The following is a 110,332-nucleotide window of genomic DNA, read 5'->3' as shown; positions in this document are numbered from 1 at the left end:
GCAATGTAGCGATCCAGGACTAAGCTGCACAAGTTCATCACGGACGCAAACGCGAAAAAGTTTCTCACTATGTACATGATGTTATCCTCTGAGTTGCAACCTCAGTGCCACCCTGTTGCAGATGAACACGGTGGGAACCACTGTAATCCCAACGCAGAGGTCTGCCAGAGCGAGTGAAACCACAAACGCGTTGGTCTTGCTTCGAAGATTTCGTTTGCTGGTAAAAAGGAAGATTATAAATCCATTGCCAGCTATCGCCAGAATGGAAAAAAACCAACCAACAATCCAAAACCAGGTTTCCATTTCTTCGTCATCCCTTGATGGTTCACCTGTTTATAATTCAGGAGGTTAAGAAAATTATTATTCAGTAATTATCTTAGGTTGCTAGGTTAATGGACGGGAAGTTACAAAATAAAAACACCTGGTCATCTTTCGCTTCTTCTTACCGACGCGTTTAAATAAGGATGGATGAAATGTCATTTCGTGTCACCGGAAACAAACACAAAATAACTAGCGTAATGACGGTGTATTTCAGTTTCGTGATGCTGAATGCAAGTTCTGAATTTGAGATACATTCCTTTTTATACAATACTTGTAGGCATTTGCAAAAGCTAAGTCCCTCAAGATAGCGATAATTCGCCGATTAAATTTGCGGGTATTGCAAAATTGTTCAGCCAACCAGTGAGAGTGTTCTGACAGCTTGTTTTAGCTGATATGGTAACTTGGCACTTCAGTAAGATCACAAAAAAAAAAAAAAAAAAAACTTGTAATACTTTCATCTGCTTTGTAAGTAGACACTTTTTGATGTTATATTGAGATAAGCCAGTAAAGTTGGCTAAGTGTTTTAACCCGCTCTATGTTGAACACAAGATGAATGGCCTTGTCTTTGAGTTATTTGTTTTTACGTGAGCTGAGCTATTGCTGATTAATTATTTTTGGCTCCGCTCTGGGGAAAGAAATTTAATCGGATAATCGATTAGCCATCAGCGCTGCTGCTCCTTGCCATAGTTGGCATACGGCCGGTGAAAGAGCATCAGTTGTTAACTTTTAAAACGTTGAACAATGATAAAAAAAAAAGGCGGGTGGACAGGCTCCTGCCAGAATAGAACTTTACGTTGAATCAATCTATTTTAATTTCGTTTTTAGTTTGAAGTCTTCAGCTAAAGAATGCCTACAAAATACAAAATTATCATTGTTAACAGACTATTGTTAGTTGTAATACTGATATTACCCTTGCTACGAGCTTGATTCACATAATTTACTTACATTATTTGTTATTCCGATTATTTCCCTTTCCTTAATAACAATGGCAATTCTAATTACGACAGAATATATGTTTTTCACGCTTTTGAAAAATACCACATCTGCATCAACACCCACTGACTCAGTTTCACTTTGACGTCGGCTAACAACAATCAAATACTAAAGGAACAAAAAAAAATCATTTTCACGGTACAAACTTGCCGCATGCGATTGTCGCAAACGTCTCATGAAATGTTGTAGGATTTGAAAACATGTTTTAAGACAATGGTAGCGGAAATCGATAAAAAAAACCTATCATAGAGATAGATGTCCATCGAGTAGGGGGAGGAAAGTAAATTTTTCTTGCGTCAAAATGGCGGACGAAGTTGCCGTTAATGGCAAATCATCGAATAAAAAAAGCGAAGGTAACTCTTTCAAAAGATGAGACAAAGACCTTAACTTCTCTGTGGAGTGAAAAACGAATTCCATGCCAGTTCTATAGCCCGCAAAAGGAACATTCTAAGAGGGAGTGAAGTGTAAGGGATTTTGCGCGTGTAAATAGTTGCAAAACATGTCGTAGGCCGATCGCATGCAACAAACGGTTGTACAGTATAAATTGGCCCTCAGTGCAACAATAATGGCTGCCAGAATTGTACTTGATATGCTTAAACATTTCGCATTTGCTGCCGAGGAGATAAGTATCGTTCTTCACGTCTTTAAAGGTTGTTTTGAGTCTCGGATTTCAATTTACATAATTTTGAACACATTCTTAATAATAACACTGGAAATGGAAAAAACATCTGTGGGCGCCCGTCATGCACGTCGTTCAGTTGCTGGGGCCAAAACCGCTCTTGTTTCCAGCCGCTAATTATTTAAACATACTAACTGATGAAGTTGAAAGTATTTCTGATAATTTGAGTTTTAAGTTTCATTAGAAATATTGAACTTAATGCCTCCTTATTTCCTAAAACTAAATGTATTCTACCTTTTAATTCTTAGTTTTCACTGTTTAAGCATTAATTTTTTATATTGCTATCATCTAGTTCAATTAGGGCTCCCACTGAAAATCCATCTTGTTGAAAAATATCTACAACTTATCTAAAATGGACTTTGTTGAGAGTCATGATAGACCACTTAAACCACTGACAGTTCGTCCCTAGAAAGCCTCTAGCTGGAATTAACTTTCCCGAAATCAAAAGGATTCTTATGGGAACTTGCTATCACCCTCCTGAGTACTCACAATTTTTGGACACATCTAAATTGGTTTTGGAAAGAGTCTAAGGAGAGGATAAAAACTAAACATTGCTGACTGGTGATCTCAGTTAGGACTTAAAAACGCCGGTGGAAGCATAGTTAGTATAGAGGGACTCTACTAACTACGGTGGAAGGAAAACATTTAAAGGCTGTGAAGAGAATTTTTCACCTGCATAACATCTCGCAACTGATCCAGTGCCCACCGAGGGTAACCAAACTCACCGTTACACTTATCGATCTGATGATAATAGACAGTCTGGGGAACACTGAGCCTTGTCAGTCATAGTTATCATGACCTTGTCCTGTATCTGCACTTTGAAAAATTCACGGCGAAGAAAATTGAATGCATAGACTTTAGAAATTACTCGCCGCAAGAATTCTATTCTAATCAAATGAATTGAGAGCCAATCACAAATGATGCAAACAATGACTCGCGCCTATTTTATGTCACTTTTGATCCAAAATAATTGAATGCATAGACTACAGAAATTACTCGCCGCAAGAATTCTTTTCAAATCAAATCAATTGAAAGCCAATCACAAGCGATGCGAACAATGCCTCGCGCCTATTTTATGTCACCTTTGATCCAAAAGAATTAGGGTTCGAGATGTAAATTATCCATGGTCAACGCTGTGAAATTACGCAAAAAAAGAGACGGCTTCTTATAGCAGGTGAGACGGTCAAATGAAGAAATGGATTGGAGCGCTTATAGTAAACTACGAAATGAAGTCAACAACAAGGTACGCTCCACTAAAGCCAATTACAAACGGAACCTTATCCAAGAAAATATTGATGACTCAAAGTCATTTTGGCGAGCATGAATAAGGTGCTTCCTCACTACAAAAAAGTAAAAACAATCAGAAGTAGTTGGTCATCGGAGATATTGGGCCTTAAAATACCCTTATTTTTTGACTTTGTTAAAACCAGAAAAAGTCGTCTTTACTTAAGGGAGAGGTAAGGAAAGAAATGAAATGAAAAAGTTAAAACAGTGCAATTTTCTTGAGGTTTGATGAATATAGAACACAACCTAGTTGGTTGAATTTGCAGATGGCCCTCGGTTTGTCATAGCAGCAATGCAAAATCAGTTAAATAATTAAGCAAAAAAATGCCGGAAATGGCGGTTTTCCCAGGGAGACCCTATATTCCCCAAGGAATTAAATATTTTGAGCTATTATTTTCTCACATTTTATAACTTGTGTTATTTAGCATTTGTACCGAGTTTGGATCAAATCGGTGATTTCAGCTGTATCGCCCTCGGCCCGGTTTTCTCGTGGACACGCTCTCAAGAATAAATGAGATCGATTTGAGGCTAAAACGTACTTATTTTAGCGACCATGGAGTAACCATAGGGAATCGTAAAAAATATAAAGGAAAACGAATGTAACCCGTAAAAAATATCATATTTTATAACAGCACTACATTATGTCCTTTTTCTAGAGCGGGTAGAAGGAAGAAAGCCACAGCTCCACACTGATATATCCCAACCGATCGACGTCACATCTTCAGCATCCAGAGGGAACCTGATTCGAGATTTCGGGAGAAGTGAGCCAAGTCCAAATAATCTCTAAGTTCACGACGTGGACGAATGTTTATTTATTCAGAGCTATTATTATTTTTAACGTTTGCCAAATGTAGGTTTTTGCAACTAAAAGCACAGTCATACTCATCCAAATGATGCCGGAGGAAAAACGAGACATAGACATCTAGACAGTCCAATTTTTGTTATTTGCAGTTTGTAGTCATGATAACGTCGAATGACCAAAGGCAAGAAAGTTCCCTTCCTGGCTCCACAGTTTACTAATTGCAATGTGTACATAATATTGTAACTCTACCAACAGAACTTGACTCTTTTCTGTTTTACGTTTTTATGTAATTTCGCCAGTTATTAAATTATTTTGTATCATGCCCACTCTGCATTGAAAATACAGGGGAGTGGTGAAAAAAAAGAAGTCGTTTAGCATACAAGCTGTTAAGTTTACAACTTCGCAATACATGTTTTTGTCGTTGGTACTTTGTAACTCTAGAAATAGAAATTGAATTTTGTTTGCCCCATTAACGGCTTTCACGTGAGAAATTAGCACTGTCTGTACGTTTGTCATATATAATGCTGATGCTGCGAGTCAAAGCAAGAAAAAATGCTTCATCTCTTCAATTTTTAGTTTTGCTGCGTAAGCATGAAAAATGAATGAAAAATAAGCATGCAATAGTTACTCAATATTGTTTTCTGTTTTTGAATGCTAATAAGGTAGATCCAGCGTTCTCTACGAGCGTGCTGGATCAAAATTTTGTTTGAATATTCTGTCCTCAATTTTTGATGACTTCAATGATTATGTGTAACTTTACCCTCCTAAGGGGTGCTAAAGTAAAGCTATCCAGATTAATTATATTATTCTTCTCATCAAACATTCATTACTTGTTTAAGGGTCGAAGTATCATCAAATGATGTTTAATTGGTTATTACCGAACCAACAAAGGTGATATCATTTTCAATATAACTAGATTGTTACTAGTTTTGTTGAACAACCCCCAAGGGTTTGTTGAACATACCTAGTGACAGTCTAATTGAAAATGATGAGAACGAAAATGAAAATGATTGAAAATGAAAATGAAAATGCGTGTTTTGTGTAGGTGTTTAACTTTAATGAAAATGAAAAGAAGTCAGATAAGTCAGCCTTCTTTTCGTTATCATTTGTTACTTTTTGTCAAAACGTAGAGAAACGTCGGGGAACATTGTCACCTTTTCAGTTCGGCAGCCAGCGTTTCGAGTTCATTAAACGCAAGGGAGCATAAGCTAGATGAGGCGAGGAGACCCGGATGACACCAACCGGAGTAGGGGCGGAACCTGAATACACATTACTGACAACCATTCCACGGGACCATTTTGCAATAATTTCAGCTCTTCTTCACCGGCCACCTGAGCTGTGAAAAGTGTGCAGAACTACTCCAAATAGGTGATAAAAGATCGTCACTTCTCCGGTCAGAATTGATTTTGATTCAATTTTATCTATATTATTTGATGATTCACTTTATGACATTTCGTAGGCGTTATTCCAAAGTATGGGTACATATAAATGGTGTGCCGCGTAGCACTAAGAACACAAATGATGGAACAGAGAATTAACTTTAAAGCGTAAGTTAAAGTGCTAAGTGCCTTAATTTACGCTTTAGGGTTAATTTTCTGTTCCATCATTGTTATTCCGAAGGAAACACCCACGGCGAAAGGTTTCGAATGATCCATTTTTTTTTTAACATGTAGCTGTTTTGAAACATCTCTCCCTGAAGAAATACGAGGCGCGATTTATACTCCGATTCACCGAAAATTTGATTGGAACGAATTTCATCCCCACAATTCCTTTCCTCTCCAGTGGTGTGCTCCACATTTATAAAAATTGGGTCAATTTTTTTTATATTTTGTCCCAGACGCAGCGAACTAAATACATAAGTTGTACAATTGATGCATAAGAGATCAAAAGAGAATGAGATTAAACATCTCTCGCTCAAAGTCCAATTAGAGACTCAGTAAATAAGTCTACAGACATGGGCCCAGTTGTTCAAAGGCCGATTAGCACTAACCCAAGGTTAAATTCTAATCAGGGTTTCTTTAATCCTTTGTTCAAAAGTCTTTTTTTGGATAATATTCCTTACACTTTGTAGAGCATCCAATCACCAAGTTGTAGACAAAAAGAATTCCACTGAATTTCCTTTAAAGCTTTCAGATCTGAAATCAGATTTTACAGTAACCCTGGGTTATCTTAACACAGCTTTGAACAACCCGGCCATGGACAAAAACTATTTACAAATTTCTTGAGACAAACACTAATTTATCTTTTTAAAATGCCTATTCTAAGAACCATTACATAATCAAGTACATTACACTGCCATGATTACATAATCTGTTTCAAGGTGATCACTTAGAAAGGAGAATGAATTTCCAGAGACAAATATGACTTAAGCCTGTGAGCTTCTCAAACAGTTTATGGCAGAATGTATTTTTTTAATAATCATCTTGCCTTGCAGTAAAATAAATGTCAGCGCTGTGTTTTGCCTGGAATGCCTGCTTAATGAGGGATTTGGTAAATAAAGGCATCGTAAAGGACAACCTGAACGCACGCTTTCTTGTAGCAGCTTTGTTACTTTAGAAACGCAAAATTGAATCGTTTTTTAGACTATTTTAACAGCTTAGATATGAGAAATTCTCTCAAGGTCGTGCAAGGTGGAGCCGTATAAAGATAACTGTCCTTCTTCCCTTGGTTTTGTTGTTGAATGATTGAAATAAACGCAAAAGAAGTGAATTATGCAATAGATATATAACTTTCATATATGAAAGCCGACTGAGACAGAACTTTGTTTGCATCTTTTTTTTATAAATAAATTTTTGATGGCCATGTGTAGCTTTACACTCCTAAACGAGGAAAAGGAAAATAAAACAATCGAGATAAGATCTCCTTATCTTTCAGCTTTAATTTCTTGTTCAAAGCAAAAAGCATTATTATATGATGTTAAAAACTTTGTTTTCAAGCAAATAGTCAGTGGGTCTCAATGGGGTTAACCGTTAGCCGTAGGGCGTTAACCGTTACCCGTTAGGGCGTTAACCGTTACCCGTTAGGCGTAAAAATGAAAAAATTTTAACTGTTAGCAGTAAAAAATTGTTAACCGTAAAAAAATGTAACCAGATAATAAGGTCTCGAGATCTTTTCTTGAGTTTGATGTGTTATGCGTTTATGTGTTCTGGCATATGGTTCTGGTAGCGAGAATTAGAGTCGAAACCGGAAGTGTCGAAAGTGTCTGCATAGTTTGTCGCATGGATGTCGTTGCGCGAGTTGACAGACGTTTGTGCAGCTCTACTAAAATCTAGAAAAATCTGATTCTTCAGTTGTTTATTTCGCTGCGGCAAAAAGTCCCCATTGTAACGGTGGCCTGTACTGTTTTTGACATGGAATCCAGTGAGGTAACAAGTGTGCTGAAAATATGACTGACAACTGCAGAGAGATCAAGAAAGTAGCAAGATTCAGGGGCACACTAGTTTCCACAGATGTTGGGGGTCGTCAAGTAAAGTGATACAATCCATCGACCAAGAAAGTCGAAACTCTTGCCAGAGATGGAAGCGAAGGAGCGCAAGATGGAACTGGAAAAAGCTGCAGCTTCTTTCAAGTGGACGGCATTTGCAGTGTTTCAGCTACACTTTTCACAACGGATGCTGCTGCAGGGAGAATCAAGCTTATGACGGGTTTTTCAGGAACAACAGACTTTTTAGAACACCTTGCCATTCTTTAATATACCTTTGCTATTACTTGCAAAGCCTCTACCTCTGAACCAATTACGCCAGAGCAGGTCGTTCAGAATCTGAACACCGTAGATGGGTACAGCAAAGCTACGGTGATGAATGTCAAAGAAACAAGCAACCTCAAGGAGGACTCAACAAGGAATGGTTCTCAAGGAACAGTGTCCGAGAAGACACAAGCCTCTATCGAGCTTCTGCTGAATGATGTGAAGAGCCTTATGAGCAACGTCACAAATGTTAATCCAAACTACAAAGATACTATTGAGTGGAAAACATTACTAACCACAATATAGCAGAGATTTTACACGCGGTTTCGTATTTCAATAAACACGAGACATTTGATGCCCTTCAATGTGCCACAGACTTCGGCACTATATCGAAGGAATCGTTGAAGCGAGTAACGAAGTGGGGGGCGAAATACTTTACACATCCATCTTCTTACTATCCAGTGCCACAGACTGGAATGTCGTTCAAGGATGTAAGGTTTATGACTCCACTTCCTCCTGATGAGCTTTCTAAAGGGGAGGAACAGACTATGAAAGATTGGCTGGAGAACTACCGTCCTGTGCGTCAGAGAACCATGAGGAGTTAGACTACTAAAGATAAGGCAGGAACTCTTAATCCTAATGCCACTGCAAGGGTCTTCTTTCCAGCTGACCAAGTTGAACAAACGCCCACTGCCTCCTCTGAGATGTGCTCTGTTGTTTCCGATGTGTCCGTGTTGAGTTTCGTAAGCGATGCCACAGTTCCACAGCTAATCCTCGCGTCAATTGCAACTGCAGATTTCAACCAAGTGGAGGAGTACGAGAGCAATTCGGATGACAGTGACGATGATGTCGATATTGAGTCAGAAGAACTGGTTTTTGGTAAGCCAGTAATGACAAGGTCTGGACAAGGTTTGATGTTTAAATGTGCGCAAAATGGTAAGCCAGGCCATACAAACCTGTTAATTAAAGCCTTATGATTCGTATAGAATTGTTGCCATTTACAAACAAACAAACACGTACAATTGAATATACTTGTGACACAGGTTACATGTACATGGATCTGTCGTTTCTAGTTTATTTTCCTTTAAGTAGTTTAAAACTCTGTCTTATTCTGGTATTCGTTATGTTTTTCTACTGCACTAATAGCATTAAAGTTATGGTTCACTGAGAATGTACACCCAAAAAAATACTTTTTCATCTCAAATTTGCCTAAAGACTTTCAGTATGTCTTATAACAATGGAATTTAATATTTAAGTTCTTAGAACAATAGCTTATAGTTTTTAACAACTCCTGTTAACTGTTATAAAAAAAAATAACCGTCAGCCGTAAAAAAAGCCAAAATATTAACCGTTAACCTTAAAAGCCACCACTCCATTGATACCCATCCTATGAGGATGCCTCAGATCGGAGAGTTTCTCTAAAATATTAAGCGATAAGATTCAAAGCAATCATCCTCCACAAAACTCGACATGGACATTCAAACTCTCCTGGTTTGGGAAATTTTGCTCAGAGTGAGTGAGTTTTATCCCCAATCTCGCTGTGGTAAAGTATCCGAAGTACGGAATTGAATGGTACATGGTTCAACTCTGGCTTTAAAGAATGCGAGACAAAGTTGAAAAAATAAGCACACAAGGAAAGAAAAAGAGTTATCTATGTAGCGTTCTTTCGCTTGATATTGAATGTAATTCAGTCTCTCCTGATGTTAATAAAGGCTGATAGTTTCGAAAGAAACTGTTTGGGGCTGCGTCGGTGGGGGTAACGAAATAATTTGGATATATCAACAAAGTTGAAATGGTAAATTGGCCACCGTAACGATTACAAAAGCTGACGTTTCGAGCGTTAGCCCTTCGTCGGAGCATATAGAGGAATTGTGGGTTGTGCGTGCTTTTAAAGACAGAAAATGGAGCTACGTTATTGGTGGGAACATGGCAACGAGAAAAACAAGAATAAATTAGTGGAATGAAAAGCGTTCGTTGATCCCTGTGGGATTTAGACTGCCGGTTTGAAAGATGAACTTTTGTTCAAGATTTTTACGGCTTTCCGTGCTACCTAAGTGTAAGGAGAGACCGCAGATTGCCATATGTTGCTTAGAATGATTAGGTAAATTAAAATGCCTGGCAACTGGTTTCGATGTGTCCTTGTCATCCCTTTCCACGTCTCGAAGGTGTTCTCGGAATCGGTCACCTAGTCTTCTGCCTGTTTCGCCGATGTATATCTTTTTGCAATAAGTGCAAGTTATGCAATAGATTACATTGGCGGAGGTGCACGTGAAGTGATCGGTGATCTTAATGGATCGTTTAGGTCCCGATATTTTATCAGTGTTGTGAATGAAAGGACACGTTTTGCATCGTGCACGAGCACATTTAAAAGTGCCTGGTTGGTCATTAGTCTGAAAAGAACTTCTGACCAAAAAATTGCCTACGTTTTTGAGCGTTTGAATGAAAGTAGAGAGCGCTATTTATGCAATAGCGAAGATCAGACCTGATAAAAATCAGGCCTGTCTCTACTGCGAGGATCGTGCATCACATGTATCTAATACCGCAGTTCAAAATATATGAACTTCATATATACATTTTATCTTATTTATCATCACGGGTTTATTACGAATCAACTTAACGGCCTGCTCCCAGTTGGCTTGTTAGCTCAATTGGTGGAGCGCTGCACTAGTATCGCAGAGGTCAGTGGTTCGAATCCCGTACAGGCCTGATTTTTCTCAGGTCTGATTTTCGCTATTGCATAAATAGCGCTCTCTACTGCGAGGATCGTGCATCATACGTATCTAATGCCGCAGTTCGAAATATATGAACTTCATATATACATTGTATAGTTTTCTATTTGTTATTATTCGAAATCAATAGTAACGAGAAAAACAGGCAGTTTCATACTTTTAATTTGTTTCATACATACTGAGATTTGCTAATGAAAAAAGCCTGCGTTAAATTAAAGCAAAATACACAACCAACCAATCAGAAGAGCGAACGACTGTGAAATTACATCGTTCGTCCAATCAGAGACACGAACGATGGTACCTCACAGTGGAGTGAAGTACTTGATGCATCGCAACCCGTGAATAAAAATCATTCGTGTGCTTTTTCCATGGGATAATCTCCATGTAATACATTATTTCAACGACAGTACGTACAGAGTCCAAACTAGATCTACTAGATCTTTTCTTCAAGATATTTCACTCTTCCATTTCAACAGCTCCTCCGTGCAGCTGGACTGGACATTACAATCGTTCTCGACAAATCTAAGAGTGTGGGAATAGGCAATCTCAATGAGGCTATCATCTTCATAGGAATAAAGGCTGATAGTTTCTAAAGAAACTGTTTGGAGCTGCGTCGGTGAGAGTAACGAAATAATTTGAATATATAAACAAAGTTGAAATGGTAAATTGGCCACTGTTGCGATTATAAAAGCTGACGTTTCGAGCGTTAGCCCTTCGTCGGAGATTATAGAGGAATTGTGGGTTGTGTATGCTTTTAAAGGCAGAAAAAGGAGCTACGTGATTGATGGGAACATAGCATTCGTGTTTTTCTGGTTGCCATGTTCCCACCAATCACGTAGCTCCTTTTTCTGCCTTTAAAAGCACACACAACCCACAATTCCTCTATCATCTTCATAGGTGACCTGGTTAAAAAATTCCACCCTGCGTCAGATGGGGACCACTTCAGCTTTATCACGTTTCATCAGAAGGCGCGAATGGTGTTTAAATTTGCAGACTCACAATATCACGACAAGAACGAACTATTGGAGAGAATAGTCGAAGAACCACATAAGCTGGAACTACAAACCCGCACTGATCTAGCTTTGAAGATGGCACGGGATCAACTGTTTACTGAGGAAGGAGGAATAGACCAGACAAACCAAATGTCATGATTGTACTCACAGATGGAAAATCAACGAAACCTAAAGACAACAGAAAATTTAACTTCAAGACATTTTCCGATGTAATAGCGAAAGATTTCAAAATGAGTTTATTGTAGTAGTTATTTTGTATTTTTTTTCCTCACAGAATGTTTAAGCAGTAGTAATGAAACAGATGTAAGGAAATTATTTCCCCAATGCCAGGGTAAAATTGGATTCGAGTGATAACTTTTATCGCTGTTGCGGTCGCTGGGTTTCCATGGATCCCATATGGTCGCGAAAAAGTACGGGGTCGAACACGAGGTCGAATAATAAAGTGTCATTGTTTTCGAAAGCAAGATTATTTTTATTGGACCTACCAGTCACATTCAACGCAAAGATACCCTGCTAGGTATGTAAAAATGTTACACAGTCATGTTGAGTGTATCTACAAGTGTATATGCACGTGTGTGTGTGTTCGCTTTTGTGTGTGTGTGTGTGTGTGTGTGTGTGCACGCGGAGTGTGGTGTGTGTTCGCGTAGTGTGTGGTGTGTGGTGTGTGTGTGTGTGTGCGTGTGTGTGTGTGTGTGTGTGTGTGTGTGTGTCTGTGTGTATCTGTGTGTGTGCGGGAGGTGTATGGTGTGTGTTAAGACAAAGGATGTTCGAGAAATTGCTATGGGGATTGGTCCTGCTATAGATCGGAGTGCCCTTCTCTCAATTGCCGTTTACTTCAGCCTCGCCTTTCTTTTAACTTATACGTCTAAGTACAATTACTGATGCCGTTTGACTTCACGTAAATGATCATGGCCAATGATTTTGTGGCGATGCACATTTTGAATAGTTGTAATTACTTTTGGCTAAGGCACAAGTAGCAATTCTCGCTAAAATTTAACCGCGCTTGTTCACTGACAATCAAAACAAGTCGTACCCCAGAGGTAATCTATTTTGGAATAGCAGTAAGCTTCAGTTTAATTATGAATTTTTATGTTTTTATATTTATCAACGACTATATTACACTTAAAACGAGGAAAGTCGTGAAAATAATGACAGGAAATAAAAAGAACCATGATTTGTTACAAACAGGCTTTTTTAAATCGATTGAGGATTGTGCTTCCCCTTAAATGTTTTCCAATCATCTCTATTTTTATAAGTTTTAGCGTCATAAAGCAAAGATATAAATTTAGCTCTAGAAAACATGAGCTCATGTTCCAAAGATGAAAGGCATTTTGTAGCATTAAAGTGGTTATGACACTACTCTTTTTTTTTTTGCGTTTTGTGATTGATAGCTGTATCTAAAATTTGAAATAATCGACCCTAGCCCCTAGCGATTTCTCCTCGGCTATTTTTTTGCGCATTGAAAGAACGATTTGGCGGCCAAAAAGTGTCCTTATTTGGCGGGCGGCCAAAGCGATCATGTTGCATAACTGTGACGTAGAAAACTGCGAAGACACGTCAGCAGCTATGGTGGAGAAAGTGGAAATAAAGGAGAGGGGTTGAACGCATTGGGTGGCCGGAGCGGCAAATGGTGCTAGGTGCAAGAATAGTGGCCAGAATGAAAACATTTCGATCGTCGACACATGGGAGATTTTACACTTCAAAGTCGTTGGCCTTAAGCTCCGCCCTGGCTTCGAAAATGTCTGTTATGAACTCATGCTACTGATCAAATCAGAGGAAGTTAGCCAATGAATTCAGCTACGATAAAGAGAATGCTGATTAATGAACCTGTTCCCACACCAGACACGACTGTTCCACATTTTTTTCGGCTGAAATTTGGCAAGCGAAGAATGGTGAGCTTCTTTTTGTTGTTTATTTCACGCCCTTGAGTTGTACTCACACTCCTTGTCTTTCCTCATTACAACATTTATTGTATGAAAATCCCACGAATTGTAGTTTCCAAATTGTTTTAATGACAGATGCACAATTTGGAATTAAGGTTAACCCTTTCTGAGCTTACTGATATCTTATCGCCTGAACAACTTAGGTTTCCGAAAATCCATCTCATGAGCCATCAATTTCAATTCCAACAAAAGCACTGCAACGAGATAAAATGTGAAACGCAAATAGCAATGAATTAGATGGTAGCCGGAATTCAAGTGCCGTGTGCAAGTCGATGCGTATGCAATTTTCATTTACAACGCGGACATCAGCGAAATGGGTCGTGTGGCAATGCTGTACTGAGACTAAAGAAGTTTTCCTTTATTAATATCCCTATTTGAGATAAAATTGAATCAGACGACTATAAACTCATTCGTTTTCCGTGTGACCAGTTCGACGACCACGATACCCTCTGTATTTGCAATCTCGGACGAAAGGAGCAACTTGCAGTAAAACTGCCAAATGACTTCTCGGAGAAAAATCATCGTGCCCCGTGATACAATATACAACATTCTTCTGATCAATCTCTCTGGCTGAACTGAGGTTCTTGTGGGTACACATCGGCGGCTAAAGCCTTTATTTTCTCGCTCTACAACGTGCATGGTTATAAACCTGTTAAGCTGGCTCAATAACGATATATCAAGGATATGCAATCTACCGCTGTAGTAGTTTTGGACCAACGTTTGGGGGTTATCGAGGACAACATGACATCTACCCACGAAATAACGCTGGAAATATCTAAAATTCATTCACCACATGTGGGTCTACTTACACTGTCCTTACTGGTTACACGGCGTTCGCCAAGTGCGTATTATTTTTAGGGAGTTAATTATTTACCCCAACCGATCTGGAGGTATTCTATGAGACAACATTTTAGTTGCAAGATTATTTAGAAGATGCGATTAAGAAAAAGAGAATTCTCGGACAAAAAGAAGATGTTGTGATGAACCTTCGTAAAGACCTTATGTAAATGGAACAGTTGTTACAACGATTTTCGTGCTAAGCTTTAAAGACCTATTTCGCCACTATTTTTCGTGCATATCAACGAGAGATGTGTTGGTACCCACATTGTCTTTGATTCACACGTCTTATTAGTGAAATTACTGAGCCCGAACTGAATGGCAGAAGTAGCGGCGCGTACACACTGTAGCAGCTTAAAACAAATTGATTTTTTTTATGAGTATTTTATGTCAGATGTGAGAAAGCACCCAAGTTTTAACAACTCACTGATGAAATGTGCAAAATGGAACAAATGTATTCTATAACTCATAGACACAATTATTTTTTGCAGAAAAAGTCACTCTTGATGATTCCGCATTCACTGCGCAAACACTTCAACCCTCATACAAGGGAATGTCGAGAAGGTGACAGGATAAAATCGAATGTATCTTGCTTGGACTGGGCTATTCAGAGTGTGCTGTACAATGCTATTCAAGTCTGAGTTCCCTTGGAAGATCTGCAAATTCAAAATAAAATCCAGACATTATAATTTATGTCACATTATAATAGTTTACACAAAATTTTCCAGGAGTTTTCTTCCTACCATTTTTGGGCTTGGTAGATTTTCTGTATCATCCTGACTGTGTATCATTTCTTATCTTGAAGAGAGTCAGTCATACACCGCCCGAATCACCCTCCCCTCCCTCTCTACAACGAATCTCTTAAACTGTGCCTAATGGTGCCACGAACAGAGTTCGTGAACAGAGAACAGAGTTATATCAATAATGTCATTTCTTTATTCGTTCATAGGATAAAAATACATTTCCTACGTTACAAGTTAAAATCTATAGCGCACAAAGTATAAAAGATCCAGAAACCCCACCCCCCTCCACTCTAATGCTAAATTATATTTAAAGACTATTTACATAAGTACTTATAGAGCGGCAGTATTGTTCTTGGGCAGTTACAGATGACTTCCTTTTGGAGTTATAATGGGTACATTCGATTCTTGGTAGATGATTGCGGAGATTTGATTGTAGATAGGTAATTGCGGATTCAGTCTGTCTTCGGTAACGAACATTTTAATATATCGAGTTGTTTTAACAATACTTAAAACAATAATACTTGAAACAATATTTAAAAGTATTGTTTACAATTTGAGATATTAAAAAAATTGCGTCTCTTTGGTAAAAAGGGTGATCACTTTTGATAAATCTAACCTCACATTCTTTCAGACTGTATGTAAATGTAAAACCTATTATCATATCAGTCAGTTGGTACTTGCGCCATGACTTGTCAATTTAGCGGACCTAGGATCCGTTTCTCGAAAAGTTACGGTAACTTAACGAGCCCGTGAAGCTGTTCTATTTTAATTCAAGATGGAGATTTCAAAAGTTTTGAAAATAATACAATAAAATTATCAGCTAAAGAAACAAAATGGACTGATCTGGATGCCAGAACCTGCTTTTCTATTCATTATATTTTGATTTTAAAACATGGCTTCGAGCCCGTTTAGTTACCGGGACTTTCAAAAAACAGAGCCCGGATTTCCCTGTACTACCCACTAAATTAAATAGTTTATTTGAATTTATATCCTCCCGCTCTATCTGAACCCAGGCATGAAATAAACATCTTACTAACCTCGTTTTATCGGTCTGTTTTGTAAATTACGAAACCTCGTGTTTTCCAGACGGATTTATGGCCCAAGCGTGAAGGATTGTTGCGATATTTTTGACATCTCTGGGTTCGAATTAAGGGGTAAGATTTAAATTCAAACAAACTTTTAAATGAAGCGGGTGGTACAATGAAATACGACCCGCTAAACTTACTAATCATGGTGCACCTAATAACTAAGATATATGGCATTGAGTATCATTGGCATGAATTGACTGGTACATTTTTCGTCCGAAATTAAGATAGAATTATCAAGTATTTTTTAATAATCTTAAATAATATCAGCGAACTTTTTTCGCGCAATTTTTAAGCCAAAAACTGTCAAGTGACTCTCACAGATTAATATTTTAAGGATGATCAGCACACCTATTCATGAACATAAATAAGTAAGAGGACATTATGTTATAATTATTTCAAACCTTGTCGATGTTTTTTTCCTGATATACACTCCAACTGCTCCCATTAGTAGAGAAGGAAAGCCTGTAGCTTTTGACGAATGACCCATTTTTCTTCCCTTGTGTTGCGACTGCGCAGACAATGCGCAGTGCTCCCATATCAACTTGCATGTAGTCATCGGTGATTGTGTTAGTTTTCTGACACCAACCTTTCACTCCATTTAGCCGTCCCATGTGCGGATAATAACTTAAATAATAGGAACTTGCGGTGATTTGGGCGTCAGGTATTATGTGCAGATCTTCTACTCCTACAGCGGTACAAACAGCTAAATGATAATAAAAATACGAAGTACTGACGCATCAAAATTTCAGATAGAAACGTAACTAAGGCCTATAGATCTGGGCTGTAAAAGCTTACGACTTTCTCTCCCAGAAGTCATAACAAATGGATTTATCCCCACGATATTAGCAAATTTTCAAGTTACGGCCACAAGAAGATAGAAAATGATGTCAATTACGGAATATAACTTCAAAGTTTTGATGATACAAGACTACTGAGTATCACCAACAACATATTTAAAAAGAGAAATTGATAGCTCTTTCGTGACAAACCGCTTTCAGCTTTATAGATCTACTGCTATTGTGTGACGTATCCCTTTCTGCAATTTAGACTTACACCCATTGTGCGACCCAACCCGTAGATATTTGGGATCCAAACTCTTGCACATCGATCCCCCTCAACGTTTAGGACCTACAGCTATTCCGTGACGTATCACCTTAAACATACTGCATAACACTCAAAGTCAATTACATGGCCCTTTGCGTGACGTTATGGTACCTTCTAACGTAAAGTGAATTGGTTTAAGTACTTGACACAGTATGTACCTACCTCTGTTTTTCCACTTTCTCGTGTAAAATCTGGTTTCATCTTGGACAAAATCCTCCGGTTTCTCTTCCTCGGTTATGTAATTCATTTCACATATTTTACCAGTCTTGACGTAATTGTAGCTCTTGCATGTGACTTCACTGTCGCAAAATACCCAACATTCGTAAGGATTTTGCACCCTTTTTGATTTATAGGTGTGACCCTTAAGAGCTTTTCCACTCACTGATTGCTCGGCCAGGTTACACAGGGGGCCAGTAGCCATGACCAGAGGGATCAAGGATTTAAAGTAAAAGAAATACAGTGCTGGGAACATCTGCCTTGAATTTAGCACTACTGCAATGGTTAAGAAAATCAGTTACAGGGATTGAAAGGGGCTAGACAAGTATTTATAACATAAGCAAAGTAAAGCGCGTGCTCTAATTGGTCAATTTAATATCCACCATTTGTCGAAAAATTATCCATCGCTAGTCTGCAGTGAAATATTGCGTAACTAAGATAAAAATATCGCTGAGCTGCCGTGATATATTTTCCCAATGGAGATAATGAGGAAATGTCGACGATAACTTGCAAGTTTTGCGATAATCGTCGATTATTAATAATGCAAAATACCGCAGCTACAGTCGTTTTGATAACTCTAGCGATTATTGATTAGAAGTCTTTGCTATGAGAGGATTTATTAATAAGAACATTGAAGAAATTCTCAGTAAATTGTGGTGCTGGTATCATAACTGACCGCCACTCATCCATAAAACCTTTGCCCGAGGGAAACCGAATATTTCTGAACTTTCTAGAACATAGCGGAAGCTTTCTAAACGCTCTTCAAACAAGGACTTATCAAACCGTGCCGACGGACCCGATCCACGCTGAATTATTTGTACATATCGTAATTTTTCTTTGGAAAAACGAAATTGCTTTTGGCTTTTGGAATAAACTTTCATGCGAAGGCTTAAGCCTCCTTGGAAACAACCCAAGAACCGCGCAACTTCGCTGTTTTCTGAATCCTTCTCAGTCTAACTGGGACATCGTTCTCAGATTGTTAGATGCCTTCATTATGCAAAACAACAAATATGCTTCTGCATTTTTCCACAATGTACTTGTTTGTCCGAATTCAAAATTTTTCTCATAATACGTTAATTAATTCGAATGTCATTGCATTACAATTGAAGTTAAAACACTACTTGCATCTATGAAATTGTTTTGCAGCAGGGTTGTTGGCTCCATGCACAAACATATTATAATGCTTCGACAATTACAAGTTATCAAATGGCTTTTTACCATTTTCTCTTGAATATTAGAACCCTAATCCATAATCCAGCGATCTAACTTGAGCTGAGATCTTTTTACCAATGATCGCTTGGAGCGATGCGAATATTAATGCATCTCAGCCCCATTTTTCTTCAATTTCTTTAAATTTTAATTAACACCAATGCATTGAGAATAACTCCAACATTTGTTATCATTTAGAATTCTAAATATGAATGAGTAATTTATTTCTAAGCTTAAGATTGTTCGCCTCTCGGAAGAGATTTGAGTTTGACAAAAATACAAGCATATTCCTGTTTTATGTCCAGAATCCAACATTAACTTTCCCCTTAACATTTCTGAAACATAACCAGCAGATATGGGAAAGTTTGTACTTACTCAGCATCTAACGAATGAAAAGGAGTTGTAAATATTTTACCGGACTATATTCCTTTCCATAAGTGTCCGTTAGCAGATGTAGGTACTCTTGTACTTAGCCGACATCCAACGAATAAAAAGGGCTGTAAATATTTTACCGGATTGTATTCCTTTTAACAAGTTTCCGTTAGCTGATGTCTGTGCACTTATAGTGCCTGGTGACTTAATTTGTTTATAATGAAACCTGTACATGTTTAATAAAATGAAAAAAACCTTGGAAACCGCTCCTGAGGTTTAAAATCTTCCCGTCGCTTCATCGATTTCGACTAAATTATGAAAATGCACCAATAAAGAGTTGTTAAATATAATCGACTTTAATATGTTTATGGTTAGACAGCCATGTCGTCTATCTCTTAGCCACCTGTCAAGTGAAAAGTTTGGATGTTGCCGCTCATTCGCAGCCAGTATTCCTTTTGCATTATAGGAAAGATAATTGCTCTTCCTGCATTTCAACAATTTTCTCTATGATTTTATTAGCTTTGAAAAAACTTACTCATTAGGCTTCCAAAAATTGCGTAATACATAAATACAGAAAGGGTGTTATGACGAAAGCAATATGCCTCGAATGCAGAGTTCCAAAAATTACAAGACAAGCGTTTTTACTACTCAAGTTTTCTTCAATTAAAAACAATTGTCAACTAAATATGAAACCAGTGAATAATTATTTACCCAAAGAGAGGTTCTTATTTCACAGGAGAATGTAAGAAAATGGGGGGCAATTTTTCAAATTCAAACAGTTCCGTTAACTTTCCACCTAATTAATCAAGTTTTATTTCCCTGAGCGTGAGGCTAACCAGAGGCTGTTCCTTGAGTTCGTGCAAGCACTAGACACGTATACGGAGTTTGCGAAAATATGTTCATTAATTTTGGATGATCTTCATGAAACTAGTGGATCTTTATATTAGTGTCTCAAAAGAATTCGAGGCTACAAGCTTTAAAAAAGATAACCAATTAAGTAACTGCGGATTTTGTTCGGTCATAACTAAAAACTTTGCATACGCACGTTCGCATATTGTGAAATATAATCTAGAAAAACTTTGAATGAACAAAAGATAACAGCGCATTTTTAAAAATTGGACGATGAGTTTCAGTAGCCAATTCGTTAGTTAGGCCTCTATATACGAGAATTTCAGTCCTGGAAAATGTGCGTTTCCTTTTGTTTTTGACATATTGCTTGGCTGAGAAATTAAGAGCAGAAAAATAAAGGTTTCTTATCAAAAGATGCAAGCTTTAAAACATACCATCTGGGCAGTACTGAAATTGTCCGAGGGGAAGAACTACAGAGATAAGGAACAAGTGGAGAAAAACTCGCATGTCCGCACGAAGCCAGCTGAAAAGGAATCTTTTCGATGTTTTGGCACTGTCAAGCAAACTGAGCAGCTTAAGAGCAGTTTGTTGACTATATGCCACCAGTTTAAGACCACACTTCCAAGAAACGTGTCATCCAATCAAACTTGGATATTTGAAAGATGTTTTCCCGCACGTCACAGAGACGCTGTGAGATTAATTGACACGTACTGAAGGAGTTTATTTAGTTAGTTTTCTCCTCAGACGGTTAATCTATCTTTCACTCGCTTTCCCTTACAACTCTTTTTGTACTTTTTTCGGTAGTTATATGCAGCATCAAATGACAAAAGAGATTATCAGTTAAACTCTGCGAAAATGCAAGCGAATAAAATAGCCTTAAAATTTTTTTTTTTTAAGATGCAAATTGACATCTCTGTGGTTTTCAGATCAAATTTTCTAAAAAATTTTAGAACACAATTTTAGGAAACAAGGCTTCACCGAAAAAAGCATATTAGTGGAAAGTGTATACAGCAATAATGTTACTGATTGCCCCAAGTGTGCGGGTATCTATATATTTTTCATACACCATCATCTTGAAAACAACAAAAATTAATGAAAATTCTGTCTTTTAAAATTCATTCTTATTTCATGAAAAGCAAAGATTGGAGTAGCTGCTATCTCTTTATTTTTTTTCCCTTTCGAAGCCAAAATTAACTCGCTGGAAAAAAATTAATTCGCACCCGAGGAAATTCGCTGGATAGCTGGTAGCACTTCAAATTCTTGATATAGCGAAATCTTTCGCAATGAAATAAATCCTTTATTAACCAAGCTTGTTCGGTCAAGATGGCTGGATATAAGCCTCCCTCTTTGCAAAAAAGAACCCGTCCAATATCCAGCAATCTTTACCTCACGCTTGGTTAATAACGCATATAACTTGATACGTCGTCATGGCATTCTAGGAAAGAAATCAGGGCTGAAACTCCGTTGAAATGCTCGCGGCTACTACAATCTTTCCTTTCCATGAAAAAGTAATTTTTTATTCTAATTTATTGCGTTGACTAGTTGTTGCTTTCACGACCTCTTTCACTTTTATGTACCCGCGAAAAGAGTCATAGAACAAGGGAACAAATAGGCATAATCACGTCACGCAATACATCAGGCCAGATTTGTCTAGATTTGTCTAGCTGGATTTCTTGGTTACAAGGAATTGCTAAGTTTGTTTCTCAAGAAAGTTACGGTCAGATAAAGCATAAAATCATAAATGACAGGAAATTATTTGCAGGAGGAGGGCATTTTCTATTTCTATCAGACCAAACTAAACCGTTTCTGAAGTCACCATAGCGAGTGATTTTGGAGCGGAATGTCTGCCCGCTCAGGCAGTTCCTTCTCAATTGCCACAAAGGAGTGTGTCCAAAGTCATTACTGCGCGTGATCTTAAGCTCACTGCCACTGACCAGTTAGAACCCTGGGATGATTATGTCCACGATGTATGACGAGTCAGCGGTTTCTCCTACGGCTTCAGCACTGTCATACGACCAGTATCCTGAGTCATTCATCAGCTTTTGTTTTCACTGTTTGAAAACCGACCGAGAAGAGTCCAGGCCTGATCCAATGATATTATGTCGCAATAAACCTGGAGAGAAAGTATGAATCCCATATAAACTTGCATTCTTTGATCCAATTCTATTTTTTCGTGTATTTTCTGAAAGTTAAGATACCGGTTATAATAATTCAGGTACTAGAAGTTTGTTGGATTTCATTTTTGTTTCCTGAGGCTCCAGCCAATATCTACCGCTGACTGCTATCCCTTGTTCGCTGGCTTTGATCTCTCCACACGACTCCACAGGAATCTCGGGTATGGAGCCTAAAGAAACTTGGCAAAAGGAGCAATAAAATGGTTATCGTTCGATAACAATTACTTTCTGGATCCTCTTAAATTTTATTAACCAAGCAAGGATCATTAATTTCAACAAGGTATATTCCATATCAAATCGCATAATATAGTTACATTTTTTTCGTTTTTATACTAGTCTTTAATACAAAAATACTGATAAAGACTATGTTTTTTGCATCCACACCTCTGTTTTTCCACCGTGGCATGTAAAATCTAGTTTCATCTTCAACAAACTTATCAGGTGTTGCTTCCTTGGTTCCCTTATTCAACTCACTAATTTTACCAGTTTTGAAGTAACTGTAGCTTTGACAAGTGAGCTCGCTCTAGCAAAACACCAGACATTCGCACGGATCTTTTCACCGATTTGTGTTATAGACGTGACCTTTGAGAGCCTTTCCACTCTCTGACTGCTCAACGGGCTGCACACCCCGGACTAGCGGCTATGCGCACAGGGAGCACAGGTAAAAATTAGGGTGGATACAGTACTGATAACATCTGGCTTGGATCGAGTGATGCTGCAAAGAAAAAAAAAATCAGTTTAAGTGGTTGTGAATGACTACCGAGTAGACCTCCATTATAAGCAGTGTAAGACCCGCGTGTTCTCCTCTCCCAGGAAGATTTGTAACGAATCGGAGAGTGGTTTGCCGTCGCTGACTGGTATTGCTCAAGGCCTCATACGAAACACTCATGCCGAAGTACTAATAACTAGACGCATATTTGTGTTCATTCTCCTATTCTTTTGGCAATCAACTTTGTTTTTTGTGTCTACATTTGCCTAAGTTTTTTGAGCAATTATTGGTATATCCCTTAACTGTTTTATGTCTGGGTATGCCAGAGATGCAGTTTACTCGCATATGTATACAAGGAACTGAAAACGGTATCCGTTACGTAGTGTGCAGCCTTTTTCTGAGGTGGGGGAGGTAGTGCCATATATTATTGGATATTGTTTCAATAGTTATTGCTAGACACCATTTTTTTTTCGAGTTCTGACTGAATAAAATTGTTTTTCAGGTCGAGAGGTTGTAGTGGAGTGACGGGGTGAGTCATTTGCCAAATAGGCTGTCTTCTCATGTTTTCTCTTTTTTGGTTAACAAAAGATTCTAGGTTGAGATAGCTTTTTCAGTTATAAACAGCCCCTAATGCTTATTTTTCTTATCACCAAAAGAAAACAAAAAGTCACTACCAAAGCTTGTTAACAGATGATAGCTGGTTGTGTTTTAAACTTTGTTTACGGTTGGCAGTTGATTATTGATCTCACTTACTTTCTAAGGGACACCTAAAACAAATAGCTTCACATTTGTTAAACATGATACCGACAAAGTGTAACTTTGACAAGACCGAACTCCGATGAAAATTCGTACCCAAAAAACTTAATAGCTTCCATTGTGTACATTATTTCAAATCCCAATTTCCTCACCTATCGTAAGAGTTATTATGATAGAGCGCGCACGCAAGTCCTAATGAGCCACCGGGGTGTATATTTCTTCAAAGAATGACTTCGACTATTTGGATATATCAACAAAGTTCAAATGGTAAATTGGCCACCGTAACGATTACAAAAGCTGACGTTTCGAACGTTAGCCATTCGTCGGAGCGAAGGGCTACCGCTCGAACGCTGACGCGGCTCCGACGAAGGGCTAACGCTCGGAACGTCAGCTTTTGTAATCGTTATGGTGGCCAATTTACCATTTCAACTTTGTTGATATATCCAAATTATTTCGTTGCCCCCACCGACGCAGCTCCAAACAGTTTCTTTAGAAATTATCAGCCTTTAATAACTTCGACTGCCGAGTTATAAAAGTTACAAGACAAGCGTTTTTTTATATGCTTAACAGCTGTCGGGAATATCTTTTTGCGGTGCTAGAATTTTCCCACAAGAGTTTTCTTCAATCAAAACAAATAATTTCAACTAAACATGACACCGGCGAATAATGATGTACCCAGAGAGAGATTTTTATTCCATAGGAGAATATAAAGAGAAGGGACGCAGTTACTCGAATTCAAATAATTTTCTTTCCAAATAATTACTACATCAATTTTTACTTCCCCGAGCGCGAGGCTTTTCATCAACATAGACTCTTTCTTGAGTGCGTGCGAGCACCAAACATATCAACAGATTTGCGAAAATATTTTCATTCATTCTGGATAACCTTGATAAAAGTTTAGTGGATCTTTATATCAGTGGTCGTAAATTCTTTGAGAAAACTTTAGTCTTGAAATATCTCTTGGCCCCACCAGCAACTATTTTACTACTCTCGTGCTCTGCAAACTTCCTGCGCGCGTCTATTTCACGATACGCATGCACCAAGCGCGACCAAATTTTTAACTTTCCGTTGTTAGTTGGTTTTGTTCTGGTTTGTTTTTCTCATATTCCATAACAATTTAATTTGGCTTAGATAAAACGAGTACATATTGAAGAAAATAAAATAAACCCTCGGAAACCGTTATTGATGTGTAAAACCTTCCTTCGCTTCATTGTGCATCGGTTTTTCTGTGAGTTAAGAAAATGTTCCAAATAAAGATTTGTTAAATATAACTAATTTTAATACGTTCACAGTTAGATATTTATTCACAGTCAGCATTCCTTTCGCTTCAATAACAAGTGAAATAATTTCTCGTCTGCATTTCAACAATTCTCATGACAGGACGGAAAACGCGTGCACTGTATGTACCTCCCGTTGTCCCATACAAAGCCTTAGAAAAGTTTTCTAAGGCTTTGTATGAGAAAACGGGAGGTACTTACAATGCACGCATTTTCCGTCCTGTCATGTGTTTATTTGTATTAGCTAGGAAAAACTTCCTCATTAAACTTCCAAAAATTGCGTAATATATAACACAGGAAGGGTGCCATGACGGAAATAGTATGCCTCGAATGCCGAGTTCTAAATGTTACAGGACAACCGTTTTGGTATATTTAACACCTGTCTGCAGACTAGGTTTACACTAGAAGAAATTGTTCCGTGTTCGTGATGAATCCGAAACGTTTTGGTACCGGACTGATTTTGCCGTTTACACGAAAGTGGACGAATCCGAAATAAAAACTTCCCGGTTTGGTCGTGTCTCCGGAGATTTTGAATCCGGAATTTAAAGTGGGAACTTTGAATCCGATAACTTTTGAATCCGGAAAGTTTTGTCGTGTAACCGCTTTTTTTCTCGAATCCGGATATCATTTCCGCCTGCAATCGATCTTTTGAGTTTGCGGTGAAACCAAAAGGGAGGATCCGGTGCTAACATTGCTGGCGGTCTCCGGTTGCGTAATCTTGTTGCAGGTTCAGGCGATAAATTTTATCACGTGTACCGCAGTATTTCTGAGGAAATGCAAGTTATTATTGCAAGGAAGTTTAACGTCAGCCACACGTACTTAATCGCCGACGACGTAGATGGCTTGGCATCTGTCCAACTCAAATTTGCCTCAGTGGCATACGGTTCTACTCTAGCCTTTTTTGGGGGAGGCATTTTCACTTTGTCGATCGAACGACGAAACAACACTCGGCTTGGTAACCATTCCATTTCGAATGTTCCCGGAGTTGTCACTGTGTGTAAACGGTCAGGAATCCGAATATCATTTCAGTGTAAACGCCTACGAATCCGAATAATCCAAAATTGATGAATCCGGAAACATTTACGAATCCGAAAAAGCGGATTGGCGGTAAACGCTATTTTGGAAAACACAAAATAGTTTGGAAAGCGTTGTATGTATTCATACTATTCTAAAATTACACAGGGCGCCTTATAGTACTAACTACAAGCTGGAAACTCTTTACGGAAGTCAATTTACAATGACAATTAAGCTGATGAACCAAATTATGTTTTATCGGTAAAATACTCTCTCTTCAAAGAAAAAAAATATTCTTTGAGGTTTCAAGATGCGCCTGTCAAACCCACTAAGATGTTTCTGCAAGAAAAACTTGTTTCAAAAAAATCGCGCGCAATCCTGAAATGATTGAGATGCTTATCGTCTAGTGCTGTCTTCCGTATTGTTATGGCAAGAACTGAAAACATGTGTTAGTGGCCATAAGCCAGAAATCACAAAAGGAGAGAACTCAACTGTGCATTGAGTGCGAATGTCGAAATACTAAAATAATCCAAAAAAAAAAAATAAATAAGTAGCAACGGGAAACGTCGGGTCAAAATTGAAATTCTACTGTTACACTCGCTCACTCACTTACTCACTCACTGGCTAACTCACTCATCTCGACAACATATCTGGCTTCGTCCCCCTCTCCCCCCCTCATAGGAGGCTGAAGCCTCAAAAATCGCGATTTGTTTTAACTTTGCGTTTTCCAACATAGTTTATTCACTTCTTTCTTGGGGATCGAGAGTGTGTAAAATTTTTAATTCAATGGCAATTACGTCGAAGATGATTGTAAGGATGCCATTACACGCCAAATTAGACTCGTGAACTTGCATTTTTTTTTCCCCGGGATGAAATTCTATCCAGACCTATTCTTCATATTATCATGACAGCTAAATGGTTAAATAAACATAAAATTAGGAAGCCTCCAAGGCAGGTCATCTGAATTCTGGGAAAGAGCGTCATTTAGCTGGACGACCAACGAGTTGTTCTGATGTTATGAAGTAGGTTGTTGTTCATCGTGGTAGCTGGATGATAATATAAATTTGTTCTGTTGTCTCACGACAAAGTCACTAGATGTAGAACGCAACGTTTCGACTGCTAACTGCAGGTCTTCTTGAGGCGATGGGGTCGACTGGTTGCGGCACAGCATTATGTATCGTGGTTGGTCTGTTGTGATTGGTGCATTTCGATCGAGCTATTATTTCCATGTACCATGGTTTCCGTAGTCGACTCCATCGCCTGAAGAAGACTTGTAGTAAGCAGTCGAAACGTTGCGTTCTATATCCAGTGACTTTGTCGTAAGACAACAGAACAGATTTATATTATCAGTTGTTCTGATGTTTCAAAAATTCATTTGAGCCTCTCAGTCTCCTGATTTCGGCTTAGTACCCCTCAATAAGTGGTAAGTGCGTTGTGAAAACTGTCAAAACTGAATTCTAGAAGTGTTTTTAGAATGAAATACTGCTAAAAGCAAGTTTTTCGAGGTTTTCGGAAAGCGCTTTTGTTATCACTTTTCAGTTGTTCCTTTTGTCTTTTACCTCGCCGGCGTGACATCTAACGAAGGTGTGATTTTTTTTTTCATCGCTTTAAGAAAATGTGAACAGAGTTATGAACCGAATATTACTGATCGGTGCTCAAAACGTGCTGTTATAAATTTTGTCTAGTTTTTTCAAAGCGCCTCAACATTACATTGTCACGATAGGATTTCAGTTGGGTTGTCTGTTAGGAGGCGATTTATAGCGCGAAAGCAAATTATGGGAGGCGACTGCGCAGCGTTTTATGCGCAGTAAAAAAATAAGACAATTTTCGTGGCACGAAGTTTGATTGCCCTAAAGTGATCCTGGATTCCATTGAGTTTTGGTTTGCTTCGCTCTTTGATTGGTTTTTAAAAAACATGCGACACCCTCTCAACCAATGCAATCCAGTGGAAAACTGAAACCAATCCCAACGCGGTCACTCGCGTTTTCCCGCGCATCAAGAAGGTTGCCTGTTTTTACTTTGAAATATCATTGGTTGATGACAATGATAACCTTGGTCTTGATTGGCAGCTGTGATTACTTTTTGAGTACAATTGAAAACTGCTCTATCACCTGTAAGCTGCACAATTAATTATAGGAAGTGGCCTGTGAATCTCTTATGAGAGTGGCAGAGGAAAAGAACGAGGAGCGTGTATCGAGTCACACAGACAAAATTAAATTGATAATTTTTTTAAATTTTTAGTGTAAAAAAGCTTCCTGAAATTCACCAAGTGGAGTCATAGTCTAAATAAGGCTCACCATCATGGGGTACTTGCGACTAGCAGACTCTGGACATATTGTACTTGCAAACTATAGTCAGTCACAAAAAATATATAGAAAAGCAATGCTCGTGAATACATTTGTGTTTGTTATTGATGATTAATGTATTATGATTCTTGCACTTTCGGTTGTGGTTATGAGACCACACCAGTGTTGACCTGTATCATTTGAAATCTCAATACAACCTTGGCAAACAGGAATTTTGTTGTTCAAGGCTAAGGGCCTGAAAAATCACATCGTTCCAAATACTTTTTCAGAAGAAAAGTCCCATGATTTAAGCAGGCGACCCCCATACACATACAGTACAAGAAAAAAAAAGATCTTCCAGTCGAATCATGGTAAACGAAATAAATAAATAAATACAAAAAGGGAAGAAAACAATAACAATTGATATATTTTCTTAAACTGCTTATCATCGTAGAATGTAAACGTCCCCTCAGCACTTCAACGTAGTAGCAACATTTTCATATTCGTCAGTATTTTCCGTATTTCCCATTATATCAAACTACATTGCATATATCGCTTTTTCTAAATTTTTTGAAGCCAAGAATTGTCACTTATTTCCCGTAACAGAAAACTTACTGGTCATTCCTTACGCTCTCGCATTTACCAAACTTACAGACCATTCATTTGCTTTCATATTTTCGCAACCCTACACCATATTGTTTGTGCATATATGAAAATCATATATGTGAACTTTGTAGTTATGAACACTGCTTAAGCAGAACTGAAAATGAGGCCGGAAAAATTTTCCTGCCTGTACGGGATTTGAATCCATGACCTGTGAGATACCGGTGCAGTGCTCTACCAGCTGAGCTAACAAGCAAACTGGGAGCTGGTCGTGATGTTGGTTCGACCAACATAAGGACCTCCTCCTTGTTGGCTTGTTAGCTCAGCTGGTAGAGCACTGCGGAGCACGGCTGGGCGAATTCCCAGATTCAGTAATTCGTTAAACGCCTTTTGTTTTAAGGAAACAAAGAGGACACTTTGATCTCACTTTTCTGACATTATCTAATTTTCTATTTAAAATTCAGTTTAACTGAATGGTTGCTCCATTTTAAGTCTTTATATTTCGCTGCGCGGTTAACGGTGAAGAAACTCCAGAAATTCTCGACTAGAACTCAAAAGATAAAAAAAATCAAAATATTGTCTGATGTATAGTTTTTCTCTGACGGATTTTAACAGTACACGAATCAACAAAAGTTACAACTGTTAAAACTTTGATTGATGCCATATACGTTTAATTACGGGAGCTCTAATTTGTCTTTTTTGTTTTTAGTCACCTGAGTATTTTGAATCAGTGGTCCATGATGAATAATATTGGATTACCAGTAACTGTGTCACGCTTATGACGTCATTCTTCTTAAGGGTCGTTTTGTTCCGATTTTTAATGTGAAATACCGACGTTCGTAAGCACTGTAAAGAATGGGATCAAGTACGTGACGAAGGAGATTGGGAACCAAAGGAGATCGTTGCTAAGCTACCGACGCTCCTAAAGTTTGTAAAGTCCGTCACATGCGGCGCGGCCCCACATGAAGAGGCTACTGGTAACGAATTTTAGCCAAAAGCAGTTGAAGAGAAGGATTATATCCGTAACGCTTATAAAGTTAATATATTAAATGTGATAGATTAACCAAATGTCAACGCTGTTTAATCCAATGCACAAAAGAAAGATCTCATTACCATACTACGCAACACTCGCCTAGCACAAAAGAACAACTGCCAACTTTGTGGATTGTGACTTATGGACAGCAGAAAAATGAATAAATAGTAAGAAAGGCTCCTATTTTGGGATAAAGCATTTGTTGTTTGAGAAAGTCATTCAGACTCAGAACCGATCTTGAGAAAAAAATTTTTTTTCCTCCTTTTACATATTACGTGCGCCGCCGAGTGCAATTTGTACAAAATGTATTTTTTCATGTGAAAATCCAACAGTCTTATTCTTTCATAATAAATTATCAAGGCTTGATATTTTGAGAAAGTTTCTTTTTTCGAGAGATGAGTGAAAAACGAAATAAACCCAGCAATAATTGATTTTAAAGCGGATGAATAAAGAGATTCTAGTAGTTAATGTTGTAGGGTTATATAAAAACCAAATTTTCTCGGTTTGACGATTTACTAATATATTGTATGGGAATGGGTTTACGCTGGCTTTGTGAGCTCTGTTATAATAAGATGAAATAGATAGATAGGTTCGGACGAGGTTTAAAAGTGATTGATGATAAATTGACTCTTCCCGCGGATGAAGTAAATTCTGTGTCCATTTGGTTTCAGCTGGTCTGTGCTTATTTTAGTTAAAAGTGAAACCTGTCATGTTTGTAAGCCTTTGCTCTTTTGTTCCAAATGCCTTGTTAATTGGTTTTCAAACAATTGAATACGTATTTGTTTTGATCGTATGCCAAAATAATACCAGCACTTTAAGCTTCCTACGCACTTCTCACGCCATAGGTTCGGGGGAAAATTACTCCATCATTGAAGAAACTCAACTTTGAAAGGTAAATGGACACTTCCATATTATTTTCTACTGTTATAAATGCACTGTGCGAGTAATGATGCGGCCAGCTTTTGCTTGTAAAATTTTCTTGGAATTTTAACCTTTTTAAGTACAAAAAAAAAAAAAATCCTAGGACGCTTTCCCATTGCACAGGGATAATGTTTAGAAAGGTTTGGTCTTCACACTAGCAAGTTTACAATCTTAGTAGATGAAAAACGATGAGTTCAAACCTAAGAGGTTTAAAAGCGTGGTGTATACCACTCATCTTAAGACTCATCTCAGACACCGTTGCCTGAGACAGCCATTATCTTCACAAGGAACGCGACTAAGAACTGAATGAGTTTGTTCTCTAGTGCACAGCTGTGTTGAGAAAAAAATTTCAGTTCTCCGGCATAAAGTATGACGAGCTTCCATTTTATGTTATAGTCGTAAAATGACCTATTGTAAAGAAAGAAATGGCAGTAAAATGTTCTTTGATTTTCACTATTGAAAGAAAAAAAATCAGCTTTAATGACGTCTTTCCCGTATCAATGATGATGTTTTAAAGAGGCTTGGTGTTTATACTTCCCTTTTGAAATTTTGGTAAATTAAAAGTGATAAAATCCAGGCTAAGAATTCAAAAGCGTGATATAAGCCAGTGACTTTGAAACAATTGCTTGAGCCGGAATCTTCACAGGAAACGTGGCTCAGAATTAATTAATTTTTTTGGGAACAGATGTAATTGAAAACAAAGTCCACGTGTTTTACGTCAAATCGAGCGAGCTTCCATTACGTACCACTTTTCATAGACACAAAGTGAGTTACGATAAAGAGAGAAATTGGCACATGATGGAGATCATGTTCTAGCCATTTGAGATCTTATGGATTTGAAAAGAAGTGAGAGGTCTTCCAACCAGTTCGTTAATTTAAACGCAATTAGTAGTTTCTCGCCCATACTGTGTGGTGCCGAGAACTTCGATTCGCAAATTTCAACCATAATAAAACAATCCCCATTGCTGGTCTGCGTCTGAAATGCCGTGTTTTTTTTTCGTTACCAGGATGAATAATACCTAGAATTCTACCTTGCTGCTTCAGGGTAAACTGGCACGAAGGTAATGAAACGTAAAGATGTTTTGTGTATGCGATCTAAATTTAGAATGACGCTACTTTGCTCCAAGCTGACCTTCTTGAAGGAGATATTTTACAACTTGCAATTTGCGAGCCAAATTAACCGCCGAAGTTTGAGAGCCCCAAACGAGCAATTTCGAGGCTTCCTGGCAGAAAAAAACACTTCCAAACAAGTAATGAACTATTAATCTTTATTCGAAGCTGATTTTTTTTTTAAGACTAACTACTAGGGACAGATTCTAGAGGCAATATATTTTAACTACATTGACAACGGCTATGTAAATGCCACAGGAACCCAAAACCATAGAAACCTGAAACCACAGATATTAAGATGGTTAGCCTGTGCTCTTACAGACTCCACACATCATGAAACACTAGTAGTTTTTGGTTGTTTTACGGATTACAGTCTTTAAACGGTCGTAATTCGGCTTTGTAGAAATTTTAAGGAAATTTTAAGGAAATTTTAAGGAAAACTAAGAGGGGTCTTAGTTTTCGAAATTACAAAAACTACGACTCCTAAATTTACCGTTAAATTTGACCTACAACACGGTGGAAAGGATCGGACAGGATATAATTTGACAGATTAGATCTGTTTTGGTTACAATTAGACTTTACGTTTCGACGGATTCGATTTTAGGGGGTCTTAGTTTTCGTAATCGTCTTCCTATGGAAACTTCATGGACAATTAAAGCGTCAGGCCATTTTATTGGCAAATGGTCGGTAGATCAGCCGAATCAGTTGAAAAAGAAGTATAGCAGTATATCGTCAGAGAATTTGGAATTGCTCAAATTTATGGAAAGCCATACTGGACAAAAGTGGTCGAGAATAATTTTGTCGGCCGAGAAATAATTTTGTCTTTCGAGATATATATTCGATGCTCCAGAAATATTTTTGGCGATTGAGAAAACTTTTTCATTGGTCGAGAAATAATTCTCCCTGACGAGTAATGCCTGTGGTAAGTTCAGAAATATTTTAAAGAATCGAGAAAACTTTTTCATGGGTCAAACAATTTTTTTTACTGGTTGAGAATTTTTTGGTAGATCGAGAAATAATTTTGTCGATCGCGAGTTTTTTCGCCGATCGAGAATTTTTTTCGCCGATCGAGAATTTTTTATGCCGATCGAGAATTTTTTTTGCCGATCAAGAATTAATATTTTTTGCCGATCGAGAAATTTTTTGCCGATCAAGAAATATTTGGCGAGCGAGAATTTCCCTGAAGGTCGGAATTTTTTTTGTCGGTCGAGAATTGTTCTGTCAATCGAGCTGGTCAGCGGGCGTTTCGCGCCAAAATATAATCACATGGGACATCACATGGTACTAACGAAATTAAAAGACGGATTGTTAACCCAAATTAAAAAGTTGCGGGTGTTCTTGACTTGCTCACAAGTCGCGCTTTTGAGCGCGTAGCGCGGCAGTGAGCTACCACACCAGAACAGAAAACCAAGCGAACGACTTTGAGAAAGTTTACGGGCGTTCTGAAGTGTCATTAATTATTGTAACAATGTTTGTACAGCTGCTAATTGCTTTTGTATTGTTATGGAATTTTAAATCGGTGAGAGGTAACGATGAAGACTTCGAGAACTTCTTTTTGTCTCTCCACGACTATCTTCGCAAACACGATCGCGAATTTTTTTGTCCATCGAGAAATTTCCTGTCGATCGAGAATTTTTCTGGAAAGTTCGATTGTTTCGATCGGTTTCAGCTCCAGAATCAATGTACTTTTGGAGAAATTCGGAAAAAATTTTCCCTGTTTTACTCTACACCAAAAATGACCGAAACTGTACCGAGATAAATGATTGATCAGTGTCTTTACTTTCACTGTCAGGGAAAATTGAATGTATCGAGTAAAAATGCATGATATCACTATGTATGGCAGAGATACCAATTTGTAATGTCATAGAGAGCTTGAAATAGAGAAATGAACATTTTACAATTTTTTGGCAATGCTTTTGTACTATGATGTACTTAGTTTAGGCAGCAAACAATCATAGTCAGCTAAGCTTTGTAATGTGCCATTTTAAATCTAAACTAATTACAATAACAATGAGAGAGACAACTGATCATAAAGGGCATTGGTCAATGTTTTATGCAATCAAACTTGAGTATGTGATAAGTTGGATATGCCGGAATCCCATGTGTTTTTATGAACTTCCTCATGATGTATTTTGATGTGATAACCACTTTGCAGGAAAGTAAGTGGAGCCAACAAATGTGCTTTTGAATTATCATCACCTAACCAGAAACAAATTTAGTTGACGCCTCCATCTTTCAGTAAGTGTCCTACATTGATGTGGTTTTATTCTTCACTTAATTTTTTGACCGACTAAAAACTACCAACTTGAAGTTTACACAAGTGATAAACCAATAAGATTACGGCTTTCATTGATATTATTGAAAAAGTCACTTTTTTTTCCTGAAGGGATGCTTCAGCCACAAATCATTTTTCTGATAGTAATATCATTATTGGAACAATGCTCAGGTATGTCAACACTCTATTCTTATCACCTTATAATTGATGTGTAACTGGTTTTATCAGATGCCTCAGAGTGAGAAATTTCTGAAATGTGATTGGCTAAAACAGTTTACCTTTTGGAATAAATAAAAATTTCCTATTCATTGCTGACAAGAATTCTCAGTCTTGATTTCAAATATACAACTCAAGTTTTAGTAATAATTGAAATTATAATAATCCATTACGGCAAATGGATGTTTCTTAATGAGTCAAGGGTAACAATTCATTTAAAAGTGTGACTATTTTAAATAAGTATGAATTAAGTTCAGACTTGTACGCGTAAGTTCAAATTTGTACGAGGTAAAAACATGCTCTGTTCCTCAAAATACAAAATCCTTTTCAAAACTTTAAATGAAAATTTTCATCTTTGTTTACCCTGTTCCAATAGGCCCTAAATTTTCCCCTTGGGAGGGTACTCAAGGAAAGTTTGGTTGCACATGTGCATAGTGATGTTAAAACCCTAACTCTCTAAAATGAACTAGTAATTCTCCCTATCGAGTGCCAGTATTTGTTGTCAATTAGGCAAGGGAATTTGGTGTGACATCAAGATAACATTATGTTGTGGATAAGCTTTTCTGTTCTCTTAACCTGCTTACAAGAGAAAATACTGGGATCATGTGGAAAAATTATTTACTTTTCATATCTGGGTGATAAATGGTTATAACCCTGACGAGGAGAACTTTCAGTTTTGGAAGTTTAACTAAATACCTTTTCGTTTTCATGAAAGTTAACATGGACTATTATCAATTTTAATTTAAGATTGGGATGTGTTAATCAGCTCTTTCTTGACGCTTTGATGTTTATTCACCAATGCTGTTAGTCAAAGTTTGAGTTTTCAGGGCAAATTTGACCGAAACTTAAGGGAAAGTAAAATTATTTTGAGTAAATGGGGAGTTTGATGTAATTGAGTTTGAATCAGTGGGGTTCTACTTTACATTGTTCATATGACTAGCTTTTGAATTTTGCTTCAAGTGTCAACATAAAATGGTGTTAAACCAATTGGGTCAAAGCCAGAGTTATGTATGGGCTTTGCATCAATGGTGCAATAGTTGTGTGTTGGTTAACACAGCTGGCTATTTGCATGTTGATTGAACTAATTGTCATGATTTCATTTTCAAATTTCATGTTGGTCAAAATACTGGATAACTTGAGAGATTTTGGGGGCAAAATAGTAAAGAAGGGGGCAAACTTGTTTTACTGCAGGGGACAAAGGTGGTTGCGCAAACTTGCTATGTGGTGAAACCTCCCCCTACCTCAGAAATATTTTTCCAATTAATAAAAAGTAAGTTAACAAACATGTTTCAGGGCATTGTTTATACATATTATTTCAAATAGGGTGTGTTGTATGGAAAGAGCAATTGCATACATGCCAACTCTTCTGGATTTAATCCAGTAGTCTCCTGGATACAGAGTAAGTCTCCCAGTCTTCTGTGTGGCTCACCACAGTAATAGTAATGATTAATCATTTGATTGCATGCTCTCTAATTTAGTGAACTTTTCATCAAAGCGGCACAGACGTGACACTGGAAATTGTATGAATGGAATCATACCAGGATCCCCCCACACCTTAGATAAAGACCCTCAAGCACAAATGATCAGTGGAAGTAGTATAACAGGTGAAGTGGATGACAGTCTCACATTTAAATGTCAAGTCCATTCAAAATTTTCAGCAAATGTAACTTGGCTGTTCAATGGCAAACCTCTGGAAAAAAAGTGGAATTATGCATTGGCATCCTGCAAACGATATTTAGAAGTCAAATACATTTCAAAAAGTGATGCAGGATTCTACAGATGTGTTGTGACAAATAAGAAGGGGAAACAGGCATCAGCTCGTGCTAAGTTAATCGTGAATGGTAGGTATAACCACCTCTAACGGTTTGTACTGTAATCTTTGGAGCAAGCTTTTCCCCCTCAGAACTGAAACCCACATATAACACTTGTAGCTCAGCCAGGTTATCCCCTAAATTGAAGGGATTATTTTTGTTGTGGATCATTTCCTTTATTCTTATGACCTTAGTACTTGATTAAAATGTAATATTGTTAGGAGGATCAATCAAATACAAGTACTCCTAGGGGTCAATGAAGGGTTGAGAGTATCATTAATGAAGATGAATTGATTTTATTAAAAACTGTTCTTTTTATTCCACTGACTTTCATCCTTTTCCTTTTCATGTGAATGTTTGTGAACAAATCAGCTCGTCGTAAGTTTTTTCAAGCTTTGAAATTTTGTTTATTGCGAGTGTTTAATGTATTTCATTTTATTATTTGTGTGTTTGTATTAATAGTATTTCCTTTAGTCAATGACTTTCATAAAATTACTTCTCATGTTCTCAGGTGGTCTTATATTCTTTTATGATATGCTTTATGAAATTTTTTTTTCATGTGCATGTTTTGGAAGAAATGAGATGCAAAGTGTCTTCAATCTTTTATTCATTGTTGATCAATATTGTTCAATAATAATGCTCTTGCAATAATTGATTTTAAAAGAGCTCCTTCTCATGTAATCAATCGGGTCTTTTTTAATATACAGTAATAAAAATATATTTTAATTTTTTTTATCTTATGTGTTATTAATTATTCCTTTTCATGTGGATGTTTGTGAACAAATCATTGTCATTTGATGCATTCAATTTTCCTTGGGAGTGAATGTGAACACACCAATAGATTACTTATCTTGGTACAGCTTCGGTCATTTTTGCTGCAGGGTAAAACAGGGAAAACGTTGTCTAAATTTCTCCAAAAGTAAACCGATTCTGGAACTGAAACTAAGCACTTAGTTACAATATTCTAGTTTTTAAATATGTAAACATCTCTGCGGGCCGGTGTCCTAGCGGATTTGGCCCCCCCTAGAATTGGACCCCCCGGTCCAAAATCGCTAGGGGATATGGACCCTCCCGGTCCATATCCGCCAGTGGATTTGGACTCCCGGGCTCCATATCCGCTAGTGGACTTTTACCCCCTCCGCGGATTTTGACCCCTTTAACAAAACTGAGTAAAAACATTACCATACATAATTTTCTAATAGAAATAATAATAACTCAGAAAGTAAGCTTTCAAAGAATGATTTTTCAGAAAGTAGGTTTATAAAGTAGGTTTTTATTTTACAACATACGCGTTGACGTTATCTTTTTCTCAGCATTGCGTCTCAATTTAAGACTTTCGTTAAATTAACCTACTGCTGTAAGTTTGTCGTTTACCTCCGGAATGAAAACGAAACGTAAATTTTGAAACCGTTTGTTTGTTTGCCAGTTCTCTAGAAAAAGTGTGAAATATAAGATAATAAAAACCGTTGAATGCGTCAAAGGTTCAATTATTGTTTGTTTTGCTTCTGCGAAATACCGATTGCTCGAATCTCGACAGACATCGCCTAAAAGCTTGCAGTTGGAATAAGTTACGAAAAAGGAATGATTAGTGGGGGGTCCAAATCTGCGAAGGGGGTCCAAATCCGCGGGGGGTCCAAATCCGCTACGAAGCTCAAAAATCAGATATTGCATAAATTGGCAATGTTTACATCTAATCTGCGCAACAAACGTTTCAGACAAATGAAAAGTGCGAGACAGTGAAAGAATGTCATCTTCTGAGCAATATCCCGAAGAGAAGTCTTGCCTTTAGCTTTAATATTAAAAAAAAAATTGATCAACCTTTATGGAGGACTACCTGACGTAACTAGAAACATATACCTTAAATCGTGTGCATATCATCCAGATTCCGAGTACTGTACAATCATGGAAACTGCCAATCCGAAACACATCTAGAATCTGTGGTTACGCGGCTACGGAGCTACACAGCTACGCAGGTTAGGGTTAAAGGCTACGGAGCTACAGTTACGCAGCTTAGTGGCCTGGCGTCCTGGCCACCGACTTCGCAGCGCGCGCAGCACATGAATATATCTCTTTCTTTAATCCATGAGCCGTCGAAAAGAACGCTCTACGTATATGACTCTACGTCTAACCCACATTATTTCGCCACCTAAGTGAACCAATAACTGCATGATGATTTCAATTGAACCAATAAACTTTAATGTAATACATTTTCTTTCAGGACCTCCAGAAAGCTTTCCTTTAATGGGGTCATGGGGGTCATGGGGGAGGTGCAGTGTAACTTGTGGTGGTGGATCGCGGAGACGAAATCGCAGCTGTACCAATCCACCGCCAGTGTGGTCTGGACTGTCTTGCCAAGGACATATTCATATGAACCAAACTTGCAACACAAATCATTGTCCAGGTAAGAGTGAGTAATCAGTGTTTAATACCAGCCATCTGTTATCTTTATGAGCACTAATTTTTCAGGTTCAGGTGCTCCATCCCCTTTTAGCCAATTTACATGATTTTCTAGATATTAATGTGTAATAGTTGCAATGTTTTTTACCATATGTTGATAAAGTTCCTTTCTCACCTTATTTTTATTTAGTACATGAATGAATTAGCAGTACGCATATTATTTGCTAATTGGGAAGCAGTTCTGAATTTTAGAGCATATTTAGTCAGTTGATCGTGTTAACCTATGGAATGCTGTTTGTTTCAAAAATACTTTTTTATATAAAAAAATATTTTCTCAACATACATAATACTTCTTTCATATGTGTAATACTTCCTTGTGAATATAGTCTTTCCCTGCTTGCTTTTATAGCAAACTTTCTTTGGATAATAAAACTTGGCGTCGTACAAATCAAACTTGTCAGCAAAAAAAAAAATACTTTCAATAGTATCCCACATGTTTATGACATTTTCATTATATTTAAAAGCAGGAAAATCGAAAAAAAAAATTGAGAAAAAGTTATTGTAGGTTGGTGCTATTTTTCTGTCTGTTCAAAGCAATTTATGTTTCTCCCGTTGATGCTGATTGTATAGAGTTCACAGAAACCATAGAAGTTCTTATGAAGGTGTACAGAGACATGACAGTAAGGATCAGGGAACGCTGTGCTTGGCTTGAGGAGAGAAACACTTATCCAGGGTTTAGATGCCACATTCGTAATGTTGGTGGGCGTGGGAGACCGCGTTTTGTTGAGTCAAAAAATCAAGTGGAGGGGTTGAAGGAGTTGGGATTTTCCTGTGGCATCTCTCTTTCACGTAGAGAATCTGCTAGCGCAGAAAGTCGGTTTGCAAGATCCTTATGCGCCATGTTGGAAAGGTTGAGCGACCACGCTAGCTGTCACGTGTTGACCGCGGGGAGCTGGGTTCGAAGGGATTGCGTTACAAGTTTTAAAATTGTAGCACAAAGTCTTATTTGCTGACAAGTTTGATTTGTACAACGCCAAGTTTTATTATCCAAGAAAAGTTTGCTATAAAAGTAAGGAAAGACTATATATTCACTAGGAAGTATTACAAATATGAAAGAAGTATTATATATGTTGAGAAAAGGTTTATTTATATAAAAGAAGTATTTTTGAAACAAACGGCATTCCATATATATGCCAAAGATACAACACGTATAACTGTCCGGTTGAGAGTCAGTAATCAGTGTTTTATATCTCCAATCTGCAAAGTCATACAGTGGAAAGTTTTAAGCTTTACAAAAAATCAAGGAAACGAGGAACCAAAAATTACCAGCATTCTTGATACAATTTATAAGGCATATTAACCCAGAGAGAAGAAATAATTTATGTGGCATTTCTATGGAAAGTTTTCAGCTTCATAAGAAAAGAAAATGACAGGCCTTCTGATAAGGCGCGATAAAAAAATGTAAATTTTGTGATTTTTTTCAGAAAATTATGCGGTAAAAATCGATGCAATTTTTTTCTGAGATATTTTAAGCTTGTTTTATTAGGTTTTTAAGACAAAAAATATCTTTTTCACTGCATCATAAAAATTCTTTCTCTTTGGCCATCGTAGCTTGATAAGAAATAGCACACAAACTGCAGTTACAAACATGACAGTAAAACGCATGTTGGAAAAGAAGATCAGCAAAGCCATCTTCTACATCTTCTTTCTGAACTTGTGTAGATATTTTGCACTTTAAACCGTTCTTAGGGCTCATCCTCGTAAAAACCTGTGAAGCTCATGAGTGACGTAAAACAAAGACAACAAAACATTATAAACGTACAGCAAAACAATACCTCATGAAAAAAAGAAAACCTCGTCAGGTTTTTACAACGAGGATGACCCGTTCTTAGCGTGTGCGCTTCAACCAGGATGCTCTACTGGACGCGCGGCCAAGGTCTGGGTTGGCTTACCCGACTCAGACCTTGGCCGCCAATACAGTGCAGCCAATACAGTGCGATACTAGTGCAGCGCTGCACTAGTATCGCAGAGGTCAGTGGTTCGAATCCCGTACAGGCCTGATTTTTTTCAGGTCTGATTTTCGCTATTGCATAAATAGCGCTCTCTACTGCGAGGATCGTGCATCATACGTATCTAATACCGCAGTTCAAAATATATGAACTTCATATATACATTGTATCCAAAAAAAATACGTATTAACCCTGAGACAGAGGTAATACTTTACGTGAAATTTCTTCAGTGATATATGTGTTTTAAGTTTTTTTAAATTTTTTCCTGCACTTTATTTGAATGAAAATGTTGACTAGGCAAAGTAATAAATCGTAATTTCGGAAAACAAAGTGATCCCAGTGTCTTGAACTTCCGGAGGCGAAGGTTGGAGTTGTTTCTCATCTGCTTGTTATTGAAACATTGTCAGTCAATGGTGGTTGGAATGAGTGGAGTGTTTGGAGTATCTGCTCCAAAACAGTCGACGTCAGTGGCATACAGATAAGGTTTAGAGAATGTTCCAATCCAGAACCAGCATATGGCGGGGAAAACTGTGATGGGAGTAGAGCACTTGTGAGACAATGTAACAACATGTCCAGCTGCCGTGAAGGTAACTCATACAGATGGTTAAATTAGTGTGTGTGAATTGTAATTACATGGTGCAATAATTATGGAAATACAGACATCAGAGTGTAATCTTAGTTGAACCCCATATGTAAAGGCTAATATCTTTAAAAGCCTTTGCCTTTTAAGTTACTTCTTAATAGATTCACCTTTTCCAAAATTATCATTAGCATTACATAGACACTTGAATACACATGTTGTAACCACCAAATGCCACCAAGTTTGAAATTCGTTTGCTTTGTAAACAATGACGATCGTAATCACACTGATACGAAGGCTCAGTTGTTTAATCCATAGGCTGTTCCAAGTCTCAACCATAATACTACGTGACAATTCCTTGTTTTGTTCAGAAAATCTTTGTTATCATTGTAGCCAGAAAACCGAGAATTTTTGTCGAAAAGTAAAACCTACGGCTTGCAATCAATGGCGGTTACAACATTAAAGCGGGGCGCCAATGGCGCTGCGCGTTTGTGACGTCTCGAAATTTTGACCCCCTAGAGCGATTAGGACAAACAAACAAGCTTCTCGAGTAAACTGGGGAATATGGGCGATGATGCGCCCATCTCTAGTTCAAACGTCTCTAAGGCTCGTATTTTAAGTCAAAACGACAGTGTTCCCGGCTCAAAGTTCGAGCAAGACCCAGAGCCAGAGAACTATACAAACACACAATTGAAGCGTTGGTTAAAGTGTAGAGGCTTGACATTAAGCGGAAAACGAGCAGACCTCATCGCACGTGTTCGTGAATGCCTCAAGTCGGGAAAACATTATGTACTTGATTTAAGTATAGATGATGGGAAATAGCTTCAGGCAAAGATACTAAAGGAAAGTAAAGTCGATCGCGTGAAACTTAAGGATCTAACAGTTCAATGTAAAAAGGGAGTTGACCATCCTCGGAAACCCAGGGGCTGAGTCGATTTCAAGTTAGGGCATGAAGAGCCCCTGGGGACATTGTCTTACAAGACTAGTTCCAAACGGTCGCAGTCGTTCTGCCATCTGATTGGTGCCAGAAAATCTTTGTGTTTTTCTGCCCAATCAGAGTGAAGTGTGCTTTAGAGTCCTTTCGTGTGTTTTAACACGGACATATACTAGAAGCTCAGTTGCTCGCTATGTTAGTTTGGACCGTACGACGGAGATTTGCTTGAGGTGAAAAGTTTCAGTCTCAGCACACAATGTAAGAGAAATCGATCAGATTGTCCGCGAAAATCTTACCGGAAATTATACTGAATACTTTCGCAGGTATCACTAGAGAACGTGTTTTAAAGTTTGCGAGGTTTGTATACAACACGATGGTTGCAGTTATTGATATGTCGCTTTGAACGTTAAACGAGATTTAAGCTCAAATCTTTCTAGATTTTTTGCATAATTTGCTGTGACTGAAACTTTGCCAATCCCGGGAAGTTATTTCGTCGCACGGGCCACGCAGGTATGTCCAGCAACTGGTACTTGCGCAATTTTCTGTGCGTGACAAAATCTAATTTCATCTTCGCTTGAAAAAAAAGAAAAGCTAAGGGTGGAAAATTTTGTTTATTCAGGATGTGGGTAGATGACCCCGTACTACTAAGCTGACATTTGCACTAAAGCAAACCCGCCCTTTCCATCCAATATTTCTTGGTCTTTGGTTTTGTTTTTCTCATTGAAAACAGCATCGGATCGATTCCCAATGATCAAAGGTATTTAACTTGGTCTTCAACAATCGACAGAAGAGGTGAAATGACAATGACCAAGGGACAAGAAGAGAATCCGTGGCCTTCCTAGCTCAAGAATTTCAAGATTAAACTATTTCCAAACCCCTTCGGTAACTGGCCGAAAACATCTCTCCTTCCCACGATGTTCTCGTTAATAAGTTTTTGTTCAGATTTTAATTAGCTAACCAGAAACACAGCTAAGCTTTCTATTAGCACTTGCTGGAGGTCGTCCACGAACTTAACGTTCTCTGCAACCTTGGCCGAACGACTTTACTACTAAGATTAGATTTTGGCGCGCGCACAGAAAGCAGAAAGCTACGTAGGCGAAAGCGCCAGTTGCTCGACATACCTGCGAGGCCCGTGCGACGAAATGACTTCACGGGATTGGCAAAGTTTCAGTCACAGAAAATTATGCAAAAAATCTAGAAAGATTTAAGCTTAAATCTCGTTTAACGTTTAAAGCGACATATCGATGACTGCAACCATATCATCGTGTTGTATACAAACCTCGCAAACTTTAAAACACGTTCTCTAGTGATACCTGCGAAAGTATTCAGTATAATTTCCGGTAAGATTTTCGCGGACTTGATCGATTTCTCTTACATTGTGTGCTGAGACTGAAACTTTTCACCTCAAGCAAATCTCCGTCGTACGGGTCCAAACAAACATAGCGAGCAACTGAGCTACTAGTATACGTCCGTGTTAAAAAACACGAAAGGACTCTAAAGCACACTTCACTCTGATTGGGCAGAAAAACACAAAGATTTTCTGGCACCAATCAGATGGCAGAACGACTGCGACCGTTTGGAACTAGTCTTGTAAGACAATGTCCCCGGGGGCTCTTCATGCCCTAACTTGAAATCGACTCAGCCCCTGGGTCTCCGAGGATGGGAGTTGACAGGCCTACAAGACTCCGCAGCGCGTGTTTAGAATAGCCTATTCAAAGTTTGGCCCTCACGAGTATGCCTTTGAGCGATCGCCCTCTTTTGTAAGATACGAGTGGCGGATTTTTGTATAGTTCGCTCAGTACTGGTTGTGTTTCTATTAAATTCCAGTGTGTCATGAGAATTTGCTTTAGGTTTGGCACTGACGGTTGGAATTGTGTAATAAAAAGGCAAGATTTGTTTGTTCGTCTTCGGTTTCCGATACTGAAATGTCTCAGTTTGTTTAAAATGAGTACACACATCAAGGATTGCGTCCTTTTCGAATCGTTCGCCTTAGAAGATGTACGTGTCCAGGAATAATGTTTCCTTATCGAAAATTTCAGCCGTAAATTTTATTGTTGGATGATGATTGTTTGCTTTTTCAATGAAACGTTCTATTGTTGCTTTGTTTGTACTCCATAGCGAGATCTCGTCGATGTTACGTTTCAAAACAAGCGGTTTGAAAAGGCTTTTCAAGGATTTCAGTGTACAGCACAAATATAAGTATTGTAGTTAACACTATCAACTGAGAAATTCTTTCTAGAACACGCTTTTACCCGGCTTTGACAAAGTTCCAAGTCATGCTTCGGCTTTGGGAACTGTGCGAAAGCTTTCCGACTGTTTTTAAGCATTTCTTTAAGCGAATCTGGCAATCTTTCTGGATATCTTGAGTCATTTTTACATGTACCCCAACAGCAATGCCTAGTTGAGACCATTTTAGAAAGGTAGAGCATTTTCTGAGTGAAAATAGTTATGCTTCAGACACGTTTCGCATACAACTCCTTGTAAAGACTCCGAGTGTTTGTCCTAAACCAGTGAGGGGTCCAAAGATGGCACATCCATTTTTAGACCTGGCGCGCAGCGCCATTAAGCTTCTAGTCACGTGCATAAACATAATATATAGATTTAGCCAACCCTTAAAGCGGAGCTCCTAATAAGTGAAAATTTTGCAATAAAGTTTCTTTACATATATTAAAAATTTTTAGCCAGAACTTCATTCATTGTTACTCTAACATAATATTTTCCGGGCCATGGAATCGTCAAATTGACGCTAAGCTCTGCTTGAAATCCGAAAGTTCGGTTTTCACTTTACGTCCATATAATTTGCATCGACTTGAGAATCAGTGTCGTTGACTCGAGAGCTTATTCTGTCACCTTTAAGACCTTGATATCCATTCTTTTCCAAGCAGAGTATTCCATAACATTGTTACTTTACATTCTGAGTTCCACAAGGTCTAACTCGATCGCAAATGAACGAAAAATCCGACTTGAAAATTCTGAGCATAATGGTACTTTTGTGATAACATACATGACAGAGGGCACGTACATACGTACGTACGTACGCACGCTGCGTCAGTCACGTGACAACCAAACAAAAAGAGGTTGACCATATTCCATGGGTATGGGGCTCTGCCCCACTAACATTATTGTTTAGAGGCGTAATCCGCTGGAGTTAGTGTCTGCAGTCACGCTTCTATTGATCCGCGTTTTGTTCGGTGTCTTTTGTAATTTACCTTGGAAGAATTTTTTAACTTTCTGAATCTTAGCGAAGAATTAAACAAAGAAGAATTGAAAAGCGTGCTCTGTAATATTGCTGCGAGATTTTCGTAACCAAGAACAAGACTGAACCTCTTGCTGCAAGCATTTTTTTGCTAAGATGTGAAGCTTTTATGATGTTACTTGATTCGAGCAGAGATGCATGGATGTATACATGTACAGCTAGATCGAATACTAGAGATGTAAATATATATAGGTGGTTTGCACGTTACGTCATCGCCGCCATGTTGGTGGACGTAAACAATAGTAGCTACTTGTGTTCATTGTAGCTTCTTTTGTTCATCCACCAGCATTTGCTTCTTTCACTATTGTTACCTGTGTCTCTAGAGAGTGGTTGCAAACCACCTATAGCCAGCCGAATCAGTGGTGCATTTTATAGTAGAACGTTTAAAGTATTTATGGTAACTTTCATGTAAGGGAATCATTCGCATAACAATTAAAACATGTAGAATGAATTAAGAAGGCTATTTGAAACAGACTTGCAATTTTGTGTTATTTTTTCCATCAGAATTTCCACTGCGTTTTACAACGGAGAGGAACCCATCAGTTGGTACAATGGAAATCTACACAAACAGCAGCTGGCAAAAGCTTTGCATCAGTAACGGGACTAAAGCTGAAGAAGATTTGATGTGTATGGCAATGGGATACTCTAACAGCAGTTACTATGGAAGATGGTATGAAGACAGTGACAATGAATCAGAGACATCTATTAACTACAACTGCACCACCATTCTGACAAAATGTGGAGAACACTTCTCAAACAAATTGCAATTGTGCAAAGGTAATGATCAATTATGCATTTTGGACTCTGTACTGTAGTCATGCAGATCTGCTTCAGTCTTCTACGTCCCATTCTAGTTGCATGGTACCCTTATAGACTTGATCAATATTTGAGGTGATAGACCTCACTAAAACATTCTTTCTTGCTTTGATCAGTAATAATGTAGTAGCCTTTTTCACAAAGATTGCTCTTACTGTTAAAAATATCACAAAGGAAGAAAATTTGACTGTTTTGTAGGATTAATTTAAATTGTAACTGAAGATGTAAATAAAGGCCCAAAGATGATACCCAGACAACTGCCTATCAAATAACCCCTACAACCATATTGGATATCTTAACCTGTTTGGTCACACTTTGACTTTTTAAATTTGTCTATCATGCTATCTCCCTCTTTTATCCATATTTTCAATCTTTTTCTTAATTGACTACATAATTAACATGCCTTCACTAATTGCTCAATATTTTGTGACTTTATAAGTTCCTGTTCGCTTGAATGGTGCAAATGTAGAGTATGGTGGAAGAGTGGAAGTATTTTACAAAGGGAAATGGGGGAAAATATGTGCCAATGGATGGGATTTCAATGATGTCAAAGTTATTTGTCGTCAACTTGGCTTTGAAGAGGCTTTTGCTGAATTCATTGGCTCAGACGTAGAGGGTGAGAACATTACCACTGTAATGTTTGATGTTTCTTGCACTGGAAACGAGGTTGAACTTGCATCTTGCACTCGCTCTGATGGAAAGTTGCATGTGCCAGGTCAATGTCAAGGAGATGGCAAAGGTTCTCAAGCACTGTGTCAACCAAGTAAGTAAGGTATTTATAATGCCCAGATGAAAATTTCTAAACATGACCAGTTACTTGTTTACAGTGTTTACAACAAGGATTAAGATACTAATTGTAGTGTATTGTACCGGAAGTACGAAAAGGTTGTGTTTGTAGGCATCCCGTGATGCCTAGGGAAAGTTGTTGTTGTGATACTCGTTGGCTGCCATGTGAGTAGTGTGTTGATTAAAATATCCAAATCAAAGGACATCGAGGGTTTGTATTACTGTATATCCGAATATCACATCTGGCGACGAGGATGGGATGGAGAGGAATGTCCTTGTGCTAGTTTCTTTTTACCATTTTGTGTTTGGAGGGGACATACTTCTTTGCAATGCCTGGCGGAGAATCGAGTGAGGGAGATGGCGGTTCGGCGAGCACAAGTAGTGGGGTGTCGACCCCAGTGGCTGTGGAAGTAGGCAGTTTGCAGCCTTTTCAAGTTAAAGGAGATCCGCATTCGGTTTCGCAGCGATGGAGAAAATGGAAAAGAGCGTTTCAGTTATACGCGCTTGGTAAAGGGATCACGAATGACTTGCAGAAATGTGGCCTGTTACTTCACACAGCTGGACTCGATGTACAGGAAGTTTATTTCACACTGGTGCCTGATGGTGCAGAGAAGAACTACGCCGAAACTTTCAAGGTACTGGATGACTATTTTATTCCTAAAGCTAACGTACCGTTTGAGAGACATTTGTTTCGGCAAATTAGTCAGAGTAATGAAGAAACCGTCGATCAATTTGTTTGTCGGCTCAGACTACGAGCCGCTTCGTGTGAGTTTGGAGAGCGGGAAGATGAGTACATCAGGGATCAATTGATTGACAAATGTTACTCGGCAAAATTGCGTCGGAAATTTTTAGAAAAGGAAGGCAGTGTTACTTTGAATGATCTACTAGTTACAGCTCGGGCACAGGAAGCAGTTAATTTGCAGATGGAAGCAATGGGGGCTAACAGTGGTTCAGGACAAGTGAACACTGTTGTTGACGATGGGGCAAGGGGAGGCGACATAAGTTCAGAGCAGGTTAACAGTGTGGTAAATTTAAAAGGGAGCACTAGTAGCGAGAAGAGGGGCTGTTTCAATTGTGGTCGAGAGGATCACTTAGCCAGAGATTGGAGATGTCCTGCTCGAGGTAGAAAGTGTCTTCAGTGTGGAGAAATTGGACATTTCAAGGTCAAGTGTTGTAAGAAGCTCGCTAAGGATTCCCATATGGGGCAAAGACAAGGTGACGGTCGGCGTGATTGGAGAAATACATCTAGTATGAATGAAAGAGGCAGAAAGACAAACACCAATTATGTTGATAGTAGCACTAAATCAGGACAAGACTCAACACCTAATTATGTGTTTTCAGTGGAGGATAAGCCTGACCAAAAGAGTGGAATAGTAACTGTTGTAGTTGGAGGTACTCATTTGCCAAATGTCCTTGTTGACTCAGGAGCAACATGCAACCTTTTAGGCCAAGGAACTTGGGAGTGGCTTAAGTCACAGAAAATCCAGTGTCAGACCCGAAAGGAGGCCAAAGCCTTATTTCCTTATGGAAGTACAAAGCCATTGCCAACACTTGGAACACTTACAGCAGATATAATGTCCATTGACACTGGTGTGACCTGCAAAGCTGATTTTGTAGTTATAAATGGAGATGGCAGAAGTCTCCTCTGCAGAGAAACAGCAGTGAAACTTGGTTTGCTACGACTTGGGCCTAGCCATGCCGTTAATGCCGTCAATACAGAAGCTGATATCAAAGAAAAGTACAAAGAACTTTTCAGCGGTGTTGGGCTTCTTAGGGATTACGAGTTGAAGTTAAATATCGATGATTCGGTGAAGCCGGTGGCGCAGCCAGTCCGCAGGATTCCATTCGGTGTACGAGAGAAAGTCGAGAGAAAGCTAGATGAATTGTTGGAGAGTGGAATTATAGAGGAGGTTCCTGATGGACCAACAGGGTGGGTCTCACCACTTGTGGTTATACCCAAGGCAGATGGAGATATCAGGATTTGTGTAGACATGAGGTGTGCCAATCAGGCAATAGTGAGGGAACGTCAGCCTATCCCTACAATAGAGGAGGTGCTTCTAGATCTTAATGGTAGCACAGTATTCAGTCGTGTAGATCTGAAGTGGGGATTTCATCAGATACTTCTTGCTGAGGAGAGTAGACATGTGACAACGTTCATGACTCACCGTGGTCTCTATAGATATACCCGACTCATGTTTGGTGTCACCTCAGCACCTGAAAAGTACCAACAAATCATCCGGGACGTATTGCGAGGCTGTGAGGGCGTGGCTAATATAGCAGATGACCTAATAATTCACGGACAAGGGGAGGAGCAGCATGATAGGAGGCTCTTGGCTGTGCTTGATCGATTGAGGGAAGCAGGTCTGACACTGAACAAAGACAAATGTGAATTCAGATTACCCAGATTGACATTTTTTGGTCACGAAGTAACACAGACCGGTATAGAACCCAGTGAAGAGAAAGTCGCAGCAATCAGACAGGCAGGTCCTCCACAGAATGTTAGTGAAGCCAGATCTTTCCTCGGTCTTGCCCAGTTTGTGTCTAAGTTTGTCCCAGATCTGTCATCCATTGCAGAACCGATTCAGAGGTTAACCCACAAGAATACTGAGTTCAAATGGGGCAAAGAACAACAGTTGGCATTCGAGAAGTTAAAAGAGCTGATCACGCACGCGGATGTCCTAGCTTACTTCGATGTAAACAGCAGAACAAGAATTGTGGCAGATGCGTCACCGGTGGGGCTTGGAGCGGTTTTAACCCAGCTACATGGAAGTGAGTGGCGTGTGATTGGGTATGCTTCGCGACGCCTGTCTGATGTGGAGCGGCGATACAGCCAAACAGAGAAAGAGGCCTTAGCCCTGGTATGGGCTTGCGAACGCTTTAACATGTATGTTTTCGGCAGGGAGTTTGAGCTTGAGACGGATCATAAGCCGCTGGAGTACATCTATTCTCAGAAATCGAAGACTTCTGCCCGTGTGGAAAGGTGGGTCCTTCGCCTACAGGCCTATCACTTTAAGGTTGTTTACAGACCAGGCAAGACCAATATCGCAGATGCCTTGTCTAGGCTAAATTGTGGGTTCCAAGGTAACGACGGAGAAGATTATGACTTTGTGCATGCTGTGGTTGAGAATAGTGTTCCTTGTGCTTTGACACCTGCTGAACTAGAAAAAGCCTCAGCTGAGGATATGGAGCTGAACCTCATCAAAGAATGTGTCCAAACAGGAGATTGGAGTCAGTGCAATGTACCTGCATACCTGCATGTGAAGAATGAATTGTGTACATATGGTGGGCTGCTTTTACGGGGTTCCAGGCTAGTGATTCCCCGAGAATTGCGACCGCGTGTTTTGGAGTTGGCCCACGAGGGACATCAGGGTATTGTTAAAACAAAATGTAGACTGCGCAGTAAAGTATGGTGGCCCAAGATGGACGCTGATGCAGAGAAGCTGTGCAGGAGTTGCCATGGTTGTCAAGTGGTCAGTGAATATGCTCCCCCAGAACCTATGGCTCGAGCTCTTCCTCCCAGTGGCCCTTGGGAAGATTGTGCAGCTGACATTCTTGGTCCCTTACCTTCAGGGGAAAGTTTACTGGTGGTGGTAGACTATTTTAGTAGATATTTTGAAGTGGTTATTTTGAGGTCAACTTCTAGCACAAGACTCATTGAAGCTCTAAAACCAATATTTGCCCGGTTTGGAGTGCCGCATTCACTCAAGACTGACAATGGGCCTCAACTGGTATCTGAAGAATTCGAAGCCTTCCTTGCAGAAAATGGGATAGAACACCGCACAACAACTCCCCTGTGGCCGCAGGCCAATGGGGAAGTAGAGCGTCAGAATCGCACATTGATGAAGTCAGTCCAGATAGCTCACATTGAGGGGAAAGATTGGCGTCAAGAGTTACAGACGTTCCTAACCGCATATAGGTCAACTCCTCAGATGACAACTGGGGCAACACCCTTCTACCTGATGTTTGGAAGGGAAATGCGGTCAAAGTTGCCAGACTTGCGAAGGGAGGCACCTATCACTAATGAGGAAGTCCGCGATCGAGACTGGTCAAGGAAGTTATCACAGAAAGAGTATGTTGATGCAAAGAGAATTGCTGTTGCAAGTGAAGTGGAGGTTGGAGATAAAGTACTCCTGAAGAACTCGAAGACTAACAAATTGTCTCCAAACTATGACCCAAATCCTTGCGAAGTAATAGACAGGAAAGGAGGAGAGGTAACAATTAGAAGTACAGCCGGTGCCGAATTTAAAAGAAATGTCTCATTTGTGAAAAAGTATCAAGAGAAACCCTTGGAGGCGAAAGTCGATATTACTCCCGTCCATCGAGAGCAAGAAGGAACAAACCAAACAGAGGTAGCAAAAGGGGAGGATGAACTCCCAAGGCCAGGGCCAACTGGATCATCGATGTCTGTTCAGCAGGCCACTGCCACTATCCGAAGTCCACTTAACCAGATAGTTTGTCCTAGGCCAGCTCGGAATGTCAGACCGCCTAAACGATTTGACGACTACGAACTTTCTAAGGGATAATTGAATGTTATTTGTTGTAGGCTCATTGATATTATGTTAGGAATCCGACTGGACTTTGTTTATGAACAGTAGGCCCGGGCCTGCATTTATATGCAAGACATTGTAAGAGTTGTGTTATTTATGTTTGGGTTTTCGCTCTAAATTAAGGAAAAACAGGGAGGGATGTAGTGTATTGTACCAGAAGTACGAAAAGGTTGTGTTTGTAGGCATCCCGTGATGCCTAGGGAAAGTTGTTGTTGTGATACTCGTTGGCTGCCATGTGAGTAGTGTGTTGATTAAAATATCCAAATCAAAGGACATCGAGGGTTTGTATTACTGTATATCCGAATATCACACTAATAGTTTTGCAATCTATAGCTAGCTTAAGCACCAAAAAGTTGAAACAGAATGAACTTATCATTGTTGTATTTGAAAAAATTTCTTTCAGAGAACAAACAAGTAATGGGTAAAAAGGAACTTTTCTTTGATATTGGTAGCAATGAAAATCTTCACTGCTCAATACTTAACAAAACCAGTTTTGCAATGTGGATTATTAATGGTAAAAAGATGCAAAATATAACTTCTCCTTCTGAGAGGGTCAAGACCAAGAAAGATGGTGAGCTGGTCATAAAAAATGTGCAGTTGTCTGATGGAGGAACATATGAATGCCACAGATTGGAATATGTTCAGTATTACACAGTTTATATTAATGGTAGGTAAATGCTTTTAAACATAATTATTGAGAAGGCCTTAATTTTGGAGTATGTTAAAATAACAGTAAATGTGACCAGCATTCAGCATATAGACAAAGTACAGACTAGGCGACATTTCTTCAATGCAGCTACAATTTTGGTAAGTGGTTGTCCTCATTGTTTATTCCAACAGCAAGATTCACTGAAAACACTCAAGGCGAGCAGAGCCTTACTGCAGACATATTTGGAATTATAAACTGTAATGCTGAAGGAAAACCACCTCCACAGATAACTTGGAGCAAACAAGGAAGAAATTTATTGCTTAATGGGGGAAGATTTTCTCAAATTCCCAGTGGCAGTCTACACATTGATCCTGTTCAACCTGAAGACAATGGAACATACATTTGTACCATGAAACAGAACAAAGGACCAAATAGGGTCACCAGCACACCTAAGAACATACATGTGTCTGTTATAGGTGAGTGAAGCATTGGCAAAATCTAAAACTATAATTGGTTAATTATATCATTACACCATTCTACCTGTCTTAAAAATTGAGAATTTAGTCCCTAAAGTAGTGCAGTTACAACATGTAAATGCTGCTGATAAAATGGGTTCTTCATTTAGTTTATTGAGGTTTAAAACAATCTTTGGCATTGTTCTTTTTTGTGTGTGTGTGTAAGGTCTTTAATTTTTGCCAATATCCAATCCTGTAAGGTCAATAATCTGTTCTTGTTGTCCTTCAGCAGCAATGTTGAAATATATACAAATTAATCGAATAATTAGCCTTATACTGCTGTAGAAAGTAAAATGTTTAAAAATCCGAGCTTTCGCCAGTCAATGGCATGATCACGGAATATTTTTTTAAAAAGTAAAAGTTTTTAAAAATCCGAGCTTTCCCCGATTAACAGCATCATCAGGAATATTTTCTTATCCCTGATGATGCCATATATATATTGTATATAATTATTCCTGCAAGGTCATTTTATGTAATCCATGCATTTATTGTTTTTAGCTGTCTGAAAAATTAACTTCATCTGGTTATTCAAATTAGTCATGTCAAAATGCATTGTCCATTTTGTAGATTGATAGTGGTAACCCAAAAGATAACTGGCTTCTAGGAGACTTATGTTATGTGTGTATGACCATGCCAATTTGTTTGAACTTTTTTACTTGTTTATTCAAAGTTCGACCAGAGGTGAGTGTTTCAAAAGCAAGCAATCTCATCAGAGAAGGAGACAATGTGACTTTGACTTGTAAAATCATTCAAGGTCAGCCTCAGCCACAGATAACCTGGCTCAAGAATAACACATTGAAAGGAAACACCAGGTCTCTCTCCCTCAATAATATAAAAAAGGAAGACGCAGGACTGTACACCTGTGAAGCAAAAAATAGTGGAGGCAGTTCCACTCGAATGATTTATATTACAGTTAAAGGTAAGTTTTTAGGTTTAAAACTGCATTTCCATCATTTAATTGAATAGACTGTGGCCTGTTGGATTCTGGAGTAATATCTCTGCATGAGTTCAAGGGGTGGCAAGTATCATTGTGTTGTTTTCTTGAGTGAGGCAACAGTACCTATACATTCATACATACTGCTCTCCATTCGGTTAACATGTCCACATTTGTCAACCTAAATTAACTTTTAAATTTCAAACTCCAAATCTACATAGTACATACAGTGTGTTTGTGGTACTGGTTAACCGTGAAATATATATAATTCTGCAATATCCTTGAGGTGACAGTCTTCACTTAAGCATGGTCCCTGTCTCTCCACCCAGAAGTGTTCTTGAATTGTCAAGAAAACGGTTAAGAAAGCTTAACCATTTGAGAAGGGGTAATAATTAACATGAGGAGCTTGATTTGTGAGCTGGGAAACTCTCTTGGCTTAATTCCCATTATTCTCAAGTTAAGTTCAATATTGCCATGACAATATTTGCATTGTAACTCCCTGAGAAGATATCATATCTTATTTAGATCAAAGAGTCTGTCATGGGTAACAATACTTGCAATGTAACTCCCTGTGAAGATTATCCCATAAAAAATTACTATTGTGGAAATAAAACTTTTAAATCTCAAATTCCGAATGGAAATGATAAGTGTGTACTGCTGATTATAGCTGTGCAAAATCATTTGTGTAACGACTCTGAGGACAAATTGTTAGGGGTTAGTAATTAATTTCAGGAGCTTGATACATGAGCGAGGAATATCTACTGGTTTGCCATTTCACAGGTTCCAAAAAAAAAATTTTCCACCAATTTGATAAACTGAGAAGTTAGGTCCTTGTTTCCAAGATGTAGTTTCCTATAGCTGAGTCATATTACCCAGCTGCCATTTGGGTAGTCGTGGGCTAGAGCAATGGGTCATAACCAAATCAAAAAGTCTGTGAAGATTGTTAGGTAATTTTTGTCATAACTTAATTTTATTTTTAACTTCGTTCTGTAGTTCCACCACGTTTAAGTCCTGACCTCAAGAATCATTCAGTTCCACTGAACTCCACATTTACATCAACTTGTTATGTAAGGGGTGATCCTCCAGTTTCTGTCAATTGGACCAAGGATGGAGAAGCTCTTGGTAACAGCAACACATTAGTCATTAAGTGGGTGACTTTTGATGATGAAGGTATCTATAAATGTGCTGCTGAAAATGTGGCTGGAAAAAATTACACCACCTTCTGGATTGATGTAACTGGTAAGTCAAATTCCAATTAACCTCAGCATTTTGAATGTTTATCAACCTTTCTGGAACTGCATTTGGCTTGACAGGAAGAAACTGGTTAACTATCAAATGTGAAGAAACTTAAATACCTGCTTGCTTTATTTTTGTGTTGAATATTTGTAAATAGAATTTCCACAAGCCCAATTTATTCATTTGTCTTTGATTTGATTACCTCACCAATATTGATATCTAGAAAAGGAATGGAAAGTCGCCTTAATTATGTTGATAACAAGTAATATTCTCATGTAAATCATATCTTTTGGGGGTAGGGAAACTTATACAGTAGAAATGTGATATATCTTCTATCCATTCTCATGCACAGTATGAATTCAAGGTAATGTCTCTTATCCCATAAAAATTAATACATGTAATGAGTGGATTCTAAAATCTGATCTCACATTTAACTACTGCAAAATGACCAGGACTGGTTGTCCAATTGTATCTTCAGTTGATAACCTTGGTTGAAGATTATTGGTCTTCTTTTTTTATTTGTAGTTTCTCCTCAGATTATATTGTCTCCAGTAAAACAATCTGTTATCGATGGAGACCCTGTCAACTTTACTTGCCATGCCTCAGGTGTTCCAACACCAAAAGTGACCTGGACATTTGCTGGTGGTAAACTTCCATTTGGTATTAGTCAAACCAATTTTGAGGGAGACTCATTTGTGGAATCATTCCTGGAAATGCCAAAAACAGCAAAGGAAATGGAAGGACTATATAAGTGCACGGCAGAGAACAAAGCAGATAAAATAAGTTCTTCAGTAACACTTCAAGTTTTTGGTAGGTTCTTTAATGAAAATGATAATGATTGTTTAATCATGAATTTAAGAATGATTAACAATTATGGATCCACTGTAACAATAATCTATGACACCTTCCTCTCTTAAGTTTATCTCTTGTGTTGATGCATGAAATATTATACTCAGAAATGGAGACTTAAGTCTAAAAGTGGAACAGAAAATAACTGAGAACCTGTTAAGGCTGGTTTTTGTAATAATTGTTTTGCATTTGATTCTCAGTCATACTTTTGGAAATCATCTAAGACAAGAAAGCCAGTGCAAGCAGCTACATATTTGGGTTTAAGGCATCCTGTGCAATTATGGATTCGGGGAATGGTTATTCTTTGCACATGTGCCATTCACCAACTGTTTGGGGTGACCTCTTTATGACTTTTTTTTTTTGGAGGCCCTATATACAGTTTAAACAAATATTTTTTCGAAGCCAAGTTTCACAACTTATAATTTCCATTCAGAGGGTTGCTTTTGGATTATTTTGTGTCCATGATAAATATGTTACTAATTAAGATATTGTGAGTGAAGTTGTTTTTTTTTTAGACTTAACAAAAAGTTGTCTCTTTTAACACAGAAAAACCCACCTCTCAAATAAGGCCAAATCCACATCCAATACTCACTCCAGGTGAAGAGCTCACATTGAATTGCATTGTTAATAAGGCAACAGTAAATATCACTTGGAAAAAAGATGGAGACCCAATAAAAGCAAGGGCAGTAATTGATACAACATTGAATGAGACAACAAGTTCTCTGCGTATTTCAATGGTTGTGGAGGAGGACAGTGGTGAATATTCCTGTGAAGCTCGCAACAAACCAGGCATTTTGGCCCACTCCACTGTGACGATAATTGTCAAACGTAAGCTAACATTATTGTGTTGTCCATCATTTGCCTTTAATGTCATTCGTTTTTCATGATACATGCTCTTTTTTAGTAGTCTTTTCAAACATGCTCCAACAAAGCTGAATTTTCTTTTAGGCAAAAGAAGACCACTTTCTGATGCTCTTTCAGACCAAACTGACGTTTGATCTGTCCCATATACTCAAATACAAATGGCTCTACCAAAACATTTCTCCGTAACTGCCTGAAACCAGTTGCAACTAGTAACACTTGTGATGAGAAGGAACCAGTGACTGGTTTTGCTGTTATTCCTTACATCTGGGGTGTTACAGAGCCCATCAAGAGAATTTTGAATAACCACAAAGTTAAAGTTGTTTAAAACCTTTTTCAGACTTTGGGGCATATTTTTGCCAAACCTAAGTGTTGTATTCTGTCTGTAACTACGTCCCTTTAATCACATATAAGATAACTAACAACAAACGAATTCAATCGACATCCCTCGCTCCTCGCTCCGTGTCATTACCTCTTCAGGTCATGTGAGCGACACAACACTAAGGATCCTGTTACAAAAGAGAAACAAACTGGTAAAAAATTTGAAGATGAGAACATCATTTTAATTTGAAATACAGCCTCCCAGTTAGCTCAATGGATAGAGCGCTGGACTGCTGTGTGGGAGGTCAAGGGTTCGAGCCCCGGCCGGACCAACACTCAAGGTCTTAAAATAATTGAGAAGAATATGCTACCTTACTAAAACATCAAGAAATGGTTAGATATTCTAGTCTTCTTCTTGGATAGGGAGAAATAAATGGAGGTCCCGTCTCCTGCAGGGTTGGGGTAGGAGACATTAATTTCCCACGCACGAGATTACTGTGTGATGGATGTCCTCCCCTGGGGTGAGATGGGTGGGTTTCACAGGGCCCCATTTAAACTAGCTATCTGCTAAACTGGGCCACCCTGTATAAATACTCGTAAATACAAATACAAATACAAATTTCGGATGTTTCCTGCTCTGGCAATGAGTTGAAACTTGTATCTCCTCTTCACATAAATGGAAAGTCAAATGTCCCACAAGGCTATGCCCTAAGACAAATTGAAGAGAGCCCAGTGCTCAGAAACTGTGAAATCCAGGGTGCCTAGCATATGCTTTTTATGAAAAAACTAAAATTCCTGAGTCACCCAAGAGCAAAAGTAAGGCACCAGGGGCCACCAGGTGCTGCTAGACCATAGCCCTGTCCCAGGTAAATGGCGTGGATATGACAAAAGTTTTTTTTAATCTTGAGTCAACTAAGTAACATATTGATAGCACCTGCAGAACGAAATTCTTAAAGTTGCTGACTTGTTATTTGTTTGCAGTGTTTACATCCAAGCTCGAGATACCAATGTACCTGTGAAGATAATCTCATCGTCTCTTTTTAAAATTTTACTTTCTAGTTCCACCACAGTTAAATTCTGGACTCAAGAATCGTTCAGTTACATTGAACTCCACATTTACAACACCTTGTTTTGTAAAGGGCAGTCCCCCAGTATCTGTTAACTGGACCAGAAATGGAGAAGTTCTTGGCAACAACAACACGTTAATTATTAACCACGTGACTTTTGATGATAAAGGTTTCTATGAATGTGTTGCTGAAAATCTGGCTGGAAAAGCTAACTTGTACTTCTGGATTGATGTTACTGGTAAATCAAAATAACTTTATTAATATTTACAAACTGCACTCGGTAAGCTTATGATGTAGAGCCCTGAACTGCCATGCGTCACGTCGAGGGTTCAATCATAGACCGTACCACCACTGAGGATCTTTAAATAACCTAGGAGAATGTGCTGAATGTGCTATGATGTTAGTGAATAGTTAGACATTCTAGTATTCACGGATAAGGCCAATAGACTGTAGGCCCTGTCTCCCTCATCTTCTCTGTACTGGTTAGGAAGGGGATGCTAAAGAACTCAAGAACTTCTCACAAAGAGTGCACAGTAGGGAACGTAGCCCCCGGTGCTGTGGTCTGACCAGTCAGTACCTGTAATTTTTTAACATGCTTTTGTTTAAGCTAGATATTTAAATAGGATTTCTACAAACGAAGTTTATTGATTTGTTTTTAAATTTGACTTTTATTTGCACACTTCATGATATTTCAAGTATTATGTACATAATATGCTAAATTACTCTTTTCATGTTAATACTATCGTTCAGGGTTGAGGGAAGCTTACTCATTCGAAATATTCATAATATCCTCCTGACCTTAATTCCCATTCACTGTGTGGTGGTGATTCTTTTAATAATTTCTGTAAATATGTGTAGTTAGGGGACTCCAAATTTACTCTTACATCTAATTACTGCCAAATTACTTGTGGTTATTTGGTTGTATCTTAAGAACCTTGGTTGAAGATCATGGTCTTCTTTTTATTTTCAGTGTCTCCTCGGATTTTATTGTCTCCGGTAAACAAATCTGTTATTGTTGGAGACCCTGTCAGCTTTACTTGCCGTGCCTCAGGTGTTCCAACACCAAAAGTAATGTGGACATTTAATAGCGGTAAACTCCAATCGGGTATTAATAAAAAAAATTTTGATCGAGACTTATTCGTGGAATCATTCCTGGAAACGCCACAAACAACAAAGGAAATGGAAGGAACGTACAAGTGCATAGCAGAAAACAAAGCAAATACAACAAGTTCTTCCGCAACACTTCAAGTTTTTGGTAGGTTGAATAATAATCATATTAACAATAATAGTATATAATTCTTTCTTCTTTGATGTTATCTTCCCTGCTAATAGGTAAAACATGAGGGGTAAATGTTGACTGGTCTGAAGGTTGACCAAAAATAACTGACAGTGTGTTGAGACTGATTCTTATAATAATTGTTTTGAGATGGAGTCTTGATACCCCTGGAGTCTTAATACCCCCTGGAAATTCTCCAAGAAAATTTAGTCAAAGAGTTGAAATACTAACGTGGGTGTAAGGTATCTGGGAAAAATACTGTAATGAGTTGTGGGAACCATAGTTGTTGCGCAGGCGCCATTAACCAATTGTTTGAGATTACTTTTTTATATGATCACAGTGGTAATTATTCCTGTGAAGCTCGCAACAAATTAGGCATTTTGGCCTACTCCACTATGATGATAATAGTCAAAAGTAAGCTAGCATTGAATGTCATTCGTTTTTGGTGTCTGCTCTTTTTTAGTATTCTTTTCAGACATGCTACTTGTCTTTTTTAAGGAATTGTAAATCTGAAGTTACATTGTGGGTCCTCTGGCTTTTTAGAAGCAGTAGCACTACCTTGGACAGATCTGAATAATAATAATTATTTCCCATGCACGAGATTACTGTGTGATGGATGTCCTCCCCTGGGGTGAGATGGGTGGGTTTCACAGGGCCCCATTTAAACTAGCTATCTGCTAAACTGGGCCACCCTGTATAAATACTCGTAAATACAGATACAAATACAAATTTCGGATGTTTCCTGCTCTGGCAATGAGTTAAAACTTGTATCTCCTGTTCACTTAAATGGAAAGTCAAATGTCCCACAAGGCTATGCTCTAAGACAAATTGAAGAGAGCCCAGTGCTCAGAAACTGTGAAATCCAGGGTGCCTAGCATATGCTTTTTATGAAAAAACTAAAATTCCTGAGTCACCCAAGAGCAAAAGTAAGGCACCAGAAGCCACCAGGTGCTGCTAGACCATAGCCCTGTCCCAGGTAAATGGCGGGGATATGACAAAAGTTTTTTTTAATCTTGAGTCAACTAAGTAACATATTGATAGCACCTGCAGAACGAAATTCTTAAAGTTGCTGACTTGTTATTTGTTTGCAGTGTTTACATCCAAGCTCGAGATACCAATGTACCTGTTAAAATTTTACTTTCTAGTTCCACCACAGTTAAATTCTGGACTCAAGAATCGTTCAGTTACATTGAACTCCACATTTACAACACCTTGTTTTGTAAAGGGCAGTCCCCCAGTATCTGTTAACTGGACCAGAAATGGAGAAGTTCTTGGCAACAACAACACGTTAATTATTAACCACGTGACTTTTGATGATGAAGGTTTCTATGAATGTGTTGCTGAAAATCTGGCTGGAAAAGCTAACTTGTACTTCTGGATTGATGTTACTGGTAAATCAAAATAACTTTATTAATATTTACAAACTGCACTCGGTAAGCTTATGATGTAGAGCCCTGAACTGCCATGCGTCACGTCGAGGGTTCAATCTTAGACCGTACCACCACTGAGGATCTTTAAATAACCTAGGAGAATGTGCTGAATGTGCTATGATGTTAGTGAATAGTTAGACATTCTAGTATTCACGGATAAGGCCAATAGACTGTAGGCCCTGTCTCCCTCATCTTCTCTGTACTGGTTAGGAAGGGGATGCTAAAGAACTCAAGAACTTCTCACAAAGAGTGCACAGTAGGGAACGTAGCTCCCGGTGCTGTGGTCTGACCAGTCAGTACCTGTAATTTTTTAACATGCTTTTGTTTAAGCTAGATATTTAAATAGGATTTCTACAAACGAAGTTTATTGATTTGTTTTTAAATTTGACTTTTATTTGCACACTTCATGATATTTCAAGTATTATGTACATAATATACTAAATTACTCTTTTCATGTTAATACTATCGTTCAGGGTTGAGGGAAGCTTACTCATTCGAAATATTCATAATATCCTCCTGACCTTAATTCCCATTCACTGTGTGGAGGTGATTCTTTTAATAATTTCTGTAAATATGTGTAGTTAGGGGACTCCAAATTTACTCTTACATCTAATTACTGCCAAATTACTTGTGGTTATTTGGTTGTATCTTAAGAACCTTGGTTGAAGATCATGGTCTTCTTTTTATTTTCAGTGTCTCCTCGGATTTTATTGTCTCCGGTAAACAAATCTGTTATTGTTGGAGACCCTGTCAGCTTTACTTGCCGTGCCTCAGGTGTTCCAACACCAAAAGTAATGTGGACATTTAATAGCGGTAAACTCCAATCGGGTATTAATAAAAAAAATTTTGATCGAGACTTATTCGTGGAATCATTCCTGGAAACGCCACAAACAACAAAGGAAATGGAAGGAACGTACAAGTGCATAGCAGAAAACAAAGCAAATACAACAAGTTCTTCCGCAACACTTCAAGTTTTTGGTAGGTTGAATAATAATCATATTAACAATAATAGTATACAATTCTTTCTTCTTTGATGTTATCTTCCCTGCTAATAGGTAAAACATGAGGGGTAAATGTTGACTGGTCTGAAGGTTGACCAAAAATAACTGACAGTGTGTTGAGACTGATTCTTATAATAATTGTTTTGAGATGGAGTCTTGATACCCCTGGAGTCTTAATACCCCCTGGAAATTCTCCAAGAAAATTTAGTCAAAGAGTTGAAATACTAACGTGGGTGTAAGGTATCTGGGAAAAATACTGTAATGAGTTGTGGGAACCATAGTTGTTGCGCAGGCGCCATTAACCAATTGTTTGAGATTACTTTTTTATATGATCACTTTGACAGTTTGTCGTGGTCACTCTGATCATTTTAATCCAATAGATTTTTATCACTGCAGCGATTTGTAAAATTGAATGGTGCATTACATCTCATGAGAATATTAATAGCAACAAAGGGCTGGGTCTGGGGTTGCCAAGAAGCATCTTGGAAACTCTATTTGGAGGGCTGCTTTTGGATTGCTTCGTGTCCATGATAATTGCCTTACTAAGGTATTGCGAGTAAGTTTTTTTTTTCATAAGCAAATCAAGATTTATATACATGTACATTACATAACTCTTTTTCAACACAGAAAAACCAACTGCGGAATTGAGTCCAAAACCATATCCAACCTTCACTTCAGGTGATGAGCTTAGGTTAACTTGCATTGTCAACAAAGCAACAGTAAATATCACTTGGAAAAAAGATGGAGACGAAATAAGGAAGAGAGCGCACATCTTTACGCAATTGGATGAGAAAAAAGGTTACCTGCATATTGCAAAGCTTGTGGAGGAGGACATTGGTGAATATTCCTGTGAAGCTCGTAACCGACTTGGAAATGTGGCTCGCTCCACAGTGACAATAACCCGTAAGGTGGCATTATTGTAGTATCCTGGATTAACAATCTTTTATCTAACAGCAATTTATATTCAACTTAAATGAAACCTGAAAGTTTGCATTGTTTTAAACATGCAGTAACTGCTCTTTTTTTCTTCTTTTTTTTTTTAAATTGTTGTTATTGTATTGTTTTTTGTGGTAAGTATGAGTCTCGAATGAAAATTTAGGTCTCTGGCCTCCTAAATGCAGTAGAACCTCCTTTAAGATACTGGTGTAATTTGTTGCAATATCATCATGATCATATGTTTCCTACTGGGCAGTGGGAATTGTTCTTCATCCAATTTGCCGAAAGGCAGGTTATTTCTCTACTACTCTGGAGGACTAATGTAGTAATGGTGACGATAGTAATTGGAACTTAATAGCTATCAGGGTAATGATGGTGATGGATCCATTTTAACAATAATAGTCTACAATTCTTTCCTCTTTGATATTATCTCCTTTGCTAATGTGTAAAATAGGAGGTGTAAATGTTAGCTAGTCTGAAGGTTGACCAAACACTACTGACAGTGTGTTGAGACTGGTTTTTATTATAATTGTTTCGAGATAGTCTTGATACCCCTGGAAATTCTCCAAGAAATATGAGTCAAAGAGGTCAAATACTAACTTGGGTGTAACGTATCTGGGAAAATACCATTAACCAAGTGAGCGAGATGACTTTTTTTCTGTGTGATCAATCTGATAGAAATATTTATCACTGTAACGATTTGTAACATTGAATGGTGCAATAATTATGTCATGGTAATATTAATAGAAACAAAGGGCTGGTTTTGGGGTTACTTTGAAGCGTCTTGGAAATTCCGTTTGGAGGGTTGCTTTTGGATCTCTTCGTTTCCTTGATAATTCCCTTACTAAGATACTGAGAGTAAGGTTTTTTTTTTTTCCTAAAAAAAGAGAGATTCGTTCACATGTACATTTTCTCTTTTTCAACACAGAAAAACCAACTGCGGAATTGAGTCCAAATCCATATCCAACCCTCACTTCAGGTGATCAGCTTAGGTTAACTTGCATTGTCAACAAAGCAACAGTAAATATCACTTGGAAAAAAGATGGAGACGAAATAAGGAAGAGAGCGCACATCTTTACGCAATTGGATGAGAAAAAAGGTTACCTGCATATTGCAAAGCTTGTGGAGGAGGACATTGGTGAATATTCCTGTGAAGCTCGTAACCGACTTGGAAATGTGGCTCGCTCCACAGTGACAATAACCCGTAAGGTGGCATTATTGTAGTATCCTGGATTAACAATCTTTTATCTAACAGCAATTTATATTCAACTTAAATGAAACCTGAAAGTTTGCATTGTTTTAAACATGCAGTAACTGCTCTTTTTTTCTTCTTTTTTTTTTTAAATTGTTGTTATTGTATTGTTTTTTGTGGTAAGTATGAGTCTCGAATGAAAATTTAGGTCTCTGGCCTTCTAAATGCAGTAGAACCTCCTTTAAGATACTGGTGTAATTTGTTGCAATATCATCATGATCATATGTTTCCTACTGGGCAGTGGGAATTGTTCTTCATCCAATTTGCCGAAAGGCAGGTTATTTCTCTACTACTCTGGAGGACTAATGTAGTAATGGTGACGATAGTAATTGGAACTTAATAGCTATCAGGGTAATGATGGTGATGGATCCATTTTAACAATAATAGTCTACAATTCTTTCCTCTTTGATATTATCTCCTTTGCTAATGTGTAAAATAGGAGGTGTAAATGTTAGCTAGTCTGAAGGTTGACCAAACACTACTGACAGTGTGTTGAGACTGGTTTTTATTATAATTGTTTCGAGATAGTCTTGATACCCCTGGAAATTCTCCAAGAAATATGAGTCAAAGAGGTCAAATACTAACTTGGGTGTAACGTATCTGGGAAAATACCATTAACCAAGTGAGCGAGATGACTTTTTTTCTGTGTGATCAATCTGATAGAAATATTTATCACTGTAACGATTTGTAACATTGAATGGTGCAATATGTCATGGTAATATTAATAGAAACAAAGGGCTGGTTTTGGGGTTACTTTGAAGCGTCTTGGAAATTCCGTTTGGAGGGTTGCTTTTGGATCTCTTCGTTTCCTTGATAATTCCCTTACTAAGATACTGAGAGTAAGGTTTTTTTTTTTCCTAAAAAAAAGAGAGATTCGTTCACATGTACATTTTCTCTTTTTCAACACAGAAAAACCAACTGCGGAATTGAGTCCAAATCCATATCTAACCCTCAATTCAGGTGATCAGCTTTGGTTAACTTGCAGTGTCAACAAAGCAACAGTAAATATCACTTGGAAAAAAGATGGAGACCAAATAAAAAAGACAGCCGACATCTTTAGGCCATTGGGTCAGAAAAAAAGCTACCTGCTTATTGCAAAGGTTGTGGAGGAGGACATTGGTGAATATTCCTGTGAAGCTCGTAACATACTAGGAAATGTGGCCCGCTCCACTGTGACAATAAATGTCAACTGTAAGTTGGCATTATTGTAGTGTCCTATAAACAATCTATTATTTAACAGCAATTAATATTTCAAGTTGAGTGTTACCTGAAAGTTTTGAGTTCTTTTAAACATGCTATTGGCTACTTTTTTTTCCATTGCTGTTGTTGTTGTTGTTGTTGTTTTTTGTGGTAAGTATGAGTCTCGAATGAAAATTTGGGTCTCTGGACTTTTTAATGCAGTAGAACCCTCCTTTAAGATACCGGTATAATTTGTTGAAATATCATCATGATTATTTGTTTCGTACTCGGCAATGAGAATTGTTCTTCATCCAATTAACAAAAAGGCAGGTTATTTCTCTACTATTAAGGGGGGGGGGGGGTTGACCTTGCGATTGACTAGAGGGGGAATGGAAATACTCCTGGTTTCTTATGCTACAAAAACCGGAGTTAAGCACTGGCCTGATGGGCCACTTTGCTTGTAAACAGACTTCACTTTATGGTTATTTGGTTATATCTTCTACAACATAGTTTTTATTAACCTTCCTTGGAATTTCTTCCATGAAATAGTAACCATTTTTAATGTGCCAGGGAAACTCTAGCGAAAGATAGATTCCAGGGAGGATGGGTAATGCTGGGTAAAAACCTTTCCATTGTCATGATCACGTGTGCTAGCTTTGTCATTTGGTAAATGGCCATGTATTAAACGTATTCCAACAGCTGTGAAGAGGAGTCCATCTCTGATGTGGTATTATATTGTTGGATCAATGGCTGCTGTCATTGCTATTTTGCTCGTATGCTGGTATATTTGGAAGCGTCGAAGGACAGGTAAGACTCATTCTTCATATCTTATCCTTGGCACCTTTTATAGAGAAAAGTTGTGTCAGAAGCAAATATTGGACTAGTTTATGCTTACTTTTACTTCACCCCATATTCCAATTGTCCTCTTCAATTTTGCTACTTGGTAGGTATTAATATCGTCTCGGTTTGCTGAAAAAATGAAAAACGTTCTGGGTACTATTGGCATGTTTTTACTGTTATTGATTTATAATCTACCATAGAGTTGGCGTGATGTCTTAAACGATTTTGCCGACATAACAATATTTAGATTTAGATTTAGATTTAAACCGTCGAACTTCTTGGCACAAAGAATTCTGAGTAAACCACTGACTTTATTAATAATAAATTGTTAATGTTATTGTTATTAACAATATTTTAACTATCATTATCGTTGTTATAGGTTGTGACATTTTTGATATTCCTCTTTTTACTACTTTTTTGAAATTCCCTTCACCACCTAAGTACATAACATTTTTATTGAAATACTCAAGTTAAGCAGAATTTTTTCCTTTGTTTCTTTCTTCATTTATCATTTGAAACTACAGCTGCTGCTATGGCTCTGTGAGTTAATTAGTTTACCTTTTATGTACTCGGTAAATTGGAATGTATTTGATAGAAAAAGACATTGAAGTTGCTGGGGTCTTAATGTCATTTCAACCATTCCATTTTGAATGTTTAGAGCCACTGGCCATAAATATCGTGAATCCGCCGACAGTTGCAAAATTTCGTAATTCATTATATTTTTCCTAAAAGACTTTTGATGAACCTTGTTGAAAACTTTTATCAAAAAGTTCTATCGCACTTTTCTTCCTCCAAAAAATCCAAAAGTTCAAAATACGCGTAGATGGCCGTTTCCCTCCCCCCCCCCCCACCCCGTAAAGGAATGAAAGAGTAAGCAACTTTAGCTTCTTCGTGCACCACAACTCGATGCAATCCCGCTTTCAAATTTTGTGTGCGAGTTGATGATCCTTTTATCTCTTTGAAAATATAAATCTCTTAGTAAGTTGTCACGTTGAAGTCTGAATAGTGACCCTTTGAAATAAAATACTTCGCGTCCTTTTCGGAGAGGTAAAATATAGGCCAAATTCATTGAGAAAAATAACGCGATAGAACTTTTTAATATTTTCGACAAAGGTTCATTAAAAGGTCCTTTAAGAAAAATAGAGTGAATTACGAAATTTTGCAACTGTCTGCGGATTCTCGATATTTATGGTCAGTGGCTCTTAACTTGTCTGCATTTACGAGTTATTCTACAATCTTAGTTTTTCTGCACAAGAAAAAGTTGTTTTACCAGTGTCAGTGATTTTTATTCCATAAATTGAAGAAATAGGTCAAATAATTTAGACACGCAAAACCTTTCCTATTTTTTTTCTCGATTACTTATACTTTGATTTATAATAGAAACTGATTTTCATAATATTTAGTCCTAATCAAGGGGAGGCAGTTGAGATGGAACTGTTGAATGTAGAAGTGGATGAATGGGAGATTGAAGTGAAACGTGTCCTGCTTCAAGACGTCATTGGGCGAGGGGCATTTGGAGCAGTGTGGAGAGCTCTTCTTAGTTCTCCAAATGGGAGGCCTGGAAATCGCACAGTTGCTGCCAAATGCTTCACACGTAAGATCCAGTTAACTATCTTTCCTCAAATTACTTGGATAGGTACTTTACAGCCAAGGGGTGGCCTGTTCGGCGCTTGCAGTGATTGTTTATCTGAGGCACTCTGGGCGATTCATTTAAACTCCTTTAATAACGACAGTAAAAGTTTCAGTAGAAATAAAACATTTGAATATGGCAAGCATGTGCTTCAATCGCGAGAAAGGATTCCATCGCCAACCAGTTCCATTTTCACGAGTGTGAGCGCCACAAACCGAGCTTCAGAGACCTCCTAAAATGTGAGGTCTAAATTCTTACCCAAAGTTTTCTATCGTTAACCGCGAGAAAATTCGTCAATAAGTTTTTTTCCCTGGCTATAATGTAGATCGTTTTTGTTTTAGCCACTGCTGGGGAGGAAGGAAGGAAATGTTTGATGAGAGAGATCGAGCTGGGAAAAATTCTCGGTGAAAGTAATCAGCCTAACGTAGTGAAGTTCATTGGCTGCGTCACTAGACAAGGTACATACTCAGTTTAAGGCATTATTCTAAGTATATGCAGTTACATTTTGACTTTTTAACATTATGAGATTGTTACTTTTGTTTGTTTTGGTTTTTTGTTGTTGTTGTTGTTGGATTTATTTTCCTTTTGTGCGTTATTTTAAGTTCATCCGATCCTCATCATGGAATACTTGCCATGTGGTGACCTGCTTGGTTACATGAGGAAGTGCCGCGGAATTAAGGATCGGTATTATCTTGGAGAAGGAAGAGCTCAAGATTTGGACAACTATGACCTTGTGCTATTTGCCAAACAAATCGCCACTGGAATGGTATTCCTTGGATCAAGGGGGGTAAGTAAACAAATTTCAACATTCAATTTTGCCTCAGATAAAGAGTAAGAGATTTTTATACCTTTTGATTGTCTTGAATATCGATAAATCTAGATTAAATGACCTTTTTGGATGCAGGTTTGATATTCTGAATGTTTCTTCAGGCCAAGGGTTCTTTTGATATTGTCAATGGGTCATCTGATGTCACAGTGATTTTGGTATTTGTTTAGTCTTTAATGAAAACCCAAGGAACAATAGTTCTTACAGCCCATTGTCATGGATAAGAATCAAGAATTTTCTGGAATTCTAGTTATGCTGACTTGCTTGCATGAACTTTCTGTTGAACCCTCTGGAATATTCAGTTAGGTTTTGTTGTTACGATGTAATACTACCGAAATATTTATATTGTAAGCTTCTTGAATGTACCGGAATACTTTTTAAATGTATATAAGGACTTAGTCGTGTAGTAGGAGTTGTTGCTGTTGTCGGAAAAGACCGCCTGTCTGAACACTATATCAAGATAGACAGACCTGCTGTGGAAGACTGTTTACCTTAAAGAATTTAGGAGAATTAAAACCGTGAAATTGAGGTAGTGGTGAGATAAGGTCTACACTGTAGTTTGTAGAGGGCTTAAGTAAGTTATTGAGGATAATTACTGTTAGTATTGTCTATTTGAGTCGCTCCTATTACACGTTTTGTAATAATTAGTTGAGTTTGTATGATTGTAATTTTTTCTGTCGGTTGAAGTTTACTGTAAAACCATGCAAACATCTGCATAATCTTCCCTTTGGTTTACATTTTGGATCTTTGTCTTTTGTTAGGTAATCCATCGTGACCTGGCAGCTCGAAACGTCCTCCTTGATAACAACTATGTGTGCAAATTGACCGACTTTGGCATGGCATATCAAAACTTCAAATATGGTCATGGAAATGCCAAAAAGGTAGATCTTCTTTGTCTTACCATTTTTACAGTGCCACTTGGAAACATATTCTTAGGATTAACACTAACTCTACTCTAATACTCGCCTTAATTACCAAGATAGTTCCACGTTTTGCTATGCTACAGGATAAAACTGAGTTTGTTGACTTTCCTGTTTTAAATTTATGACGACTGCTAAATTTTGACTTTTTAAAGTCTCGGAAAGAGTGCACCACCCACCTGAAGTGCCAAACAAATCTTAGTGTTTACAATTGTTAGCAGACGTGTCTTTTCTAACAAACTGGTATAATGGCACTAACTTGTCGTTGCAGGGCTGTTTGCCAATCAAATGGACTGCACCAGAGGTTTTGTTAGGAAACCTTGCTGGACTTTCCACCGCGAGTGATGTGTATGCATATGTGTGATGTATAGTCCTTTATTGAGCAGTTCATCTCTTTGGTTTTTATCTTAATAGGCTAATATCCAGCATTCACTTGGCAACATTGTTTTAAAATATTTTTCAGGTGGTCTTACGGAATCGTTCTGTATGAGATAGTAACCCTTGGTAAGTCAAACTATGTTCAATAAATATTTTTACCTACGGGCCATCCATGTCTGGAAATGACGTAAGAATCGTTCGTGGAACTTGTTAATCAGTGTCAATGCCTCCAAGACTCAACTGGCCAACGTTACTTTGATGAGCTCTAAAAAATAGATTTGTCTCGCCAAAGTTGACTCCAATGATGACTGATGCACAGACTGTCAAAGTTTGATTCTCTGTTGCTTCGAGACTTTTCCTCGCTCTGACTATCACACAAGGCGAGTAGTATTTTGTGTGCAACTCGAAATGACAAAAACTTCCATTTCTTACAAGTTACTTGATAGAAAAGTGGTCATCTATTGCATCAGGTTAGGAAACACCATGTTTCGAATGCTCTGATCAAGCACTAGAAGTGGATGGGATCTCTTTCTGTTTTAAATCTCAATATTTTTCAACAAAATATACTAGAGTATCACAGGCACATTTTCTATTCATTTACAGGAGGAATTCCATATGACGGATGGTCAGAAGGCAACGTAGTTGCACAGGTCACACGTGGCTACCAACTTCCAAAGCCCGATCATGTTGATGATAAACTGTGAGTCTTACTTTATCAAGTTATAATACCATGGTTCATTTTAAATCCCCCATTCCCCCCCCCCCCCTCCTTCGCGGAAAAACATTGTCTTGTGACTAATCTGATTTCTCCTCTCGTTGCTAACTCTGTTAAATGAAGAAAGTTAGCAGTGATCAGTTTGTTTTGTTAAGAGTGTCTTTTCACTTTGAAAATTTTTGAAAATATCAATTTTCTGCTGTTATAGCCAGACATTTCTTAACATTTAACCATCATATGGCGAAGGCTTCAAGATTTCTGGGTTGATAGTTATCACTTAATTATTAAAACACAGTCCAGTATTGACCTTCATTCCTTAATTCTAGGTATGCTATGATGAAAAGATGCTGGAATTTTAACCCCGACTTTCGACCTCCCTTTGAGAACCTTCGCAAAAGAATGGATACCTACCTTCGTGAAGAGGTTTGTAGCATGATTTTAACACGTCTTTCACGTAGGGCTCAGTGATGATTTAACCCTCCCTGGATCACTGATTTCAACAGATTAACTGAAGTGATTCGGGATTGTATTGGTTTCACTTAACTTGTATTGGGGCTGCTTGGTTTTTTGAGGCTTCCTACTAGTAGTTACGTTTCTTACTATTTGTCATAGCTTATCAATGTTATTTAAGTTTTGACAGATAAACGCTCTTAAACATAAAACACGCTAAGATTTCTCGTGCCAACAAACTCATCAAACCCATCCCTCCCGCCATTTCGTCTACTTACCTTCTCTGCCCAACCCTCTGTGTCTTGAAATCGAGGGTCCTTGCTCTACTTTGAAGTGGTCATATTCATTTTCTACTTGACTTGACGTTAGAGAACATTGTGACGCTCATGAATAACCCTCTTTTATTGCTTTCACCTTTAGACATATCTGCACCTGCTCGACATGGGATCCTATGACACGACGAAATACTCCAGGGTTGAAGATCTCGAAAACGAAGATGCCGAACCAACAGCACGAGCTACAACGAACGCCGCGGCAAAGAGATTAGGAAAATGGGCCAGCGACCGTCGTTAGACACTGCCATTTTAAATACTGCTTGGGAACCTGGCCGCTAGGGTGCAATCGCTTTGTAGTACATCAAGTATTAGAAAATGTCTATTGATGATGAAGGTGATAATTTAAGGGTCTTCTTGCGTTAGAATGAACCAAGGCAGTGTCCTTAAGGACGAACTTTCAAGTCAATTGATAAACAACTCAATTTAGATCCAGCTGATTGAGACAGGATTAAAAAAACCAACGAGAAATTAGAAAACAGCTCGTTCATTTAGATTTCTGTATTAGGCAAACTATTTACTCTTGCTATATGTGAAACAATACGAAGATTCGTCAGCAATGATTCTAATGAAGTATTCCCTGCTGGTGATAAATACTTGTCAAGATGTTTAGTAGTTCAGCATTGATTTAGTCATGGAGCATAAACTACAACTAATATATTTACCTTTCAGTTAAGTGTCATTTATCGACAAGATCATTATTCGGTGACATATCTTGCAAGGTAGTATTGCATGAGTCGTAAAAATTGATTAAATTTAGTTTCGTTGGTATCGGAAAACAATCAAGTGTATTGTTATTGACGTATTTACCATAACCGTTTTACTGTTAAAGTTAAAAAGCTTCATCATAAACGGAGAGAACCGTCTCAATAGAGTGTTGGTTAAATCAAACTCATTCTTTTCCTATAGTTTTCGACTTGTACAAGAAACAAAAAGCGCTATTTAGAGGGGTAATGGCAGATGGGAACACCTTTGTTATGATTTCATAGACCGCTTATGTGAAAATGGAAATTCTATTAGAGCAAGGATGAGCGTTTTTTTCTGTACTTTATGGAAACGCACTCAGCTGTTTTTTTTTTTAAAATAATGTAAAACACTCTACAGAATATCTGCAATAAAAGAGGCATATCTTATGGCATTTTTCACAGTGTTGTATTACTAGTAAGCCACTCCAGATACACATATCCCTGCCGGGCTTTCCTCACAGATGACGTTCCGAAGTCAAACAATAGACCCACCTGGGTTGTTTTTGGTCAAAGTTAAGCGGAAATTTTGAACTTAATAAATGATATCTAATCATACTGAAAATTTCCACCTTTCAGAAAAGAAAATTCAAGATCGATTTTTCTTTTGCAGCTCTTTATATTTTTTTGTGTGACTAGCAAGCTCCTCGCTTTCTTGTTGAAATGTAATGAGCGAAACCTGGAGAGAGTGTTACTTGCGAAAGGGAGCTCCAACTGTGTACCCCGGGTGCTTGCTCAAACCCCCCCCCCCCCTCCTCACCTTCTTCCCCACTCCTGGCTAATAATTTCTTTCTAGTCTCACATTTATTTATGTGATGGAACAAACAATAGTTGAACTTATTTTTAGTCAACGTCTGCTTTTTTATCTTGTTGAAAAGACTTGAAAATCCTGCGGCGATAAAACTTCCACAGCAAACCTTAACGACTGTGGAGTTTTGTTAATATTAGTGGTGGGGCTAAGTTTTACAATAAGATGGTAAGACAAAATGTGGTATTCAGTCGTTTCATACCCGCGGACGTTTCGTAGTCAGACGATTCGTACCCAGCCTGTGTCGTTCTTACCCGAACCATAGGTCAATTCGCACCCGTGATCATCAGCTAAAATGAACGCTGATACGACAACAACAATAATAATAATAATAATAATAATAATAATAATAATGACCTTTATTAGTATACTTCCACATAGTGGCTCTTCGCTACTAATATAAAAACTAACTATATGCATAATACTTACAATAAATCAAAATTGATAAAATAGTGAATAATAAAAGCTATACTAGATTATCCATTGCATGACAGTATATGTCTCTTAAGATTTATACAAAAAAGTGCATGGTCACTGCAATTCCTTAGCTCCGCCGGAAGCTTATTAAAAGCTTCTGCAGCTTGATCTTGTAGAGTGTTCTTCTCAATTTTGTTGGCAAGTTCTAATTTTGGTGCAGCTAATGACCTAAGACTATATCTATTTACGACGTGTTGCTTGAGTTTTAGTGGAAAGTCCTCATTGTATAATGACTTGTGCACTAGCTTAGCTATATTAAATTCTAAACGCTCTTTGATTGTGAGCCAACCTAGCTTTCTAACATCCTGGAGTTCAGCAAATTTAGTTAACACAAAACCCGCACACGTGTTCTGTACTCTTTGAAGGCGTTTGGTCTGGTACTCTGGGAGAGGACTAAACACAACGTTGCAATAATCTAGATTAGAGAGTATAAGACTTTCCACCAGTCGTTTTCTTATGTGGTATGGTGAAACACTTCTGAAAGGACACCTGAACTTCAAAGAACATTTTTTTTTTTCATGATAGAAAACAAAGGATTGTTACACGATTCAGCTGTATATCCTTACTATAATGATATAAAAACTAGGTTGCAATGTAAATTCATTCAGGCTCTATGACAACCAAGAGACTGACACATCATGAGAACCCGGATGAAAAGGCTTCAGTCCATGGGTCGCGAACTCAGCGAACCGATATGTTAAGGGATAACGTGGAAGGCGAAAGCATTGTGAAAAATTCAACATCAACCTTCATGGAATATTGCCAAGGGTGGCCCATTGTGTAATCAGTCTGGGCTTTGATTAATGAATAAGAATGTATGGCAGAAGGAACTGTCATTCTTAGCATAGTTTGGGAATCTTCTGCTCTTAATAAAAGCTAATAACAAGAACACCGACACTCGCGATTGATTTAAAAGACCAGTCATATTTTAGTCATGTGCAATCAAGCTGTGAGTGAACTTCTCTCATGATTAATTTTGATCTGCAGGTCTCTTTCAATAGTAAACAGTACAGTTCTCAATATTTCCAATGAGTGGGCTGTGTTAAGAAACTTTCAATTTATTTCTTGACAAATTAAAATTTAACTAGAAATGCATGGTGATAAATGACTAAACATTAATATTAACGATTGCATCGATAACATTTTATCTTATACTTTATTTGCTAGAGTTAGGATAAATGATCAGTTTCGTGTTTAAGCTATATTTTTCGTGGACAGTTGGAAAATAGTACCCTCGTCAGTCCGTAGAATAATAATAATAATAATAATATTTATATACCGCGCACATCAAAAGCTTCTCGTGGCTTCTTTACAATACTATAAAGAGAAGAAGAGATACATCGGTCACAGCCATCCCCAAACAGCTAACGAAGAAATGGCAAACGACTTCCACTGACTAATCATTGTTAGCTCCCTCTATTAACTATGGACTTGCAACCCTAAACTAAAATTTGAGTTCAAGAAACCCATAATATCACTAGACTTTCTCTCCCTAATACTCACAAATTCTTATATTAAATCCCCCGAGCATATATGTTGTCCGCTTAGTAACAATTTCCCAGCCTCAGACCATAGTTAATAGAGAGAGCAATCTCCTCTACTAACTATCGGACGTTCAATTTTTGTCCAATGAGTGCCATGTAGGATTCGACGCAAGCATGGTACGAATTCTCCCAATATAATAAGAACAATAGCTAGATGTGCAACTCAATTGTGGATGACTTTACTGTTGATGTGCACGATAGCTGACAAAACACATAAGAGAATCGTTGGATGGAGAAGACAAAGAGCATAGTGTCAATTTACAAGTCTGAAACATTACGTTAAACAGCATGATACAATGACTAATTTTGACAGTGATCACCGTTGCCACCCTTCCTACCTAATGTTGCAAATAGGGGAGTGCTCTCTTGTTATTTTTCAAATTTCTTGAGGGATAAACACTTCTCTTAATAGTCTCCCGAGTTAATTAACTGAGCTGTTTTTTTGTTTGGTAATCAAGTACCCTCAGGGAGACTTCTTAGAAAATCACCGAACCGTTATCGACCCCGACTGCGAGTTTGTCGAGTTCTGAGGGGATGTCATGATCATGGCGCAGCCTGTCATGTTGCGAACAATAGGAATAGATAATAAAAATTTAATTTTACATACGCAGGAGACACATCTGAAAAGATTGTTGTGGGAACTCATTTTTACCGTCATTTGCTTGAAGTCGAAATCAGTTTATTCCACCTTGAAAGGTAAGTCTCATGCTCTTTCACCAATAGTTTGTTCCGGACTAATTCCAAAATATCAACTTTGCCTTTTCGCTTCAGTCGGCATAAAAAAGTCGAGAACGATGTTTTACCGCACGTTACCGTCGATAAACGGAAGTTCAATTGAGGAAACAATCAAGCAGTTCTTCAGTTTTGCTTACGCCCAGCCAGTTACGGAGTCCTTTTTTGTTGTCTTCAGTCTGAGAATACTAATTTTATCCAAAAGGGAGATCTATTCCATTCTGTGGACGGAAGTTCTTAAAAGAAACTTGACACCAATAGCTCTTTAGAAGTTCACTTCTTCAGTCGGGTATTTTGCATAAATTTAAATCCGTCAAATTCCCGAAACTGAGCTAAATTGTCCGTTTCATCTGGGGTCGGTCGAAAAAAGATTTCAAAAGGGCGTTTGCTTTCATTCTTTTGTACTAGTACCTCTTTGAAGTTTCCATTATCCGAGAAATAGTGTTCCAGCCCAACAAACAATTGCAAGTACATAAGCATATGGACGTAACTGTTGGTGGGTGCTGTCGAAAATTGTCCTTGTTACGTGACTTTTAATTTAAGGGTAAAACATCTACTTCATGGTGCAGTGTGCTCTACGATGTAACAAGGGTTAGAAAAGTTTGATTTTACTATGATGAGATGGAAACAGCTTTCAGATAACTGGTTTAATGCTAAGTCCTTAACCAGCGTAAATTAAAGTTGATAAAAAGGCGTAAATATAATCTCATCTTCGATCTAAAAACCTGGATGGTCATATTTATTGAAAACTGCACAAAAAACGTAATCTTCGTACTGATTATCTTTCAATGATACGTGTAAGGAACATGGTCAACATTCTCATTTACAAGGAGGTCTAAGGCATTTAAGCTAGATAGAAGGGTGTTTGTAAGAAGCTGTCTCGTTGTTATGTTAGCCTCGCATCAAAACGAATCGTGATCAAAATTTGCTGAGAAACGATTGATCATCCAGTTTCTTGAAACTATGTGTATTTTTGAGCAAGCAAACGGAAGAGTGTGATAGTATTGATCCAACAAGGAATTGGAGCTAAAGGATAATGGGGCCATGTAGAACCACCCAGAAATGCTGCCCTATAAAAATGCAAAAACTCCCTTGGGTACTCTTTCATTTCTCTGTGATCGACGACCGGAGAGGAGATTTCAATTTGTGGGAAAATCACCGAGCCGTGATACACACACTCCGCGAAGAACATTTAGTAAACCTTCAAAAGCGTTCCCAACATTTTCGCGACCCGTCACAGATATAATCATATTCTAAGTCACTCAACAAAGCTTTTCATTCTGGCGAATATCACACCTGGTGAGTTGTGTCTGAAAAAGCCAACAAACAAAGTGACCATCGTTTTGATGTAGCAGAATCAATTTTGATGAAGGGGCCGAGGGCTCCCTAATGTGGGTGATATTTGCAATAGTAATTTTGTTCATCATGCATGGAATCTAATCATAAATTAAAGCATGCACATGTCACACTATGAATTAATGTTCACTGCTATTTTCTTCCAAAATTCGAGCAATTGTTGACAATGGAAACTTTTTGGGTCTGTATCATCTTAACTTTGGCCCTGTCTTCAGGTAGGAAGCATTTTATGCGTAAATTTTGTACAGAGGAATCATCTACAAAGGGACTCCGCTAACTCAAACTCCCAATGGAAAGGAATATGATTCGAGCTAGCAGGGTTCGAGTTATCATAAGAGATTATAACTGTTTCAACCGACATCTTATTGGGGAGATCAAACAAACCGATCAAACGTTATTGACAGTCACTGATACATGGTCATTATCTATATTATCATCATCATCACTATTCATAACTATACGGGTTTTTAAAAGATCTGTAGGGTTGTTTCCACAATGTCACATTGCCTTGGGTTGGTCACCGGTCAAACTAGCCTTTAACGCTTTGTCTGCGCTCTAACATCTTTGTTATGATTCTAGTTGTTCTAAAAAAGACTTGTGTCTTAGTTGCCCTCGAGATCCTTAGGACCACATCATTTAGGACGCTACCAGCATCAATATTTCATTTTATATTGTTTTTGGGTATTATAATGAATAGTATTTCATTTCTTTTTCATCCCCAGATTTATCTCAGGCAGAAGGTTTGTTATTTTGCATTTTTCCCATGAATATCGGACCCAGTTATACGTAACAGATATCTAAGAGTGTATCAGCTCAGTACAATTATGTCGTGCGCTATCTTAAAGGCCAACTTTAATCTGTGCTGTAACCATGCGCAACATGCCAGACACAAAGTTTTTCCTCAGGCTGCGTAACTTTGTTTGCACGTCGACTCACAAAAGGATAATAATTAATAATTAATAATTAATAATGTTACTACCAGTAGGTGGCTGTCAAGATCAAATACTGGATATCGCAATTCTGGCTGACGTATCGCGAAGTATGAACTCCAGGCAACGCAGTGATAAGAAAAAACTCATCGATGAGCTGGTGGAAAAGAAAGGTGTTTCCCCCTCAGGAAATCATTTTGCTCTAATAACCTTTGCAAAGGAAGACATTATCGAAAGCAATTTCAACGATGAGTCATACCACGAAGAAGGCAAATTAAAGCACTTTGTTCAGAAGACAGTCAGCGTGAGACCTAAGGCCTGGGGAACACGAACAGACCTGGCCATGGATCTTGCCGCCAGAGAGTTGTTTACCAAACAAGGAGGAGACAGGCCAGATGCTAAGAACTTCATAATCATGTTTACAGATGGGAAACCTTATAAGTCAAAGAGGGATAAACGACCTGAGATTCCGTTTGAGGATTCCATTGAAGTGTTGGAGGTAAAAAAAAAAAACAAACAGACCAGTTTAACTAAAAGGATTCCGTTTTCACTCTTCGTTTTGTTTGAGGGCAAGTTTTGTTTGTTTGTTTTTAATTTTCGATCACATTCGCGGAGCTAACAACATTAACGTAAATACGCTTTGCTGTGGAAAATACCATACCAAACAATGAATACAGACCAACGTGAATGATATTTCGTTTATCGTTTTATGGAAATTGGCACGAAAAAGATTATACCAGAGAAACTTTGAATTCACTCTTCCAAATTCGATTTTCGAAGAAGTATCGCAAAAACTTCAGAACGTTCCAAAATTTGAACACGTGCGTTAAGCTGATATTAGAGTGACTGTTGCAGCTCATAACCTTGTTAAAATCAGAATCACTGTCTTTCAACAGAGAAAAGGTGTGAGCATAATTGTTGTCGGAGTCGGTAGAAACGTACGTAAAGAAAAAGGAACAATGTTCAAGATTGCTGGCAAGAGGGGAAAAGTCCTTCTGTATCCTAATTTTGATGACCTCCCCGGACATTTGGACGACATCGTGAAAGCTACATGTGGTAAGCTGTCCTTGTCAAATTGCTTTATCTTTCAGTGTGTTTAGAATAGTTATTTTGACCTTGGATGGTAAACACATTTTCTTTAAATCGGCCGATAGTGTTAAAAGTCTGTTAACTAGAACTGTTCGACGTAGCTGTTAGCGATTGGTAAGTAAACATTAAAGGGGCTGACTGAGCCTTAAAATAAAATAAAATTACCAGGGGGCACCTTAAGTGCGGCGCAGTCGACTGCAAACAATCAGAAAGTCGTACAGAGCTAACAATAGAACACCTGGAAAAACTTGCATCAAGCTATATTCATTTTATGTTTGTTGGAATTCTTTTTGACGGATTTTTAGGAGATAAATTCATAGATTTGGTTTGTAGATAGGTTTGTAGCTGCATGGCCGTCTTCGTTTCGTTTCTGAGTACACCTTCAATAAAAGGAGCATCCTTTGTCACCGTGGAAGTCGTTATTATCGTTATCATTATTATTAAAACAACTGTGATAATCTAATAGGTACTGTAAAGTGATAATTATCCACACTAACTGATCGTTTTATTCCTTGCAGAAGAAATACCTACACCTCCACCCTACTTACACAATCTAAATGGCTAACACCCATATAATCTAAATTTAGATCAGTGGGTTAAAGCCGTGTCAAATGATCATCTAAGTCTTCCCAGTCGCTTATTAAATATGTATAAACATTTCGACCAATCAAATTCCTTCACTTGGAATGCGTAAGGGGAAATCCTTTACCGAATGGTTACGAATTCGCTAGGACTACTTGGTTTGGACGTTCAGGTATTATCGGCTTTGTCGTGTACTTTTGGCGCTTCTTCGTCACTATGACTGACAAGGATACAAGTAGAGCTCGCAAAAGAACATATAATAAAATAAGCGATGTACAAAAGTCAAAACTACAAGAATATTATGACGGCGGCATGAAAACATGCAGTTCTGATAATACGGGAAGGACTGGTGTGGCAGCCCAGGAAACTGGGCTGACTATTGATCAAGTAAAGGTAAGATATTTATTAGTTGGACTGAAACACTACCATGTTTGATGTATGCGGAATACCCCGCCACTTATTTACATCTCGTTGAATAATAATAGCGATCATTGTGGTGACTGCTTCTTTCTTCAAAGCGCACCGACATATGTAAATGATGTAGTGGTATATTGTCCTTCAGAATTATACTTCCCTTACTCTATGTACTGCACCAACTTATCTTTTAAAGGATTGAATCTTAAACAAAATTTTGCCCGTCATACACCAAGGTCAAGGAAGTTCACTGTACGATTGTACTATTCATAATGAGGCGTTGTGGTAATTGTTTGCCTCGTTAATTAAAGGAAGCTCCCATGTTTTTTTTTAAATAATTGTTTTGTACCGTAGTCTAGAGGCCAGTACTAGTAACAGAACTATACTTTATTCGTTACACCATCCAACATGGCGGACTACAACAACGTGCTCTGACCATCATACGGGAAACCGCTGACCAACATCTCCCCCCGTTGAAAAAAAGAAAAGAAAAAAAAAAAAAAATAACATGTCTTAAAAACGCTACAGAGTGTTCATAGGCAATGTTTGAGAAGGCCTAGTCTGTGACATAGTCTTTCAGTCTTTCTGGGGGTTTGATTATTCTCCCAGATCTCGTCTGCTTCAACGGCGTAGAGGAACCTGCTATGGGTTCTGCTTCTCTCAGGGAGGTTTCTGGTACTGCATCTGCTGCTGGGTTCGGGTGCTCGTGGGTCTTCTGTTCGCCCTGCGGATTGACTTCGGCGTGTTTGAAAGGATGTGGAGCAGGGGTGGAGTTAGCTGTCGCATCTACTGTGGCTCGGTTGACTACTATCTGAGGTTGGAGAATAGGTGGTGGTGGTGCGGCGGGTTTCAGTTGTACTCTGTTCCTGCGGATCGTGGTACCATGAGAGGTACGAATAGTATAGGACCGTCCGTTGTCTTCCTTGATGACTTCCCCATAGATCCATGGTTTTTCGCGATGGCGGGGAGGTGGCTTGGCATAGGCGTAGCTGCCAACTTTAACTGGTTGGTGCTCCACTCCGGCTGACTTGTCATAGTATGCTTTGCTGTCATGCCTTTTCTTAAGGATGTCTTCTTTTACGATGCTAAAGTTGATCATGGCAGGTGCCAACAGATGATCCGTGGTAGGCAGGGTGGTGGCAGTGCGTCGCAGAAACATACGCTGAGCAGGTGAGTATGTGTGTCCTTGAGGTGGAGTGTTTCTGTACAGAAGTAGAGCAGTGTGGAAATCATCTGCTTTCTTTAACATGGACTCTGCAACTTTAACGGCAGCTTCTGCTCTGCCGTTGCCCTTGGGGTGGTACGGGGAGGAAGTGGTGTGCTTGAAACCATATTCCACAGAGAACTTCCTGTACTGGTCGCTTATGAACTGTGGACCGTTATCGGTGTGGCAGATTGCTGGGACACCATATCGGGCAAAGTGGGCTTTTGTTTTCTCGATGACCGTGGAGGATAGGGTATCTCCCAGCTTGTCTACCTCAATCCAGTCCGAGAAGTGACACACAGTTACTAGGTAACTTTGGTTGTGGAGCTCACAGATATCTTGACTTACTATCTGCCAGGGCCTTGTAGGTATCGGTAGAGATTTCATCGGTTCTTTTGGTGCGGTCGTACCGTATTGGGCACAGGTGCCACAAGCGTCACACATGTCTTGTATTGATTTTCTCATCCCTGGCCAAAAGAGAACCTCTCGGGCCATGCGTATGTTCGATTCTGCTCCAAAATGGTTGGCGTGGATTTTCCTAAGCATTTCTTTGTGCATAGACTGGGGTACCATGACTTGCGTGCCTTTGTATATTATGCTATTCTTCACTGATAGTTCGTCTCTGTAGTTCCAATAGGGACGTAGGGATTCAGAGAGGACTGATTTGTCTTCAGGCCATCCATGGACAATGACTTTGTATAGAGCTGCCAGTGTGACGTCTTTGCTTGTCTGTTCACGTAAGTGGTTCTCGGTGCTCTCTTCCAGTCTTGGGTTGCGGCGGTTCTGCTCGGAGTCCAACTCCATTCGGAAGACGTCGAAGTGTGTTACTCTCGCTGATGTTGGCTGTGGAAGGGCTGCCCGAGATAGAGTGTCAGCCAGGTGGAGTGTCGCTCCTCTCTTGTATGTTAGTTGAAACCGATATCGTTGCAGTTTCATCAGCATCCTTTGCAGACGGGCTGGGGCTTTGTTCAATGGTTTCTTTAGTATGGTTTCGAGAGGCTGATGATCTGTGTGGACTACAATGTCAGCCTTGCCATATAACCACTGGTCAAACTTCTGAAAGCAGTTGCATATTGCCAGGCACTCCTTTTCGATCTGGGAGTAACGCTGTTCCGTAGTACTCATGCTGGAGGATGTGAAAGCGACGGGTTGCAGCTTACCATTGTCGTTGGGTTGTAGAAGTGCACCGCCCAGGGCATAATCACTGGCATCCGTTTGAAGTACAACTGGCTTGTGGAGATCATAGTAGGCTAAGACTGGGGCTGAGGAGATCAGTTGCTTCGCCTTAGTGAATGCATTATCATGAGCGTTGGACCAGATGAAAGGTACAGCTTCCTGGGTGAGCATTCGTAGAGGTTGTATCACCGAGCTCAGGTTTGCACAGAAGGGTGACAGATAGTTGACCATGCCAATGAAGCGCAGGAGTGCTGCCTTGTTCTCTGGAGGCGGTAGCTGTGTTATTGCTGCTACCTTGTCAGGGTCAGGTTTCATTCCCTTATCTGAAATAATAGTGCCCATGAATTTGAGTTCCTTAAGCTTGAACTGAAGTTTGGCTGCATTGAGTCTGATGTTCTTTTGATGACAGCATTCCATCAGAGCAATGAATCTTCTGTCGTGGTCTTTTTGAGCTTCTTCATAGTCGTTTCCTTCTCCATATACTAGGATATCATCTGCAATGCATATGATGCCTTCTAGGCCTTCTAGGGCGGTGGTCAGCCTCATCTGGAACTCTTCAGGGGCGCTGGTAATACCAAAGGGCAGACGAAGCCATCTGTATCTGCCATATGTTGTGTGCATGGTGGTCATCCACGATGAGTCCTCATCGAGGGGAATGTGGAGAAAGCCTTCTTTGACGTCAACTAGGGAGAAGCATTTTGCTGCACTAAGCTTATGAAGCTGTTCATTTAGGGTAGGCATCTGGTGTTTTGGTCGGTGGATGGCCCTGTTAACTGTTTGACTTGGATCTATACACACTCTGAACTTCTTTGGTGTTTCTCGGATAAGCTCGTTGGAGCACCAGGCGGTTGGTTCGTTTACCTTGGCGATAACCCCTTGCTCTACGTAACGATCCAAGGCTTGTTTTTCACGCTCTCGCTTTGCTACTGGTATTCTGTGAACTGGCATCTGCACAGGTGGTATGCTCTCATCTATTTGAAAATGAACAGGTGGACCAAGCTCACCAAGGCCTTCGAAGGTGTTGGCGTACTGGTCAAGAATGTCCTCCTTACGTAACTGGCCCGGAGGTGGGAGCTGTCGGTTTGAGAGAACTTTGATTGGCTTTGATGGCGAAGGTGGAGGATTGCATGGGTTGGCTGTGGCCTCATGGAGTTGTCGAAGATGGTTGCAGGCCATATTCATCTTCGGGTCTGGAATTGATTCTACAGGCTGCGGTGCAAATTCCCAGGTACGGGTAGACTGGAGCCCTGGGGGTTTGCCGTGTTCAGCAATGCTGTTTTCTACCTCTGAGGATAGGGAATGGATTTCATCTGCAAGTACTTTGATAAGTCCCAATCTCTCACTGTCGCTCCCTGACAGAAGTGCTGGTTTGCATCCGATAGAAGAATGTGGTAGGACTTGAAACGTGAGTGTTTCATACTTGTGCTTTCTTTCACATACTAGATCCACCTGACCTTCAGGTTCCAACGGTTTGGAGTTTCCATAGGGGTATAGACGGTAGGGGGATCGTTTGAGTTCTGCATCTGGCAGAAGGGAGCGGAGAGTATTGATGGACATTGTGTCGCATGTTGCTGCAGTGTCTATTTGAAACTTGACTTGAGTGAATGCTGAGCCTGTCGCAGAAAGTGATAGGGTTGTGAAGTATCGCTTTGCTTGGCTGGAAGCGGCGATGCTGTGTACTTGGGCTTCCAAAGAATAAGTGAAACCACAATCATGATCAAAGGGTGTGTCATATGGTTGCTCCTCTGTGACGTATGTGTCGGTGTAGTGAAGATCTCGTGATTGGGTAGATGTGCCTGCACGTGGATCATGTCGCTGGCCACTCAGTCGTGAGTCACGTCGCTGGCCATTCGCGTTCTTTGTGTATTCCTTCCTACCAGATCTAGTGTTGGAGGCTGGGGATCTGGTATCTGGGAGTGTAAATTTACGGTCTTCTAGGCAGACCCGGGCGAAATGGTCATTGCCACCACAAGTCGAACAGGTCTTTCCTTTAGCGGGACATACTTTCCAGGGGTGGGGACCTCGGCGGTCCCCACACCAGAAACACGTTCCAGGCTCCCTGCGCAGTTTCATCTGGTTATGTCTGAGACCTGTCCAGTGGACTTCTTCATCGGTTCCTTTCGACGAATCCACGATTAATTTGTTTGTTTGCTTGGCAGACTCTATTGCTCTCGCTTCTGCCACCACATCTTGCAGGGTTTTCTTTGAGTTGTCAGGTTTTACGTGTGTTTTGAGGAGCTCAGTTCTCGTGTGTTCCTCATGGAGGCCAAAAATAAATTTGTCTCTAGTGAGTTCATCGGTGAGCTCACCGTAAGCACAAAGGCTGCTCGCTTGTCTTACTTTGACTTCCCACTCTTGTATGGACTCATGTGAGGTCTGGGACGACGTCCAGAACTTGAAACGGTCGGTGAGAAGTGAACTCCCTGTGGAGCCTGTGTAGTGGGCGCGTAGTTTTTCCATCCAAACCCATGGTTTGTTCTTGTCGTCGTTGAGGATTTGAGGTTCTATTGTGTACCTAAGTACAGACAAGGCTTCATCTGGAAGTGAAGATCGCAGGGCAGAAATTTCTAGTAGCGGGCTTTTGTAGTGATCTGCTCGTTCGGTGATAGGATCTTTGGCGAGGTTACGATAGTTGGCTTGAATGCAATAATCATTAAAACGAAGTTCAAAATTCTTGAAATTTTCACTCACATTACCCACAAGTTTGAGCTCCGGTCTTTTGAGGTTTGCCATTGTGTAATCCCACTCCTGACACCAAGTCTAGAGGCCAGTACTAGTAACAGAACTATACTTTATTCGTTACACCATCCAACATGGCGGACTACAACAACGTGCTCTGACCATCATACGGGAAACCGCTGACCAACACCGTTTTATGCTCGAAAATACGCTTGCAGTCTGCAGTATAATCAATGATCAAGAATATACCGGTAAAAGAAGATAGGCGTTTACTCATTCGTTATTATAAATTATAAAGAATAATATTTTGTGTTACCCTATTGAGAGCTAACGTAAGCAACCTTAGTGAAACGTAGGCTAACCCTAGTGCCCTGTAGGCCAACAGAAGAGCTAGTTAGGCTAACCTGAGTGCTCTGAGGCTAACCGGAGCACAAGTTTGGCTAATTGGAGCTGACAAGTAGGCTAACCTAAAAGTGTTAATAGTAGGTAACCTGATAGCTAACGATCGAATCCTTGCTCGAAGTTTAGGTTACATCCTCAATCTAGAGTGGTTGAATGTTACATTTATCATCCATTCGACATCCATGTACATGCCAAGAAGATCTACCTTTATTAATTTGTTGCCAGCCAATCATTCTGTTCTGGATCGAATACAATCTATTGATCAAGTAAAGTATACAAGCTCAGAGCTTCTGCGTGCAGCTTGCATGGGTATTAATAGGGTCAGGTCCTGCCAGGGGGTTCCCTGTGTTGCTTGTCTGAATTTAAAAAGCTACGGTGTCATTATTTTGTCTATATTTCTCCACCTTGTTGTTGTTGTCGGAATTTTGGTGAACAAGATCTTAATTTTTTCAGACTTTCATATATTATGCTATCACTACTTTTTTGGCCATATCCCTTGTAGGAATTTACCCTGGCTGGGCCTCTATAGGGCCAGCAAGGGAAAGAAGGCAAAAAGGGAAGGGTTGCTATTGTAGCTTAAGGCATTTTGAAATACTTTATTTTAATGTGATACATTTATATAGAAATGGATTGGAAATGCTAGACAAAAGGAAAAGATAAGTTCTGGAGTACAAGCAGCTCCAAAGCCAATTAAGATTCCAACGGGTTCACGTGGCTCACACTCCTACAACATGTTCTGTTCAGAGTATTTCAAGTCAGGTGAGAGGCCTGATAATGTTTTCAAACACTAAGAACAAATTGTTTACATGCATTGTAACTATTATAGACCATTGCTAAAATAATTATAGGGTAACATTAGAGGCATTACAATCCTGGGGGATGGGTTTGCAAATCCCCCCCCCCCCCCATTTAAAAGAATTTCTCAGCATTTGTCAGGCAAAATGCTTAGAATTCAGGCAACAGTAGAATCAATTTTAAGGCAGTTCTGCATCAGTTTAATGCTAACACATTAGGAAATTGTGTAATTTTTTCAGGCATGGAGGTCACAGTCCCCCCCTCCACAGTCCCCCCCTCCACAGTCCCCCCCTCCAAGTCCAAGGGTGCCTGTACGTCTATGGGTATCATTAATAAACCTCTACCAGTGAATTATTTCTAAGAAATGAATATTGTAGCTTTCTCTCCTAACTTTGTCTGCTGGATGTTAGTTTTATTTTGGTGCCAGAATACCAGATTTAAATCAATAATGGACAGTGGTTTTGTTAAATGTTTCTAAACCCCAGGAGGGGTACTTGCAAGGGTGGGGGTCCAACAGAGCTCTATATTGCAACCCAAAAGGGTTTTCATCCTCAGCTTCTTTTAACCTTTGACAACATAATAGAGTGGTTGATTAATTTATTTTCAATTTTAGTTAGATCTTTGATTGCTGAGGAAACTGAAAATCATGCAGTGACATTATAATAATCAAACCAATTCAATTGATATTCGGTGGAAATGAAAACTTTAATTATTTTTTTTTGCTAGATGAGTGCAAGAAATTGTCTTTGCCTCAAGAGAACAAAGAAGCTGCCAAGAAATGGCATGACATGACATCTGCAGAAAAAGATGAGTTCAAAGGAAGTTCAAAGCGGTTCCTTATATGACGCTATATAAACCGCTCTGCATGGTTTATATAAAATGTTAAAATAAAATGTTAGCAAATGTTACTAAAATGTTATGATTTTAGAAATTTCTCTGTTTTTCAGCTCTGAAATTATACTAATTAAAAACAATTATTCACCTCAGGTTCAGTGAATATTGTGGAATAATCCCCTCTACTTCGTCTCGTGGATTATTTGACGATATTCACCTCTCCTTCGACGAATAATTGTTAATTATACTCTGTGGTAATTAATGGAACATGCAGATGTTTGTGTCCTTTTGAGTAATTATCCTCGTGCCACATTTTACTTTTTCATCTACTTCAACAGATCATGTTTCTGGAAGATTTAAGCTGTGAATCTTCTCTGATTTTTCAAGACACTTCAGGCCAAGTGTACAACTTTGGATCAAGTGCAGGGTACTCTTTTTTATGCCTGAATCCTGACATCAACATCAAATTGCGAGACCACTTTGGTGTTATATTATTACTTTGAATTAGTAATATTATAAACATCTTTGAAATTGTTCTGTTGATTTTTTGGCATGCAACTGTATTTAGCAGAAGCTTATATCAGTAGCTTATACTATTCAGTGTGTCATCCAATTAACAAGATTATTCATGATTGTAAATAAGGTGAATATGTTGTCAAAATAGACCAGAAACTACATTATTAAGTACCTCTCTCTTTATTTATTTAGCTTGCACCAATGAGAGGTTCACATACAAAGATGTACAACAGCTATTCAATTCCAAATACAGTAAGTTTAAAAATATACATATTATTTACTTTATAGTACAGATATTAACATGTAATTGTTGTCATCATCATCATCATCATCATCATTGTCATCATTATTATTATTAGCTGATTGGTTGTGAATCGCTTATTCGATATATACCTTAATAGCAGCATGGGCTGAATTGCTAAGGTTTACAATGTTATTAAGGTTGAGATCGGACGTCAACATTATCAGGCGCCTCTGCCAGCCACTTCAGTCCATGTAACGACCTCACCTTTCCCCCCACACATCCCTCCGCAGTGGAGGACATCCATCACACAGTAATCTTGTGTGTGGGAAATTAACATTTCTTACCTCTAACCCTGCAGGAGATGGGGCCTACAGTTTATTCGTCCTTATCCAAGAAGACTAGAATATCTATCCATTTCTTGATATTATAGAAAGGTAGAAAATTCTCCTCAGGTATTTTAAGGCCATGAGTATTGATCCGACTGGGCCTCGAGCCCGCACAACACAATCCGGCGCTCTAAGCAATTGAACTAACTAGGAGGCGGTAACAACAAAGATGATGATGATGTCTATAACAAAATCCTCAAACCTGATTGATTCTGAACAGCGGTTATTTGATCCTTAATCTGAATACTGTAATAAGCAAACTGTCCAATTTGGCCTGTGTGATAATCATTACAGCTGCTTGTAATTGGACAGGTCAAATCTGACAGTAATATGCAGCCAATGAAAATCCAGTGGAAAATGGCACTAGCCAATGAAATTGAATTAGTTATTCCTACCTTGTGTCTCACATTTTAGCAAAGAAAGTGTATGATGGGACATGTGGAAATGGTCAATAAGACCTACTGTCATACATTTCAGGGGTACTCAGGCTCGTTACTTCCCCAATTACTTCCTAAATTTTACTCCACTCAGTGCTATTATCATTACCAATCAATGTTTCTCTTTCTTTTGCACTGTAGGTGAAGCAATAAAGAAACCAGGCAGCAGGGTGCCATATCTACGTGGGGGTTTTACAGTAGAAAATCTCCCAGATGGCATTTTCTTTAAGAAACCCTTCCATTATGGCACTAAGCAACTCCAGGCCATAATGGAGAAAAAAAGCGAAATTAAATTTGTGATTACCAATAATTTAGATATCAACTTGCAAAGCAACAGGAATGTTATTCCCTCTCTAACTCAGCCTGAAACAGTAGTCACTCTTCTGTCCAGGATAGTGGACAGACAATGTGCAGAAAGGGTAGTTAGACTGTCTGAGAAGATTAAAGAACAAGATGTGGACGTTGTGGAGTTCAGACTTGACCAGGAAGAGAGACTAAGATTAAATGAATATAGTTTTTATTTTGAAGATGATGCATGGCTTGCTGTCGGTGCTAATATTCAACACCCCACAGAAGCACAAGGGCTTATTGTCCCAGTGTTTACTGAGTCAGAAGATGAGAAATTCTGGCTTTTCTACAGTATCCAGAATCCATCAAAACTAGTTAAAGCATCATTTACTTTCAAGCTAAAAGGGAATTGGCTTGACTTACAAGGCCAATCCAACTACAAATTACTTAACAATCATCAGGATTGTGTTACTATTGCCAACTTGATCAAAAATGGACCCTATGGGCCATTATATTTTTTGCAGAGGATAGAAATTTCAGATGACCAGTACTTTAATATACCTGAAGTATTTAACAATGCAATATATGCTGCCTTAAGAAGTAGCACTATTATTTGAAATTTAACAATATTTATGTACTTTAATTCAGTGTGGGCACAAGACTATAAAGGCATAAAATCATAAATCACATGAAGAACATTGAGAAGTTTTTAGTGCCACATATGAGCACATCTTTGAATTGCTATTTAGACAAAACTTCAAGATCCATGAAACAAAAAAGGAACATTCCATCCAATGTAAAATATCAAAACTCAAAGCTCATGAATTTATTTTCCACTCAAATCACTGAAATCATTATCAATCACCATCATATAATTTTATAGACTATGCTACTAATGACTTCCCCCAAATTATATGTAAGTACTGCTGTATATGTAGACAGAAAACAGGAACTCAAACTGGTAGCATTTTTTTTTTGTTTTTTCAAACATAAACTTTAATTTAACATACTTTTTCGAAGAACCTGTCAGAAAGCCAATTTTCAATGATAGCCAGCTGACAAACAGAGAATCCTAATCGTGGTTCTTAAATTGTTACTATTATCAAACTATAGATAATGATTAGCCTAGAAGTTTTTTTGTTCATTTATTGATCATTTTCAGTGGTCAACCCAAGTGGTGTGTGACTCTATAAATGAATAGAAAATGTAGTAGAAAGTACTTTTAATTTATTACCTATATGTTGTATATTATAACAATACGTTACATGCATTTAATATTTTGTAACAAAGACCACTTGTACAAAAAAAAAAAATTAACATTGTGTACTAGTGACAAGTACTTTTCAGAATCTTTGCCGATATTGTGTACTTTTGGTAGGTGGTAATCAAAGTGTCATCCAACCCAGGTACATCCCCGTAGTGGACAACATCTCATGCGCCGCTTGGTTTTGCTGAAAATATAGGGAAAATGCAATGTGTCAAAATGAGCGTGAATTGAAAAAGGTTAAAAATGCTGTTTACAGTAGAGAAAACACTCATCTATGTAACTACAATGAACACAATCCTCTTGAAAGCAGAACTCAGAACAATAACAAATTTAATAAATTACCTATTTTCCTGATTTCCTTTGCCCTTTTCCTGATTCTTTTCCCTATTTAGCTCCTCAACTTCACTCTTACTCAGCTTATGTGCATGCTTCAAATGGTTGGAAAGATTATTGTATTCCTTCAGGTCAATCTGGAAATAAAATTATAGCAAAATAGATATGTGAATATTTCATTTTGGATCATCATGACTGCTTAGCTTTTAATTGCAAAATGATGGGTAGTTGAGATCATCATTAGATCTAGATAGGCCAAGCATCAACATATCACCTGCAAATATCTCTCTGCAAAGAGTGATCTATTCGTATGTAACATTGTTTTGTGCAAATAAAATTCCAGATTCCCATACACTGCTGTGCTAATAAAATAATAATCAAGCAATGTTGCAGACTGTTTCCCAAAGTATTTTCTTATGATAGGAAGGGATGGGCCAATATCAACATCTTAAAGGTATAATTCTAAAGGTATAAAGGTATAATTTTAAAGGTATAACCGCCGCCTGGTTAGCTCAATTGGGAGAGCGCCGGACTGCTGTGCGGGAGGTCGAGAGTTCAATACCGGCCGGACCAACACTCAGGGTCTTAAAAAAAATTAACTGAGAAGAATATGCTTCCTTTCTTTAACATCAAGAAATGGTTAGATATTCTAGTCTTCTCGGATAGGGACGAATAAATGGAGGTCCCGTCTCCTGCAGGGTTAGGGGCAGGAGACGTTAATTTCCCACGCACGAGATTACTGTGTGATGGATGTCCTCCCCTGGGGTGGGTTGGGTGGGTAACAGGACCCCCGTTGATACCAGTGTTTACTACACTGAAGGGGCTATCCTGTATAAATATAGATGTCTGTCTGTCTGTCTGTCTGTCTGTTCTAGATGTCATTCTCACACCACAGTACAGACTCCACCACCTCTGTGGTTTGAATCCTTTTGAGTACCAAGATGGGTGTCTTTTGTTTACAGTTATACGTCATAGTGCTACATATGTACCTTTTAACATAAAGCCCAAGGAGAAGGGGGTTGTCAGGCTAGCCATGGAAATTTCACTGTGAGGGCAGTCCCCAAGGTAGGTATTTTGATTTTCTGTCATTCATGTCCCTTGGGTGCATGATGAATTTTGGCAATCGTTATAAATGACCACACTCACTTGCCCTAAGGTAGGGATTTAGACAGTTTTTTCACCAATTTCGGTGTCCTGACAGGGGTGGCAAATATGACAATTTTTGGACAGAAAATATCAAAATCCCCAAACCTTGCCTGACCCCTCCTCCTGACCCCGTCTCGTCCGTTACATTGAAAACTACAAGTCATACTCACACTGCAGGGGTATTTAGAAATTTTTTCCTCAGTCGTTTCCTCCGCTGTGGCAACTTTGACAGGTTATGATCATTCAAGTGACTTAAAATGCTTTCGGCCTCGTTGGACATCTTCATCTTTATCAATTCCATTGACATTCCTGTACGAATGGAAGTTGTCGACTCCACGTTTCGGATCTCATGGAAATGGCAAACAAGATTTTCCATTAAACCGAGAAAGTGGCTTCTTTGCGTTAATCCAATATCCTTTGCCACTTTCTTTTCTTGGCGAAATTGAACAACAAGATCGATAGGGTCGTATCCATTTTCGAAATGGAAATACATTTCAATTGAAGGGTGCAAAGAGCAACGTAAGTTCGTGACCTCCCTCCCTGTGGCTTGTCTGGGGGTCTGGTTCCCAGTCATTGAGGTTAGAGGTAGACAGCTGTAGCATTACTCAGCCTTCGATCCGAGTCTTTCAGTTCAAAGATGTAGTTTGAAGATATGCCAAGCACAACACGTTTTCTTTTCTTTTTTCTCTTTTTTTTTTTTCCAGCCGCAATCGATTGAAAAAAGAAAAATGAATCGCGGTGTCCCAGTGCGTCACCGTTCCGTCCCTTTTTCCTCGCCTTCCCCTTCTCCCTCCTCCCACGCCTCACACCTTAACTCCCCCCTCCCCCTTCCCAACTTTACCTAGATGAAATGATTCTTCCACGTTTGTTACTTTGATTGCCGGAAAAACATGGCTTCTCGATGTAGTGGAGAAGTTTCACATTATCATGGTCATCATGGCGCAAGGACACCAGCGCTCGTGCTAATCTCGTTAAAAGAATTTAGAAAAACTTCACATGGTTAGCCAACCCACACTAAATAGCTGTTATGATATCTTCTTGCAGAAACATGAATTCACCGTCAAAAATAGTCTTTAAACATATACGTCCGTACACACAATTGTGAACACTGGAGAGGAATACGGTAGTTATATGCTATAACGAAATCATGTGCTAAACCTGACTACTGGACTATCTAGAAAAGGACAAAAAAAGACCTTTAGAACAATTTTATGAAGAAATCAGTCGATAAAAACTATTACTGAACATTACCTTCGCCAGGAAAATTATATTTTAAGAAATAGTCTAGTATCATGGAGGTTGGAGGACGATCGACGTCGTGTGTGACTTGTGGTTGATTTGCTACTTGATGTACATTAACACGACAACATAACGAATAAAGCGAAGATCCAGAGTTAGCAATTGATCGCGTTAAACCTCTGCGCAATTTGCATAACACGTTTACAGAGTAGCGCTGACTGCCTGTTTACCATTTTAACAACATAATCCGTTAAGGTGGCTCGATAGGCCAAAAAATCATAAAAACTTCATATTTTTGGAAATAAGTTTCTGGGCACCAACAGTCATTGTAGTTTCAAGAAAAGTAAGTCTTTTGTAATTTTTCCCATGGCTATTGTATGTTTTTCAACTGTTTTTGGATCTGTTTGAGCGGTTGCTATGGAAACCAGCATTGTTAACGCGTCGTTTTCCACCAAAAAAAGCCAATGATTTCAAAGAAATCTTCACAGGAGTGACCAGAATAGATTTCAGGGGCCTGGTAAATAGTTAGGCCCTAAATGAGGACATTGTGTGCTGATACATGACGTACTTGGCATGAGAAAAACGTGTTCGCTTGTTTACGATCTATCTACTGAGAGTTGAAGCGAATTATGCCTCCAAAAAGGAAATTTAGGAACGTTAGAAGAAAAAAAAGGAGGTTTACAGGCAACAAGTATACTAAGAAAAGAAATTCTGAAGAAATGGAAGGAACTGATGATCAGGAATCAGTGAAAGAAAGCGAGGAATCAGACATCACCGATATCGAAGATGAAAAGATTCCGAAAAACATCACACGGAATTCTGATCGTACTAAATCGATGCCTGCTACCCTGAGAAAGTTGGACGATAAGTCTAGCGATTCTGGAGACCCTGAAAACGATGAGGAGGAAAAGATGGCAAGTATAGAGGGTTTTCGTTTGATTGATATCTCTGTACTTGCTTCAGTCTTCGAGTCATTTTGGTGTCCGATGTGTAAATATGGCCACGTCACGTTCGAGGAGGATTGCAGCGCCAAGATGGGTTTTGCTACTCTTTTTGTGCTAAAATGCACATCCCAAAAGTGCAAATACTCGAAGAGGTTTTTTTCCTCTGCTAAAATCGAAGGGAGTCAGGCTTATGAAGTCAACCGAAGAGTTGTCCTTGCTACAAGGAACATTGGAATTGGACACCAGAGTCTTGTAAAATTCGCTGCGGTGATGAACATGCTACCGCCCATGAACGAGAACTCTTATCGAGATCATGTTGCCACAATTCGCAATTCTGCGGAGACTGTAGCCAAGGAGAGCATGCAAAATGCAGCTGAAGAGGCAAAAGAATTTTATGAGCCAGGAGAAGATGGGGTCTTTGACATTGGAGTGTCAGGGGATGGAACTTGGAGAAGAAGGGGGTACTCTTCAGCTTATGGGGTCGTCACTGCAATATCCACAGTTACTGGTAAAGTTCTCGATGTGGAAGTAATGTCCAAAGAGTGCAAGGAATGCATGGTTTGGAGAAGCAAAGAAGGAACTGTTGAGTTTCAGGAGTGGTGGGAAGGACACCAGCATCTTTGCCAGGCAAACTATTTTGGTTCTTCGGGGTCGATGGATGCTTCTGGAATGCTTGCCATATTTGAACGGTCTGTTCAAAACTACTCTGTTCGTTATACAGAATTTCTTGGGGATGGAGACAGTAAATCCCACAAACTTATTGTTGAAGAAGCCGTTTATGGGCCTGTTGAAGTAAGAAAATTGGAATGTGTGGGCCATGTCCAGAAACGTTTGGGGTCGCGACTTCGCTCACTGAAGAAGAGAACTGGTCAGACACGTCTTCAAGATGGAAAGTCAATTGGCGGAAGGGGCAGGCTAACAGACAATGTCATTGATAAACTGCAAGTATATTATGGGAAAGCCATTAGGAACAATACTCATGATATCCAAGCTATGGAGAATGCTGTAATGGCAATTTGGCATCATACACAGTCAACTGATGATAGCCCAGATCACGACCTGTGCCCCCCTGGAGAGAGTTCATGGTGTGGCTTTCAAAGGGATGTTGCACAGGGGACCTCTGATTATAGACATAACCATCCCCTTCCAACGGCTGTGGCTAATGCCATCTATCCCACCTTTGAAGCCTTGAGTGAGCAAAGTCTGCTTGCACGCTGTCTACATGGTGGTACGCAAAACCAAAATGAGGCCATCAATGCCCTTATCTGGCAGCGTGCTACAAAGGAAACCCACTCTGGGCTAGCAGTGGTGGAACTTGCTACCTTCTTGGCAGTCTCACATTTTAACAATGGCACTATTTCTATCATTTTAGTTCTTCGAAACCTGGGAATTGACCCAGGATTTCATTGCATCAAAGCTTGCCGAAAGCAAGATCATAATCGAATTCGCCATTCTCGCCGTAAAAGCTCTGAGCAAGCCAAAAAAAGGAGAAAACAGATCAGAAACTTCAAAAAAGGTTACAGTGACACTTTAGAGGCAATAGAAGGACAACAGTATGGTGCTGGTGCCTTCTAACATTGTTTTCAACTCTTGACTGCTTGCCCAATGATCTTGTGAACTTTATTTGCTATTTTCTAATTTTCCGTATTTCAGAGGTTTTGAAACCTTGTGACAATAATATCTCAAAAAATATTTACGATAAGTAGATCAAATTTTCACAGCATCTCAAGTGTCAATAGCTGTGTGCAATGACCTATTTTTATAGTGTTTGGACTTCTCACTCATGGGTTATGCCTTGTAAATTGAAGTGTAGTCAGGGTTATTTTTTGGTCTTTCTTTGTTGAGAGCTAATTCATGAATGCAACATAGTACTTACCTCAAAGTAGGTCATTGCACAGCTGTGATACAGTACAACAAGCACCTGAAGTTTTAGCTCTATAGCATAAAGCAGAGTAGAGATATCTTTGCCAAAAAACATACCTATTTTTGTCTCTCGGAATTGGGTGTGGCTAGAATAAATGGTGTGGCTCCTCTGAATTTTATGGAATGCTCTCCTAACTTAGTGGAAAGTAATGGGTAAGACCTATTTAAGTTTGTGGCACAAGTATAATGATATGATTTAAAGTTTAAGTGTTGGTAAAATTGTTGCCAAAATGAGCATTTTTAGACTATCGAGCCACCTTAAGTCGCCTGAAATAATTACAACTTATAACTTTTCCTCAGTAATTCCGGCACGTGCTAATTTCGTTATGGGTGTGTCAATTTCGTTATGGCCTCACAAAGGACGTATACTGATATATTTTACTTGGTATCATACATAACAGAAATTGGAAATTATGTGGCACATATTGACTATTTCATGGATGTCACCCAGATATGTTTTGCCTAAACACTGTATAGCAAGGTTACATAATGAGATCCATTGCCATCTAAGAATGATAGGAGGTGCATGGGTATATCTACATACATACACTTTATTTGGTATAGAAGGTTGAATTAAGGCAGCTAAAAATAGCTGATGTGGACCAGCTGTTATCGAAACAATTTACATTAACAATATAAAAATTAATAAATAGATAAAACCGCATGAATTCTATGGATAAGATCAACGATACAAATGAAGTTTGAAATTAAAAACTAAAAAATTTTGTTGGACGGGTGATGGTTACGTAAACTATGCAACGCTCAAAAAGCGTCATTTCAGTTAAGTAAGGATGGTCCGAATTGACAATGGACGAAAGGACGACGACCGAGTTCAGTATTTGGCTCATCAACTAGAGTATTCAAACCTAAGTTATATAAAGCGATAATTAAAATACAGAGTTTATGCAGATATTCGAGGCGCCCACCCCACACTTGCTAATCTCTGTTTATCTATCATTCCCTTTGGTACAGATCGACAAAGATGACTGTTTTTGTTCGACAATGGTGGACCTCTCAAAATTGCATGACAACGGTGACTCATGGTCCGACATCTTTTCCACGCCTACAATTGTACTTCCAGTGAACTCCAATCCATACAAACATGATTTTCAATCATATCAGAACCTAACAGAGTCTGTATGGGAGTCTAATAGAACGGGGTTTTTGACTAGGTGGCTACGAAGAGCTGTCCACTTACGAGTGTCCGTTAATTAAGGGAGCTTCGGCACCGATTAGCGTATAAAATATGCCCTCTACACATGTTATGTATAGTCCTAACAACGTAAAACTGCAACGAATCACCACCAAGATGAAATTTGGCAACGGTGAGAATTTATTAAAACATATTGTGATGATTAGCCAGTCATTACAATCCTACACGATGTATAGCCGCCCAGTTGGCCCAATGGATAGAGCGCTTGACTGTTGTGCGGGAGGTCGAGGGTTCGAGCCCCGGCCGGGCCAACACGCAAGGTCTTCAAATAATTGAGAAGAATTTGCTACCTTTCTATAAAATCAAGAAATGGTTAGATATTCTAGTCTTCTCGGATAGGGACGAATAAATGGAGGTCCCGTCTCCTGCAGGGTTGGGGGTAGGAGACGTTAATTTCCCACGCACGAGATTACTGTGTCAGTGGATGTCCTCCCCTGGGGTGGGATGGGTGGGTTTACTGGGCCCGCACTAATTGGCGCAAGCTGTTGCGATGTCCCTGGCGGTTGGCGAAGCTAATAAAATAAATTGATATTTATTGGGTTTTCCGAGAAGTTTACCCGCTCTTAGCGCTCACACATAAACAAAACAACGGCTGTTTCTGTATGGTTTTGGCAAGCACCAGAGACAAAATGAGCTTTATTCATCATCAGATAATTCGCTGTTTGATGATAGTTCCAACACAAAGGCCTCATCGTCCACATCTTCCTCCATCATCGATTCGTCTGATTTCTCGTCATCTGGAAGATAGTCGATACCACTCAAATGAGCATAGGTTTTTGCTACCTCAGCATGATCAATAGGTTGAGGGGAATCCAAGATACCACCCCACAAAAGCAGCAACGAGGACATGTGATTACAGTGAATCATCCGTTTTTTTTTAAGGCAAGCTATCATTCCTGCATGAAGAGGGTCATCAGTGAGAGGCAGAAGCGCTTCCACTGATTCGTCTATAAGCCTGATTTCGTTTTGGAGAAAAGAGCCGAAGCGATTCATTTCCTCTTTTAACAGCTCAAGCTCTTCCTGACACCTGTTGTGTAAGCAGAAAAGGTCAATTATCTGCCTCCTAACAAGAGCAGGAACGGTGTCCCCTTCCTCTTGGACTTCAGAGTAAATGCTGCTCCTTGGATCCTTAGCATCGTCATAAAGAATTTGGGGTACATCATTTAGAAGATACCCATTTACTTCAGACAAAGTTTTGTGGATGGACTTCACGACTTTGTCGATCTGCTTTGCGAGCTTTATGGCAATTGCTTGGCCATCTGAAAATTAAAAAGGTCACAATAACTAAAGACGCAATGCAGTGGCAGTTTTATGGATAAGACGGAAAAATGTAAATGTGTAAGACTTGGAAACTGGGAAAATTTAGCCCTCATACCCCTTCTCAAATAATCGCAGTACAATGCCTAGCCTCGAAGTTAAATACAACTGGCATACGCAATAACATAACGACGGAATTACTGCAGACCATGATCACCAAAATAAACATGCTACTGATTATTTTACATAGCAATTTCTTCAGTTTATTACCAGCATATTTTCGCTTCAATTCCACCAAGAAACATCTTTCGGATGCCATACAATGTAACTTCAACAAGAGTTCGCTCTTTCTCTTCTCGTAGAGGCGTGACTTTACGGTTACAAACACACGGGACAAATCGGACCATCTTTCTTTGATGTGATGCTTCTTTTCCATGGCTACACTATGGCCTTCTCGTTCCTATGTACAATAAATGCAAGTTAGAGAGAATTATTATCTGTCTTTAATTTGGCACCCCTAATTCTCTCTCTGCAGAACCTGATTATTGCAGTCGTTGCTGCAAGGAAGAAATTTGCATCTTTATGACTTAACGCTTGATTTTCTTTTCAACATCTTTTACCTTCCCTTCATCTTCATCTTGTACATAGTTCAATTCATTTCTGAAAAAAAAAAAAAATTAAGTGGGTGGAGATAAGTACAAGATATGTTCAGTTTAATACTGAGTAATTATATCAGCTAAGGTGGAAAGAAAGGGAAGTACGAATACGTTTGTTATATTATTGTGAAAACGGGTTTTTGCCTCCACAAATAAACGGACGGACGGGGGACAACTCGATAAACTTCTTCTGGGAAAAGGTTTTCCTGGGGGCACTCGCTGGCTGCAGGAAGGCCGAGATCTACTTACGGCTGTTGACTATCCTCGCAGCAATGACTAACAACAACAAAGTTGGCTCCAAAGTATATTTATTAAGTACCACTGAGCTGACTAGTTTTTTTACCTGACTTGACCAGACTGGGTTTGACTGAAGAAAGCTCTACAAAACATCTCTATTCAAGCCGAAGTCACAAAGGATTACAGCTAATGCCATGAATCAACTAAAAGATTAGTTTCACGTAGTCTACCACAACGATTGGTTAGGTAAGAATTGCGCCTTTTACAACATTAATCACTTTCGAAAAGCTCAGGTACTCGCTATAATGTAAATCATGAATTTGGTAGGTGGTACTTCCACACTATTTACCTGAGTTTTTTAGACATAAGGAGCAAGCTGACATATGATTCGTCCCACTGCAGTGTTAATCCTGTGACAGATTAATAATGTATTAGTGAATACAAAAAAACTGTTTTCCCTACTGATTTGTAATAATTGCTGAGGAATAAAACTACCGTGTTCTTTTGGTTTCAGCGCTTCCACTTCTTCCTTTTGCCACTCTTGTATCACATCATCATCATAACAACCTAGTACAGGTAAATACAAATTGTATTGCAATAATCGCGCAGAAACGCATGCATGTAAGTCATTGTGCTGTTTTTCAATGCAATGAGTAAAAAAAAAAGTTTAAAATGTATACCTGGAAGTTTTTCAGTGAGTTCCTCAAGCTTTGCACTTACATCATGTAGAAGAGTTTCTGCCCTAGCAAACTTTGCTTTTAGAGTAACACCTGTGAACATTGAAAGGAATCAGTTTAATGTGTGCTTATGAAAGTAATCAACCACGACTTACATCTTAACACACGTCCTTATTGAAAACATGAATAATTGCAACTTATACGACAGAAAACACAGGGTAGATAAAGCTGTCCAGCTAAAGTTCTGGTCAATAGTTGATATATCTTTTACTTTTCAGCAAAACCTACAGAAACGTGAAAGTTATGTGTTCAATAAAATTAACCATACCAAATTTGTGATACAAATGTTGGGCATAGTGAAGAAGCCCATCAGTCAAAACATCTGTCCTCTTGTGAGCACTCATTTCTTTAGTGACAGAGGAAAACCTACGCAGAAAGGACCATAACCTTCCACCCCTTCACCATCTGTCAATCCAGTTCCCTTGATCCTTCTTGGACTGTATTGGATCTACAGACAATCACATTGAAGATAAACCTAAGAATCAATATGGCATGGACCTTGCATGAGATAGTTTGCCAATACATGTACTAGCCTGCAGTGTAGGCAGATTTTAGCAGTGTGAATGAATATTTCCAAATCGAGTGTTCAAAGCACCATCTTGAATTAGGAAAACAGTGGAGAGTTAGAGCAAAAATATGTTTACCAAGCCAATAGGCGTGAGACCTCCTCCCGCATTGCATTCTCGCCCCAACTTTCCAGTAAAACAAACACTCAAAAGATAACAACCACTAAAACCACCTACACTGCATGCTATATACTCAAAAATTTTAATTTTCAATTTAGGTAAAATAAACCTTGAGTAAAGGTTCACCGGCCGGTGGTCTTTTCCGAAGCTGATAGGTTTATGTAGGGTGGCCACTCTTTTAAAAGGAACTTGTACATGTGCTTAAATATTTTACCTCGCTTGCTAAGCTGACCCTTGGAGATCATTTGCTTTTGATTTTGGAAACTGCTGTCAGATTTCTGATCCCACACTGCTCACCCATTGGTATAAGCGTGGGATGTTTATTATAATTACAACTGTATTTAACCAATGTTGTGGTATTGCCACACATTTCTTCACATTGTCACCAGGCCATTTACCGTCAAACTGATATATAATTACCAACCTGGCATGATGCCTTGTGCCCATAGCAATGGAATATGGGTATGGCAACATCAACACCTTCCAAGAGGCTTTCCTGAGATGAACACTAACAAATATAATCATGTAAATGAAAATTGTGTAAGAAGTAACAAACTATTCTGAAGTTAAGATGTGAACCTCACAGATATTCATGCAATTTAAATGTAAGCAATAATGGGAATTTAACCAAACACAAAGAAGAAACGAATCTGGCCCCATTGGGATTTCAGCCCATGACATTGTCATTACAATGCTCTATCCACTGAGCTATGAACCGCCATATGTTGGGAGCAAGCCAGTACCCACGAGAGGAAGTGATGAAACAGGCAATGGACTAATGTGAGCTGCAAAAATGAAGTTTTATTTGATTGAGCCAACTGCTCAAAATTCAATTCATAACTCTGTCGATTACATCTTCATTTAATTCCCACAATTCACACAATTCCAGACTGTTCCAATAAATATATCTCATTAACCAAGCGCGAGGGCCGTACTGGGAGAATATCGGCCTGAGGTCTTGAAAGTACGGACCGAGCGCAGCGAGGTCTGTACAAAAAAGAATGAGGGCCGATATTCTTCCAGTACGGTCCCGAGCAAGCTTGGTTAATAAGAGATTTATTATACGACTGAAGTTCAAAGGGACCCAAGTGCCTGTTCCAATACTGAGAGAATATTGACCGGCAATAGAGCATTTTGATTGGTTGATTTTAGTTATTGGCCCTCTGACTTCCCGAGTCGTGTAATAAATTATTTTATTTCATCCCAAATTTAATAGAAAATACTTTGGACAGTTCTACAAAATTAAATACCACTTTAGAATTACCATTTAGCCTCCTGCACAGTCATGTTCAAAAAATTTACTTACCTTCAAATGGTGTGCTAATAGACAAGCGATGTCATACATGATGATTACTCTGCTTCTGGTGCTCTCATTAAGACTTCTAAGCCTCTAAAACTCATAAACAGAGTATGATATTCTGTAGAGAGAAAAGATTGTTGAAAAGGTGAATCAATAACCAATTTTTTCTTTTAAATCTTTTTACACAAAATCTAAGACAAATTTAATATATTTCCTATAATATGACATTCAAATTTAAAACAAAGTTATACAATGATGATGCTATTAGTGTAAAAAATCATAGGATGCTCCTGCATTGTATATACAAGTGTGCTAATTGTCAGCTTGACAAATTCATAATAATCATGGCTCTATCATGTAATTCTAAAAGACAATACATGTAGGATTGAGCACAACATTAGGTAAAATGTATTTACATAATTATACTCCATACCTTTCACCATGCTTTATGTTAAGGAATCCTTTAGGAAAGTCATGTCTGCATACTCGCCCAAAGACACCTTTCTCATCAAAGAGTTTGTTTTTGCCTTTTGATCTTAAAGCTGAAAGAACCTCTCCGGCATGGAACTTACTGCAGTTCTGTGATAAAAAAGGGACAAAAACAGAAAATCTTGAATTCAAAGGGCCAAAAGGAAAATCATACAGTTCTCAAATTAACATCTGAGCATTGCATCACCTTATATACAGACCTGTTCCATGTCTGCTCCAGCTTTGCCATAACTGTTGACAAAATTGTCAACATCATCCTGGTCTGCAAATAGGAGTGTTCCATGTTTGGGTGTTCCTAAATCATGCCCTTTGTCCTTTTTTCTACACAATCCAAAGCACCCATCCATGCTTTCAATGAGTACACCATCATCCTATTCAAAAGAGAGGGGAAAAGAGAAAAATAGATATAAAAAAGAACAGCAACAACAACTTAAAATGAATACTGCAGAACTACAGCACTAGTCTAAAAATGAGTGCATTTTGTGTGCCCCAAAATGAATGCCATAATGATATTCCTCAAGTGCAAGCTACTCTTCAGAACAAATTACAATGTATAGTTACCCTTGGACATATAGGACACCAAGCTCCATTGTACAAATTTGCATTGTAGTTTGTACAATGCTTGTACTGATGCATGAAATACCTTCACGTGAAAACAACAAAATGTCAATTAGGACTAATTCTTTTCTTACAGCAAGTCAGTAGATGTACATGTACAGCAAGAAATATGTCTTGTAAATTAATGTAAATGGAATCTTCACCTTAAAACAAACAGTCAATGTATCTTTGAATCATATGAACACAAAAGCGACAAAAGCAAAGCATGAGTTTGACAGCTATATATTTAAGCTGGGCAACTAAATAATAAATAAAGAAATATAATAATTATATAAAGAAGCACTTGTAAATCATATTGTGACTGCCTCTACTATTACTACTACTACTACTACTACTACTACTACTAATAATAATAATATTAATTAATAATAATAATAATATAACAAGAACAACAACAATAACAATAGTAGTAATAATTTTATTACTTCCAATATCAATAATACCTTAGTAGACCTTGTACGTCCACAAATAAGCAGCTTTGATACTCTCAACCTATAACCACACATACCTGAATTCTTCAAAGCATTCTGAATTAAGGATACTGTAAATTGAGCTCACCTAAAAAAACATACAGTCCAACCAAAATCAATCAATTAAAAAAAGTCTGGTCATATGTCTCAAAAAGACTCTTTGCAAGCGAACCTACATGTGTTGGTTGTAGCTGAGGATTGAGTTCTGTGATCACTTAAGTGATGTTTAGCAGGGACACTTGACAATGAAGAAAGACCTTCTCCACAAACTCCATCAGTTTGAAGCTGAAACCTGTGGTGGGATTTGCTGGTGACTCTGGCCAGAACTGACATTTCAAGAGTGTGACAGCATGCGGCTCACAATCACACACTTGTACATATTTGAGGTGATGATTTCCTGACATTCATAAAAAAATAAATGAACAACTTATGAAGTTAAGTAAACAAAACAAACAGCTTTACATACCTCTTACTTTGTTGAGGGCCATGTAGACACCTTAACCAACCGCGAGGGCCATACTAGGAGAATGTTGGCCCGAGGTCTTGGAAGTACAAACCAAGTGCAGCGAGGTCTGTACATAAAAATCCAAGGGCCAATATTCTCCCAGTACGACAGAAAAGGCTCTTACAGATAGATGCAAGCCAAGTTTATTGTTTCTCTTTGGACTTAATGGCAAGCCATATCATTACAAAACTTAATTGCATGTGGAATCATTCAGGAAATTACCCGGTCCAATACTTAGAAATTATTGGACAGCCAATTATGGGCCCTGACATATTGAGAGAATTTAAATATCGTATCATTATCATCAGAGTTCTTGATTTTAGGCAAGCGGCAGGAAAATGTGACGAAGGAGCAGATAAAATTGAAAAAGAACGCTTCGTTTTAAAACCATTCTAGTATTTTCTAACCACTATAAATGAAATGAGCTGACCTGAGGCATCCAGAAGTCTGAACAGCTTTACTGTTGCGGTTCTGCACGTATGGCCATAGCTGACAGTTGCCTCATCTGCATACAAAGGAGAAAATACCCCATCCTAATAAAATAAAAAAAGTAAGAAGTAGATAAAAGTACAGTTTAACCAGATATGTTACACTAAAAGTAGCTAGAATACAACCGGCCCCAAAATATTCATACACACCTTCCATTGCTCAAGTACATGAAACTTGTTTCGATTGACATGTAGAGCTCGTGCACATTCAACACAGAAGTACTGGCGAGGGCCACAGTATTCACATCGTGTTGTAGCGATACTCTTTTGACAGTTCACACAGTTTATCTTGTCTGGAAGATGCTGTTCTTCGATGTATGAGTTCAGCAACTTTTCCCGTACCTTTTCCCAGTTAGCAGAGATACTCAAAACACGATTTTGCTGTTGAGTTGAGAGTTCCTGCTTGTCGACATCGTCAAGAGGGACATCTTGTTCTACTAGACTGTTGGTGTCCTGACTATTTTCCTCCGTACTCTTATGAGGCTGCTTACCAAGATCCACTCTCAGCGGAATCGATACAGTGGTTTTCTTTCCATCGCGCCCAATATTCTTCACATCAAGGAAGACGGGCTTTAACCGACGCATTTCGCAGCGAGCACCTTGGCTTGTTCACCGATGAGTGAGGGATTTGATTGGTCGAAATGTTTATGCATATTTAATAAGCTACAGGGAAGACTTAGATGATCATTTGACACGGCTTGAACCCACTGATCTAAATTTAGATTAGGTGGGTGTTAGCCATTTAGATTGTGTAAGTAGGGTGACACCTCAGCCGGAAGGTTCGTTATCTTCCTAAATGTTTAACATAATTATATGGGACTACAAAGTTTCTACCTAACGAGTGTCATCAGCTCTGGAACATGAAACAATTAGTTTATGCTTGGCTCTGATGTATGGATGCACGTGGAAAGTTTGGAGAGCACGCCCGATATAGAGCAGTCGAGAGCAACTCTAGCGTCCATTCCTTGATATATGCACAGCTAAAAGTTCGAAACAGTTGTTCTCTCGAATAGCAGACACCATTCTTGTGCACAAGGGGCTTTCCTTGGTAATCGAATTCAATGCACCATGCAGTAAATAAGAATATCTCATTAGCTGTTTACAATCCGCCATAATGGTCTCTTTGAAACGAGAACACTAAAGCTGGTTTATTTCAAATTCCTGGAGAAAATTTGCTTTTTTGAATTAGGTAAGGAAAATGAAGACAAAAGTCAATATATTGAACCCATCGTGGAAATCTGTGCGCGATGCAGTGGCTGAAAGAAGACTACAAGAAACGTGCACTTTTCTCCTTAGTGACCATCGTGCTGTTATTTTTAAGTACAGCTACATCTGCAGAAGACTCGCTTTGCCGAATCGTTGACAAAGCCGGTTTCCATGAACATATTGTTATCTGTAAATGTTATCAGGTTCACTGCGCGCCAGGAAGATAACTAGCTTCAACATCAGAGAATATCGTGCACATTACCGATATCTATGCATAAAGGGATAGATAGAGGAAACCAATAGAACCCATATACCAGATATTTTGCTTAAGGCCAGCAAATGTCTTTACTCATGTTCCTCACAGGATCCTGGACAACGAGTTAATCTATCTGTAGAAATAAGTATGCATTTAGAACATGTAAGGGATAAATAATTGATAAAAATGATACTGTCTATGGTTAGGTGACTGTCTTGATCAAAAATTGGATATCGCGATACTGGAAGACATTTCAAGAAGTATAGGCAAGCGGCAGCGAAGTAAAAAGATAAAACTGATCGATGAGCTGGTGGAAAAGAAAGGTGTTTTCCCTTCAGGAAATCTTTTTGCCATTATCACGTTTGCAAAGGAAGTCGCTATCCAGAGCAACTTCCACGATAAACCATACCACGAAGAAAACAAATTAAAACGCCTTGTTCAGAAGACATTAAGCGTGAGACCTAAGGCCTTGGGAACACGGACAGATCTTGCCATGTATCTTGCCGCCAAAGAGGTGTTTACCGAAAAAGGAGGAGACAGGTCAGATGCTAAGGACTTCATAATCATGTTTACAGATGGGAAACCTTATACGTCAAAGAGGGATAAACGACCTGACATTCCATCAAAGTATTGTAGGTAAAAGAAATAGACTTCATCTTCATATACCGCCAATTCAGGTAATAATAGAAAGCACTGGGTAGAAAGCACTAATCTACCCAGAATGTACACAAGATTAGAAAACCTGAGTCCTGTCCGTTTAGGCGTCTTTTTTCGGATGTGTTTGGTGTTTCCACTCGGTAAGCAATTAAAGTAAATCATAAAGATGTAAAAAGATCACCACGGCGATTTAAATGAGGGGCGAAACAAAATTCACAGACAGTAATGAAATATATTCTATATACAAGGCTAAAAGATTGGGAAAAAATTAAAATGTTTGAACCAAACGGTGTTTTCCCTAATAACGGCAAGCAGCCGAAAACGTTTTGTTTCAAACATTTCATTATTTTCCCAATCTTTTAGCCTTGTATATAGAATATACTTTACCAAGCGAACATTATGGACAGTGTAATGAAATATTTATAGTAGATGTGACATAAGAAAGGCGCCAAAAAAACATATTTTTGGAACTTCGTAAACTTTCTTTAGAATCTGTGAAGAACCATCCCGAGGATTTCAACTTGCACACGAACCTCATATACTGAAGAGCGTTGCATTTTGTGACCTCGATAAGGTTTCATTCTCTTGTTTTCAAACAGAGCAAAGGTGTGAGCATAATTGTCGTTGGAGTTGGAAGAAAGGTTTCCTAAGAAAATGAGACGATGTCAGAGATTGCGGGAAAGAATGGAAAAGTGCTTCTGTACCCTGATTTTGAGGACCTCTCTGGACATTTGGACGATATTCTAGAAGCTACCTGTGGTGAGCTCAGAAATAACTTCTCAATTTATGTTGGAAATAACAATTACTTGAAACATAGTTGGATTTTAAAACATAAACTAGTGCCTCTGCATTTAAGAGGAAGATGATTTACTAAAGGAAATAATTGAGTTTAAGAAAGCTTATTCGTTCACTGAAAATCCTTACATAAGGTAATCTGGTAAGTACCGTTACACCAAAACATACTGGTCAGCGGTGAGCGACCGAGATGGACGCATAGTTTGCAGCTCCGTCCTAGCTTCAACTTTTTCAACGTTTTCTTGGTGCATTGTATACTATTTTCTTTAGTCATTGTCAAGTTTTCAATCATCAATATGCCGAGTGACCCTAATTGATCGTTAAAGAAGAAGAATCTAGAGGTTAAAGCTCAAATTGAAGATCGCGCTGAAGAGATCAAGAAACTCAAATCACAGTTAGCTAACAAAGATGGCGACGAGTCAACATCAGCAGCAGCACAGGCTGAGAGAGACCAACGATCTCCCAAAAATGAGCAAGCAGATTTTCAGTCAGTCCAAACTAGAGCAGAAGCAGAGCTCAGGCGGTATTTAATTTGTATGACAACTGTACGTATTTTTTAGCTTATAATGTATAAACTATAATGCATGGCTTATAACCCCAATAATATTGCAGTAATAAAATCTCTTTAGTTTATTGTAAAATCTCTTTAGCTTATTGTGGTAATCAAACATCTTTAGCTTGCAATGTGTAGTATTTACTTATTTATCTCTTATACCCGCCAAGACTAGGTAATGCTATATGCGGGTTGTGTAAATTTGTTTGTAATGTTCTGAAAAATAATAATAAACAACAACACCACAGAGGGAATTGGTACGTTGTTGCCTACAAGCTGTAGACGTTCATTAGCTCGTTAAAAACAGAAAACTGCTAGGTAAGGGGAGTAACAAATAGAATTGGTGGTGACGAGCAAAGAAAATGGTGTCGATCCTATTTCTAAGTGCATCCTTTGTGCATGTCTCAAGTATAAATGATTTAAACGGACCAGCCAGGCAAGTGAAATGAAGGGGTGGTTTTGAGTTGTTATGGGTAACGGTGAGTCAATGAAAGAACATCATTGTTTACAACAGTGTTTAGTCAAAACATCTAATTTGCCCTTGCAGCTTCCTAATCAAGTGAAAGTCATGTTTTCATTTTTTCTCTCTTGAAAGAAATCGATGGCGGATACACTGAGTGGTCTGAATCTACATGTAGCGTGTCGTGCGGCGGAGGAGAAAAGTCACTGACAAGAACATGAACCAATCCGCCGCCATCCAACGGTGGAAAGGACTGCAGTGAACTGGGATCAGCTGAAAAGACCGTTTCGTGCAACGAAGCAGAATGCCGTGAGTATTTCATTGTCACTCTGCGTCTTCTATGGTTAAAGTGGTGTGATTAAATATAAAGAGGTTTTTGTTCTCCTGTCATATGCTGTAACTTAGGGAAAGAAGCACAATTGGACTTGCAGCCTTTGTCTTTTTGTGTGTGCATAGCGATTGATGGTGGTTACACCGAGTGATCTGAGTCTGAGTGCAGAGTGACATGTGGAGGAGGGACAAAAATACTTACAAGAACCTGCACCAATCCCCCACCATCTAACGGTGGAAAGATCTGCAGTGAGCTAGGAACAGCTGTAAGGATAAATTCGTGCAACGAAGCAAAATGCCGTATGTATTTTTACCGCTGCTCTCTTTTTCCTGAACGCAAAAGTTTTCTCATCTATTCACCGAATCGAACTATGGCGTCCAATTTGAATTACCATTGTTTTGGACTTACCAGCCTCGTCTTGACGTGTAAACACAAAAGGATTATCACATGTGTAAGAGGCTTTTCAGTGCAGAACAATGGCAATTCAAATTGGACGCCATATTTTGATTCTGTGTATGCAACTACAATTCTGTTAAAAAGCACCTCGTCCTCGCTCCGTATCAACATTTTAAAAACCTGGTAATAAGCATAATTTTTTCCAGGAAATCGCTTGAATTTAACAAGTTACCACCGGGATGTACGAAAGCGATCCCCACAATAGTAATAGTAATTTATTTAAAGTCAATTACACAGGGAGTTGTTGCCCAGATCTCCCGAGCCAGAGGCTCATGACAAAAGTGATTGACAGAGAAAATATCAAAAGCATTATGTATATACAATATTGAAAAAAAAAAGTTGTTCGATAATAAATATGATATATAATGTAATGAGTTGATGTAATTTAAATAGTGGGGACAAATGCTGAGAATAATCGTTCGAAATGATAAATATCAAATTGAACAATTGTTGCATTGGCAACGGGGAAAATCGAGCTTGCTAATTGATCTATGATTTACACATTTTTAGCAGACTTTGCTGACGAGGGTAACTGATTCCAAATTCGAGAAATAATTTGTGAAAAGGAGTTGTGCATGAATTCAGTACTGTAAGATTTCTGTTCAACATTATGGCCTCTGTTACGTAAATCATAACTTAGATTACGGGACTTAAAAAATTATAAATGTAAGTTGGGCCATTTTTCTTGAAACATTTAAAAAATATGATGAGTGATTGTTCTATGCGTCTATTTAATAATGATCTCATGTCGATTAATGTAAGGGCAGATTCATAAGACACTGAGTTATTTAAGTTTAAAACTGTTCTTAGACCATAATGGTTTGCCTTTCTAGTTTATTACTTAACGTTTTTATAAGACCAATGAAAAGAGGATTGCAATATTCGAAATGAGGCAGAATAAAGCTTCTGTAGAGAGCTGTCATTGTGTTCTTTGGTACTAAGCGTTTTATGCGTCTTAGTGCCCCTATTTTTACATAGACTTTATTATGGATATCCTTTATGTGTTCCTGGAAAGATAGTTTATTATCCAACTTTATTCCCACGATCTTGAGGTGGTCTTTGGTTTTAATAGCACTGTTTTCAAATAGAAGTTAATTTTTTTTAATAATTTTTTTAAATTCATAATCGTACTTTGATTTACCCATTATCGTTCCTTGCATTTTCTCATCGTTAGATTTCAGGAAATTTTCTATTAGCCAGTTGGAGGGTTTGGCCATGTCTTGGTTCATGATGTATTGTAAGACTGTTGGGCTTGTGTTGGAAGCATAGTGCGTTATATCATCTGCGCAGAGCCTTAGGAGCGAAGATGAAATGAAGTCCTTCATATCATTAATGTATATATTGAACAGCAGGGGCTTAGAAGGCTTCCCTGAGGTACTCCACATTTGAGAAAGGACCAGTCAGATGTTTTGTCATTGCATTTTACTATCTGTTTTCGCTCATCTAGGTATGATTGTAACAACTTAAGCGCAGAGTCTTTGAAGCCATAAGCTTTTATCTTT

The 110,332-nt window shown here is 38.7% G+C and overlaps 5 protein-coding genes and 4 pseudogenes across 14 annotated transcripts in view; 5 read left to right on the top strand and 4 right to left on the bottom strand.

The window, feature by feature from the left end:
- LOC148720249 (octopamine receptor beta-2R-like) overlaps positions 1 to 2,802 on the bottom strand; it is a 3,515-nt pseudogene extending 713 nt beyond the window's left edge. Inside the window, exons 1-2 of the transcript XR_015993510.1 lie at positions 2,666 to 2,802; positions 1 to 329 (exon numbers count right to left, since the gene is read on the bottom strand). The exon at positions 1 to 329 is cut by the window's left edge and continues 713 nt beyond it. The product of XR_015993510.1 is annotated as an octopamine receptor beta-2R-like (transcript). The remainder of the gene's footprint in view (positions 330 to 2,665) is intronic.
- A 4,407-nt stretch (positions 2,803 to 7,209) lies between these two features.
- LOC148720248 (uncharacterized) lies at positions 7,210 to 8,938 on the top strand (annotated as a pseudogene).
- Positions 8,939 to 13,792: 4,854 nt separating this feature from the next.
- On the bottom strand, positions 13,793 to 20,472 carry LOC148720247 (lactadherin-like). Of its 3 annotated transcripts, none has more exons than XM_088739682.1 (4): positions 20,302 to 20,472; positions 17,384 to 17,713; positions 16,519 to 16,802; positions 13,793 to 14,942 (listed from the first exon to the last, which is right to left on the bottom strand). In XM_088739682.1, the coding sequence occupies exons 1-4, from the start codon at positions 20,372 to 20,374 to the stop codon at positions 14,805 to 14,807; spliced, it is 825 nt and encodes a 274-aa protein (XP_088595808.1). In that variant the 5' UTR covers positions 20,375 to 20,472; the 3' UTR covers positions 13,793 to 14,804. The 3 variants fall into 3 exon arrangements, with proteins under 3 accessions (XP_088595808.1, XP_088595807.1, XP_088595809.1); XM_088739681.1 differs by having other exon boundaries at positions 16,519 to 16,820; positions 20,302 to 20,463; XM_088739683.1 differs by lacking the exon at positions 20,302 to 20,472 and adding an exon at positions 19,022 to 20,290 and having other exon boundaries at positions 16,519 to 16,820.
- Positions 20,473 to 30,544: 10,072 nt separating this feature from the next.
- LOC111319414 (hemicentin-1) lies at positions 30,545 to 72,111 on the top strand. Of its 5 annotated transcripts, XM_088739638.1 has the most exons (32): positions 30,545 to 30,610; positions 31,647 to 31,700; positions 33,905 to 33,987; positions 34,136 to 34,195; positions 38,270 to 38,452; positions 40,865 to 41,044; positions 45,732 to 46,004; positions 46,483 to 46,806; positions 51,780 to 52,043; positions 52,217 to 52,501; positions 53,211 to 53,459; positions 54,468 to 54,713; positions 55,236 to 55,520; positions 56,106 to 56,387; positions 57,801 to 58,046; positions 58,779 to 59,063; positions 60,230 to 60,475; positions 61,208 to 61,492; positions 62,143 to 62,418; positions 63,380 to 63,655; positions 64,613 to 64,894; positions 65,582 to 65,689; positions 66,247 to 66,262; positions 67,126 to 67,316; positions 67,694 to 67,810; positions 67,955 to 68,139; positions 68,940 to 69,059; positions 69,370 to 69,446; positions 69,562 to 69,602; positions 70,080 to 70,176; positions 70,518 to 70,614; positions 71,062 to 72,111. In XM_088739638.1, the coding sequence occupies exons 4-32, from the start codon at positions 34,138 to 34,140 to the stop codon at positions 71,212 to 71,214; spliced, it is 5,727 nt and encodes a 1,908-aa protein (XP_088595764.1). In that variant the 5' UTR covers positions 30,545 to 30,610; positions 31,647 to 31,700; positions 33,905 to 33,987; positions 34,136 to 34,137; the 3' UTR covers positions 71,215 to 72,111. The 5 variants fall into 5 exon arrangements, 3 of the variants coding, with proteins under 3 accessions (XP_088595764.1, XP_088595765.1, XP_088595766.1); XM_088739639.1 differs by lacking the exon at positions 62,143 to 62,418; XR_015993503.1 differs by lacking the exons at positions 69,370 to 69,446; positions 71,062 to 72,111 and having other exon boundaries at positions 70,518 to 70,560.
- Positions 72,112 to 76,676: 4,565 nt separating this feature from the next.
- Positions 76,677 to 79,258, top strand: LOC148720246 (matrilin-3-like). Its single transcript, XM_088739699.1, has 5 exons — positions 76,677 to 76,848; positions 77,356 to 77,373; positions 77,619 to 78,061; positions 78,459 to 78,618; positions 79,170 to 79,258. Exons 1-5 carry the CDS (start codon positions 76,800 to 76,802, stop codon positions 79,214 to 79,216), a joined length of 717 nt encoding a protein of 238 aa, XP_088595825.1. The 5' UTR covers positions 76,677 to 76,799; the 3' UTR covers positions 79,217 to 79,258.
- Positions 79,259 to 79,337: 79 nt separating this feature from the next.
- On the top strand, positions 79,338 to 90,560 carry LOC148720244 (uncharacterized; annotated as a pseudogene). Its single transcript, XR_015993521.1, has 6 exons — positions 79,338 to 79,626; positions 85,732 to 85,867; positions 86,630 to 86,735; positions 87,012 to 87,220; positions 87,446 to 87,505; positions 88,462 to 90,560. The product of XR_015993521.1 is annotated as an uncharacterized LOC148720244 (transcript).
- On the bottom strand, positions 80,204 to 84,815 carry LOC148720245 (uncharacterized). Its single transcript, XM_088739051.1, has one exon. It carries the CDS (start codon positions 84,758 to 84,760, stop codon positions 80,204 to 80,206), a length of 4,557 nt encoding a protein of 1,518 aa, XP_088595177.1. The 5' UTR covers positions 84,761 to 84,815.
- A 2,278-nt stretch (positions 90,561 to 92,838) lies between the features above and the next one.
- LOC148720243 (uncharacterized) lies at positions 92,839 to 95,574 on the top strand. Its single transcript, XM_088739664.1, has one exon. It carries the CDS (start codon positions 93,223 to 93,225, stop codon positions 95,110 to 95,112), a length of 1,890 nt encoding a protein of 629 aa, XP_088595790.1. The 5' UTR covers positions 92,839 to 93,222; the 3' UTR covers positions 95,113 to 95,574.
- A 1,201-nt stretch (positions 95,575 to 96,775) lies between these two features.
- LOC148720242 (uncharacterized) lies at positions 96,776 to 104,866 on the bottom strand (annotated as a pseudogene). Its single transcript, XR_015993520.1, has 16 exons — positions 104,267 to 104,866; positions 104,059 to 104,161; positions 103,300 to 103,520; positions 103,162 to 103,211; positions 102,597 to 102,678; positions 102,236 to 102,406; positions 101,980 to 102,125; positions 101,553 to 101,664; positions 100,671 to 100,754; positions 99,829 to 100,008; positions 99,504 to 99,593; positions 99,319 to 99,390; positions 99,173 to 99,233; positions 98,507 to 98,590; positions 98,201 to 98,373; positions 96,776 to 97,932 (listed from the first exon to the last, which is right to left on the bottom strand). The product of XR_015993520.1 is annotated as an uncharacterized LOC148720242 (transcript).
- Positions 104,867 to 110,332: the final 5,466 nt, after the last annotated feature.

The sequence above is a fragment of the Stylophora pistillata genome, chromosome 11, assembly GCF_964205215.1.
Source record: "Stylophora pistillata chromosome 11, jaStyPist1.2, whole genome shotgun sequence".
NCBI lineage: Eukaryota > Metazoa > Cnidaria > Anthozoa > Scleractinia > Pocilloporidae > Stylophora > Stylophora pistillata.
This window is presented reverse-complemented; position numbering and strand designations above follow the sequence as displayed.

Excerpts from the sequence above, each read along its gene's own strand:
- LOC148720245 (XM_088739051.1), bottom strand. The coding sequence starts at position 84,760 with ATGGCAAACCTCAAAAGACCGGAGCTCAAACTTGTGGGTAATGTGAGT.
- LOC148720243 (XM_088739664.1), top strand. The coding sequence starts at position 93,223 with ATGCCTCCAAAAAGGAAATTTAGGAACGTTAGAAGAAAAAAAAGGAGG.
- LOC148720247 (XM_088739681.1), bottom strand. The coding sequence starts at position 20,374 with ATGCGAGTTTTTCTCCACTTGTTCCTTATCTCTGTAGTTCTTCCCCTC. Across the intron at positions 16,821-17,383 it reads GAGAAAGTGGAAAAACAGAG|CTGTTTGTACCGCTGTAGGA; the intron begins GTAGGTACATAC and ends ATTATCATTTAG. Across the intron at positions 14,943-16,518 it reads AGGAAAAAAACATCGACAAG|ATCTTCCAAGGGAACTCAGA; the intron begins GTTTGAAATAAT and ends TTGAATTTGCAG.
- LOC111319414 (XM_088739638.1), top strand. The coding sequence starts at position 34,138 with ATGCTTCAGCCACAAATCATTTTTCTGATAGTAATATCATTATTGGAA. Across the intron at positions 56,388-57,800 it reads TGTGACGATAATTGTCAAAC|TTCCACCACAGTTAAATTCT; the intron begins GTAAGCTAACAT and ends TTTACTTTCTAG. Across the intron at positions 67,317-67,693 it reads TGCTGCCAAATGCTTCACAC|CCACTGCTGGGGAGGAAGGA; the intron begins GTAAGATCCAGT and ends TTTTTGTTTTAG.
- LOC148720246 (XM_088739699.1), top strand. The coding sequence starts at position 76,800 with ATGGAAACTTTTTGGGTCTGTATCATCTTAACTTTGGCCCTGTCTTCA. Across the intron at positions 78,062-78,458 it reads ATTCCATTGAAGTGTTGGAG|AGAAAAGGTGTGAGCATAAT; the intron begins GTAAAAAAAAAA and ends GTCTTTCAACAG. Across the intron at positions 78,619-79,169 it reads CATCGTGAAAGCTACATGTG|AAGAAATACCTACACCTCCA; the intron begins GTAAGCTGTCCT and ends TATTCCTTGCAG.